The 108,203-nt window shown below is 39.1% G+C and overlaps 5 protein-coding genes across 6 annotated transcripts; 2 read left to right on the top strand and 3 right to left on the bottom strand.

Annotated features, from left to right (window-relative positions):
• Positions 1-11,718: 11,718 nt before the first annotated feature.
• On the bottom strand, positions 11,719-65,586 carry NPLOC4 (NPL4 homolog, ubiquitin recognition factor). Its single transcript, XM_032210241.1, has 17 exons — positions 65,483-65,586; positions 61,851-61,931; positions 59,312-59,424; positions 53,310-53,489; positions 48,675-48,723; positions 47,815-47,909; positions 46,592-46,715; positions 45,040-45,219; positions 40,875-40,961; positions 38,817-38,888; positions 37,345-37,471; positions 31,144-31,304; positions 20,925-20,996; positions 19,817-19,912; positions 18,158-18,274; positions 14,236-14,338; positions 11,719-13,695 (listed from the first exon to the last, which is right to left on the bottom strand). Exons 1-17 carry the CDS (start codon positions 65,495-65,497, stop codon positions 13,538-13,540), a joined length of 1,830 nt encoding a protein of 609 aa, XP_032066132.1. The 5' UTR covers positions 65,498-65,586; the 3' UTR covers positions 11,719-13,537.
• A 4,079-nt stretch (positions 65,587-69,665) lies between these two features.
• On the top strand, positions 69,666-78,562 carry TSPAN10 (tetraspanin 10). The gene is made up of 3 exons (XM_032238997.1): positions 69,666-69,674; positions 74,211-74,806; positions 77,847-78,562. Exons 1-3 carry the CDS (start codon positions 69,666-69,668, stop codon positions 78,175-78,177), a joined length of 936 nt encoding a protein of 311 aa, XP_032094888.1. The 3' UTR covers positions 78,178-78,562.
• Positions 78,563-80,745: 2,183 nt separating this feature from the next.
• PDE6G (phosphodiesterase 6G) lies at positions 80,746-83,903 on the bottom strand. The gene is made up of 3 exons (XM_032211885.1): positions 83,722-83,903; positions 82,888-82,928; positions 80,746-80,822 (listed from the first exon to the last, which is right to left on the bottom strand). The coding sequence occupies exons 1-3, from the start codon at positions 83,865-83,867 to the stop codon at positions 80,746-80,748; spliced, it is 264 nt and encodes an 87-aa protein (XP_032067776.1). The 5' UTR covers positions 83,868-83,903.
• A 9,550-nt stretch (positions 83,904-93,453) lies between these two features.
• OXLD1 (oxidoreductase like domain containing 1) lies at positions 93,454-96,151 on the bottom strand. Of its 2 annotated transcripts, none has more exons than XM_032210705.1 (2): positions 95,999-96,151; positions 93,454-94,012 (listed from the first exon to the last, which is right to left on the bottom strand). In XM_032210705.1, exons 1-2 carry the CDS (start codon positions 96,068-96,070, stop codon positions 93,569-93,571), a joined length of 516 nt encoding a protein of 171 aa, XP_032066596.1. In that variant the 5' UTR covers positions 96,071-96,151; the 3' UTR covers positions 93,454-93,568. The 2 variants fall into 2 exon arrangements, 1 of the variants encoding a protein (XP_032066596.1); XR_004254755.1 differs by having other exon boundaries at positions 93,926-94,012; positions 95,970-96,090.
• A 97-nt stretch (positions 96,152-96,248) lies between these two features.
• Positions 96,249-105,358, top strand: CCDC137 (coiled-coil domain containing 137). Its single transcript, XM_032212225.1, has 6 exons — positions 96,249-96,391; positions 98,455-98,588; positions 99,691-99,886; positions 101,113-101,195; positions 104,166-104,245; positions 105,111-105,358. The coding sequence occupies exons 1-6, from the start codon at positions 96,321-96,323 to the stop codon at positions 105,333-105,335; spliced, it is 789 nt and encodes a 262-aa protein (XP_032068116.1). The 5' UTR covers positions 96,249-96,320; the 3' UTR covers positions 105,336-105,358.
• Positions 105,359-108,203: the final 2,845 nt, after the last annotated feature.

The following is a 108,203-nucleotide window of genomic DNA, read 5'->3' as shown; positions in this document are numbered from 1 at the left end:
TTGTTATTGATTTATCTGCAGATAGTAAATCAGAGGTTCAGCAGGTTCGACCAATTCTGGAGAACCGGTAGTGGAAATTTTGAGTTGTTTGGAGAACTGGTAAATATCACCTCTGACTGGCCCCACCTTCATCTATTCTCTGCCTCCGGAGTCCCAGCTGACTCGGGAGGAAATTGGGATTTTGCAGTAACTTTCCCCTGGAGTGGGGAAGGAATGGAGATTTTACAGTATTTTTCCCCTGCCACACCCCCAAGCTACGCCACAGAACCAGTAGTAAAAAAATTTGGAATCCCACCACTGTACTAAGTGTATGTTTCGGGTCAAATATTGGATTTTAATCATGAGTTCACAAGTTGACTTTGAATGGTTTCTTAAGCTTATCTTACAAGACTGCTGTGGCTTTAAATAAATAAAATAAGTATAATCAGAAAAAAACAGCCCTCTCACCAAGTCAGTTACATTTTGCTCCCACACTAAAAATTGGAATATCAGTACAAAAAATGATCATTGGTTCGGTGCCTAACCAACAAAAGGTTCATGTAGGCTGGGCATTGTGGTGAGTACTATATTTGACAATGTGTTGCTTGCTGTTGATTCCACAGCCTTTTGTTCTATTAAGTTTGTAATAATGGTTCAGATGCAACCCTACATTTAAAGCTAGAAGGCGAAAGTGGCAATCATCTGGCATATGCATGCAACAGTAGCTGTAGGTGCCAGTGTAAAAAATAAAATAAAATCACAGTGCAGCTGAGACAGTAGATGGCAGTGTTGTTTGCAGTGATAACTATCCTTTCAAAATACCATAATGAGACTAGTAAAGGAATTATCAATTAAATGATTTGTTTCATCCTTCAGCCCAAATTCCAGCAACTGAAGTAACATGATTTATTTCCTCTTATCTATTAACCCCCACTTGCCTTATTATGCCTTAATGTTTTTCACAAGTGAAAGCAAATATACATGTCTCAAGAAATGTTGCTTGGTCCAGTCTAGGTCGGTCACAGAGATTTTTAGTATTTTTAAAAAATTCCATCAAGCTGATTGCTGATTCACCAACTAAAATGGATTTAATATATTCTCTAGAAAACTGCAAAGTGTGATTATATGTGTAATAATTCTTGATTTTGGGGGGGTTGTAGATTTTGAATAGGACTTATGCAACTGTGAAAATCAAGATATAATAACAAAGTTCAAAGAAGAGCCTACAAGTGGTTCTATTTAAATGTATGCATATCTAGAGTAAAAATGCACACAATGACATAGAATAGTTTATAGAAGCTAGAAATTTTCAGAAAGATGCAAGAATGGTATTTTATAGACACAAATTTGAAGGATAGTTTGTTCCTTTGCAGTGTATTAAATTTAGGAGTAGCCATAATATTGGGACATAAAACTCCCAGAAAAATGTTAAATGAATTAAGCTTTGGAAATATTTTCAGAGAAGCCTCAATTGTTTGTTTTAATACATTTTGTTGATGTAACCTGAGGAAACTCTCACTCCAATGGGAGTGGCCTGCTCCATTGCAGATGGCAGAAGGAGCAACGAGCAAACCCCATTGGCCAAGGAATGCCAATGAATGAGGTGCATGAGAAGAGCCTTCTCTGCTGTGGCTCCTACCATCTGGAGCATCATATCTCTCAAGGTGGGATATGCTCCTATCTTCTTGGCAGTCCAAAAGGGCCTTGAATCGGTCTCTTTCCTATTTCCTGGGGTCAGATATGGTGTGTGCCCTTCTGGAGGTGGGATCACAAATTAAATGAAACATCCCACCTTCATCCCATTTTATAACTCCCCATCTTAGTTAATTCTCTTATTAATGTTACACTTACGGTTTTAATGTTTTATAATATTGTTTTATCATGTCAATAGCCACCCAGGGTTGTGGTAAGATGGGTGGTCTATAAATTTAACAATAATAAATTTTAGCAATATAATACATTTGTATAAAGTTGGAGCAAGGACTTCATTTTGGTTACTAAGTCCATACCAAAAACTGCTAGATTAATTTACAGATTTATTTATACACTCAAATATTATGCTTTGAAAAAATTGCAGATTTTTAAAACCCTTAAAAATGCAGATTCAAGAATGTCAGTCTCAAATGCTTAGCTTCTTTACATCAAAATATTTCTGGCATAGTCATTAAATGCTTTGTGTCTCTGGGTGTATATGAATGAGTCAACACAATTTGGCCTTCCAAAAGCTATCGCTTACAATATGTAAACTTTAGTGGGTTTTGTTAAAAATGCTATATGTTCTTTTTAATACACTGAATATAATGTATAAATCCTGCTGAAAATTAAACTAGATGTATATGATTTGTTTGCTTGTTTATAAAATTTATTGGCCATCCATTTTACCTCAGAGTAACTCAATAAGTTGCAAGAATAGGGAAGAATGAATTACTTTGCTGAGTTTTATTCACAAGCATAGCTCAAAACAAATAAGTAAAGACTCATGCAGCTTTTCCCACACATTTATCATATCCAAATAACATGAAAAGTTACAGCAAAACTTGGCTCGAACAATTTTTCCAGTAGTCTATTGTAAAGAGGTATCCTGATTTGTTTTTTAGGCCTTATGGCACCCATACTTAACTTATCTTTAATCGTGGATTAGGAAACCGTGAATCTTACAATCCTAAACACATCTTCATTGAACATGAGTGGATGTTGATGGAAGTGCTAAATCTGTGTACCTACTACTTGAAAAGAGAAGTCTAGAAATAGTCAAACCATTAAGCCAATTAAAAAATCAACATAGTTCTCATTGTTTTTCCATTGCTAAAACATGAGAGCCTGCGCAAAGGCCTGGTAGCCAAGATACAGCCCTCAAGGCATATGTTTACCAGCCATACATAACATCAAGCCAGAATAGTCTGTCAGCTCCTAGGAGAACCAGAAAGATTACATAATATGCAGTTGCTTCTAATCTGTTTATATTTAGGTATGTGGAAATTAGGCTGGACTTTTCTCATTGGCTAAAACCAGCTTTGGCATAAAGATGGAGAAGAATTGGATACTTTGTGCTTAAAATGCACTCAGATTCCTCTTTTGTAGCATCTGATCTGACTACACTATAATAGTGGGTTTTTTAAAGGAACAGTCAAGAAATAAGGAAGGTCATTAATAAATTATAGCCAAAGGAGCCAATGTGCAGCGATTTAACTTCAGGAAATGAAGCTTCTTATGAAGATGCTTACATGTGTAGGAAGTTAGCACCCACCTCTTTCCTAGAAAAATGCAATATTTTAGGAAATATTAAAAAGGCAGAATATTTCCCCTAAAAAGAGAAGTAGAAACTCAGAGAGACAGAAACTCAGCCACCACCACCCCATCTTTGTCAATGGGCCATTACGGCCTGAGCCAGCCTATTCTACATAACAAAGATCTACCCCATTTCATTGCCCTTCATTGCACCACCCACCAAGTTTCAACCAAACTTAGCACACAGACAACCTACAAAGCTAGCTATGACAACCTACAAAGCCAGCAATCAATCAGGATACTCTTCCTGTGCCCTCAGAAGTTCAAGCCCAACAGAGAGTATAAAATCCAGAGACTCTCAGCATCTTTTCCCTTTTTCTGCTCAGGAACTCAATCCATGTGATCCTGTCCATCATTAAACCATCTTTCCAAACAGCCTCCATGTTTCCAGTGTCTTTTTCCCCACTTGGAACTGAACCCAGATGGACATTTCTTACAACACATGGACCAAGAGTTTTAGATTATGTGGCTGCCAGTGGAACACAGGGTGCCCATTTTATCAAGCAGTTTTGGATACAGGAGTTTGTAATGCAATTATGGTCAATTTCTCATCTTGCAGTCCTGGACCGATGAGCAATTTAGTGTCTCCTAGTTACATATGTCCACCTAGCAGTTTGAAAGCATGAAAGTGCAAGTACATTAATAGGTACCACTTTGGTGGGGATGTAATAGCATTCTGTGTGCCTTTGGTGTATATAGTCATGCTGGCTACATGACCATGGAAATTGTCTTCAGACAAGGCTGGCTCTCTTGGCCAAGAAACGGAGAGGAGCACCGTGCCCTAGTGTTGGGCACAATTGACAGGGAAAACTTTACCTTTTTAGATAAATATGCAGATAAACAGTGGGCATTCTCTGATTGTTAGAAGAGATAGGAAGAGACTGTTCTCATAATGGATCCATGCACTCATGCACACAGTCATCCATACAGATAAATTGGAAGCTATGTAGAGAGTTGGTACTTTTCTTAATGCTGTATCCATAAGCAAATCTTTATTGACTGCCGGGTGCCAGCCACCTTTAACAAACAGGAAATAGCTCTGCTTCATAAAGTATTTCTGGAGTCATACATGGAATGCTTCAGTGAGCATAACAAATAGCAGTGCAAATAGAAGGATGATGATATGTTTGCAAGGGGTGTGACATTCTGCATCTTAAAAATCAATTCATTTCTACTGCCAAAAAATAGGTGATGTAGATTGTAATGTAGTCTACAGTCATGGAAAGTATAATTCCCAACATTTTGGTGGACTATCATACGTAGTTATCATATAACTATTACATGGTGTGCAATAAGCATGTGAGAACTATGTAAAGCAGCCAGAATCATTCTTAACATATGTAAGAACTGGAGAATGTGATGCAAACTGGGTGCTGTATCCACTTTTACAACCAGTCAGGTGTGATTTCATCTGTCATTATGATAAGCTGTGCATAATTTAAAACAATGACAGGGTCTTATAGTCTACTCTTAAGGAGACAGTATTTGATAAAACCATTCCTTGGCATTTATTCCAATAATACCTTGGGAATTGTGTCTCCAGGTTATCAGCCAAGAAAGGATTCCTATCTTTATCCTGAGTCTTTCACACTTAAGCCCTCATAGTAAGTTTTTTGAAGGGGAAAAGACAGGCAGACAAAAGGATGCGTTTGGTTTCCAAAATTGCAGTGAAGGTCCAACACCAGCTGGAGCACTTATTGCCTTCCCTCAGTCAAGGGCTCTATGATCCGCCTCCCATTCCGGATCAGGATTCTGCGGTGTTTGGCTGGCAGGAGGGCAATCGTTTTCTCTCCTAGTTGGGCAGCCCTGATGAAAGGCTTAGCAGGAGACAGGTTCTGCCTTTTGTTTATCTCATCTACAAAGATTCCACCCCCTCGAAGCGTTTAGTCAGTTCTCCAAGATGTTCCTTGAGGGCATTAAATTCCTTGTATAGGTCATCCAGGGCATCAGAAAGAGGTTTGATTCTAAAAAGACAACAGGCAAGAAGGGTTATGGGTTAAATAACAAACACCCTATGCTAATTTAACGGAATTAGGCTTTCATTTTATTCTGGCAAGGTTCAACAATAGAGCTGGATCTATGCTGCCAAACTCGATTATGGCACGTAGGCGGCAATTTATTTACGCAGATGCAAGTCATCTGTGCAAAACTTTGCTCAAGCAAATGTCTATTTCTTGGGTAGGATACTTCCATAATACAGATGCAGTGACATTGACCCAGAAATATTTATTTTATTTAGCTGTATGGTCCACAACAATACATAGAATCATAGGGATGGAAGAGACCTTGAAGGTCTTCTAGTCCAACCCTCTGCCCAAGGCAGGAGACCAGTTTCATCAACTCAGTCTTACCAATCTGCAAATGGTAAATTATTTGTTTGTTGCTTAATTAGGGCTTGTTAACAGGCCAACATGCGTTATTGTTGCTTTTTGTGCACTACCCAGGATCTTTCAAGATTGAGCCAGGTTTTTTTAAAATTAAAATATATCTCACACTATATATGGACATGCACACATTGGACAAAGCCAAAAAACGGGTTAAAAATGACTGAAGATGTTGTGAAAATCCCATTGGTTTCGAAGGTAGTGCAAACATCCTAGGGCAGAGCATGTTCTATTTAATCTTAATCCTAATCCTATGAACAACTAGATTCCACTACCCTTGTTCTTCTAGATCAACTGCTGACACAAATTTATCAATTCTCCACTAGACTGGCATATTTTGAGGTGCTATGCTAAGTCAATTAGAAACCTATCCAGATCTCTGCCTGGACCCCAGCCCTCACCTTCCATAGTCAGGCAACACTCTTTGGTGATCATGGAGGAGAAGATTCCTGATTTGAGTCATAATGGCAAATTTCCAGTTGTCAAGAACCACAGTAAGATTAGAACATCCCCTTGTATTGACTTTATCAGCTGGAAGAGGAAAGAGAAAAGAAGACCAAACTGGAATGTGATATAACAAAGAAGTAGTTGTGTAAAATCATCATCATTGTCTTAAAAAAATAAGGAAAAATATAAACCTTCAAATACAGATTGGGTGAATGCATAAAAAGAAAGTACTAGTGATTGGGTACATACCAAAAGATTTAGAAAAGCATTTGGACACCATATGAATCTCAACACATCAGTTACAAAATGTCACATTATTTGGTACAGTGCCTATATTACAGTAGTATCACTAGCTAGATCCTTGAAAATAATCTGTCAGTCAAAATACTATGCCACATCCAGTTGGAACTATCTAGTAGATTATGTGGTAACAACAACAATTTAACTCCTCCTTTTCTTTCCCCTCTTCCTCCAGTACTGCACTTTTGTTCCTAAATGCTGTATGTCCCTGAGGAGGCATTTCCACACCATTAACATGAAATGAGAATCTAGCAGGACTATTGAGGACAATAGCCAGACCTTCACCATACATTCATACCTTCTTCATGGGTAAAAGAAAGTGCTCAAAAACAATGTGGCAACTCACCCTTCTTACATTATTTCGGGTGGAGAGCAAATTTAGGAGGAATAAAGTTGCTTCAGCGTGACATCAAACACAAAGACAGAATAAAGGGATCCTAATTTTTGAATGCATCTTTAGGGGTGGAAAAAAGACCTGCCTTCCTTTAAGAGTTCATTTTAGGACCTACAGTATTGTTTCCAAACAACTCCCTGAAAACATGTCCTGGGAGCTGCACAAGGAGAAATATGATTTATAGCTAAAGTTCAGGTGCTCACAGATACTTAAAACTATGAATAATCATGCACACAGAAAAGTTCAGAACTGTATAAGAAATGTGGAAATTGGAAATTGGAAGAGGATTGGAATCTCAGGTTAGCAGCCTTTATGAAAAACAAATGGGCTTTGGGGCATCCACTATCCAAAGTAAGTGTGCCACCAAAATCATTCCCCCTTACACAACGGGGGTTCCAAGGCCCTTAGCAAAGAGGGGCCAGCCTATCCAAGTGCCCCTCTGGCCCAATTCACAATAAAGAAAACTTTCTGTTGCTTCAAGCAACAGCCCACTTTCTGAGGAAGGCCATGTTATTTAGGACCTGTTACCTTCTGATCGGTAGTCCCATTCGAGGGTGGCTTCCCGCCACTTCGGTATGGCTGCATAGCTGACGGCGACCAACAGCAGCAGCCAGAGAATCTGCTTCATGCTGCCTTGACAGCGGCAAGAGAAGGAAGACCGAATCAAAAGATCCTCTTTACATTCTCCGCAGAGACCTCACAGCCTCATTCCTGTTCTGTGTCCAACCCCACCCCTTTTTTTCCTTGATGGCTCCCATATGGTCGCTCGTCTAGCTGGGCTGGTCACCAGTTTGTCATATCAGTGAGCAGAGAAAAAAGGGGCGTCTCTACTTCTGTAGCCGTAGAAACACAACACTCATTGCATCCATTCACCAGTCCAAGTCCAGCTGGATGGAAATATTGTCCAGGGGTTTGATGATGTCATGTTGGAATTCGGATATCATCTGACTTATGACTGTCCTCTCTGTAGAAGGTCCCCATTTCCTCCATGTGCCTCAATAGCTTTGAAACATTGGGATCTTGCAAGTTAGAAAGAAGTGGAAGTGGGTGGACAGGAGAGAATAGAAGCTGTGGATCTGAGCAGGCAAATTGCTCAATCTTGCTAGTTCCTTATTGTTAGGATGGGGGTAGCTTAGGCTATGTCTTCATTGGATTGGACTTGTGTCAACCATGTAATCATGTTAATTCAGCAGTAGATAAGCACAATAAATAATATGGTTGCTATTAAGGGTGCTATCATATTGTAACACACCAAACATGAAGGGGAGAGGAAGAAAGAGATACAGCTGAAATCTCCCAAGACTGTAAACATTCATTTTTTCATTTCATTCTCACTTCCATTCTTTCCCATGATTTCAGGCTAACAGACTGGGCTAGCTATAGCCAGAGTCAGAGAGTGGCTGCTGCAACTACTTGAAGCTCCTTGTCACTTGGGGCCTGGGTGTTCTGCTTCTATTCCTCACGCAACCTCAGCTCTCGCCTCCTTTGTTCAGAATTGGTTCTTTTAGACCCTTCTCCTTTTGCATATAAATAGAGGCCGATTTGGGCCAATGGCTGGAACTAATGTCAGACTGCAGAAAAATAGAAAGGGACCAATTAAATCAAGGGTGAGCCAGGCAAGTAACGTGACCTAGACTGACATACGGTAGTCACGACTTTGCCATCTGAACCTAGATAACTATGGATCCTATTGTATATCCTATATGTGTTTATCTGTTCAAGACACTTTAATAGGAAGGAATTGAAAATGCGTTGAGAAGTTAATGCTGGCATGCAGGTTGTCACTTTCCAGAGGAATTAGATTCCAACTTTAACTTGCCAGCCAGCCTGTGATCAAGACTTTCAAAAAATATTTAATTTAAAAAAAACACACACACAACTGAATAAAAACTTTATTTACCTGCTGAAATCCTCAGATGGCAAGATATGGTGGTCATTCTTTCAAATCTAGCTTGTTTTTTTCCCTTCAAACCAAGTTCTGCCTCTCTTCAATTTATAACATTGTCCTGAAATTTTGCCATTCTTCAAATTACAAACAGATCCTTTTGGACTGCTATAGGAAACACTCCGATCTGCAATTTACATCTCTGAAGGGATGGAGGAGGGAAGTAAGAGATTTGTGGGACAAATACTCCAAAGTACATTTTAGGTCATTAGCGCTTAAGAGTAAAGAGGAAAATTCTGTTTATTCATACTTTCTTTGATGAATAGACAAGAAAAAGGAGCAGCTCAGGGAAAAAGCTGTCCACTCCAACTCCGCTGTGCACAATTTACACAGAAACTGTTTACAAAGGCACAAAGCTGCAATTCCCCAGCATGTGTTTTCTTGGGAAATATGGACAACTGGGAATTACAAAAGGTAAATGACTTATTTCTTTTGAAAGTTAGAGAGAAATATCCCGTCTTGTTGGCATTAACTTTGCTGCTCTCCTCCCTCCCCTTGCTCTTAATGATATCCAGACAATGGATTTTTTTTAAGTGAGAAGAGCACATTCAGCGTGGTTCATATCAGATAGCCAGATGGGGACATACGTCAGTCCCTTGTCGGTGTTTATGAGTCCAGATGGCACAATAGAGATAAGCCAAAGGAAAATGAATGGGAACAAAAAATCTATCTCCTGACCTACAGAGCACTGGTAGAGTTGGAAAAGACCACTTCATCCATTGAGCCACAGCTCAACTCAAGAGTTAAGAATCCAAATGAAAATATTCTTAACCAGATGGCTGTCTTACAATCTGTGAAAGGAAGCCCATCATTTTTCTGGTTAATGAGCTCCATAGCCTAACAGCACTAAATTCAATCAAACTTTGTTTTTACTGCAACTATTCTTTGGTAGTTAGAATAATAGATCTTGACCTTCTTTGAAGGGATGAAATTAAAAATGTTTTGTCCCTGTGAAAGAAAACTTCCATTATACCTTGGAAGTTTGTCTGGGCTATTTCAGGGAGGGATGGCCAAAACCAAAACCAAAACCAGATGCAAATTAGGAAAATCTTAAGGACACATCCATTGGATTCCTCTCCCTCTATATAGAAACCCACATTTTTTCTCCTACAATCTGCATCCATCTGTCATACCAGTCCTAGTTCTCTAAAGCCATGTTGCTTTGGACCTTTTTTCTCCTACCCTAGTTCACATCTGAGAGGACCTTTGTGGTACAGGTCCATGCACAAGACATGCACACTTTGGGTCAGCTCACAGATACTACTGTAATTGATGCAAAGGATGCATGGAAGTCTTCACAAACTTACTTTTCGGCATATCATCTTTTGACATTTCTTCAGCATACCCCCATCCAAGACAAACATTTACAGCTCCTTCAAATTCTCTTCATTGGACTTAATGTTTCTAGTTCTTGCTCTTCTTGTGAAATACTTGTCTGAATTCTTTCAAAAACTCGTTTTTAGACCTTGATGCAATATTCAAGGTGTGATCTGACTAACACAGAATGAAGCGGAGCCAATTATTTCCCAGAATTTGGAAAATATTTGATTGATGCAGGCTAAAATTGTATTTGTTTTCTTGGAGCCACACCGTAAGCTGGACAGAGGCCTTCACTATTAAGACAAATATTTCAATGTTTTTCTTGAAAGGTCTATTATATATGTGGCTTCATCTATCCTATGTCTGTGTATTTTTTCCTTGTTTCCCCCTAAGTTGAGAATTTTGCATTTGCCTCTTAAATTGGTATATTTAGCTGTTTCTATAACCCATCAAAACCATTTTGAATGTTATTTCTCTCTTGTAAGGTATTAATATCTCAGCAGTGTTATATCCTCCATCAGTTAATCCAAGTCATTGCCTTAGAATCATAGAATTGTGGAGTTTGAAGGGACCACAAGGGTTAACTAGTCCAATCATCTGCAATGTATAGGAAAACCAATTAGCTTCTTCCTCAAGTGGTGGCAGTCCAGCCCCTTCCTAACAATATCCAAAGATGGAGAACCCATAACCTTTCTTGTGCCCATTATTTCTGGTCCTAGTTTATGTGGCAGCGGAAAGTAGTTCCTTTCATACTTCTAAATCATGATCAAGAAGGAGGTCAGAAGTATGTTAATCTTCCTACCAGCCATCATACATAAATGGCTCAGGTTTAGCCATTTGTTATCAATGGCTGCAGCCATTAACATGTACAACTCATTTCATATTCAAATAAAACCTATATTCTTGACTTGCCAGATTGCTAAAAACATGGATCCCAAATTTTGTGTTTTAAGATGAGATTTGAAATAATAGCTGACTGAACACATATACAGCAAGCACTTTAGAAATTAGATGTTGTTGGGACTTGAAGTGAATCACCATGACATATATACCGTATTTTTCAGAGTATAAGACACACCGGAGTATAAGACGCAACAAGGTTTTGAAGAAAACCCTCTTTTTGGGGAAAAAAGTTTTTACACTCTGCAAACCTCCCCAAAACGGCTCGTTCCCCCCCTGCCCCCAAAAGGCATGAATAGTCTTTAGGGAGCTTGCAGAGTGCTCCCGGGGGGAGGACAAATAAAAAACAGCCTGTTTTTTTGTAAAAAAAAAAGGCCTGGATAGCCTTTAGGAAGTTTATAGAGTGCTTCTGGGGGCTGGGGTAAAATTGAGCAAAAAATGGGCCATTTTTCACTCATTTCTGCCCTCCCCAGCCTCCAGGAGCTCTTCAAAATGTTCCTAGAGGCTATACACAGCCATTTTGATGAAGGGGGCGGGTTTTTGGGAGGCAAAAAATGCTGTATTCAGTATATAAGATGCACACAGATTTTCAGCCTCTTTTTTGAGGGAAAAAGGTACACCTTATACTTTGAAAAATACAGTATCTACGTTAGAACAATGCATGAATGGTGGTCAGGAGAAATGTTTGGGGCTCAAGGGATGCATAATTTCAAAACGAGTAGAGAGCAAAGTGGAGAAAGCAACAAAAGGACCCAAAGTCATCATTTTGGATGCTTTTAATAGGTTTTTATTTGCAGGGCTGTTATTCAGTTAAGTCCAGTCCAAACCAAACATACACCTCTGCAACCCAAAGAACCAAGAAGAACAGCAAGAGCGGCTACAGCCCATTGAGCTTGAGAAATCTAGTCAAAATGCAAACCCAGGAAACAAAAGTCACACGTCCTGCCAGCAATAACTAGGACCAGAGAGGGTGTTTATGAGCCCCAGCTACAACTGCCTTGAAAGGCAAAGACCGCATCCTTCACAGCTAGTGTTTGGAAGCCAGTCCTATGTGCCCAGAATGAAAATGGAGCTGGGACGGAGGCACATTTTTTTGGTGGTGACGAAGACCAAGGAATATAAACTATGGAAGGGCAGAAATAAAGGCTGTATGTCCACATAACCAGAGAGTTGACGTGAAGGGCATCTTTCTCTCTAATATTGCAAGGTTCGTCAGAGTGATTATATAGGCTTGCTATGCAGACTACTTCTGCAAGGGGAATCAATTGTGACTTAACATAAAACAGTCCTAGCAGAGATACTGGGAATTTTGGATAATGAAAAAAAAAGGAAAAAAAAAGAAATCTCAGGACACTTTTGAATGGAGGAGCCCAGGTATCAGAAGAAATAAGGAATAGGAGGCACAGCTAATATATGATTATGAGAACAGTAGGCAGGGTTGTGTTCTAGAGGCAAGGCCATTTCTATTGCAGTCACTATGTTCTAGAGGCAAAGTAATTTTTACACAGGCTTTTTAGTGAGGTAAGACAAACTCCCATTCCAATATATGCTCTATTTAATTTTGTTGTGCTGATCCCTGTGTACTCATTAATAGACATGAATAAAATGCCTAGATATTTTGCCCGATCATACCTTTAGATCCCAGGAAATTGCTTTAAATATAAAGGGAAAATAGTGCATGGAGACTTGGTACAAAAACTGCTTGTGAACTGTTGCTTTCCCAGTCCTGACACAGCTGGAATGAAGCTGCTGTAGGGTTCCAAACCTGGAAGCGACAGGATATGCTTCCCGTTGCCAAACCAGGATGAAAATAATCTTCTCTCTTAGCTAACCATAGATGAGGAATTCTGGGAATTTTAATATGCTGCCATTAGGGATGTAGGGCAAGAAATGGAGGAAGTGGCAACCAGAAACATCCCTGCCTGGTTGAAAAAGATGTTCTTCCCCCACTCTCCAGTGCCGTGGTTTAACCTGGGGCTTTAAAGCCACAGTATGCCCTGCGATCACACGTCACTCAAGTTGAAACTACAATGAGAGAGTGGACCAATGTGGCTCAGGCACCAGTGAGCCAGAAACTCTGGGGCTAAATGCAAAGCATGTCAAGAGAACAACATTACACAAGCTAGCCCTGGGGGACCAAGTCATCCCTTCAACACTACTGCCTAGCCTCACTGACAAGCTTAAGGCGGGGAAAGCTTGTGGCATGCAAGCTAACAGGGCGACAACGGCCACACCGCCATGAGCCCACAGAGCTGATCAGCCACCTGTGCGACTTCAGCTCAAGGGAAGCAGGACCTCTGGCTTTCTACAATACTGAGAGCAAAGAAAAGACAAGGCAGCACAGTGGGGCCATCTTATTTTTTTCCCACTGGGACATCCTGTTCCAACTGCAAGCTGCCACCTTGTAAATGGCAATTGAATACCTGTGATATGGGTCCTTTCCCCCCTTTCTTGTCTTGCCCCGCCCCACACAGTACATTGTCCCAGGAGGAAGAACAATCCTGCCGGGCTAAAGGTTTGCCTCTGTATTTCTGCCAGTTGGTCTGTAATGGCTGCCCCGATCGCCAAGCCAAAAAGGGCCTAGCTCCGTGGGAGGCTACACATCTCGCAATGATCTGTGCCTGGTTGGTTCATGAAGGTGCAGTGCTGACAGGCCCACATTGAAGAAGTTGTTGCATGTGTTGAAGTGCCCATGGCGCCATATTCTTGGAGTCCTGGCAACTGAACACCCACTGTGCCTGAAAAAATGAAATGGAATAATTAGGAGACGGAAAAAGCTCCAACAAGCAGAAAACATTTTTTGCCTAGAAACTTTACAAATTGCTAGATCATTTCTAGAGTAAATGCAATCTTCCCTTAGGAAAATTCCCATTTCTTGGCACAACACTGTCTAATTCTTTCCACAGATTTCTACAACTGTATCCTCTAAAAACTCTTCCTTTCTTTCCTGCATGAATTAAATCACCCCCCTCCTTCTCTCTCTCTCATCTATCTATCTATCTATCTATCTATCTATCTATCTATCTATCTATCTATCTATCTATCTATCTATCTATCTATCTATCTATCTATCTATCTATCTATCTCTATCCACACACACAAACACACACACGTAACTACTTGGCTACAAAGTGTAAAGTTTTGTTTACTTGTGTTGTATTCCCAAAGGTGGTTTCAAATCTAAATTCCAACGCTAGGCAATTTGACAAAGGTAAACAAAAGCTGTCCAGCATCTTTGGAGTGATGTGATTCAAAAAGAGAAAAGACATTAAACATACTGCAAAGCTGCTCAATGGTAGCCCACTGTTCAGATTTTTTCCAGGTCTGAGCGAGATCCTCATTCCGGGTTCTTACTGCCTCCAGCAACAAGCTGATACTATCCTAAAAGAGGAAATAAACCACATCACACCACCTACATTTTAAATAAAGGATTAATGCACCACATTCCACTAGCTGTAACTGTCAGTAATATTTAATATCTAAATATTCCATTACACAAAAACATTTTTGTCAAATGATTTACAATCTCCAAAATAGGTTGCACTCTGTCTCTTCTCCCACTTTCAGGACATCTAAAGGCATGGAGCAACAGTATAAAAATACATTTTGTTTCCTGAGACCCAAGAATGCCATTTCAGGTATCCCATTTCCATTCCCATTTCAGAGCCAAGGTGGCGCAGTGGTTAAATGCAGCACTGCAGGCTACTTCAGCTGACTGTAGTTCTACAGTTCGGCTGTTCAAATCTCACCGGCTCAGGGTTGACTCAGCCTTCCATCCTTCCGAGGTGGGTAAAGTGAGGACCCGGATTGTTGTTGGGGGCAATATGCTGACTCTGTAAACCGCTTAGAGAAGGCTGAAAGCCCTATGAAGCGGTATATAAGTCTAACTGCTATTGCTATTGCTATTCCAGTTTTAAAGGCCAATTATTCTTGAAAGTAGTAAGAAATGAAACTTCTACTGCTTTGTTTAGCAGAATCTAGACAGAGTCACTATGTTGCATGTGCGCTGTTAGCTCCACTTATTTTGTGCGCCATGATTGAGTGGCACAAAAAGAACAAGTCAACGTAGCTCAGACTCCTTTAAGAAAGGAAATGCCAGCATAAAAACAAGACCCCATTTAGAATACTCGTATGAGCAAGAATGCATGAATGAAACATCATGCTCCACATTTAAGTTAGCAGCAACTGTTCTCTGACATTCACAAGTGACATTATGCAGGATTACATTAAAATGGATTTGCTGAAAGAAAAAACATTTATTGAGATTTGAACAGCAGGTGGCATTGCAGACAAGTTCTGAAATGAACTAGATAACAATCAGTGACGTGCAGTCAGGTGAGGTAAGTGAGGCACAGCCTCACCGCTCTCATCATGAAAAGAAAAAAAATGTAAAAGGGAAAAGGCGAGTGCTGAGGTGAGGCTAGCTAGCTGCTGCCTCACCATGAATGACTGCCTGTTTAAAAAAGCCTCTAAAAGCACCCTCTGCTATGAGGCAGGAGAACTGCGTGCCTCATCTAGTCTGACTTTTTAGGAGTTTTATGATTGGTCAAGCAGAGTTAAGCGAGGCTTAAGAGCCTAAAAAGTCCTGAGGTAGGTGAGGCACGCAGTTCTCCTGCCTCATAGTAGAGGGCGCTCGTTCTTCCTGTGACCCAACGGCATCGCAGCTACCCCTCTTCCCCTTTTCTTCCCTTCTTGCTTGCAATACAGTGACAATAAAGGGGGAGCGCAGAGATCTACCTTCATCTCTTCATTGATTCCCCTTTTTACGGGATTAGCCAGCTTCCTGCTTCTTTTATTTTCTGGAAGTCTCACTTCTTTCTCCATTTCTGCCATTTTTTATTTTATTTTATTGTTTGGTGTGCATGGCGCGCACGCGTGTGTGTATGTATCTACTTTGGTGGAGATGAAATGGCTGCTGGTATTATTGAGGAAAAAGCTTTTGTGGGAAGGTTGTGGAGAGGAAGGGAGGGAGGACGGGGGTGGCTTTTAGCACTGATTTGTTTCCCTCTCTTTTCTCTCTCTCTCATTCTCTCCCTTCAGCTCTCTTTCATTTCTCTCTCCCTCTCCCCCTTCTCGCTCTAATTTGTTTCCCTCTCTTTTCCCTCTCTCCCATTCTCTCCTTACAGCTCTCTTTCATTTCTCTCTATCTCTCTCTCTTTCTCCCCTTTTCTCTTTCATCTCTTTCTTGCACGTGCAAGCAAAATACCCCAGGATCACAGTGGTGTGGACAGCAACTCCTTCCGCTGCAGTGCGGAGAAGAGCCACGCTGTGCAGGAGTCTCCTTAGCGCTAGACTCAGGTCAGCACTTCATGTTGGCTCAGGAAGGAGGGGAATGGGACCACGGCTCGCGCTGACCTGAGTCTAGCGCTCAGGAGTCTCCTGCACAACGTGGCTCTTCTCTGCAGTGCAGCAAAAGGAGTTGCTGTCCCCGCCACCATGATCCTGGGGTATTTTGCTTGCAAGTGCAAGAAAGAGATGAAAGAGAAAAGGGGAGAAAGAGAGAGAGAGAGAGAAATGAAAGAGAGCTGGAAGAAGAGAGAGAGAGAAAAGAGAGGGAAACAAATCAGGGGGAAGAAAGGAAGAGAAAAGAAAGAAAGAAAGAAAGAAAGAAAGAAAGAAAGAAAGAAAGAAAGAAAGAAAAAAGAAAGAAAGAAAGAAAGAAACTTTCTCAGACCTATGGGGAAAGCAATGGCAAGCTAGATCTCTTGCCAAGAAAACTGTAGTTTGCCAGAAGGCACAAATTGGAAGCAAGTCTGATTTTTTAAAAAGAAAATAACAGAGATGGCAAAAAAATGCATCTGAAATAAGATTATTTATAATTTTGGATAACGTATTATATTGTCAAACTCAAAAGGTTTTTGATACTTAATTGTCATCATCATCATCTCTCTCTCTCTCTCTCCTCCCCCCCTTGGAGGGACTGTTGTGCCTTGTGAAAAACACAAGGAACTCCTCAGCTCCTTGCTCCCCCCCATCTCTTTTTTTGTTGTTGTTGGCCACTGGTGGTCACTGCATATGGTCCTCGGCGATACGCTCTTGCCCACCACCCCTTCGAAAAGCGCAAGGACAGGACAAAACAGCACGGATCCTTTTATTAAATCCCCCCCCCGTATTACAAAGGCATTTTAATAAGAAGATTGTGATGACGTCAGTGCCTCACCAGCCATAAACTTCAACGCACATCACTGATAACAATATGCATTGTCATTTCATCCTTGTTTTTGAGTGAAGTGGGTTCAGGAAATAAAGCCTATTGGATTTGTTACATATCAGATCCTGATGTATATGAATAATCAGGAAACGAAACTGTTTGAAGGCTAGGATGGATACTCACCAGAGAAGCAATTACTACACCTGTAAGTGCTATTACACTGACCTAACAGCAAAGTTACAGGAACTGTTCTTTAAAAAGGATTAATGAAGCTCACTTCAAAAATGTTCTGATTTCTATCAAATTTAGAAAGGTACATCTTCAAGAAGTTCTGGCTTGGTTGCAAATTTAACCATTCTGCTGAAAAATAGAACTTCTTGTGCTTTCTATACTATAAACTACAGAGCTCAGTTTCTCTAAATCAAAGGCAGATGGGAAAGGCTACATCCAGGATCATGAAAACCTGATGGGAAGTTTCTAAAATGTAAAGAGGATAGACTTTGTGCATCCCATATTTCATCCTTAACACAACAATTGTATCATTACAATTACACCATTATCATTATAACATTCAGTAAACCTCCTTAATTGCCCACTGGCAACTCAACTATTCCACACATCATTATAGTTCTTCAGGCTCTCTGGAAAATACAGGACATTATTACTTTTCCTGCCTTTTTTAAAAAAATTGTTGATTGTAAAGGCAGAGCATCATGTTTATCAGTGATCTAGCAAAAGTTAGAAAATTGAGTTAGCCATAAGCACAGATTAAAAATAAACAAATGAGATGGCAGAATTGATATTTTACAACAAGAATTTCTGATACAGAAAATTTAACAACATGCCTAAGTGTCAAACTTGCTCCACCCAGGCTGAGCTACAATTGCTAACAACTCATTTCTCTAAACAGCTTAGAATTGACTGCCAAACTACCAATCTAAAAACCACTTCTAATGAGTCAAGGTATCCTGTTTTAAAGTCAGTTATGCTTAACAGCCTTCTTCATGTAAGCTTTATGCTTTTCTCCAAAAAATAAAGTCATTACATACCCTTAAAGGCATCACTTCATTGGTGACCAAGAAGAGAAGAAGATGGAAATCAGAGATGATGTCAAGGAATACAGAAGAGGTATTCTGGGACAAATATGTAGCTAGAATGTGGAAGTCCTGCAAAGATTGACAAAAGCATTCTTTAGCCAACTGGAACATTCCATGCAATTTACCAGCATATGTAATATCCTGTCACAGGGCTGCAAAACAAACCTGTTATCTCAATAACTGTACTTCAAAAGTGGACAGGACCCAAGCAGTCAGATGATTTTTTTTAATATGACCTTAATACTAATTTTATTATTTAAGTTTATACTTGTTTAAGCATTTAATTCTTTCTCTTTATTTGCAGCAACATTCTCAAACTAAAATACCTGCAGTTTTTTTTTTCTTTTTAGCAAAAGTCTTACAATACTAAGAGTCTTTTCTCAGGATCATAGCACCCTCTGCTGATGAAACTCTTCCAGCAAGAATGAATAGACAGAAATAGCAGCCAGAAAGCAAATACATCAAATTTAAGAGATTATGCAAGAAGACAAAGAAGCTGGGAAATATAGAGGCAAACAAAGCAGAAGGGAGGCAGAGAGACAGTAGGAAAAACTGGGGGGCTGGGAGATGTGGAGGCAGCAAAGAAACAGTAGCTGGGCAGGAAATGTAGTACTGTAGAAGCAACAGTTAAGTAAAGGTTGGGAAGGGAAAACAGCATTGTGGGCTCTCTTAGATACCCCACCATGCCATACTTGGCCTGCAGGTTTTGCATTTGAGCTCTCCTGTTCTTCCTAGTTCAAAGAGCAATTTCACGTATTTTGTCCTATCTATGAAGACTGCCAATATTTGTGATGTAAAGAGAGCAAATGAGTGTCACTTTTTTTTTTTGCCAAAGACCAATGAGATATTCCTTCCACATCAAGGAGAATTTAGATAAAGCTTCCTCTTCAGGAAAATTTACTATATTTCTTTTCAAGTGATGATGGTAACAATAGTTCAGCAGAACCTATGAAGACAGTTGCAGTTCTACCACTTATAATTTTCATCCAATATCTGACCAATGGAGTAATGCCATTCTCAGCAATGGGGCAGATTATGTGAGCTTTCCCAGCTGTTAAAAGTTGATGACATGCCGAAATAAGCTAAATTGTTTTTAGATCCAATAGTTCTTCTCTATCTCTATGAACATAGGCTCAAAAGGAGACAGCAGGAATAGAAAAGGCAGCAGATTATTATATTTTCTTCCTCTCAAAGGACAAAATCTGCTTAGTGTTTCCTTTTTTCCAATTAAATATTGCAAAGATATTTTGTTTGGTAGCAAAAGTCAAGGGTACAGCTGAAGCATATAGCGTATACAAACAGGTGTGCTCAATAGAAGTCTTATTGAGACATAATTTGTAACCATGGTAGACATTTTGCTCATGGTAACATACATGCAAGCTTTTTCTGATCTCCAGATATAGCAAAAACTTCATTTTACATGACTAGGTGAAATCTGTTCACATAGAATTTGTCAAATTTTGGACAAACCTAAAAAGGGGTGAATTAAAACTGTTTACCATTTGCAACTAAGTCAATTTTATGCATGATGTCTGCTTTTAAATATAAAAAAACCAAATAAATGCAATTGTATAGATACTTCCCTTCGTCCAAACTGCTATTTACACTTACCTGAGTTTCTCCCAGTACATCACGATTCTCAATAGGGAATTGACTTTGAGAAATAGAAAATGTGTAAACTGGATCTTTTGGAAACGTGGTAGTAATCTTCAAAACAGTAAAAATAACAACAGTTGAAATTCAAATGACATATGATGTCAACAGGCACTGCAAGAGACAGGGCAAAAACCCTATCTATGACAGAGACAGGCCTCAGATAATGCCTTTAAAATAAAGACTCAGGTAGAAAAACTGAAAGGAGAGATGAAATGAAGTTTCTTATGGGTCTTCCAGTCCCTTTAAAAAAAATCTCTCGTATGTCTTTGGCTTTTTCAGTGTTTTGCATGAGGTAATTAAGAATCAGTTCACCTCTGACAAAAGGACCATATTGCCCAAGACTTCTGAAACCATCAAAGATTCAAATTCCTACTGCTTTCTAGACTAGAGGGAGTAAGACAGCTTATTTTTTTAAAAAAAAATATAGGTAAGACAAAAAGTTCTTGTCTTTGCTATCAAAAGCAATGGCTTTTGCAGCCCTATTCCTCTAACAGAAAGGATTCTACACTTATTTTGTTGCCCCAGGTATGCTAATATTACAGATTATTGAGTTTTAAAAATGAAAAGGTGTCATATATCACCTGATATTGCATAGGATAGATGTTAACCAACAAATCAAAAGACACATTATGAATACACCTTGAATTGTAAAAATAAACGTAGGATAGAGATCTAAATAAATAGTTATATCACACATACATTGCTTAATCATTTCTCTGAAAGATACAGCACACACTTGTTCTCTTATAGATGTAATCACTAACATCTCTATGAAGATGGCACTTCCCACTTATTTAACATGCAAACATAATTTTGTAGGAGCAGTGAGATCCTTTGAGCAGTATGTTAATATAGAAACTAAACACTCTTCTGAGATTTTACACAACCAAAAGAAAATTGCAATCAGAAAGCTATAAGCTACTTGTTAGCGCTTGCCTTTTCAGTAAGGAACTAATATGACAAGAGTCCCCCAATTTAACTTATGGAGAGAATTCTGCATATATCTATTCAATGTTTCTATTTACTTTAGACAAAGTAAAAAGTAAGCAAAACTGATACTTACATCTATGATTAGGTACTCAACAGGGAGAGGACGAGCTAGCTGAGTGATCTCATTGCCAAACTTGTCTATATCCTAAAACAAAAGCCATCCCAAATTGTTAGGCGACAACTAACCAAGAATTACAAAAAGAACAATAGTTTATTGAAGGGAAGAAAGAAATTAAACACAGAAAACCAGGGGCCCATTGGTCAATTCCTACCATGTTACCCCGAAAATAACATAGGGTCTTATGACCCCTGAAATAAGCACTTGGCCTAATTTTCGGGGAGGTCTTGTTATTTTTGAGGTGCAGGAGGCAGCAAGCGTGGTCACCTCATGGCTGCTGCTGTGTTATAATATTTTCAGGGAGGGCTTATTTTCAGGGGAGGCCTTATTTTAGAGCATGCACTCAAAAGCCCAATTGGCCTTATTATCTGGGGAGATCTTATTTTCAGGGAAACAGGGTAGCATGTCATCTAAGCACCAGCAAACTGATAAGATTCTAACATTCAAGTATCTTTCATACTGTTTCATCTCACTGTACCTCATTAAGTAAAATATGAATTCACATGTTTAAATTTATAAAATAAATCCAAAATATTTAGGTGTTCTTGTTATAAAAACAGATCATGTAAAAGAAGCAGTCTTCTAGTATTTTAAAATATTTATCCCATTTTTTCCTCTGAAAAGCAGTTATAAAACTGATTATACCATTAACTGCATGGTTTATTTAAAATGAGTAGATACATACATACATACATACATACATACATACATGCATACATACATATTTCTTGATACATTCCTGATGTACAGGTAAATGAAGTTAGAATAGCACTGCAGCAACCTAGTACTGTAGTCTATGACTTGAATTTATTTTCTTGACGTGTTGAATTCAGAAATGCTATGGGTACACCAAAAGTTCTAGAACTATTCCCAGCTTTTGCTCCATCATTACAGGTACTTATGACTTATGTACCTTGACTTATGATTGGTTGCATAACAACCATTTGAAATTATGATGGATTTGAAAAAAAGATCACCCATCCTTGAAGTAACATGATCACATTTTGGGTGCTTGGTACCTGGCTTGCATTCACAACTACTGCAGAGTACAATAGTCACATGATCATGTTTTGTGACTCTTTTGCTGTTTTGTGCCCATTTGACAAAATGGGGTTGCACTTATGACCATGCAATTCATTTAATGACCAAGTGATTTGCTTAACGATCATCATAAAAACAGTAAAAAAATTACAAGGATCACTGTCTTCTTAAGATTACTTCCCCTTACTTTTTGCTGTTCCTATGTTGCTCACTAGAAAAGTAATTTTTGACTTGTCTCAAGTTTGACACAATGTTGTTTGTTATTATGTTAAATGCCTTGGTTTTTCTAACATTCTTTACAAGCTTCATCTACCATTGAGGGAACATATGCACAGAAGCAATGCATCTTATGAACCTGAATGACTATCCCACACAGCTTTGAATCTGTTCTCTTTCTTCCCTTGAAAATTTTGCTGCTAACTACAAATTTCCTTTATTTTCTTAAATTATTGTCATGGCCAGTGGTGAAATTCAAAATTTTAAACTACCAGTTCTATGGGCGTGGCTTGGTGGGTGTGACATGGCTTGGTGGGCGAGACAGGGGAAGGATACTGCAAAATCCCCATTCCCTCCCCATCAGCTGGGACTCAGGAGGCAGAGATGGCCAGTCAGAGGTGGTATTTACCGGTTCTCCAAACTACTCAAAATTTCTGCTACCAGTTCTTCAGAACTGGTCAGAACCTGCTGAATACCACCTCTGGTCGTGGCCCAAAAAAGGCAACATTTGAGCTTATTTTACAAGTTCAGTAAAGGAAAGGAGATGGCTGGCATTTATTTACTAATGACAAAGTGGCAAAAGACCTTACTTGCATCAAACACACGTTACTTCAGAAATAAATATGCTAAAAACAGGTATTTTTCATTAAATTTTCTAAACCAGAATTTAAATGGTATTAATAACCTACTCAAATACAAATCAATTACACATTTATAATCCCCAACTGTAATTTTTTTTCTTTTCTTATGCTTTGAAAATGTAGCCAGGAAGCAGGTTCCAAGGGTACTTGGACAAGGTTATCCATGTAATTTACTTGATGTACTACCAAGAAACCCTGGGAGGAAGAAGATAAACTTCACATAGGTGCACAAGTGTGCACACGCACCCCTATAACCAAAGAAAAATGGAGAGCTGGAGAGAAATGTGAAATCCTAAGATGGGCACTGCTGATGAACAATGCACAAGCTAAACAGAACATAAGGTAGTAGCTAAGATGTAGTCAGTCAAACTTGTAATTCTCACAACAGCAGATTCAAATTTTATTTATGTCTTGGTCCCTGCCTTTCCACCTCATGGAAAAGGTTTCAGTTTCACAAAAGCAATTCAACTCTTTTCTAATTATTACTTGCCAAACAACTATAAATATGCCAACATGTCAACTTTAATCATTTTAGCTGGTTAACAAGACTGTTTGTCACCCTTAGTCTTTACACAAAAAAGCAGCTGTTAACCCATAGCTGGAAACACAGAGTATCAGTGACCTCTTCTTTTTACTTCACTGCATGATCAGTTAGGCATCTAGTGAAAAATGTAACTCAGTGGGCTTTCCAAGCATAATGTAAAAAAAAAAAAATTCACAGATGTTTTATTGCTCAAACAAGGTTAGTATAATGCTTCATATAATGACATTTCCAATAATTACTGCAAGGGCTAGTGCTTTTAGATATTTTAAACTTCAGCAGGAAAATTTGGAGGGGAAAAAGTTTACACAGCAGACATACATATACACAGCTTCTTTTCATGGGCCTATCTCAAAAGCATTTATTGTGAAATCTGGTGTACTTCCATAGCGCAATTAATCTCTATAGTGTTGCACAAGGTTTTGTCCCATACACACCAATGATATAAAGCATAATATTTTAGACAAAAGTTGTCTTTCTTTTAAGAATGCTCCCTGAATTACTGAGAATATCAAGCCAGCAGCTATGAGCAATTATCCAACAGGAATGCTTTTTCCACATAAAGGCAAAAAACAAATTCAGTGAAACCAATCTATAGATTTGCTTATGCAAGGGAGAATTTGCCATGCCACCCATATAATTTGCCACTATGGAAAAGATCTTTAAATCCAATCAAGTTCTAAAATGCAGAAACATTTTTCCAGCATCTGTTTACCTTCATATTTTACTTTAGGGGAATTTCACATAATTTTTTTTTAAGAGCAAGTTTCTGAAATCAAAGTGAAAAAAATGGTTGAATAGCTTTCAAACAAAATCTTTGTTCTCTCTGGTATAAAACAGTAATATAAAACCTAGTAAATAAACCCAGAACCCTAAGATGAAGAAAGAACATATAATCCCTTGCTAATTATTTTAAGTATATTTTTGAAAGCCTTTTAGTACAATAAATGTCAAGTACAGCAACCACAAGGAAAATACTATTTTCTTTGCTAATTTGGCAGTAATTATGATGCTTCCCATTTATGAGCAGTATGTAATACCACATAAAGGACGGCGTGAAGTTGCATCTCCATGTTAGTTAAATATATATTTACAATAAATAGGAGGAAGGAAAGATCTTGTTTCCAATTAGGTCTTTTTTAAAATACTTATTTGTCTTGAAAATAGAATCTTTCTCAGCTCCAAATAAGCAATGAACTGATTCATCAAAGTAGAAAAGCACTGTAGGAAAACTACTATTGCAATTATAGCACTTGGAGCAAACTGAATATGAGCCACTAAGTGTAGTATGACTGCAATAAAAGGCAAATGCAATTTATGCTGCATCAAAAAAATGTATGCATTCCAAATTATCATTATTCTACTTTAGTCTGACTCCACATCTAGTATTGCATTAAGTTCTGGATACATTTTAAGAAGGATTCAGAGAAACTGAAACAGATCCAGGGAAGGACAGTGAGGAAAACTAGGACAGGATAAGATACAATGCCTATAAAGAGAGCCCAAGGAGTTGGAAATGTTTCAAATTAAACAGTTTTCAAGTATCTTAAAGGATGTCACACAAAGTTCAAGACTGTGGGTTCTAATCCACCAACCTTACCCACTCACCCACCCCTGCACTGCTTTATAGTAGCTATATGGCTATAACTACCTATAGGGATAGGAAGGAGAAAAGAAGGAGATGGACATGCACTACAGAATTTGCTGAACCAGAAGAATCTTGAGCATCTTTAGTAATTCTTGCAACCAAGCTATGTATTTGACATATACCTATTCAGATGTAATGATCCATTCTACATACAAAGCATTCATCATTCAGTAAGACCAAGAGTATTATTTAAAATGAGAATGAAGAAAGCTATTTAACCAAAAATATCCCACCACCACTGAAATAACATGATGGAACAAAACTTTATGTACATGACTTCATGTGGAAACTAAAATCTAGTAACTGGCATTTCTTCAGGCCAGCGTACAATGGCCTGAAGAAATACAGGCTGAACCAATAGTAGAATTGCAAAAACCTTACCCAGTTTGTTTCTGAAAAGAGATAGGCCAGGCAAAGGTCTCCTTGCAAAAACAATGTCATCATCTGTCTTTCTTTATTAATCCTAAGTACTTAAACATCAGAGCATCAATATAACCTTTGCTCACTGCAAAGATGAGCGATATCTTTTCACTAATGCCAAGATCACAGCTATTCTTTTGAAGTTGATAAGGAAACCGAGTCCTGCAAAAGCAGTAAACTTTAGCTACTTTGAGGGATTCAAAGGATCCATAAAATCCAGGTGCCCTTTGGATTTGGGGGGCATGATATATTTGATGGAATGTTGAGCCATCTCTGAAATAAGTCTGGGACTGGAACCCCAAGGTGCAGGAACCAACTTCAAGAGTACAACACAGCTGAACTCTCACAAGGGAGCCCAATAAAATGTCAATTAGACAGTGGAAAGTTAAACTTCATAAATTAACTAAACTCCACTTCAGGAAGAAGGTATTCAAATACGTAGAAACACATAAATCAAAGATGTGTGAAACACATAAATCAAAAATTTCAAACTGAAATATATACAGAGTTTTAAATGAATTCCCCATTCAGGGCTTCCAATAACTTCATTCCTCTATGTTGTAACCAATGACAATGTATGTTAAAAGAAACACCAAACTCGTAAACTGTATGTTTGTTGTGCTATATATAGAGGATTTTGCCTATTATATAGGATTCCTCTCCCACAACTCAAGGAAATCTCCAGTGATAACTTCAGGTTGGTAGAAGGAAACTTCTTTTTCATATTACTGAAAGTAGACTGTTTATTTAAACTGTTAATCTTGTATGAATCCTGATTTTAGACAAATTGATGAAAACTCTGTACATCACACAACTGAAAAAGTAAAGAAGGCTCAGCAGTCATGTAATTAACTAACTCAGGTGCTGCCGTTAAGTCTATGCTTACCGTATGCCTTGTAGTGTGACAGTTTAAAATTACAATGGTGGTAAAAATAATTTTGCAATCATTCCTCACAATTTACATCCGTTACAGGGTCCTACATTCATCTGATTGTCATTTGCATAATTCACAACTGCCGTTGCATCTATGACTGTCCACAGCATCCCTATCATGTGATTGCCGTTTGTCAATTTCACAGCTGGTTTGGCACAAGCAGATTTAATATGGAAGATGGAAATAAAATCTTAAAAGTCGTGGTCACTTGATTTTCCTGTTTAATGACTGTGTGTCCAGTCTCGATTGTGGTTGCTAAGTGAGGACTACCTGTTGTACTATATAAATGTGGTTATAGTAGCTCAGCCTATAGTATTTCAGGGGCTATTTCCTTGATCAACCGGTACAGAGAAAATAGCTATTTAGAATATTTATTCCCCTTTCATAATTCCCAATTTTCTATGTAGAATAAACTTTTATCTCTCTATGCTAACTGAGTCTGAATCAAAATTTAGTCAACCTTTCAGTCAAGATTTCAGTCAAAATTAAGCCAAGAATTGCTGCCAATTCTTCTTGGTCTTTAAAAAAGCCAAGATAAATGTGTGGCTAGGTGTTGCTAGGGAAAATGCCTCATTTTATAGCATCAGAACAAGCCTGGGGCTCCCACTTTTCCTATGTTTATCATATTTAAGACACAGATTATTCATATATTCTCAGAAGAACTGGCAAGATCAGTAAAAGGCTGACTAGGGAGCAACAATCCCCAGCCTAGTTCCACAACACGCAAATGTGACTTAAAAAAGGTTTACTATTTTCACTTTAAAACTTCTCTTCACTCACTGAGGCGCTCCAGCTTATAATATTTTCAGCAATTTTTCTCAGCTATGTAACTTGAGCCCCAATATATGCTTTTTCGTAAGCAACAATACTAACTCAGCAACTCCATTTCAAACGTAAAGAAATAACAGACTCGGACCACATACCTCATGCAAGGCACAGGGTTTCTACAGGCACTGCTTCAAATCTATCTAGTTTTACATATATCACCTTTTTTTTCTGACCACAGGAGCTTTCAAACCATCTGTTCTTCTATCCAGTTAGACAACATAGGGGTTCAATAGCTTCTGCTGTATTTAAACTGCTGTTAACATTGAGAGATAAATGTATTCCACATTACACAAACATTGGCTTCTTGGGGCATATCCAATAAATTTCTAAAAGCTCTTTTATGGGAATGCTACCCATATATACTGCTCTCAGGCACAAATCTTTCATTATTTTATAGAAGAGCACTTGTGGTGTGCCTCGGAGAAATCTCCCAAGAGACAAAAATCTGAATCTCCCAGAAGACCTTCATCCCAATGAATAATCTAATCTAAGTACTTCAATTAGCTTCGTCCCATCTCTTATCTAAATCTTCAACCTGCAATCAAAATATGTCCTTAATCTCCAACAATAAATGGTTCAGCCTCATGTGCCCGATGAGAAGGTCAGAAATATCTCCTGATTATTATTATTATTTATTTGCTGTTTAGGTTTATATTGAAGCAAAAGGCTTGTGATTAAGTTAGTGGCTTAAAACAAGCATTAGTTCCCCTTCAAAATTTTCATTTTTGTGTTTTCTCTAAACTGGAGAAGCAGTTCTCGCATGTCTAAGTCCTAGGTTCAGCAGTGTACAAATTCTGCCCAATATGTATCCTTAGTGATATAAAGCTATAAAAAATATTCCCCTGAAGAATAGGAATTAAAAGTGTAAATTATCACTAGTCAGATCAATTAAGCAAGATAACATTTACTGAAAGAAAAAAACCCTTATTTTAAGATTTATATTTTATATCTATCAGAAATGCTTTAAAAACAAGAGCATTTTGGTGATCCCAAGAGAAGTCTGCATTCTCACAGCCTGGTCTGCACATAATATTAAAGATTCATTTTATAAACTAAAAGAATCAGTAATCCAAAGAATCCATGTTACAGACTAACATTACATCTTTATTTGATTAGTTTTTCCACTTCTTGACAAAAGTATAAATGAAATTAAGGACATTAATTCTCTTTCTGGAGTGATACTAGTTCTACTGCACTATTAAAAATATTTGTACATTAAAACCAGATGGATATTAATTATAGGCCATCAAGCATTTGACTTTGGCTATACTTTGAAAAATATTAAGAAAGCATTGCTCTAATAAAAATATTTAGATTATCAAGCTTTTTTGTTTTTAAAGAATGGGTTAAATATTTATTCCTTTAGAAAATACAGCACTGCAAAAAATTCTAAATAGGTATCATATGAACCATAAGAATTAAGACAGTTTTAAGAATTGTATTGCTGTGGTAAGAAAAAAAAAGATGCAGCATGTCTGCATTAACAGACTAGGAATATTGCCTTTATCTCCATTAGGGTCCTGTCTTATGGATATATAAAAGCCTTTTCTTGGCATAACTTCCCTCTTCACAATGACCACCCACACCTCATTCTTAGCCTTGGAGGCTCTTTAAATCCTTGTTTTGCATTTTAGTATTTTGCACTTTGTTGCAATTCATGCTTCTCACCAGGTACCTTATAAGCATATTCCACACATACCACAAAACTATTCTGGCTGGCTGTGAGAAACCTGCAGCTTTTATTGCTGCATCATTTTGCTTCAGTGAACATCTCATCTAAGCATAATTGGGCCAGGGGAAAAACAATAACAACCAAACAAACATTAGTTGGGGATTTAAAGTCAGCCGAGGGACGGCAGCAACTACCAAACACAAGTGGCATTGTTAATTCTGAGAGCTTGCTAGGAGGCATGATGGAGAGCACCACATACTTCACGCTGAAGTTGAGCTGGCTCTGGAAAGTGATGGGACACTATTACAAAAGGAAAAATTGATCTTATACAAGAAAATATTGCAAACATGTATTTCCGTAGATATGGATGTATTATTTGTAAGCAGTGGGTGCAAGTATGCAGGCTCCAATTTTTCTTCAATCACGTAGCTAACTAGTCTGTCCTTCACTTCACCTCTCAACTTCCAGTTTCAGTGTTTTTGCTCTGGATCTGACATAGAATATTAACAGCACAAAACTGCCAACCACCTCTCGACAGAGCTATCGCCCTCAAGACTGATGGCTCTCCAAGATTAAGAAGCCCAACTCTGATGTACTAATAATAACAGAGATAGTTTATGCTACTGTAGGGAGGAGACAAATCAGTAATGTCATCTTCGAAAGCTTGGAGGTGATTAGGTGGGATTCCAAAACCAGAAAAGAAGGAAGCCAGAAGAGCTGCTGAATTGTAGAAAAAAACAAAACGAAATGGCATCCTGTGGCTTTATTAGTTCTGGTTAGCACTGATAGGGTTAGTGGTTGTATATCAACATAGATTCTTTTTAAATTCTGAAAGGCTGGTATTATGTTTACTTCAACGTCATTCATGTAAGAGAAAGATCATGGGGGTAAAATACACCAGCTGAGGTATTTGACATAATATCTGAAATGCAAATTTAATGAATTAAAAACGTGAAATATTTTAATCCAACTAAAAAAGAAATAAAAACCAAAGATTTAATAGGCACTCATCTATTAATGGCTCTTGGAAATGCCAAGAAACAAAAGTACTCAAAATTATATCACTAATCAGCAGAGATCTGCTTTGGAGCGGAAAAATATACAAAAACAATTTATATCCTCAAATTTTAAAAAAGTAAACCATTGAGGGCAAAAGGCAGAAGAGCCAGAGAGTGAAAGAGAGATTTCTGGAAAGAAGGAGGATAGCTGGCAACAACAAAAACAAAAAAATGGATTCTACGCAGCACTAACTATGAAGGTTTCTTGGTTCTGGGAAAGCCGGAATCAGTAATGGTGGTAGTCCCAAAACCACTGAAAAGAAGAACAAAAAGAGACATGCCTTTCTGACAGAAATGGCTTCCCCAAAAGACTAAAGAGAAAGTGCATCACCCAAAACAGAATATCAGCTAGTGTAATTAACTCCTTACTTAATTCTAAGTAAGAAAGAAATACAGAAACAGCACTGCAGACATTTCGCCAACATTACAGACCACAAACATGTACTTATTTAGAAGAAAAGAACCTTTAGCATGCACAGCTGGGTGCACATAAAACAGGCTGATGTTTTATGACTAACAGAATAATGGAGTGGGAAGGGATCTTGGAGGTCTTGCAGTCCAACCCTTACTCAAGCAGGAAACCCTATATCATTTCAGACAAATGGTTGCCTAGTCTCTTAAAAACCTTGTTACGCAGCCACAACTTTTTGAGGTAAGGTGTTCCATTGATTAATTGTTTTCATTGTCAATTAATTTCTCCCTAGTTCTAGGTTGCTTCTCTCCTTGATTAGTTTCTTCCCATTCTTATCCTGCCCTCTGGTGCTTTGGAGACTAGATTGGCACACACCCCTTCTTGGTGGCAGCCCCTTAGATATTGGAACACTGTTACTACCATAAGGACTTTACCCTCCTTATAAGAAAGGATATGAAGTAGGAAGTAGGGGAAAGCAAACTTGCTTTAATGAAGAACTGCTTGAAGTACTTTACATGAATGAAAGCAAAACTAAGAACTTGCCTTGCTTTGCTAACAAAAAAAAAAAGCACAAGGTTGTAAGCTTTGAGTTGTACCAAAGCCCATTTACTCATGAAACTCCTGATCCAAGCTACTCCTTCCCTCCAGATCATAAGTAAATGAAGCCATCTATGGCTTGTAAGACACAAGATAAACTATGTATCTTTAATGGTCTTCACAGAAGTCATATGTTAACAGAGATGTGTAAGTTATGAATAGTTACCTTATAGAAGACATCAGGCACATATTGTTCACTGCTGGATTCCTTTGCATAGCCGAGTTCTGGAGCATCACGGCATGGCAACAAACATTCATCACGTACTAGAGCCATGCATTGATTGGATACTTGGTAGCCCTCAAAGTGGACTTGGTTGTCAGGACCCCCTGAAACAGAGATATTTTAAGAAGAGAAGTTTGACAGAGTTAGGTTAGAACACACTTCAAGCTGCTAGATGTGTTATCACTGATTTTATGAAGAACATGTTATTTCATTAAGAAATTCAGCCTCAATTCAGAGTTTATGGCCCAGACAGAACAGACTTTTTCTAGAATCTTGGCTTAAAAGTTTTCAAATGAGGAATGATATCGCACTATCCAAAGGATTTACCATATACAGGGGATTGTTTTAAAGATACATTGTTCATTAGACAATAATGCACAGAACATCATATATCATATTTACATCATTCCTGAAAGATTAAATAAACTGATTACACACACACACTGTGAAATAGATTTTTATAAAGGTAGCATTGAGCATTGTGTCCTCCCCAATTCTTATCCTACAACCTGTTCACAATACCTTATCTAAGATCAAACGGGCATTTATAAACATGTAGTCCTTGCTTAATGACAGTAATAGCAACTGGAATTTCACTAAGTAATGTGCCATAAAATGCAATGCCACTTGACTACATCACTTAGTGGATGCAACCCTGGCAGTCCCCATTGCTGTCATTTCTACTTTTATTCTTTATTCTTTATACTATTCTTTATTATTTATTTGTCACCCAACTCCCAAAATTTAATTGTAACTAAAATCCAACATATTCAAATACAAAGGTCCAAAAGAGCAAAGCACAACAAACAAACCAAAACTAAACCCAAACTAAAAAGAGACTCTACAAGCATCTATATTCAAAGCCCGGGAGAACAATCATATTGCCAGTAATTTCCTGATAGGCATAAGGGCAGGAGCCACACAAATGTCTGGGGGCAGATCATGGCGCAGGGCAGAAATTGCAACCAAGAATGCTGGCTTTCTGTAACAATGTATTTTTTAATTGATGAGACTCAGAGCACATCTCACTGCTGGACCAAACCAGATGGGCAGAAGCAACTGGAGATATTTGAGATAGCAGGCTCTATGCCAGGAAGGGTTTTAAGGTGATAACTAGCCTCTTGAATTGTCCCCAGAAGCAAACTGGCAACCAGTACAGCCTGCAAAGCAGCAGCATCATATTCCCAAAATGTGTTGCCCCTATCATTGCTTGCACCACCCTATTCTCAAGAGTGACTGCCTGACAGCACTAAACATAAAAATATTTAGTCTACATAAAAGTTTTAAATAATAAATAAAACCATGTAGTGATTTACCACCCCACCACCTTAATGATTCATGATTGTCTACAAGTTCTTCCTAATTGCTCAAAACTTTGGATAACAAATTAAATCATTCCACTAAAAGGCAGAATTGTTTAGACTGACATAATTTCTCTATATTTACTTGTGTTTTAATTTTGGTGAGCTTTTGCTGAGTTAAGAAATCAAAAGCAGTTTACAAAACTGCTTTTTGAAATATAATTCATTTCATATTACAAGTTTCCTCTACTATATCAATTTTGAGCCGGTGACTTTACATTCATGAAGCTTATATGTAAATGGGCATAATTGAGTGTCAAGTGGTAATCTACTTATAACACGGGAATTGCTCCTGCTCCTCCTCTCTCTCCACTCCTAAGATCAAGTCCTATACTCAGATTTAAAGATGTCCAGAGGAAAGAACTCATCTTTTAATCCTGCTGACAGGAGCACTTCTGTCATGAACTCAATACGTGAATATCATAATGTTTTTGTTGTCTCCAAAAATGGCATCCTCTTTCTATTTGCAAGAGCTCGGTTTTCTTTAGAATCCTGTCTCTAAAATGTAAGCTGCTGCCACTTATCCTACTCAAATAAACAGTGCTGATTATGTCATCTGTACAAACACCAGCTGTAGACAGTTGCTCATTCTCCTCAACCTTATCCCCATCTGTCTATTGCTGAAAAAGTGAATGAATGGTCACATGCAGCCCAAATGAAGAGCAGCTTAGTAAAAAAAAGCATAGTAGTAATGAACTTTAATGTTTAATGCAATAAAGTAAGCACAGAGTCAAAAATTCTGGTGTTATCCAATTTGTCTACTACCATTTTATACAAAGAGATCATTTGTAATATTCTTAAAAGATAATTTTGCATTGGACATATAAGACAAATATAACCTTTGGAGTAAATTACTCTATAGTGATGTGACTCTACAAAGTAACCTGCAAAACAGCACCAAGAGGTATTGAGAAATCTACAGAAGTCCGAAAATAACTTTTAAAAAAAATCAAGAGAAGCAAAATCTAAAATAACATAAAGTATTTCTAACTCTGGGAAATATCACTTAATTGCAAATAATGGTGAAAGTGCAGTCGTGGCCCTGAGCTTTCTACTCAGCTGCTGACAAGCAAATAATCTAGTGACATGGATTACTATGTTTCATGAAGCACATTATACAACAAACACATCACTGTTTAAAAAGCATCTTGTGAATTAGCCTTAGAGAAAACCAAGAATCACCAGGGGCAAAAAATCCACAAAAGTACCATATTATCATCCTCTTCTATCAAAACCTCATATTGTGGGGGAAGGATAGGAAGACTTGAGTTAGAGCAAGCAAGTCACAAAGAAGGTCAAATGTGACTTTCGTTACATCTTTCTATTATTTCTGTCCTGTTTTCTGACTATCTTTGAATGATCACATAGCATAGTGTTACTCATGTGGAAGCCATTATAATTCACCTCAATTTAGCAGCTGAAATATGCTAGTCATTCAAGATGTCTATGGAGATTGTCAGTCATCTAGGTCATGGTTGTCCCAAGAGTGCTTTTTCAAAAGGCAACTGGACTTTGTTTTTCCTTGAAGAAATGAAGAAGTTTCTTCAGTTCTGACCAGTTCTGACAGTGACTACTGAAGAAGCTTCTTGGATAAGAAGTGAAATGTCCTCAAAGAAAAACAAAGTGCAGTTGCCTTTTGAAAAAGTCCCCTCGGTATACTCATTTAAGATTTAAATAAAAATATTCCGCTGTTGAATTCTCTTATTTAAAGAGAGCAACCAAAACAGAAGAACAAAGGTAATTAATGTAATCAATTAACAAATTGAAGCCCACTCAATGAATGTTTTACTGCATAAATTGTCAATGTGTATTACTATTGTTTCAATGGTATCACTACAAAATTAAATGAAATATTGAGTACCTGCAAACCATGACATTTTAAGAAGCTATGAAATTACTAATTAGACATGTATACTATTTTCGGAGTATAAGATGCACCGGAGTATAAGACGCACCAAGATTTTGAAGAGGCAATTTTTTAAAAAAAGTAGGTAGGTAGATAGAGGGTCAGAGAGGGAGAGAAAGAAAGAGAAATACAATAAGTAGGTAGGTAGGTAGAGTAGGTAGGTAGGTAAAGGGATAGAGAGAAATAGAGATAGATAAATACAGTAAGTAGGTAGGGAGAGAGAGTGTGTAGGTAGGTAGGTAGAGGGCTAGAGAGATAGAAATAGAAAGAGAGGAATACAGTAGATAGGGAGGGAGAGAGAGAGAGTAGGTAGGTAGGTAGAGGGATAGAGAGAGAGAGAAATACAGTAGGTAGGTAGGTAAAGTGTGTGTGTGTGTAGGTAGGTAGGTAGATAAAGGGATAGAGAGAGAGAAATAGAAATAGAAAGAGAGAGAGAGAAATACAGTAGACAGGTAGAGGGAGGGAGAGAGTACGTAGGTAGGTAGGTAGGTAGAGGGATAGAGAGAGAGAAATACAGTAGGTAGGTAGGGAGAGAGCGAGCAGGTAGGTAGATGTTTCCAGGTATATTTATCCATGTGTTGGAGAAGGAAATCGCTGACAAACCTTAAGACTTTGTTTCTGCTGGCACAGCACTTGATCAATGTAATTATCATCAGTTAAAGAGCTTTCCATAAGGGAAAAAAAGTTTTTGCACTCTGCAAACCTCCAAAAACCGGTCCATTTTTCGTGAAAACAGGCCCGTTTTTTTCAAATAAAAGGCATGAATAGCCTTGGGGGGGGAGCTTGCAGAGTGCTCCTGGGGGTGTGCCCCCCCAAATGAGCAAAAAACAGCCTGTTTTTCACAAAAACGGGGCCGTTTTTTGTCAAAAAAATTGCATGCATAGCCTTATGGAGGCTTATAGAGTGCTGCTGGGGGAGGGGGAATGCCCTGTTTTTGCTCATTTCTGCCTCCCCAGCTCCCAGGAGCTCTCTGAAAGCCTCCATAAGGATATGCACAGCCATTTTGGTGAAGGGGCGGGGCTTCGGGAAGCAAAAAATGCTGTATTCAGTGTATAAGACGCACCCAGATTTTCAGCCTCTTTTTTGAGGAAAAAAGGTGTGTCTTATACTCCAAAAATACAGTATGTGTCAGTGGTGGGTTTCAAAAAAATTTCAAACCTACTCTGTGGGTGTGGCCTCCTTTGTGGGAGTGGCTTGCCAGCCATGTGACCTGGTGGGAGTGGCTTGTTGGCCATGTGTTTTCTCTCTCTTTCCTTCCTTTTGTCTCTCTGTCCCTTTTTCCTTTTTTTCTTTCATCTCTCACTTTTTCTTTCTTTTTTCTTTCTTCTTTTGTCTGTCTGTCTGTCTGTCTGTCTGTCTGTCTGTCTGTCTGTGTGTGTGTGTGTGTGTGTGTGTGTGTGTGTGTGTGTGTGTCTGTCTGTCACTGGTGGGTTTCAAAAAATTTTGGAACCTCTTCTGTAGGTGTGGCCTGCTTTCCGGGTCCACTGGTGGAACCTCTTCTAACTGGTTCGGTAGATTTGACGAACCGGTTCTACCGAACTGGTGCAAACTGGTAGGAACCCACCTCTGTGTGGAATTTTTTGTGAAGAAAAAAAGCTTTAGCCAAATAATAGGATTCGTCTATCCTTTTTTGCTCTGCAGTGCTAATTTTGAAAACATATTCTCGTGGATTCTTTGCTTTTTGAGGGAAGGGGGCAGAGGAAAACTGCATGTGATTGATCAAAATAAAAAGGGTAGGGATTACAGTTGGGTGAAGTTAACCTTTTCTTCTACAGAGGCAGGAGCACATTAGGATCCATGGTTGTAAGCTAGTCCTTGACTTACAACAGTTCATTTATGAAAATGTCATTGAATAAAGTGACTTGACCATTTTCCACAATTACAACCCTATGGTCATATGATTAAAATTCAGATGCTTGGCAACTAGTTCATATTTATTGCTGTGTCTCAGGGTCATGTGATCACCTTTTGTGACCTGACAAGTGAAGTCAGTGGGGAAGCCAGATTCAGTTAACAACTGGTTTACTAACTTCACAATTTCAGTGATTCACTAAACAACGGTAGCAAGAAATGTAAAATGGGACAAAACTCACTTAACAAATGTCTCACTTAACAACAGAAATGTTGGGCTCAATTGTGGCCACAAGTCGAGGACTGTCTGTATTTGAAAACTGCAAGAGACTAGATTGTGGAATTTAAAGCTAAAGATACTTGAATGAAAAATATTTAGCGAATAATAAATTTCAATATAATTACAGTACAGCTTGCCAGTTCAAACAAGATGAGTTATGGCAACATAAACTAGTAGAAGAGAAAAGAATCTGTGTTATAAGAAGGCAAAAAAAAAAAAAAAGTTGAAAGTGACATCTGAAATCAATCACCAATTCATGTACCCTGGCAACTTTCCTATATTTACATATTTCTAAATAGTGTTAAGTTGCCAATATCCAAAATAGCCATGCTAAAATATAATAAAATGGTTGATTGAAATAGTAGTTAAACGCAGCGGGAATAAAACTACTAAAATAGGCCATATGCAGCAGTAATATAAACAGATTAAAAAGGCCTACAGGAATAAAAATTTATTTGCCTCACACTAAAAATAACAGAATAGACAGCAGGTGGACCTCTTTATAAAACTAATTCCATAGCTAAGGAACTTTTACTGTAAAACCCTGCTTCTGTTTTGCCATCCAACATGCCTAAGCATATACCCTGATATTTTTGTAAGCAGAAAAGTCAGAATGTAGAGCAAAATGCATTGTGTTTGATTTTGAACATTTCTGGTATCTGGAAAACCTTGCTTTTTACCTCAGGGACGAAGACAGACAAGAACTCTTCAGGGTAAGGAGAAAGACTACAGCATTTTATTGTTACCTGTAGCCACAACAGTCACAAACTTAGATCCAAAATGTCCATCTGGAGACAAGCGGCATATGTTTGGCTGCTGGTTCTGAAAATGCCCAGCTGTAATACATTCTTCTGCACTAAGGAAAAAGGCATCCTATAGAGGAAGAAAAGACAACACAACATAGGTTTTAAGGAAACCTAACAGGATTTATTTTTTTAAAGTATAAATTAATATCCAGCATAGAGTATCATCCTGGAAAAAGATTAGCCACTTATCAGGTGATCCTCATACCTGTGAATTTTCATTACTTTACCATGTTTTCTGACAAAATAGAAGAAGAATTGAGATTAGGGTATTTGGTTTTTCTTGATATAAGAAATTACAAGCAGAATCTGGGCTTTGTATAATAGATAATTTAAACAAGACATTAGGGAAATGAATTGGGAAATTAGATTTGAAAATAAAAGATAAATCATGTTATCTATTTGATTTCTAGTTGAAAACATTTAAGACCAATTTTAAACATTTATCTTTTATCAGTTGACATTTCAACATGACTTTACCAGCATGCATATTTAAATGACCTAACAATTTTTTACAAAACAATGAAAAATATGGGCTATTCTTAAGGTTTTCATACTGCCTGACTTTCCAAGGGACCGATATACCTCTATACAAAAAACAACAACAACCCTGCATTAAGTTTTGATCTCACCGGTATTTGGTAGTATCTCAGTGGTACGATGCTATCAGCTTTAGACTTAGTCTATATATTTCAATTTCATCAAGGTAGAAAAAGAGCAATAGAAATAGTTAAACTTTCCTGTTTCAGTTTTGTTTGCAAAATAATGTCCAGCTAAGATATTTATTAAAATATTATAGAAGATTCAACAGGGTTGGAATTAGGAGGAAAAAATTGAAAACTGATTAGCATAAAAGAACTGGAATAAATGTGGGGAACATTCAGTTATTAGATATTCAGCTCATTTTTAGGCGATATAGTCTCACAGCAAAAAATCTTTAAAAAAAAACCACTACAGGCAAGATGACTGCTAGGGAAGTTTTGTTTTAAAAAAGTCTCAGCAGGTGACAGGATTCAGCTCACCTTGTCCGTGTTCAGAAGCTAAGTGGCTTCAGGCCTTAGTTAGTGCTTTGATGGGAGAGATCTAGGGCCATAGACCAAGAAGTAAAAAAAAAGCCACCTTGTAAAAAGGTAAACCATTTCCATATTTTTTTTTGCCAGGAAAACTACATGGAGCTGTGCAGATTGCCAAGAACAAAGCCCAATTCAAATGAGACTTTAGCTTTTTATTGAAGGGAAAGGAAAATATCTTGTGAGATATAGTATTAAAATGTGCTACATATTTCTTCTGTATAAAAATCCTGCATATCCATCACAGGATTTCTTTTGAACTCCTGTTCCTCATGAATTGTGCATCTAGATGATACAATATTTGCTGTAAAACCAGAAGCAAATTAAAGAGGAAAACATTCTTACTTTGTTTCGGCTGTAGCGAACAGTCCCCTTCCGTGTGTCCTCTGAAACCAGATCTGTGAATATCCAGCCAACCTTAAAACACAATACATATACATTATTTATTTATTTATTTATTTATTTATTTATTGTTTTATTTATTGTTTTATTTATTTATTGTTTTATTGTTTTATTTAAAAATGTTGCCCATCCTAGTTAGTACAATATGGCCTCCGTTATATAAATTCCTTGGGGAAAATATTCTTCACAGCTGTCTGGGGAAAAAAAATATTTATCTAGCATTGCAGAATTAATTTGAATACATTTTATAGTGCCAGCTGGTAAGACCTACAGTTTTAGGCTCCCTTATGAATAGATCTGATGACTTCTACAGGGTTCCTACTTTTCAGACTCCTTGCAAAAAAAAGGTATTTAGTCTTGTATGATTTAGACAGCAAAACCAAGAGTTGTTCACAGAACTTTTCTCAATATTCAATTTTTATATTAGTTAATCTAAAAAGCAAGATTAAATCTTTTCATTCAGGTCTAGGAGCTTAGGAGCTGTACATCTTTCATGACTGCCTGCTTATGGAATCTGACCAACAGGTAAGATCTGTGAGGGAAGGCACGTTATAGGTCCCACATTTGAGAAAATATTGTCAAGGGCGCCCTGTGTTATGGCCTCCTCTTCTACAGCACATTATCCCTAGAGCAGTAGCCCCCAATCTTTTGGGTACCAGGGACTGGTTCCATGGAGAGAAATCGTTCCACGGACCGGAGGGGGCGTGGTTTCACATGCTGCCTGCATCCCACGGATGGGGCTTTGCTCATTTGTGTGGACCGGTTTCTGGCATGCCATGGCCTGATGCCAGTCCACGGAACGGGGTTTGGGGAACCCGCCCTACAGGTAAGGACAGTCCATCCCTATTAGTGCTTGAGGGTATGGTAAAAAATAGGGTTCTTCTGCACAGTTTCTGTGAGTGGAATAGAAGTGTGGCTGATCCAAAGTGAAAGTTTGATGAGTGCTGAGCTCATGGGTGTTTATTGGAATTATATTTTACTTCATTATTACCTTATATACCACTATTTTAATTCTAATTACTGAAAGAAGAAATTGTAAACTGCTAAAAGTCTGATCAACTGGAATGTCATTCAATCCAAATATATAAATAATGCTATGTGATAAAAAAAAAATCTTTTCGATTTTAGCTCATTCCCACTTGTCTCACCTTTGGGTTCTTGTCTAATTGTTACTTTCTTATAATCACACTGATTTGTTTTCTGTAAAAATATTGTTTTTTGACATAGCCCCTCATGGCATTTTATGAAAAAATTGTCAGCACTCTCAAAATTCCAAACATATTTACCAGCCCAAAAGGTTAGCAAATATGAGAAAACAAACTTACAGCCAAAAAGGAAAATTCCATGTATAAAGAAGTTTGCATAAATCCAACTTAATATTTTGTCATGTCATTTGTTGTCCCTGGATTAAAAATTCTCAAACTCCAGGAAATAAAATCTATTTTATTTCTCTGGAACAGGGACTAACAATATAAATTACCTCCACCTATGTAAGAAAAAAAATTATTGATCTGAAAGCAGATGTGCCACAATTAAAAAGAATGACTTGCAGTCTTTAGATAAAGATAATCAAAATGCAAGTCAAAATTAAACATATTAATATATTGTTTAAAATTGAAATACAATGATGATTATATAATTTTAACAGTACGTAACTTTTAAAAACGTTTTTCTTTTATATTTTAGTATAATGGGGTAGTTTTATTTATTTATTTAATAAATTATTTATTTATTTAATGCAGACTTGTTATTCCTTTTTTGGATTTCTCCCTTTTTTCCTCCATTAGGCAGATAGGGATTTTTTTGTTTGTCAGATATCTTATTATAAAATATTTCTTTTCTTTAAAATACTATATACTTTTACACAATTGCAATACAATTACATTGCAATATGGTTTGTATAAATTGCATATTGACAAAATGATTTGGTACTTAGTAAGGTTTTCTTCCCTTGTATAAAGAAATTTCCTTCAGCATTTTGACTCCAATGTATTTCTATACCTTTCTTAGGCCAAGTTTTGCAGCAATCTCATCCACAACCTCTGCTTTTGGGTCTTCCAGGAGCTCTAGACTATTTTGTGTACCAATCTAAAAGAAAAAAAATCAAATGGCATTAGAGAACTAATTTTTAACAGGTAGCCATTTAGCATCTGAAAGGGAAAATAACATCATCCACAACGAGGAAGTATCAGAAGAATGAAAACAGACACGCTACTTTGTCCCATTTACAGAAGTTTTACTTATGAATTTAGCAGATCTGTACTTACATAATGTTTAGAACATGTATGCTTTCCTGATAAAATCAGACTTTACTTTTAAGAATCAGAATAAGAGTAACAGAGTTGGAAGGAATCTTGGAGGTCTTCTAGTCCAAAACCTCGCTCAAGCAGAAGACCCTATAGTATTTCAGACAAATGCTTAAAAACCTCTGGTGATGGAACGTCCAGAACTTCTGAAGTTCCACTGAGTAATTGTTCTGACGGGAATAGGTTGATTCTCTCTTTGATTAGTCTCTATCCATTGCTTCTTATCCTACCTTAATCTTAAGAATTGACGTAAGCATTAAGACACTGTCTGTAAGAATGCATTGGAATCACTCCATAGAAAGGTGGATAACAATGACTTATGAGACAGCAGATGAAGCATCAACAGAGAATTCCTCCACTGTGCTTCTTTCCAAGTGGGCTAACCAGAGTGATACAAAAAATATGCTGAATGCAAATCAACTTAAAGATTCCAGAGTTCCGTGTTCCTCTCTATTTCCCTGTCCATGTCCCTTTTTAATTTCTCTTCTCCCTTTAAAATATTTACCATATTTTTCAGAGTATAACACAAACCTTTTTTCCTCAAAAAAGAGGCTGAAAATCTGGGTGCGTCTTATACACCGAATACAGCAGTCTTGCTTCCCGAAACAGCCTGGTTTTTTTGCTCAATTTTACCCCCCCCCCCCCCCCACAGCCTCCAGGAGCACTCTATAAGCTTCCTAAAGGCTATCCATGCCCTTTTTAAAACTAAAAACAGGCCCGTTTTCTGCTCGTTTTTGCCCCCCCCACCCCACCAGGAGCACTCTGCAAGCCCCCTAAAGGCTATTCATGCCTTTTTGGGGGGAAAAATAGGTCTGTTTTTGTGAAAAACGGGCCATTTTTGGGAGGTCTGCAGAGTGCAAAAACTTTTTTTTTAATTTGCCTCTTCAAAAGCTTAGTGTGTCTTAAAATCTGGTGCGTCTTATACTCCAAAAATGTGGTAGTTCCTTCCTAACTATAAGCATCTTTTATAACACTTCTAGAATTCTGTACATAGGAAGAAATTGAATTGAATTGAATTAGCTTTATTTATATGCCGCCCTTTTCCCTCAGGGCTCACAATCCAAGGGGGAGGGGAATACAGAAAACAAAATGCACACATAAAACAATACACCGTTAAAAGACACAACAGTCATACTATTCTGGAGGGGTTAAAATCTTAACCCCAGGCCTGTCGGGACAGCCAGGATTTAAGTGCTATGTGGAAGGTCTGAAGGGTGGTGAGGGTACGAATCTCCACGGGGAGTTCGTTCCATAGGGTCGGAGCCGCCACCGAGAAGGCTCTCCTCCGAGTGATTGCCAGTCTGCACTGGCTGGCTGATGGAATTTGGAGGCGGCCTAATCGGTGAGATCTTATCGGTCTAGTGGAGGTAATTGGCAGTAGGCGGTCTCTCAAGTACTCAAGAAACTCAAAGAGAATATATGCATAAGATATATCCAAAAGTCAACAAAAAGTTAAGTTACATTTCTCTTTTCTTATGTAATCTTATAAGCATTACTTAGCTTCTTCTCAAAGAAAAGCCCACTTTATTAGACCTCAACAGCGCATGTGCGAGATCGGAAATGGCTCCCAGGCGTTTTGCTCCGGTCTGATGAGGTGAGCAAATGCTGAAAAAACCTCGAAAAGACAAACAACTCGTACCTCGAAGAAGGGCCTGGGGATGTCCGGAATCCAGGGGACCTGTGGAGCCCAGACCTTTGCGGGGGTCGCCGCTTCTGGGCGACCCCGGATTGCACAACTTCGGAGGTCTGTGTGCTGTGAGCTGCCTGCGTTGCTCGGCGGTGGGGGGGGCAGCGCCACGTCGGCTGCAGCGGTGGCGTTTTTCGGCGGCTTTGACGATTTCATTCTGCTTACTGAGCTGCTTTGTTGGGGCTGTGCTGGGCTACTATCGCCCCGGAGGGAGAGAGAACGATCTGAAGCAGTGTTGGGACTGGGCAGATCGGATGGTTGGCTCTCCCTGATGCTGCGTCGGCCCCTCCGGATGGCTCCCTTCCCTATTCGGCCTCACTTCCTTTCCAGCATTGCCTCCTTCCTCCTCTGTCCCTGCCTGGTCAGGTGGCTCTTTGGATGTGTTCTACTCTCTGCCCGTCCTCGTTGCGGTGGGGTCTCCCCTTGTGTTTTCCACCCGCCATTTAGCGCTCCCCTACTGTGGCATTTTAATATCTTGCCTCCTCTAGCCGTGGCCGCTGGATTTTTAGACCCGCTGGCACAGCCCCACCTGGCTTTGAACATTATCACCATCATCACCCGCCATTACCCTTGGGGCTCTATCTGGGACAGCGCCTGTGGAAGAAGGCCCCCTGCCTCCCTCAATTGCTCCGGACTCTTTGGACCCTTTCAGATCTGTAGAAGAGGGGGACACAAGTTACTCCCCTGTATACCTTCTCTGGACCATAACTGGACGCTAATTATTCTAACCATCTTGAACACTGAGAGCCATTTGGCTTTGCCTGAACTCGCATCCTAACAGCTGCGCAACCTATCTTTTTTCTTTCTTTTCTCTCCCTCTTTTCTCTTGCTTTGTATGGGATATGTTTGTGATATGTATGTAATTGAGTGAATGATCCCACTTTTTTATTGCCATTATTGTTGTATTCTGTGTTTTTAACTACTACGTGGGGACTGCCTGGGTGAGTGAATGAGTATGTTTGATTCGGAGGACCTGCCGAGGAATGCGGGGGTCTCTTTTTAATTTGACTTTTGCATATATCTTATGCCTATCAGCAAATTCCCTTTGAGTCTCTGCCTACATTCCAGAATTCAAAAAGAATTGTAACTGATGGGAATGGTGAGTAATTGGTTTGGTTCCAGATCATGATTCGAATGTGGAAACCTAGTTTGGGCAGAAGTCTACATTAACTTTTCCTGTTTAACACGAAAGTTAACCATTATAATAAACTCTACAGTTATAACTACAGATATTGCTCCATCTGAATCACCTTTCAGCACTCAGTGAACAGTGCCATCTGGTGACTTAATATGATCATGCAGTTATGGAAAAAAAATCCAAGGCACCCTAAGTTTAACAATTGATTAGGCTGTATGAACCATTGAGAGGTGGCCTTTACAAAACAGCCAAATACCCTGATCCTTCTACTCAAAATGCCAACATACTGTCCCCTTACCAACGCTGTTTTAAGGGCTTCTGCATGTATGTGCATACTCGGACAACACTTGGGTTAGGACAACACTCAAAGTACTTTATCAACAATAGCAATAGAAACATTGTTGATGAATATATCAAAGTAGCAACATCAGACTCTGCCATTGTTGTATAACTTGCTCAACAACTGATACTGGCCGACTTGCCAATGTGGGGGGCCAATTCTAATTTATAAAAAGACATGGATACCTGTTGCTGACTCAGTTTGATGTACCTAAAGCTCTTTAACCTATCGTTCAGGTTTTCAGCTCAGCATGGTGTTAGATTAAAAATATCCATGCTTGCAATATAAATCATTATCTGTTACAGATCAATGCATACTTGGCAACCTGTCTTCCTCAACCATATAAAATTGTGCAGCAGAAATATTTTCAGCAGAAACAGAAGGAAGCATGCAGAGACTTTTTGTTTCCAGATTATAGGAAAGCAATTATTTACAAAGTGTACGTTAACAGAGAGCCTACAAACCTTTGTTTAATATAAACACACCTAAAGAGATTTAATTTTGCATAAGCATACGAACGTTCAGGCTGAAATCAAGTTTGTTTCTTTTGAAAGCAAGACTGCTCGTAGCAAAATCCTTCTCCCCAAAATACGTCAATGAATTTTTCTACTTCAATTATCAGAAAATACAAGAGAAATGTTGTTTCCCATGCATTCTTCCAAATGGAACAAGTCAGGGGTTTTGGGATTTGATACCTGTGGAGGTTCATAGATGGCAGAAACTTCAGCTCGAATACCCAGAGGAATGTCTTTATGTTCTGTGTACCTCCCATATAGATATCCAAAATGTTGGTTTCCTGTTTTTCTCCAGAAGTCCAAGAAACGATCTGCAATTGTATGGTTCTCAAACATGATATTATCCACATGTCTATATTTCTGCCATTTGAAAAAAGAAACATAAAGCCATAATCAAACATTTCCCCTTATCAGAATCAGTAGAGTTTAATAGAGCCACAAAACTGTAGATATTAGCCTTTTAACTCAGGTTGCTTCATTTGGAGTTACAGAAAACCAACATTCTTTTTAGGAAAAGCATCCTGTTCGATCATGCCCACTTGGCTGCTTCCGCTAATAGAAGTAGCTGAACAATGACAGCTCTATCCATGAAGAAAAAAGCTTCAGCTTCTTTCTCTTCTTTTATGCTATGTTAGCTAGGGAGGTTCACGAATTGCAGAAACCTCAGTTTGGATTCTCAGAAGATATCTTTATATTCTGCATGCTTCACATATAAATATCCAGATTTTCTCTTTTTACTTCTTTTTAGCAGTCTGGCTTCAACTATACGATTCTCAAAGATATTACTTACAAATTTGTGAGCCATAGTTCAACAATATTAAAGAATTTAGTTTACTGTGATATCTGAATGTGGCCAATTATTTTTTACACATTCATAGATCTTCACTTTTTCCAATATTTTTGGATCCATAGACACATTTTGTATTTTGAGTTATTGCTTTATACAACATGGCATAATGACTGACATACACCTTGAATGGCCTGCAAAATTCACTGTTGTAATAAAACATTTATTTAATACAAAGAGACATCATTGAGACCCAACAAGAACAAGATGTGGTTGTAACAATCCTTTATACTGCAGCAATCCTTATTCAACTGGAGCGAGAGCACAACTTTTGAATACTAGAGTTTCAAAAGGATTCCTTGCATAGTGAATTGTCATAATGCAACTTTAATTTATACAAGTAGCTGGAGTAAATTTCCAGACATCCAATTCTAACTTTCTCTATGGAACCCCAATTATGGTCTATGGGCACTTTGATATAACAATTAAAAAACAACATGTGTCACTGTTCTCCTTTCAGTCACAACCCTAGGCAGTTCCTAGTACTTTATTCTTGTAGAATGATCCCAGCTTACAGGTTTTCTTTTTTGTTCATCTTGGTGGCTTAGTAGAATTTTGTGGTATCTTTTTATACTACCCCTTTTATAGACATAGCTGCTCAGAATCAAAATGTAATTGAAATATATGGTGGGGGTCACTCATTTAACAGAATAACAGAGTTGGAATTTAAAATTGCTGTGATTTCTCATATATATTGCAGATTTCCCTCCATTTATAAGGAATCTATCACATAAATATATTGCTTTATCTTCCTATATGAGTTGGTCAGCAAGCAGCTGTCAAAACACTCTTCAAACTCTTCTGGCTATTCCTTCCTGAAACAAGCATCATAGGCAAGAGCTTTCTCTACTGCCTTGAAAAGCTAGCTTCCAATACTCATCTTACCTGCCTGTTGAGTGTGATAGCACTTGGCTGGCACTTGGTACAGATTCCTTCTGGCCATGGAGGATGCCCCTCACATCCAGATTTAATCTTGCAGCTAATGTTTTCAAGAGCAACAAACTTCCCCCTAAACAAAAGAAGAAACATGCTTAATATCTAAACAACAACAATAACAACCAATAAACATATAGCAGACATCCTGCCAGAAGTTACCACCAGACTCTAAAACTATATGCAGTCTACGTATAACTCCCTAATCCTGTAAATTGGGGGGGGGGGGGACAGTTCAATGTAGATACCAACCTGCCTCTTCTCTCATTTACAAAACTCATAACTGCTAACACAGTGTGATCAACATAGAAACTGTAAACATGAGAAACATCAGTTGCAGATTCACAGCATAATAAAAATAAAGATATTTTAACATTTGCTACTTCTATGCATGGAATATGTTTTATGAGAAATCACCATAAGAAGAAATGTACATGAAAGATTAATGGAAATATTGTGCTTCTAGGACAGTTTTTTTTAATTCTGACCTCTGCTTCAAGAATGTCTTTGCTGCACCAATTTATAGGTCAGTTTAAGCTCAACAACCAAGGGGAAAAAATAAAATTCATCTCCCCCCAGTATAATAAACTTATTTAAAAATGATTGTTACTACCGTGTTTCCCCCAAAATAAGACAGGATCTTTTCTTTTGACCCCTGAAGTAAGCGCTTGGCCTTATTTTCAGGGACATCTTATTATTTTCGAGGTGCAGGAGCCCGCTTAACCTTGGCCTGTGGATCAGCTGATCCAGAAGTTCTGTCTCGGTTTCTGGCATACTCTTGCCAGCCCTAGTGTCGCTGAGCCTGCTGTTCTTTTTGCGGCCGCCAGTAAGAGAAGGGGCATGGTAGCTAGGGTTTGTGGGAGTGGTCCCCGCGTGGCCATTCTGTGTGGATGGCAAGTGTATGTGGGGTGCGTGGGGCATGTCCCCCCCCCAGGAAATGGCGGGGACCGGCTATGCATGCTTTTAAATATTTTAGGGGAGGGCGTATTTGGGGGGAGGACATATTTTAGCGCATGCACTCAAAAGCCTGATTGGGCTTATTACCGGGGAGGTCTTATTTGGGGGGAAGCAGGGTATTGAAGCCAATTTGTTTTTGCCCTATTGTTTTCTACTTTTTCAGATTTTGCCATTTTGTAATCTTTCTACTCCCCTGCAGTAAGTACAAAGTTTCTTACTTGTCTGCACCTCCAGTCAGTTTCCTGATATAGGCATGGAATGACATATGCTTCACAGGAGGTTCCAGATGGTTTAAATAATCCTCATCAAAAGGCTGCCAAGACCACATACACAAAGGAAAACCAGGTCAGACACCTGCTTGATAATACATTGATCACCGTACAAATGGATCTTTTAGTCTGAATATTCTGCTGGCATTCAATGTGGAAATAATTAGGCAATATTATGCTCTTTTTCCACAGCAGTTACTATTCTGACAGTAATAGAGGAGCCCTTTCCTCTCCCTCCCCTGCACGTTAAAATATTTTACTCTTGTACAAAATAGCTTTAGAAACACAACCTATCTCATGGAAGTAATATTCTTGTTTTTATAAGCTTACAGAGCTAAAAACAAAGCTAGAGAATTCTAGCAGAGGTTACCTAGCTAACTGAAGAATGTGTGCACAACTAAAAATGATTAAAATGTTATTATATAAGTCATTAGTAAAAACAGTACATGATATAAGCATATCCCTCTCCCCTCCAGTTGTAGCTTTTAAAAAGGAAAGAATCCACTTCCCATATAAGTGGAAAATACCAACTGCATATGCTTTCTTGAAACTTGTAACATGAAATAGTATATCCTGTTAAAACCACTACTGCAAAAAGCCAGAAGTCAAAAAACAGATAAATCCAAGTTCTGATTTGACAGGTATATCCAAGGGTCCAATTTTACTTCTTTAACCATTATCAGCACAGCTAGGATACATTAAAGTTTCAACAACATCCTCTCTATTGATGGCATTAAAGCAACTTTATACATCAAGAAAACTTTTACCTTGTAAAGTATTACTATAATAGCTTTCACTTATCTGCTTACCTCTAAAGGTACACAATGTACACATTTGCCCAATGGACCATGTCGACATCTGTGTAAAGAGAACATCAGCAGCTAAATTTACTGGCAAAAACAGAAAAGCACTCTATTTTGTAAAGCTTTACAGATTAATACTTAATACAGATTCATAAATTAATATGAGCCCAACGGCCTGAAATTTCCATTGCTAAGCAAAGCAGTCATTAAGCACAACATGATATGACTACACCGATTAACAATAGCAGTTCCATGTTGCAGTTGTTAGGGCAGGACCCAGTGGTCCTTAGATGAAGACCTCATGTTTCTCTTGCCCTGCCTATTTACCCACCATGTCTGCCCTTATGGTCACCCCTGCTATCCCAGCTGATCTTCACCATCTGCTTCTGCTTCTGCTTGCTCCTGATAAGGTCTTCAGAGGGTCTCATACAGCCCTCTGTGTGAGGATGACTTGCAGAGGGCCAGGCCAGGCATACCTCGTCAACAGAAGGCAGCAAAGATCAGCTGGAGGTGGTAGAGAGGGGCAGCTGAATGCAGGGCAATATGAATGGAGAGGGAAGCAGAATGCATGATGGCCAAAAGGACAGAGATGGAGAGGAGACAGGTGAGTAAGTGAAGTTGAAGCACACCTTATGGTCCTCAATGTGAACAGTCTGTCAAGTATCTGAATTTTGATCATGTGACCATCGGAGCATTTCAATGGTTGTAATGTCAAGAACCTATTGTAAATACCATTCATCCAGCACTGTCATAACTTCAAACAGTTGCTGAATGAATAGTCATTAAGCAAGCACTGCCCATACTCATCACAGATTAACAAAGGGTTAAGCACACTTTAGCTAAGAATTACTGTGCTGATTGCCAACTACACTGAAAATATTCCCTAATTTCACAAATGTAATTATGGAGAGTACTGATAAGATACAATGCTATTTTTGTTAAAAATGGAATAGACAGATAGATACTGTTGCAGAAAAGATCCAGAGCACCATCTTCCATTTCCATCTATTTAAGGAGGCAATAGATTATTATTCAATATTTTAAAAATCTTCCATTTATTCAATATTTATTTTAACAGCAGGTCTTTCAGAACAACTTTCTCTGCCGTTGGCATTTTCTTCATAAAAGTTAAGTATGTTCTTAGTAACTTTCACTTTATATATATATAAAGGCATACATTCAACAAAAGAGATTTTTTTTGCCTATGATGCTTTCATGACCACTTTTTTTAAAACCACACAACTGCCAACAATACTTCACTATTCAAAGGTTTTTGGTTTTTGATCTTCACTGAAGCAATCATTCCAATATATGGAAAGCTACATAAAGGGCCAGTGTAGACCTATCTAACCTTAGAAGAAATAACACATTATAGAAGTTTAAATCAGATACTTATAATAGTTACTATTAATAGAGGTCTACTCTAAAATGTATAGCTATACACCACAAGTAGCCTTCTGGTGGTCACAATGCCATTTTCTCAGACAGACACCAACTACTGCAATGTTCTCAGTGTACCCTGTGAGAATAATATATTTTGTGTCTCTTTAAAGATTCCAGCTAGGAACAAAATGATTATTGAAAGCAATTTTCAATATATGTGAGAAATACTAAAGCATGCACCATTTCTGAAGTTCTGAAGTTTTACAGGTGTAAAAGATTTAGAAGATAAAAACCAAGCAAATTGTCTACAATCATGTCCATACCTTCTTAATATGACTTCTTCTACTGGCTTAACAAAGTATCTATTCTGTCTTATCTATGTAATTCTGGGTTATTATTTTTCCCTTTCTTACTTGTAGAAGCTCAAGTATTTCAAAACTATAATAATTAGAAGGATCTGAACACTATTATACAGTCACTACATTTGATTATATATATATATATATATATATATATATATATATATATATATATATACACACACACACATACACACACACACACACACATACATACATACATATACATACACACACGCGCGCACACACACACACAGAGTCTGTAATATCATAACTTGAATAAGAGATTTAGCACTGATAAATTATCAATGTTGCTCTTGCATGGGCATAAACCACCCTATATTTGTTAGCGGCAATTTAAAATCTTCTATGTTGATGTTTGGGATGCACAATTCTAAGCATGCTTTAAATGTTCAGTTAAATTGGAAATTTTCTTCAAACTAATCAGCCATCCAGTATCATCTTCAGCAAGACCCAGCAGGTTTGCAGTAGATGATCCAGTGAGGGCTACTTCCTATGTTTACGGCCTAAAATATTGCAGTTGCCACTTCAGAAGCTTCTGCCCCAAAATTCATAATGTTAAATGAAGGGCTTCTGTACTTTAGTTGACTAAATATTTCTCATCCTTTGCTGCTGTTACTAGAAATCCAGTAAATCCAAGACAGACAGGACTTTTATTGAGAATACTGGAATTCTGAATAAGCAATTGTATTTAATAAAAGCAAATCAAGCTTATACTACGCGCTTACAGCTCTCTTGCACAATTTAAGTTTGGCTAAAGAAAGAAGCTACTCCATATTTTACCCAGACTTGCCTGAAATTATTCATGTCTACTATTATTACATCTACAGTACAGATGTAAGGACATAGGGCAAATTGTGGCACTCCAAGATTTTAGATGGAAACAAATGGATTACTCAAGTACTAAGCTACAATATTATTTCACTATGTGCTTTTAACAAATGATTACTAAGATGCACTTCATTCTACAAAGCTCTAAATGATTTGAAGGTCAGGTAAGTCTAACAATTAATATAGATCAGACCTTTTCAATGGCTGTCAGTGTTTTTTGTGAACAACAGTAATGTATTTTATTTTTAAAGAATAGGATTACAAATCTGTCTGAAGCTACTTTCTATGAGAATTTCAGAGTGGATCTTTACTGAACACATAGCCATGTATTGATTACCATACAAAGACAAAACTTCTATCAAAATAGTATGAGGCTGACTTTCCTACAAAAGCCAGTACCATTTCCCCCCCATGGCCTGTTCTGAAGATCAATGCATCAATTTTCCAAGATTTCTAAAGAAAGAATCCATTTTTGAGTTTTTCCACATAAGCAGTGCTGAAACACGTAGCATTTTTGGCTATTATCAACCCATCTTATAGAACTAAATTACTACCAAATTGTGGGAAAGTGCTTCAACATCAATTGATATGGGATTACTTTACAGGGCGGGGCATAACCTTTTCCTAGGGGGTCACAGCAAGATCGACAGCAGTTTACAACTTCCGCGACACCTCATTTTAAAGCCCATAAAAAACTGAATTGAATGAGCTATTAAATGTTAAATTTGCTTTAAGAATGGCTGGAAAATTCGATTCGGAAGAACAAAGGATCATTGACAGAATAAAATGCATTGCCTTTCGAGAGGCTCGCGATGCTGGAGCGACGTTTATCAATCGAAAATGGATTGCAAACAAATTGAAACGTCATCCGGATTGGGTTACTGATAATTGGAACAAAACAGCCCAAGAATGTTTCACAAAATTTGGAGAAGGGCGTCCTCTGCAACTGTCCCAAGAAAGCAAAGCCATCATTGCAACTGGCAGTCGCAAACAACGAAAAGGAAACCGAAAAGTGGCCCAAGAAATCCTTCAAATTCGTGGAAAACGAGTTGATCAAAGGACAATCGGCCGATATCGAGAACGAGAAGGTTTGAAGCCATTCCACGTCATTTGCAAACCATTGAAAACTCAAACACACGTTCAAGATCGGCTTTGGTTGTGCGATTGGTTGTCTGAATGGACCGAGGAAGATTTTCTTCATTTGGCGCCATCTGACGAATTCTTCGTTTATGCCATTCGAAAACCGAATTTCCAGAACGATCGAATTTGGGCTAAAGACGTCGACGACATCGCCAAACATGAACGATATCGACAAATCGTTCGCAATCCGACTTGCATCGGGATTTTCGTCATTTTCACAGCCAAGAAACTGCATTGGGTTTTGAAGGATAAAGGGGAATCCTGGGATGGCAGTTATTTCCGTGAGAAAATTTTATTGGAGAATGTCATTCCATTTCTCAGTGATCCAGACAATGTCTTGGTGGTTGGTGAGGCTGTCTTTCTTCATGACAAAGCTCCTTGCATGCGTGCAAATGCGACTCAGCAATTGTTAAAGGAAAACAATGTCGAATTTTGGGGCAATGACGTCTGGCCAGGAAATTCGCCAGATCTCAATCCGGCAGAGAACATTGGGGCCATAATTAAGGATGAAGTGGAAGCTCTGATGATTCAGGAGCAAGGTCAAAATCGATATTCGGTTGAAACTTTGAGAATGAATTTGGAAACTGTGTTGAAAAATCTGGAAAATCGAACGGAACTGTTTGAAGATTTGTTGTGTTCTTATCCACCTCGTTTGAATGCTGTTCGAAGGGCTAATGGTGGTCATACTGACTATTAAATCGTGTCAATAAACTCAGTTTTTGATGGGCTTTCGAATGGTGTATGAATTATTTGTGTTGTTATTACAAGTGTTGCTGTGACCCCCTAGGAAAAGGTTATGCCCCGCCCTGTAGTTACCTTTGAGAATGGGGAACAGAGAAGGAAAACAGGAAATAAACAGCAAACTGTGAGGAATTTTGTGGAAATAAGAAAACACAATGATATTTACAATTGCTGGTCTCTGCTTCTATAAATTTTCCCGTCCTGTTTTATTAGGTATTGATCAATTTCATCTTCTACCACCTGGGGAACACCTAGTGGACGTGTTCCTTGAGAAATTGAGGTATCCATGTTCTCAGAGGAAGAGCCAGGTGTGCTTGATGGAAAAAGAAATAGCATATCTCCATGTCTGAAAAAAAAACCAAAAAAAAAAAAAAATGGTAGAACTGTTACAGACTTATCAATTTCAGAATGATATTCAACTGAATCAAACTATTTTAATTTGGAAATACTTAGGGGGATTTTAGGTGGACACTCTACAGGATTGGCAATTGTACAGATTATAGATTTCATTACACCATCTTTTCCCATTTACAGAAAGGAGTGAGATTAAGCCGAAGCTTTCTCCAAAAAAATTGAGACAATCTTCTCTGAACTCTCCTTTCTTCTTCCAAGCTATCTGCACCATCTTCCGAACTATTCTGGATGGTGCCTCAACTTTATGAAACACTTTTCGGGAAGCTACAGACATAATCAAGTAAACAATCTTTGCAACTAACTTTCCTGTGATCAGAATGTAGATCAAAGGAAAACTGGATCTAAACCCAAAGTGTACTGAGCCTACACTACAACGAACTTATGATTATTTACTTGCAAGTAAGTTTCCCTGAATCAATTGAAGTTATTGTGAGATAAATGCACAGAGGATTGCAATTTAAGAACTTTCCAGTTTTTACATCATTTCTTTTTATCTCATGACAAATAATGATAGCTCTTTTGAAGCTGCATTTTTCTGAGATGTCATTTCCCAAAGAGCCATTTTTTTATAATGGTAGCAAAAGGACTACCACCTCCCCATCCTATTCAAGATAAGAATAGACCAAGGAAAGAACAAGTTCTAAACAGGTTCAGATTTCTGCCTTTTTCTGCCTACAATTATTGGCAAGCTGCCAAAAACTAGTAGACTATGGATGATTCACACGGGAAATGATGAGTAACCTATTCTACCAAGGTTAGCTTTTCTTCTCGGAACAGTAACATCAAGGGTTGACGGAGAAACCAATTAATTGCCTGCTCTAAATAAAAAGTACCTTCAAGGGAATAGAGCAGTCTCCTCCTTTTACGTTTCATAGAAAAAAGTGAGGAGGTTTTGTCTCGTTTCAATTGGCATTTAGGAATTAAACATGCTATGCCATATTTTAATAGCTACTATTTTAATTGTATAATGTACCATCAAAACTGAGTGAGGAATATATAAATGGTTTAAATACGCACAGCATGTACAGGTAGCCCTTGAGTTACATCTGCAATTGGAAGTGGAATTGCCATTGCTAAATGATGCGGTTGTAAAATGTGACATTGCCTGATTTCGTCACTTAGCAACCAGAAATCCTTGCAGTCTGGCTGTTGTCATAACCCAGAGGTGTGGGCCGTTAAGCAGGAAGCAAAGGGAGTCCCAGGTAAAAAGTGCAGAAGTGTTGCAGGGAGTGGGTGCGTCCCTGAGAGGCTCAGCACAGGTCGTAAGTGTGAGTGACAGAGGCCAGGGAAAGAGAACATAAGGCTCATGTGTATGTGCAACTGCAGGGAAAATGAGGAAAGGTGCTGAGAGGTACATGTAATTACAGGGAAGACACTGAAAGACAACATGGTATATATGCATGCATGTGTCTCCCAGTACTCACATGGGTGCATCCATGTGAGTACTGGGAGACAGAGGCAGGGGGTGTTGGGTGCATGTAAACAAAGGGGGAAAGAAAGACATGGTGCGTGCGAGCTAAAAACACTGGGGGGGGGAGGGGGGAACTTACTTGACTTTCCTTGTGAAAGGCCTGCAGGGAAGTTGTCAAATGGCAAACATGTGACTACGGGATGCTGAAGCCAGTCATAGGTGCAAGCTGGTTGCCAAATGCTCAAATTTTGTTGCTATGACCATAGCCAGAATTCTGAGGACCAGCTGTAAACAACTCCGTTCAGTGCATTGCCACTTTAAATAGTGGTTGAACAAAGGGCTGTAACTCAAAGACTAGCTGCATTTACCTCAGATAGATTCTATAGGTCTTTATAATAAAATACATGCCGCATACGTATTTATGATAAAGACCCACCAAAGCCTTTTGAAGTTTCTGACTATAGAAATGATGTGACTGCGGCTAGTCTTTTCCCTCCCCTATCATAGTGGAGAAAATGAGGATGCTAAATGGGATCCATGCTCTTGCTGAAATGAGGAATAGACCCTACAAAGACTATGCAGATACATTTTACGATCATAGTATACCAGTTTGTGAAAAGCAACATTATTCCAAAAGAAAGCATAATTAAATAGACTGCTCCCTAGTTATAAAAATGACAACAGAATATGATATTTAAAGTGAAAAGCAAGAACAATTATGATTGTCCTTTCTTTACCCTGAAACTGGGGTGGATTCCGGTCGGCACTACTGCTGGTTCGCTCTTGTGCATGCTTTGTGCACGCACGTCATGCGCATGCATGCACAGTGCAATTAAAATTGTTATGCACATGCGCAGAATTGAAAAACAAGATGGTGGCGCTGGCAGTGCCAACCAAGGAATCAATTCGGGGGCGTGGCAGGCCTGAGGCACTGCCGGTTCCAGTGACCCAGGCCGCCAAACCACTTGACTGAACCGGTCTGAACCAGTAGGAACCCACCACTACCCTGAAGCGTATAATGAATCAGCCAAGCGGTAAAGCAAATAGTCATCCTTTGAGAGATGGGTGGCTATATAAATTTGTTTTTTTTTAAAAAAAATTTAAAAAAAGATTTTATTGGTAAAAAGAAAATACAACATCCATAACTTGTAAAAAACAATCCAACTACATTTCAAGATATTCCCATACTATCAAATCATTATAAACATCAAAGGTTAGGTATCTTATTCCTTCCCTCCCTCTTCTCTTCCCTCATTTCTTCTTTTCCATACCCTTTTCTTCCCTCCCCCCCTTACTTCCTTCTCCCCTGCCTTCCCTCCTTTCTTTTCTCCTTTCCTCCTTTCCTTCCCCCTCCTTTCCCTCCCTCGATCCCCCCTCCTTCACACATACCTTCCCTCCTTCCCTTCCTCTTTCCCTCCTCCTTTCTTTTCTCTTAACCTCCCTCCTTTCCTCCCTCCTTCCTTCAACACTCCTTCTCTCTTTCTTTCCCTCCCTCTTTCCCTCTTTACTACCCTCTCTTCTTCCCTCCCTCCTTCCTCCCCCAGTTTCTTCTCTTTCTTCTCTCCTTCTTTCTTCCCACCTTCTTTCCCTTCTCTTCTTTCTCTTCCTCCTCTTTATCCTTCCCCGCTTCTTCTGCCTTTCCTATTCCTCTCCTTTCTCCTCTCCATCCTGACTTCCCTACTGTCCTCCTTCCCTTCCTTCTAACCTTTGTTACATTTGCATATTTTCCTCTGCTGAGGACAACCTGGTTCTCTTTTCCTTTCCTTGCTTGAAGAGGCAGGGATTATAAGTCCTCTCGCCTCATCTAAAATGAAGTTTAATCGCTAATTTCATGCAGGTAATTATAGCGGATTTCCTATCAGCTTTTTTAAGTTTTCCCAACATTGTAGTGTAACAAACTTGCTCGACGGTGGGTTCTCGCCCCTGATACATTTCTCCTTTCGCTTATCTCTCAGTTGTTGTATATTGTTCATTTGAGTTATTGGTTTAATCGTATTAGGTTAGTCAGCTATCTCTTTTTGTGTCTAAGTCTTCACTGACTCATCAAGCCATTTGTACAGCTTCTCCCAGACTGTATAAAAGTCTGTATCTTCTTTGTCATTAATTCGCATCGTCAATCTGTTCATTTCTGCTAGTTCTAAAATTTTATTCATCACCATAGTGTTGGTGGGGGCATTTTCACTCTTCCAGCACTGTGCGTAAACAATCCTTGACGCTGTCAGAATATGGACTAGGAGGTATTGGTCAGATTTGCAAATTTTTTGATCTATTATCCCTAATAAGAAAGTTTCCGGCTTAAGACATAGTTTAATTGACAAGATTCCATTCAGCCATCCTAGTTTTTTATAGCTATATAAATTTGATAGACGGACAGACAGATGCCCTGTGAATGCCTGCGTAACCTATTTGAGTTTAAAATTCTTTTCTACCAATATAGTGCTTGAAACATTCAAACACTTCAAACTATTAAAGAACAATTTACTTTCTGAGAAACAATTCATCCATCTAACCAAGCTGACTTATTTGTGTTATGTGAAATACATATGCAAGTATCCTGAAAAGATGATAATTTTGTTTTGGAGTCCAACCTGTTGTATATGGGGTTACTCTCTCTAGTTGTAAAACAAACAAATCTCAAGTAATCCACCACATGTCTGGGTACTTCATACTTTAGCAAGATGGCAAACCAATTGAATATGTCACAGTTGCACCAATGGAAATAAATAGGACTTTTGAGAAGGAGCCCTCTCCCTCCTGGTTCCTTCAGGCAGAGCGGGTAAGGCATGCGCAACAAGGTGTTTCTTTAAAGGAAAGTGAAGATACTACTAAAGTGGTATGTGTCCTCCTAAAGAAGCTATATCTTGATCCAGCATGGTGGAAAACCACTGCTCAGTCTCCAAATGCTCCTTTCTGGAGAATATTATTAAAGATCATCCCTTCAGAATTGAGTCGTCAGTCAAGTTTCAGACTTAGACGTGGGAGAGTAGTAGTGCTAATTGCTCTGGTGAAGACTTTCATTGGGACCTAGAAAGTTGGAGTGTGCCTCTCTTGATCTTTTTGGACCTCTCAATGGCTTCTGAAATCATCAACCATAGCAGTTTGCTAGGCCCTCGACAGGAGGCAGAAATTGGGGGGCTTACTTTGCAGCAGCTCTCCTCTTATTTACTGGCCAGGTCCAATTAGCAGTGGAAGAGAAGAAGCAGTCAAGCCTATTGGTTGCTCCAGTATAGGTGTTCCAAAGCTTGGTTCTTTTTGCATTGTTTTTTAACGTCTGCAGTAAGTTTCTATGTCCATTTGCTAAGGCTGGGTCTGCCTACATATATTATTGGATCACATTTTGGGAGAGGTCACTGATCAGTTTGGGAAGAAATAACACCAATTCATTGATAGTAACTCAATTGTGTATCACTTTCTAACTTAAAGCCAAGAGGTTGTGAGGGTCTGGGTGGCTAAAAATAACCCTAAATCCTAGTGATATGTACTTACTAGTTATTGAGAAATACCAAGATGGCCTCATTATTGTCTTTGCACAGGGTTGTCTGCAGCTTCTGGGTATTTGTGGACTTCCTGCTTTTGCTGGAGCAACAGATGGACACTACAACTGGGAGATATTGCCCAGCAGGGGCTGATGAGCCAGTTACAACCCTACTCAGACCTGGAAACCCTGGTGAGAGTAATTCATACTCTTTGGGTTTACATGTGCTCTAAGGGGGCTGCCTTTGATGATAATTCAGAAGTTGATAGTGCAGCAGCCAAAATGACAGTGTAATTATATTCTCTGCAATATAGATTGCTAATAGGTTTCTGAAATCAATTAAAATGCTGCTTTTAATCTACAAAACTCTATATGGGTTTGTTCCAGGATACTTTAGAAACCATTTCCTCCAGGCAGAATTTGCTAGTTCCTGAATTCACGGGATGATGTTCAAGGTTCCACCCTTATGAGAATACAAAGAGTCATAGGGTAAAAAGAAAGGCTTTTTGTGGCCTCCAAATCCCAGAACACTTTGCCCTTGGAAGTATACCTGGTACTCTCCCTAACAGACTTTTGCAAAACAATGGGCATTTAGGGATTGATGGTGTTTACTTGTTTGATGATTGGGCAGCTCTGTGATGATGAGTTTTTATTTTCCTGTTTGTTAGTATTTTGACTGGATACATATAATGCAATATCAAAACTGTTTCAGCTGGATTGCATAACAATACATAAAAGAAATAGAACCTGGAAAATATTTAACAGATACACATATAAAGATATCACAATACAGTCTCTTGACTTGTCAAAACATAACGGCAATCAACTCTAATCCAAGTGTAGCCCCAATATTTTACTGAATACTTACTTGATCTTCAGTAAGTTGAGGGATTTATTGGGAGAGGATGTGATCTCACCAGTCCTGTTTCTATTGATGTACACAGAAAATCCATTATTTCTGAAGCCAAATTCTTTTGCAACCTATACAAACAAATTAATTTATTGGTAGAAATCAAGATAAAAAGAGTATTATTCTGACTGTAAATCTTACAAAAGTGTGAACATAATTTATCATATTTACATTATAACAGCTATTCAAAGAATCTCCAGTACATCTGAATTATTTGTTCACATTTAAATTAAGGCTCTATAAGGAAGGATTTTAGAAACAAAGCCTGATTGCTAATGTTAATGATTAACTATATTTAATCCATTTGTGGAGGAAAACATATTGCTTCAACCAGATTAATCAAATCACCAGCTGAAACTGGTAGAAAAAGGGGGCAAACAAATCTCACATCTTTCAACATTTTCTCTCTCTCTAGTTTAATACAGAAGTAAATTAGTAAGAACATTCACTGCTTCACAATATATCCAAATACACACAGTATAAAATCTCATTAGAGCTAGCCGGGTATTTGTAAGTTGGACATCCAAATAAGTGGCATTAAATTGAAATATGGCTATCAATATACTTTTGAAATTTGTTCTCTGCAGAAACTCAGCTGGCTCTTTTGCCTAAATGTATTCCTTCTATTTTAGGATTCAACAACTCCTAGACAGCATGGTCAGCCTGAGCAAAATTTATGCTTGCCACAATCCTATCCACACACAACATGGATGAACTCTTTGAACAGAACATGGAGCTCAGGAACATCATGGATTAGGGGAAGTGCCTTTTCTACATCAGAAAAATATGGGCTCTTCCTCACTGCATACATTTTCAGATTCTCAGGAGTCAGCAAAAAGCTTCATGGTTTTCCTATTGCTTCTGATGTTTAGTGTAGAATCAGGAGGAACCTTACTAGTACAGCTGTACAGGTAGCCTTCACCTTACAGCATTTAATGACTGTTCGAAATTACAACATGGACCATTATTATTATGACCATTTTTCACATTAAAAACCGTTGCAGCATCGCCATGGTAAGATAATCAAATTTCAAATGTTTGGCAACTGGTTCATATTTATGACAGTTACAGTGTCCTGGGTCATGTGATCACCTTTTGCGAACTTCTGATAAGCAAAAGGGAGAGTCAGATTCAGTTAACAATCATGTTGCTAATTTACAATATAAATTGATTCACTTAAAATCTGTGGCAAGAAAGGTCGTAAAATGGAAAAAAAATCATTTAACAAATGTCTTGCTTAGCAACAAAAATGTTGGGCTAAATTATGGGTCCGACCATACAAGGACTACTCGTATTTCAATTTTAAGTTATAACTACACCATGATTTTAAACTATTTATTTTATTAAAATGAACATGGGCATTACTTTGAAAGTAGTGCTTAAAAGTTATGTATGTTTAAAAATACAATTACTTTTTCAATCAAAAATTATGATATATGCTGTATTGGTTACTTACATTCTTAAATAAGCTGTCAATGTTTTTCTTTTTAGTATTTATTCATTTTGGTTGCAAAATCTGCTTATTTCTACCCTGCTTGCTGATTTAATATGGTGAAACCATCAGTGTATGATGTGACAAGGGGTATGTCCTTCAGTCATTTTCAGGGAGCCTATTTTCAGCTCTGACTGTGTAACTGGCCTACAGATACCCAACTAGCTTCTGTGCCTAAGGGAGGATTAGAACCAAAGTCTCACTGCATCTAATCCAGTACCTTAACCAGTTATATGACACTCACTCTCACTACACAAGTAGTCATAATTACAATAATTACAATATATAGGCCTATCTGTACATTTCTCAGAATTAGGAATTAAATTCTGCAGAATGTAATATAATCCTATTCCTACTACATATGCTTATAAGTGCAGATGGGCGTTCTACATAACACTTATAGAATGTTAAAGGAATAAACTAATATGGCAATTCTGAATGCAATAATTGTTTCTCATTCTATTCACCTTACCTGCATTAATCCTAATGGTCTCTCAACATGGAGACCAACTTTTTTGCTCTGCAACATCTGACTGGCAGATGCTGTAATTCATCACACCAGATCTTTTCTCATCAAACAGTTTAAAACAATCCTTCAACAGAAATTCATTGCAACATGTCAGGGCACGTTCAAAATAAAGCCAACACTATATTCTCTAGACATTCATACTACAATTTAACACTGCATTCAGATGTAGACACCATAATGTGACCCTTCCCCAACTTATTGTTTTGAAATTTTATCTGATGAAGTTATTCAGAGAGATATTTGGCCAGCCTGATTTGGCCTTATAAAGGCAGTGTCAATAGAGATTCTGGAATGTCTTTGCTCTCTTTGAATCCAGATAAAGCTTCAGTGAAAATTCAAAGTGAAAATGCATCACCAAAAGTTTCTGGGCAAAAACTAAACAGTATAGATGCTTTGACTGGCTTATTCAACCAATGTGAGATGAACTTCTATTACTATCTTAGGGTAGCCCAAAGAATATGCCAAAACCAGAATACCTTTTTCAGAAATGTTGCAGCAGTTTCTCGTTTTGTTGCAGTAATACGTTTCACTCCTTCTGGTGACTGGACACGGATTATCTATAAGGAATTTTACAGATTTAGGAAAAAGCTAAACAAAAATAATCAAATTTTCATGATTAAGGCAAAAGAAAAGAGAGCATATATAGAAATCTGACTCTAGAATATGTAAGAGATGTAACATTTCATGAATGTTATTTTTAACATATAAAAATTTGTTTGTCAAAAATATATACTTAGCCAAAGTAACGAAATTAATAGCTGTACAATAGGATTGCACTTAACTATTAATTTCATTACTTCAGCTAGTGATAAATAATATTAGAAAAACATTGAATGAATTTTAAGTTTTTAAGTTACAAATTGCAGAGCTTTAATTCAGATCTATAAAGAAATTTCATGAGCTTTTCAGACTGGTAAAATAATATTACACCACATTGCATCATTAATTGCATGCATGCTTCATTTTAAAGGAAAATTGCCATCCATCTTCATTAAAATGAAAAGTCACACCAATTCTGTGGGATATACAGGAAGAATAATGTCTATTTACTGAGGAAGTCAAGCTTACCTTTGATAAGAGACCAACTTGTTTTTGGCAACATTTAGCACTAAATACTATATTCAGTGGTGGGTTCCGGATTCCGTTCCAACCAGTACGGTTGGAATGGCCCTGGAGTTACCCACATGCACGCGTGTACAGACATGTGTGTGAAGCGCACATGCATTGTAGCATCAAATGATGCTTCCACAAACTTCCACAACGCTCCAGCTGCTCAGTGGAGCATTGCACAGACGCTATACGCACTATGCGTGTGCACGGAAGTGCCAAAAGCTTAAAATATAGGTAAGGAGAACAGGCGGGTGGGTGGGCACTCCGGAGCACCATACCGGAACTGTATCCGGTGCTCCAGGCAGGATCCGGTACGCCCGTACTGGGGCGTACTGCCTGCAACCAACCACTGACTATATTATATCTTCTTACAGAATTTAAAAACATACACAAGCTGCATTAATGTGCACAACCCTATATCCTACATTAGGCCACTGCTCAGAGTTCAAATCTATACTTGAAAGATGATGCAGTTTAAGGGCAGATTTTACAGATTAATTGGGGCTCACTTCACTTCAATGAAAGAATTAAACATGGTGGAAATTCACACATGCTAATGTCCTATAAAATGTTTGAAATACTTTTTAATATGATAGCTTTCCAACATGTGGTTCTAGAAAAATGTATTAATTCAAAGAAGCAATTCTATATGGCTTTCTTGATAATTCTATTACAATAAGCATAGGTAATTTCAGTTTGAATATGAATTGGATCTGACTACACTGCAGCACAGCACCATGGTGAAGCAATTCTGTCTTTAAAAGGTAAAGATGCTCTTGTATTGAGCTCAACTCCTTTGCCTCAAAGTGCTGATTCCATACTTCCAGCTAGGATTCCACCTGGAGACACAGCTAAAAGACTAATCCTAGGACCATGCCAAACCATTCATTATCTCATTGAACAATGTCCAAATCTTAAAATCTTTTTAAAACTAGGTAATGTATGTGCATACACATGTACACACTCACTTTCTATTGGGTACAAATTTCAAGAGGAAACTGTATTTTTAAAATAGGAACATTTAAAAGATTGGTGTATAATTAAAAAAATACTTTAAAGAAAAGCTGATAGACTGCAATTTCCAGATGTGGATAAGCAGATATTTACCAACTGGTAATATTTTGATATTTTGGAACTATAGTAAGCAGTTAAATTACGGTTTTTCTTAAAATTTGGAGAAAAATAGCAAATAGCATTTATTTCAAAATTATATAATCTCCCATAGTTATACTTTGAAATGTACAATAATCCATTACATGTTCATGTAATTATACATATCATGGTTATTGGCAGTTTAAAATAAATTCTATTATTAAAATTAATAATGACAATTGAAAATTTAGTATAAACTTTGGTAAAAAAGAAATCAGATATAATTTGAATGGATGTATAAGTGACTTAAAGGATACCACATTGGCACCCTATTTTAAAAGTAAACTAAAGATTCTGTAAAGCCCTGTATCAAAATACTGATTAAATTCAACTAAAAGCAGAATTTAAATCAAACTGATTCATAGTATAGTCTAGCTGCTGAGATGGAAGGCTACAGATTACCGCCTAAGTTGCTCAAATTGCCTGCAATTTGCAATATATAACTAATTGTATCAATGTGACCCAAATACAATGTAGCCAGTACTAAGACCAAAGAGATCAACTATCTATTAATATAAAACAAGGCAAATTGACCTAACTTTATTAAAACTTGTGCTGTCGAATTTTATGAAATATTATACAAACTTAGCTGCCAAAAGATAATTTTAAAATTTGGATTGGTCTTGCTATACATAACATATTTTTCTATCTATTTCTTTATTATAATAAAATCTGATAGAAAGGAAAGATGGCAGTGCAATATACTTTTAACCGTGGTAGGACCTGCTTTCTCTTCAGTACGCCTTAACTAAACCTTTTCACTGATCATAAAGGACAGGGACTGGTTTTTCATCTTTGCCAATTCAGATAAGGAAAACATTGAAGATACTTCTTAAATGCTGTTAATATAAAGCAAGTATTGAAGTAGTTCTAGCATAGCCAAAGCTTCACTTACTGAGGAGTTTCTTACTGTCAAAAACCCCAAACAAGTGATCCACTGGGATACACATGATTCATGCTGTCTAGCATGGAAAGCAATACAATAATTAAGGGAATGTGGGCAGGAAGTCATATATCCTATGGATGTAGCTATCTTAATTTATTGCAAGTAATGTTAATATTGAACCTAGATCCAAAATAATTAGTTTTAAAGGGGGGAAAAAGTTACAGAAACTTTTGTCAGCTTTTCCAAGTTTCTGTTGCCTTCTAAATGTATTAGACTACAACTCCTATGAACACATCATCTTGGGATTATAGGAAAAGTAGTCCGGTATTTCAAGAGAAAAAAATATTTAGAGATAGATTCTTATTCTATGTATCAGGGAGCTCAACCAATCTCATTGTACATATGTTATGCACTGACAATAAAGAATTATATTATTATGATGCGTTTGTAACGAAATCTCAGCTTTTAATTTTCGAACTCTGCATATATCCTGCCCTAAGGAGAAAGAGCCCAAAATGTTAAGTCAGTCATATATATATATATATAAACGAAACTGGCTTGAAAGCCTGATGTGCTGAGTTCTCCCCCCTCTGGAAAGAAGCCCATATTTCAACACTCAATGAAGGTGGGGAGGGGGACCCCCATCTTCAGTTTTAGCAGACCCGCGCTCCCCTCGTTCAGGGAGGCCCCCCTTGCTCTTCCACAACCCTGGCAAGGGAGAAGACGGGACAGGAAAATAAACCCCACCGCGGGCTGGTGCCTCCCATCTTCCCAAGGCAGAACTGTCAGCCCCCAGCCGGGCAGACGCTGGGGAAGCCAAGTGGGGAGACACCCAACGCCCGCTTTACAATGACAAAAGACCGGAGGGGGGGGGAAACCCCTCCGGGGGGATGAGAGAAGAGGGAGACCCCCCTCTTTCCCCCTCCCCGGCTTCATCCCCCTCGGACGAGCCGAACTTACAATGGTCTCCGCCATATCCTTGCCGCCGTTCCGACCCTCGTCCTGCCCCGGCTCCGGCAGCTCCGCCCCTTACTCGCCCTCCCCGCTGCTCGTGCGCCGCCAATACTGCCGCGTCACCGTTTCCCGCCCGGCAGCGCAGGAGAAGCAACAAGGTTCCGGGTAGAAAAGGTCCGCCCCGAAGAAGACGCAGCCTTCCCCTCTCTTTCCTTTTTCTTTCCCATTCCCATTCGCTGGCTCCGCCTAGTGCAGTGTTTCCCAACCTTGGCCACTTGAAGATGTTTCAGACTTCAACTCTCAGAGACATCTTCAAGTGGCCAAGGTTGGGAAACACTGGCCTAGTGGCTTCTGGTTTTATCAGAGAGTTCCAAAGAAGCTTTTTTCAGGAGGCGACTGGACTTCCTTCTTTGTTTGTTTTTTCCTTTTCAACCATGGCTTGGATGACTGAGAATCTCTACAGACTTTTGGTCTGAGATTTCCCCCCCCCCCCCCGTGGGATTCGGGTCAGAGGCGCGTATCTATCTATCTATCTATCTATCTATCTATCTATCTATCTATCTATCTATCTCTAATCAAGCATGAATTAGATAACATATGTATAAACATGATTTTGCATACATGAAACGGATACAAATACAAGGGATTATTAGGACAGGGACGGTAGGCACTCTGGTGCACTTATGCATGCCCCTTAAAGACCTGTTAGGAAGGGGATGAGGTCGATAGTAGACAGTCTAAGGCAGAGTTCTTTAAACTTGGCAACTTTAAGACTTGTGGACTTCAACTCCCGGAAGTCCACAAGTCTTAAAGCTGCCCAGTTTTGGGGGTTTGGGGAAGGAACAACATTATCTGGTAGTGGATTCCAGGCATTGACAATTCTGTTACTGAAGTCATATTTTCTGCAGTCAAGTTTGGAGCGGTTTACCATAAGTTTGCACCGGGTGGGTTTCTGCTGGCATTACTACCAGTTCAGCACCCAAATTTTTTTGCTGAATATCAAACTAAAAGGGTTTTTTTTTTTTTTTTTTTTGGTTTGACCTGGTTTGGGGAATAAGCCACAACCAAGACAGACCATGTTTTGTCTGGGGATGGATGGAGATCAATCCTTCCTCATAAGATTGTCAGAATTATGTATGAGTTATCTTACTAAGCCACATTATATTTTCATTCTGTTGTGATGAATGAATTTAACCTTTGTAGCTTGCGACTGGTTTATGACTCATGTTTATGATTCATGTTGTAGTGTGTCAACAAACTATGATTAAGACAAAAGGTTAATGTGATGCATGAGTATGGCTACTTTAATTTCAGATCTAGATACTTTCAGCAGCCCTTGAAAATGAAGTTATGTTATACCTAGATAAATTGTTTTACATTTAGATTGTTTTCTGTGCATGCATAAAAGTGAAACTGCTATATTAATAAGGGAAATATAGTTATGTAGTCATCATTATTTTTTATTTGTGTATGGCTTGATATACATATTTAGGTAAGCCATAGTACATTTAATCAGAAGCATTTTATAAAACACAATCATAAGCCATTGTTTGCAAATCATTTTGGCTGAATTCACATTGCATATTAAGCCCAAAATAACCCACATGTGATAGGTGAATGTTAACTATTATTGGAAGGAGAAACACTGATCAAAGTGTGCATTTGCAATATATTGTCATTCTGAAAAAAAATGAATGTGGAACCAAACCATTTTTCAAACTATTCTTTGGAACATTACACTTATAGCAATAGCACTTAGACTTATATACAGCTTCATAGTGCTTTTACAGCCCTCTCTAAGCAGTTTACAGAGTCAGCCTATTGCCCTCAACAATCTGGGTCTTTATTTTACCCACCTCGGAAGAATGGAAGGCTGAGTCAACCTTGAGCCTGGTGAGATTCAATCTGCTAAACTGCTGGCAGCTGGTGATTAGCAGAAATAGCCTGCAGTACTGCACTTTAGCCACTGCGCCCCTACACTTATGATGTACAGTGATATTGGTATGTTGTAACTGATTCATAAAATCTGATACAATTTCTCTAAACAATTTTACAGCCATCAGTATATAATATAGACTACTCATATATATCAATTATAGTTGCAAACTAATTAAACTGATCTAGTTCCGGGTAAATGTGTTTAAATTACTCATTTGTATTGTTCCTCTTAGTAAAGGTTTAGCACAGTGGTCCCCAACCCCCGGTCCGTGGACCGGTGCCGGGCCGTGGAGTACCTGGCACCGGGCCGCGCAGCGGCCGGGGGCCATGATCGCTGCAGCGGCCGGGGGCCATATTTGCAACTTTTTAGTCCTCATGAACGCGCCCTTTCTCTGCCCCCCCCCGCCGCCCCAGATGTGCGGGGCTGGGGGGGCGAGGGGAGGCCCGATCTCCCCCCCCCCCGCCCTCTTGCTCTGCTCGCCCCGTGAGGGAAGGGGCGGCGGCGGCGGCCTCGGCCTCGGCCCGAACTTGGGATGCTGCTGGCGGAGGCTGCCTGGGAGACGAAACTTTGTCCGCGGACTCACCCGGCCCGCCTGCCCCGTGGAATGACGAGGGGGGGGCAGGAGGGGGCGGCGGCGCTGCATTTTCCTCCCAAGGAGAAACTAAGGTTGCGGGGGGGAGGGGCGCAGCGCGGCCGTTTCGGGGGAACTTGGGGAGCTTTGCCGTTCCGAGAGGCGCTTCGCACGCAGCCCCACCCAGGTGGGAGATGTTTTCCTCCGCCGAGGCGGGGAGGGGGGGCTTTACGTAAGACTCGCGGCGCAGCTCTGCCCCCCCTCCTGGAGTGTCACCTGCCTCCCGCCCCTCCCCTCCGCCGCAGCGCTTTTTGTGTCAGGCTGGCGGGGCTCTCGGGGGCCCTTCGGCCGCAGCCCGCCTTCTCCCCCTCTTCCCTTCATGGAGCGCGGCGCGGAGGCCCACCCCCTCGGAAGCAGCCGGCCTCCGCCGCGCCAGCCGCCCGCCCGCCCGAAGTAGGACACAGGGCCATCTTTTTCCCCCGCCGAACTGCAGCGAGGAAAAAGGGCTGCCCGAGCGAGCGGATCGCGGGGTCGGTTCCCCCTCCCTTCCCCCGACGGCCAAGGAGGAGGCGGGGCGGCCTCGTGGGCTGTCGGCCTTGGCGTGAAGGAAGCCCCCCCCCGCCCTGCGGAACGCGCGCCCAGGATGGCCGCCTTCCCACCCGCCGGTCCGGAAGGCCGAGGGAGGCTCATCTGACTGGTCCGCGGCGATAAAAAGGTTGGGGACCACTGGTTTAGCAGATTCAGGTTTTGTTTCTTTACACACCTGTTTGCAAATACTATGTAAGCCCTCTTGTAAATATCCCAAAAGTTATCATTTTTTTAAATGTACATGACAATGGTAGCCACTCACAATATATTGTTTGCACTGCACATCACAATCTCTTGGATTGTGTAGGTATGGAGAAAGCTACCTTGATTCTTGGCGATACTGTATAGCCTTGTACATATTCAGTTCACTATTCAGTTTGAAATTACTGTAATTGTAAGGTTTTTCAAAACCATGTTTCATATAATATACCTCTTGATAATAGGGTGAAACATCATCACTATTACTTTAGAGATAGGAAACCAAGGGTGAGGGAGAATGGTTTCAGCCATTCAGAAAATTTGCAACTGAATTTGGAAATTCACATCTAAAGCCATATTTTATTCAGTGGATTCAGGCCAAATATTTACAATTTGTGCACATTCCCTTTTTGATATTAAATGTGCCTCTTGCTCATAATATACTTGCCCTGGAACACCGTAACATTATGTATTAAGGTAAATGCCTATATAATGTAAATGAGCTTTTTATGTTGATATCTATTACTGAAGGCCTTGATGCAACCGCAATACCACATTTTTGTACATCTCTCTGTATATAATTATAAAGGTCAAGCAAAGCATTGAAATGTATGTGAAATAATTGGAAGCAGTTTTTCAAATAACTTAGGCCTGGGAGCTTTGCAAAAGATACAGCTGCTTTAAAGATTGAAAGAAAGGTGTTTTATTTGTACTCCTATGCGTTGTAAACCTTAACTATCCCGTCTGAATGTTTCACATAAATAGTTATACAGTACTACGCACTCAGCTGACAGGCATAATGATATACTACTATTTAATGAATATACTTACATCAAGTGAGACAAAGCAAATCTTTTTAAGCTGAGAAATGTGATTTCTCACATGATGCAAGTATGACTGTGGTAGGTCTATGCCAAAATTCTCCTCATACATGAATGTTGGACTGTTATCTGGCTACTCCAAAGAGCTGCGGAATCATTTCAAATCCATTTCATGCTGTACATCAAATATGAAGAAATTGATTACAATTGTGAATTCTTTCTTGAAGTATCTTCACTTTCCGAGCACCAAGATTGGAGAAGATGAAATAAAAGTTTTGCTATCAGAGGTAATAACAAGGAGTTGTGTTACATATTGGGCTTGTTTCAGCTTTTATCCAAGGAGATCCTGAATCTTTGTTCTTGGCATATGATGCTACTTTTCAGTTGTGTTTGTTTTTTAACTGGGAGATTATTTATTCTTTGTTGCCTAAGAAGCAGGCGTAAGAAAGTGTGACAGCAATGCTTCAGAGGTGTCAACTCTCTAATCCATCCTGCAGCAGTCTCCAATAAGAAATAGTATTAATAAATTGTAAGCAAATATATTTATTAAAAGTAAAATCTCAGTGAATTTTATTGCACTTTTAACGGATAAATATGCTGAATCATCTTAGCTTTCTTACAAGTGTTCCTTAAAAAAGGATCAAGGGAAATTTGTTTCTACTTTGATTATTTTAGTAACTTTTTAAATTAAAAATGGTTATTTGCTGACAAAGAGTTATTTGCAGTCCCATTTTATGTTTATTGCTCTTGGCAATGTTACTTTTGCTATATTTCACATTTATCTATACGTGTCAACCTTACCACCAAATTTTCATAATGCATCTCTTCACTTGTTTAAAATGGTTCCTTTTTCAGTTCAAATTGTACTTTATTGTGTCAGTATCTTTTTCTCTTATCCATGACTTTTTGGGGGAGGACGGGGACACATTTGCTGAATGAAATTATGCAGCCAGAGTAAATATTAATCAAAGCTAAAATCAAATATATACTTAACTTTTTCTGTTAAACAATTCCAGGTGATTTTAAGATTTTTAACATCAAATATTTATCCTAAAGCAGCAATTCTGAATAATTCAGATTTATACAACATGCTAAACCATGGCAATGTTTACTAATACACCAAAATCATCATAGTTAAGGAAAAGCACATTTACCTGAATTAGTTTCCTTGACTGCAGAGGTGGGTTCCTACCAGTTCGCACCTATTCAGTAGAACCGGTTTGTCAAATCTACCGAACCGGTTAGAAGAGGTTCCACCAGTGGACCCGGAAAGCAGGCCACACTTACAGAAGAGGTTCCAAAAATTTTTGAAACCCACCACTGGTCCTTGGATATGATTATTCTATACTGTCATGCTCATATTTATAAAACTCAGTGCTTCTGTGAAAGGTAAGGATGACTACTGCGTTTGTGGTGCAATCAGAATATTGCGTGTGTTGAAGTTGTTTTAATGCAAACCAAAGATGCCTTTTAAAAAACAAGTTTACATCATATTCTTATGCATGCCAGTGCTGTGTGTGAGGTAATTTAAGGTGGTTCTGACAGGTGTCGTCGGCATCTTCATATCCGGTCACATAGGCGGCAAGCCACTCCCATCTAGTCACATGGGCGGCAAGCCACTCCCACAAAGGAGGCCACACCCACAGAGTAGGTTCAAACAATTTTTGAAACCCACCATTGCTTGACTGGGATTTATTTATTGATTGGTTGTTCAAAATTACATTGGAGTTGGGGATTATTGTCTTTTGACTTCCAAAAATAGAGCCAGGAGAATAAAATAACCCAAATAACCAAACAGTTATAACCACTCCATTCTTCTGTCTTTTCAACATTTATGGGTATATGGGTACATGGGAACACCTTACAACTATTTGCTATATATTTATCTTATTTATATTCTGTGGTAATTTGGTGACTTGCAGCTAATTTGGTTTGAAAACATGGTAATAAATGGAAAAATGCATCATAAAATTAAATAACACAAGACAATATAAATAAAATAGTTTAAACACAGTGAATTCTACTTAACTAAGAATGTACTTCAAAAACATTTGGTCTTTAATATCCTTCTGAAAGCCATTAACGAGAAGGGCCAATTTTATCTATGCCAGAAGGTTTTCTTAGAATACAATACCCACCCTGCAACTGAGAAGCAACACCCTGATTCCATGCCTCTCACCCCCACTTCTCAGAAGTGGGAAGTGACATCTTAAAAGAATTTTATGTACAATAGTATGCCATCATTAAGTCATTTTTCTCATTTGAAATCTTTGTATTTTGTTTATAAATGACAGCATGCCCACCCCTTTCCGTGATTTTTTTTATTACTGTTTCTTGATAAAACTCACCTTCTAAATTCTTGCATCTTATAATGGTCATTATTTATTTTATTAATCGCATTCTAGAACTGCCCACCTCCCTTACAGAGGAACTCTGGGCAGTGTGGAATAAAATATTAACGCATAGCAACAATTGATAAAAGTTAAAAAGAGGCAAGGATGATTAAAAACAATGTTAAAAATTAATTAAAAGGTGAAGGGAGGGCTTTCTTGGTGCTAATCACCCCTATAGCTATGTATTCCTCTGTATACTCCAAGCAAAGCCACAGAGCCAGAGACGAAATCCTCCTGGTTTGGCCTGGTTTGGTCGAACCGGTAGGAACCATTTTCCTTGGTTCTGTGAACTGGTAGCAAAAAAAAAAGCTTGCGCAAATTGCGCAGCTCAGCTGTGAGCTGCACAATCATCAGAAGCTTTTTTTCCACTTTAAAAAGCTTTTAAAATAGTTTCTGACGATTGTGTGGTTCACAGCTGAGTCACACGATCATCGTAAGCTATTTTTTAAGCTTTTAAAAGCATTTTTTACTGCCAGGTTGCCTGAACCGGCAGGGGAAAAATACTTTAAAAAGCTAAAAAAATAATAATAGCTGAAAGTGAAAAAAAAAGTTGGCCATGCCCACCCAGTCACATGACCCACCACCACCAACCACACCCAAAAAGGTGGGGGGGATTAGATTTCACCACTGCACAGTGCCTTGCTTCCACAGCATTCTGGAAGGCCAGGAGGGTGGCAGCCCACCTCAATTCTGAGGGGAGAATATTTCCTAGGACAGGGGCAATGGCAGAAAAGGCTCTCTTTGGATACCACCATTCCGACTTCTTTAACTAATGAGGTCTGCAACATACATTCCCTGCCTAATCAGGTGGAATGGACTAATGTAATGAGACAAGGATGGTTTTCTCATTTTAAAGAGATACAGTTCTCTTTTCCATGGATTACCTGGACACAATGCATTCCTATCACGTGGTGTAGTTAATCTCACCAGGGCAAGAATCTTTCACACTCTACCAAGTGGTCAATCTTGATTAACAAATTAGCATTGCCAGTACTTCCAACCACTGATGTATTTAGGCTCCTCTCTCAGAATAATAGTCTGTCTGTCGGATAATAGGTTGATATCAGAGGTGGGTTGCTAATTTTTTTACTACCGATTTGGGCGAGCTCCTGCATGCATGCAGAAGTATCTGGGCGGGTGGGCGGAGCCTCCCAACGCCACTGCTACTGGTTTGGCTGATCCAGGCCAAAACGGCAGCAACCCACATCTGGTTGACATCCATAAAGGTATATGTCCATTTTTTTAAAATATGCAAAATGCTAGAAATTCCATTTTTTATGTAAACTATTTCAGAAAAAAAATATTGTATTCTTTCTCAGATTTTTTCTTAAGGTTGTACCATAGTCCATCTAGAATCACTAGAGCAGGCAGCGTACAAAAATACATACCATAAGTAAATAACATTGGAAATCAGAAATCAATATAAATAGAAGGTCTATTCCTCTTCTATGGAACAACAGGGCATGAGAAGAAAAAATATTTCCTTCAGTGTACAGGTAGTCCTCAACCTACATCCACAATTGAGCCCAAAATTTCTGTTGGGCTCAGAAATTAGTTAGGTGAGTTTTGTCTCATTTTGTGACCTTCCTTGCCACACTTATTAAGTGAATCACTGTGATTATCAATTTAGTAACATGGCTGAATATGACTTCCCCATTGACTTTGCTTGTCAGAAGGTTGCAAAAGGTGATCACATGACCCCGAGACACTTAACCTATCATAAATATGAGACCGTGGCCAAGCACCTGAATTTTGATCATGTGACCACAGGGATGCTGCAATGGTCATAACACTCTACTGTTGTAACTTTGAACAGTCACTAAACAAACTATTGTAAGTTGAGGACTATATGTTGAATCGTAATACCAATTACACTCAGTTTTGTCCATAGCAATTAGGATTAAATCCATACTCAAGTCAGGAAACATCTGGATGGCCATAGTTTCCACATCATGCCATAGATTCCAGATGTTTTGAATGATATGCTTAATCTCCATGAGGTCCCAAGCATCTTGGATGCTGATATAGTGGAATAGAGGAATGAATCTTGTTGTTTTTAATAGTCCGGTCATATTGTAAAAATGTTAAATTTTGAAAATTGACACAAACATATTTCAGAATTTTCCAGTTATGTATTGCCTTTCAAATACTGTAGGAAAAAAATGCATGTTTCCTATTTTTGATATATAATTTCCATTCTCTGATTCTCTTCTGTGCTGATTAGAATGATCACAAGTATTATACATATAATGCACAAGGCACACCTCTGAGCCCTGATGGACAAGAAAGTGGTCCTTCTTGGAACCAAGCAAGACAATGGCACCTTCTTCATCAGTCTTCCCATCTTCCTCTGGATTCATTTAGCCACTGCGCTAAATGCTTGACCTTTACTTGGAACACAATTTTCTCCATTATAGGATTATTCATTTTGGCCATAGGAATTTGGGGGCTCTCCGAGAAGGAATCTCTGGAAAGTGAACGAATAACAAATTTGGGCAGTGACCCTATGCTTTTTTTTGCATTAGTGGGACTAGTAGTTACATCTATATCCCTTTTGGGCTGTACAGGAGCCCTCTTTGAAAGCATCTTTCTTCTGAAGCTTTTTACTGGAGGAATAATAATTTTTGTGGTTTTGGAAGTTTTGGGAGGAATCGTCATCTTTTCTCTGAGACAACACATCAAGGCTTCCTTGCAAAATTTTCTTACGGTGGCCATGTTACAGTACCAGGATGACCTAGATCTCCAGTTCATTATGGATGAAATTCAATCAGGTCTCCAATGCTGTGGAGTAAAGTCTTATCTGGATTGGAAAGCAAATATGTGAGTAATTTTTTTGGCCTATATTGTCAGTTTCCAAAGATAGGTGTGTGAAAGCAGTAAAGTATAACTTTAATCCTTGGAGAACGTGGCAGTCTAGAAATAAGATTGGATGGAGTGATGATGGATGGATGTACGGATGAATCAATGGATGGATGGACAGACAAACACAGACACACACGGGTGGGGGAGCAAATTGTAGCACTGAAATCTGGAAAATGTAAATTTTATTTTCATTTTAAATTGTTCAATTAATGTTATCACTGGAATTTTGCTGCCAAGGGATTGTCTCACACCAAAGCCAGCTTTGTATAATTAATATGAGTGAATGGATGGTTCTGTTTGCTGTTTGATTTCAGGAATGCTTCTATATATTTCCATCTAGAAACTATGCAAGGTATTGTATTGTTTCTGGATAGAAATATAAGAGAGCATTCCTGTAGAATTAAAATAAACAGAACTGCACATTATGATGAAAAGTATCTCCCAGGACAGGTTAGTCTTAGTCTCCAACAGAAGGCATGGTAGTTCCCCACATATGTTGAAATGTGATGTCCATCCTCTCTGATCATGCCCATAACAACTGGAATCCTATACACTATTAATAGTATTGGAAGAAATGTCCTTCTGGGTTCAGTTCCAAGTGGAGAAAAAGACATTGGATTCATGGAAGTTGCTTCAAAAGAAGGTTTATTGATGATAGACATGACCACATGGTTTGAGATCCTGGGGGAAAGAGGGATTACATGCCTTGAAGATCTCGAAGAAAATAAGGGCAGAGATGCTGAGAGTCCCATGGTTTTATGCCCTCTCTGGGCTATTGAATTTGAGCTTGTATTCTGATTGGTTGTCAATGTAGAACAGACTGCCTCAGGCTTAAGGACCCATTGACAAAAGGGAAGGTGAGTTTCTGCCTCCCTTTTAGGGTAAATATTCTGCCCTTTTAATATCCCCTAAAATATCTCATTTTCCTAGGAGAGGGATGAGTACTAACTTCCTACAATAGGTTTTCAGGTTACTCATCTCATCCTTAGTTTTCTTAGATTGAGACAGGAATCTCTTTCTTGCCCCTTCAAGTGAAACAACATTTTATATAATAGCACTAGTCATTATTGTCTTCCTGTTAAATGTGCTATGAACAGTCTTTGTTTTCATTATGCATAAAGGTATGCCCATTATCTCTTCTGTTGCCTTTCTTGAACAGTGTGATACAGAACAGTGTGATAATTAAGGACTGGCTCTTTTTTGCTTCAACAGTATTTCCTCCACTTTTGCTTGGAACAGAATGGTTAATCAAACCTGTAGCTTTTTTGGTTTAGGTATTTTCCCATTTTCTATGTTTTGGATCAGTCTTTTGTTCAGCCATATATGCTGTTTAAATATTAGTATCTTTGTTTATTGGGAAGTCACTGTGATATGTTTTCATCTTTACTTGTTAGATACTCTAGATAATTCCTAATCTGTTTGACTAATGCATTATCTCTGGTTACAGTAATAGTAGAAATAAACAGTGTTCATTGCAAAAGAGTTTTACATAAGGCCTGTGAACACATTCTTGGCCCAGTCATCTTTAACAACCTCAGCTGCATGTTCACCCTGCACAGGAGGGTGGAGATTAAATTCAGTTTACTTCACTATCTCAAGAACTCAGGGCCTGTTATCAGAACTGGGTCTTGTCAGTTTGGAAACCAAACATAAGTAGATATCACAAGGAAGCTTATTCTTTTGTCACTTAGGTGATAGGTAAAATTGGTTTCAGCCCATTTTTGTTCAAAGACTTCCTTGGTTAATGCAAGTCTTTGTAGTTAGGACTTTTGACCCAAGCCAATTGCTTAGGAGATTTTTTTTAATTGAAAATTTTAAAGAGTTTTACAAATATCTATCTTCCCTCCCCCCCTACCCCAAATCCCTTCCCCCCTCCCCCCCCCAACAACTTCCCAGAGCAAATACAGGGTATAAACATTTAACAACCATATCCATATGCTAAAATAAACTAACTAACTTTAGCATCATCCCTCACTTGTACTTTAACTCTCCTTTTGTAAAGCTAACTTTAGACAAGTTGAAACATTCCTTGTTCAACCACTCATAAGCTAACTGAAATTTCTTAGTCCCATATTTATTTTGAATGTACTCAATCCATCTTCTCCACTCCAGCTTGTATTTCTCATCTGAGTGATCCTTAAGATATGCTGATATTTTAGCCATCTCTGCTAAATTTGTTACTTTTAACGTCCATTCTTGAATAGTAGGCAATTCTTCCTTCTTCCAGTACTGCGCCACCAACCGTCTTGCTGCTGTCGTTAAATTCAGGATCAAAGTAGTCTCTATAACTGTACAGTCTGTAATTATACCTAACAAGAATAACTGAGGAGTAAACTTTATCCTTTTTTTAAAAATATTTTGCATAATCTACCATATTTTTATCCAAAATGCTTTGACCTTTTTACAAGTCCACCATATATGATAATACGTAGCATCAGCACAATCATCTCTCCAGCATTTAGGTTGTAAGTTCGGATACATACAAGCTAATTTTTTAGGATCTAAATGCCATCTATAAAACATCTTGTAGAAATTCTCTCTCAGATTTTGGGCTTGCGTAAATTTTACATTTCTTACCCATATCTTTTCCCATGTTTCCATCATTATTGGTTCTTCAAAGTTTAGGAGATATTATAGTTGTAGTTACCACTCCTTGAGTCACTGCAGCAGGCTTCAGTCCTAGCAAACAGTCTAACAGCTGATTTGATAAACTATCCATTAGATGAAGAGGGAAAATGGTAAACTGAGATACAGATAGAATCCTGCATGAATTGTGCTAGGTTACCTCAAGATTTTCTGGAACCCAGTAGCAATGGGGTAGGGGGTACTTTCTTGTTGCATATATAGATCTTGATCCAATGAATTCACAGATAGATTGGCCATGGGATCATCTGGCTTACATTGGGAGGACGAAGTAGATACTGAAAAAACCTGGGAGATGCGCCTTGGGATGAACTTAAGAATGAAACATTTCTTCCTTTTTTTTTTAACTTAACAGGTATTTTAACTGCACTTCTCCAGGTGTGCAAGCCTGTGGCGTTCCTGCATCGTGTTGTCTGAATCCACTGGAAAATGGTACCATCCTGAATTCCCAGTGTGGCTTTGGCACCCTGGGCATGGAGGAGTTTGCAGTTCAAAGCACCATCTATCTTGGAGGCTGTGTTCCCCAGTTAAACAAGTGGCTCAATAGTCACGCAGGAACAATAGGCTTCTTTGCTGTAGTTTTGGTTGTGATCGAAGTAGGTAGCCTGCTTCTGGCCATTAAGGTCCTGGCAGGCATTGCTTCTGCTCGGACTCAGCATTATAGTGGGAAGGAGGGCACGCATTAGTTCTCCTATTGGGAGAGATGGATGTATTCATAATCTTTTGAGGAATACAATATAAAGTATTATATAATATCATTTGTACTAGTTAATTTACTCAGGATAAAATGGACGGGGGGGGGGGACAAAAGTAGATTTTCACATGTATTTATCTTGCCCATTCTCCTAGTTCCCTTTGTTTTCTGATAACTCCTACCACCTCTTCACTCTGTGGTCAGAAAAAGAGGAATAATGTAGCAGATGACCTTTACACCCAGGCTACTTCCCTATAAATCTAGCAACTCATTATTCATAGTAATATCTCAAAATCATTCATTCCTGATTTTGATATGGAACTACTTTCAATCCAGGTAAAAGGTAAAGGCTCCCCTGCACTTGCATGCTGGTTATTTCCAGCTCTAGGGGGCAGTGCTCATCTCCGTTTCAAAGTCGAAGAGCCAGAGCTGTCCAAAGACATCTCCGTGGTCGTGCAGCTGGCATGACTAAATACCGAAGGCACCCGGAGCGCTGTTACTTTCCCACCAAAGGTAGTTGCTATTTTTCTATTTGCATTTTTACATGCTTTCGAACTGCTAGGTTGGCAGAGACTGGGACAAGTAATGGGAGCTCACTCAGTTACGTGGTGCTAGGGATTCTAACCGCCGAACTGCCAAATTTCTGATCAACAAGCTCATCGTCTTAGTCACTGAGCCACCACGTCCCTCCAATCCAGGTACATGTTTCCAAAACAAGAAGAAGCAAAAATAGGAACACGTTGTCCCTTCTCATTCTTTCTCACACCTTTCTGAAGTGAAAGTACAATAATTCAGAGTTGCATATTGTAGCAGATCTCCACTCAGGAGAGACTGAGGGGCCGAAATGCAAAAGGCACAAATGCCACTACTTTGCCATATCTCACAGAATACAGAACAATAGAGTAAGAGGAGACCTTGGAGGTTTTCCTATCCAATCCCCTGCTCAAGCAGGCGATCCTATACCATTCTGGACAAATAGCTGTCTAATCTCTTCTTAAGACATCCAGTGTTGGAGCACCTCCAAGTTATGGAGGCAAGACTTTAATTGTTTTCACTATCAGGAAATTTCATCTTATTTCTAGGTTGGTTGTCCCATCCATAACTTCTTGTTCTGCCTTCAGGTGCTTTGGAGAATAGGTTGATTCCCTCTTTTTTGTGACAGCCCATCAAATTTTGGAAGACCGCTATCATGTCACCCCTGATCCTTCTGTTCATTAGATTAGATGTATGTAGCTCCTGCAAACATTCATCAAACTATCTAGCCTCCATCTCCCTAATCATTTTTGTTACTCATTCTGCATGACCTCATTCTTTTGTATTGTGATGACCAAAACTGGGTGCAGTATTCCAAGTGTGATCTTACCAAAGATGAGCTTTCCAAAGATACTTATATTGCCCTAATATAATATTTTCCTTATATGCTTCATTCAGTCCTGGTTGTAAATAAGTTTTTTCTTCATTAATTATATATATAATGCTTACTTTCTTAAATCTATTCAGTGTCATATTTTAATGTCTACAATCAACAACTTTTGGCTCATAGAACTAATTGCATCAATTGTTACATAGCAACAATACAGCCATCCCTTCTCAAAGTTAATGGCTTTATGTGTGGTGGAGAAATTGAGGTTGGAATTCTGTATTCATTTATCTAGAAGCAAACACTGTTGAATTCCTTGAAAGTATGTCTCCTCCACTAAAAAGGAAGTAGAGTTTCATTTAAATAAATATTTATCTTGTCCAAACATTTTATTCTGTTTATTCTTAGTTGAAAGTTTCAAGATTATACAGGCGAAGCATATTAACATTTTCAATATTTGTATTTTGTGCAAATGTAAATCTGTAATTATTCAGATTTCTTTTAAAGGTGCATCACTGCAGTCCATCTCCTGGACCTTCAATTGCTGGCATCTTACATAAGCAATGAATATTGCAATAGTTTTCAGTTACATCAGCTACTGCATAAAGTTTTTATGATCCAAGGGACAGATCAGAAGGAAAGAGGGCCAGTTTTGGTTAGTGGTTAAGACACCAGGCTATAAATTAGGAAACAGAGAGTTCTATTCCCATTTTAGACATGAAAGCCGGCTGGGTGATTTTGGGTCATTCATTCTCTCTCAACCCATGATGTCAGGTTTGGGCAACAGTCAGTTTCTGTTACAACCAATGGGCACTCAGAAGATCCAGAAAAAAAGGAGGGACCCTGCATATGTGGGGGGAAAACACTAGAATTTAAAAAAAAGATTAGAAGGAAATGTTGTAAAATGTAGGACTTACTGTGTATAAAATGAAGTCATTTCTCAGGTTCATTGTGACTTTCTTTTATGCAAATGTTTAATTGGAGGGAAGGAAATCCTTGCAGGAACCATAGTATGAAACCAAGCCAAAGATTTATTCACTTGGATTTTATTTTAATGAGCAATTGCTATAGGCCCCAAAAGGCTACTACTGGGATAGTGAATTTGCAGGGCTAGGAATACGGATAATGGGAATGCTCATGAACTGTTCTTGCTTGCTGAACGAAAGGCATATATCAGGCCCATTTCTGGCTTGTACATCTTCAAATGATACCATACTGTGCCAGTTCATGGAGCTCCAGGTGGCTGAAAGCTTCCCAGGGACAGATCACAGTGATATCTGAAAGAGAGGAGAACCCATATCAACTCAACCCTTCTTGCTTCTTGCCAGCATTAAGTTTCTGATGACATGAACATGACTTCAAAGCGTGTAAGGTGTTTGAAAAATCAGACAATGGAATGGGATCATGATCAGTTTTTTAGTCCTTTGAAGTGGTACTGAGGGCTACGTTTACCTTACTGCCATTGATCAAAGTGTTAGTGCTGATGTTACATACAAATGACAATTCAATACTTCCATATAGCCATTCACAAAAGGACAGAGGATCAAATGGACTGCAACAGTTATCCAAACAGCCAAATGAATAAGGACATTTTAAAAAACAGACGGATTGATCCGGACTGCTTGAGGATGCAGACTTTGTTCATGTGCATTGAAGCTTAATGTGTAATCGTGGCTCATGGATTGTGTGAATCCATCGAATTTTTGGTTTATTCACTAACAGTGCTTAAGGGAAGTATAGCTTACTGTGTAGCATAAAACCCAACTGCAAACAAAGTGCTTTTATAGGCATTTGTGAGAAGAAAAGAATAACAGAGGTATTTGTGCCCCAATAGCATTTTTGGAATAGGATGATAGCCAGGAGATGCTTATAATATTCCTGGGTCTATGCAATGCTTTCAATTCAGCCTCCAGAAGATACTTAAGCATGCAAAAGCACAAACAAACTTGTCAGGCTGCAACAAGGTGTTCAGAGAGGTGCTACTTTCGCACTCTCACACATGCCAAAGCAGCTTTTGAAGCACTGTTTGTCTCTATATGTTATTGAAAAATACAAATCATACTTCAGCATGATGTCTGGCCCCTTTACACTGGTACAAATAAAAAGTTTGATTAAAAAAAAAGATGTGCCACATGCAGCTTAGTGCTGCTAGACTTCCTCCGGGTGGACCTTCTGCGCTAGGTACACACATCCTTTCTGCCAAAACTCATGACTGTCTGGTAATCAAGAGTAAAAGCATCTCAGGTACTTTTTGAAACTGTTTACCGTATTTTTCGGATTATAAGACGCACCGGTGTATAAGACTCACCAAGATTTCGAAGAAGCAAGTAAGAAAAAAAAGTTTTTGCCTTCCCTCAGCCCCAGCAACACTCTGCGGGCTTCAGCAGGGTGCTGCTGGCAGCTGAGAGAAGGCAAAAAAAAAAAAAAAAAGCCTCCGTTTTTGTGAAAAACTGCCCATTTTTCGCAAAAACGGGGGCATTTTTGCCTTGCCCCAGCCCTGCTAAAGCCTGCAGAGGGCTGCTGGGGGCTGAGGGAAGGCAAAAAAGCCTGCATTTTTCACAAAAATGGGATGTGGGGGCGGGGCCTCAGGAGGCCAAAAATGGCTGTATTTGGTGTATAAGACGCACCAACATTTCCATGCTCTTTTAGGGGGGAAAAGGTGCATCTTATACTCTGAAACTTACTGTACTGCCCTGTCCCCCACTCTAATGTTCCCCAGAAGCCAATTTCTGTGGAAGAACCACTTGGATAAATATAATTCTCCTTTTGCAATCCTGGATGGGGGGAAAAACCTCCAGATAAGAAAATATGAGGATACCCATGAATACAATTTGGCTGAAAATGGCCATTTTGCACCTGCTGGTCTGGAGCTGCTACCAACAATCATACAAATCAGTTAAGAGGAGTCAGGGGATTTGTGTTGGCTCTGCCCAGATCTGCCTACTAGATAGTAATTCCCTGTTTTTTTGGAGCAGGTTCTAGGATTGATCCTCCCTAAAACAAATTGGTAAATATCTGTTGTGGATTATATTTTATAAGACTCCTTATAAAAAAAGAACAAAAATATAACTGCCAAAATATAATAGGGGAGTAAAATTACAGGAACAAGGAATTCAAGAGTTTACTGAGGGAATTCAGTAAATTTAGACAAAGGAAGCAAGCCATGGACAGTAGAAAGTTTTCAATGGGAGTTGTGACATTGCCCAAAATATCCCATCCGTGCCTGAAAACATCTGGACCTGCCCATAGCAATGTGGAGAAGGATAAACTGCAAGGAACCTGCAGAAACCTGACTGCCTCACTTCAGCACTTCAGTTAAGGTAATAAATCAATCCTTCATACCTGTTCCCAAGCCTTCCATACCGGGAATGTCGTCACCAAACCTGCAAAAGAAAAAGAAACCATTTTCCTACAAAGTTGGCTTCCAATCACCATCACTTTGTGGAAATATTACCTCTCTATTCAGTTGCACAGAGGTTGGGTGATTTAAAAAAGCTATTCTTTTTGACAGAAGAGAATTATAGAAATAAAATAATGTAAGGGGGTTCAGGAATTGGTCTGCAGCTACACTGCAGGGAAACACCCGTACAGATATCTAAGCAACGTGTACAGGTAATCCTCGATTTATGACCACAATTGAACCCAAAATTTCCATTGCTAAGCAAGGCTGTTGTTAAGTGAGCTTTGCTCCATTTTATGACCTTTTTTGCCAGAGTTACTAAACAAAATCACTGAAGTCGTTAAGTGAATCATGCGATCATTAAGCGAATGTGGCTTCCCTATTGACTTTGCTTGTCACACGCTGGCTGGGAAGGTGACAAACAGCGGCAGTGCAACTGTCATAAATACATGCCATTTGCCATGAGCCCAAATTTTGATCATGTGACTGTGGTGATGCTGCAACAGTTGTAAGTGTGAAAACTGGTCCTAAGTCACTTTTTTCAGTACTGTTGTAACTTCGAACACTTATTGGAGGAACGGTTGATAGTCCAGGACTACCTATATGTGTTGCTATCATACTTTACACATTACAACTGAGTAACAGTTGTGGGTATGGCCCTGGAAGTCACATTGTGGCTTTGAAGGGCCAGTTGGGGCTGGAACTCAGGTTGGGCGTCTTTGATTTAAAAGAAAGTGAATTCCCTTCTTCCTGCAAAATAACACTTTGTATCTCACCCTTGAACCCCTTTCTTTGGTGGCTTGCTCTTGAACTGCCGAGTTTGTCTCTGTTTGAATTTAGGAGGCCCTTTCCTGGGAGTGACAGGCCCCCCAGTCACCCTGGTGGCAGATTTGAATTCTGGTTTTGGAACTTCGAGGTTCATGGCTGGGATGAAAGAGTGTCACTTGTGAACAACAGCCCTCCTGATTCTGGTGGGTTAATCTGTTAGATAGAAAATAAAAATAAAATAATAATTGTGAAGTCTATCATTAAATCCAGTGGAATTATGTCACCTTTAAACTCTGTTGGTATCTCTTCAAGGAATACATTGTTAGAAGGCAAATCCACTTAAAACATTAGAAAATGTTTCTGAACAAATCAACTGAGAGGTTATGGATGTCATTCATTCATCCACTGGATCACAGGTGGTATTCAGCAGGCTCTGACCAGTTGTGGAGAACTGGTAGCAGAAATTTTGAGTAGTTTGGAGAACTGGTAAATACCACCTCTGATTGGCCCCGCCCCATCTATTCTCTGCCAAGTCCTAGCTGATTGGGAAGAAATGGGGATTTTACAGTATCCTTCCCCTGCCATGCCCACCAAGCCATTACATGCCTACCAAGCCACGGCCACAGAACTGGTAGTAAAAAAATGTGAATCCCCCACCCCTGCACTGGATGTGTTTAGGGAGAAGCTAAGCAACTATCCATCTGCAATGTTTTAAACTGGACTCCTGCACTAATCAGAGGGTTGGAGTCAACTATTTCAATGGACCCTTGCAGCTCTATGATTTTAAGACCTAGAAAAAAGAAAGCAACAGAGTTGTTCATTTAACATACCATATATGTGAACTCAGCCATGTACTAAGATTATGTAATGAAATAACAGTTGATTGCAGAATCCTCCCCACTTCATAGGATCTGTCCCTGTGCGAGGTGCTTGCAGGTGCCGTACTGACTGTTCTCTGCTTTAATTATGTGACTAGGAAGGTTTGATGTATATATTTGGCTGGGGTCTATTTATGTAGCTCGGATGGTGAAGTACCGGTTCTTCTGAAAACATTAAATTTTCAGAGCCAATCAGAAAAATCAGGCTGCGATCCAGAAAATATCTGGTTTCTTTCCTTGGCACTGCTAAAATCTGATTTGCTTGAGCATTTTCCTGTTGCATTGAGATCACCTAATGCTTTCTGTTTCCATCACTAGAAATGAGTCTGACACATTAAGATACTAAAGTAGAAGAATATTTCACCAGAGTCTTTGGCTAAACTTGTTGCTGATAATCATTGTGCAGATAGTCCACTTGCCAGGCATAATAGTGGCAGCAGACAGGTGTGTGTGTGTGTATGTGTGTGTGTGTGTGTGAGAGAGAGAGAGAGAGAGAGGGAGGGAGGGAGGGAGGGAGAGAGAGAGAGAGAGAGAGAGAGAGCTATTGGGCATCATTCTAGAAGAAGACTAGGTTTAATGAATCCTTGCATTTGCTTTGGTGCAGAGACACATCCTCAGCAGATCCAGGGGTTTTTACTTGGGGCAATTTAGCATCTGTTATTGGCTGCCGTCCAGATAGAACAATGGGATAAAATAACATTAGTCTCATCCAGGGTGACACTTCTCAGGCTCACATTCAAATCCCCGAAAAAGATGTTAATCTGATTAGAGTGCTCCACCCCCTTAAGTAGTTTTAGGCTTATTTCCCAGAATGGAAAAGGGTTTTCTTAGTTTGTTTCATCAGCTCTTATTAATTTTCTCAAAGCTGTTCTATCACCCATCTTGATAAATTCAGCCCTGCAAGAGCCATGTTACCTTTTCAGGGTAAAGTGCTAGAAATCATGGATTCCACTATTCATCTAGCAACTAAATTTGGAAGAATTTGCCGTTCATCCCCCACCCCTGGGACATTTTTCATGGGCTAAGTAGACACATTCACACACACACACACCCCTACCTATCATCCATCCATCCATCCATCCATCCATCCATCCATCTATCATCTCTCTACTATCTATCTAATCTTCCATCCATCCATCCATCCATCCATCCATCCATCCATCCATCCATCCATCTATCTATCTATCTATCTATCTATCTATCTATCTATCATTCCAATATACCTGCAATGCACTACCTTCACAAAAGCTTACATTTGCACCTTTTTTTCCTAGAAACTTTTAAACATTTTGCAAACCTAGCTGCTTCTCTCACATCCATGAGTATAAACAGCGCCCACTATTTTAATTACCCTTTGTGGCTATCAAGATGCTCTTCTCAGGCTACCAAAATCTGTAGAAGCTTTGATACTCCAATTCTTCCATGGAACTTCAGTCTCATTTGCATTTAGATTTGCATTTAGCCTCATTTAAATTGCACAACACATTCATTATCCTAGGAGAAAAGTTAGTCAGAAAATGGTGAATTACTCCAACGGGCTTTGTCTAAAAACCACCCACCTGGGTCTCTTCCTTGCAGATGAATATCACCTTCCTGGAACACAGCCACAACTAGCTCCAGAAGAATGTAACAGCTGGAAAGTGGGTGGAATAAATTGTCTGGTGACTAAAAACAAACTTTCAGTTACTTACCAGAAGTTAAAGATGCACCCACTCAAATCCCTATCGCAAATGTTAATGATAGCAGGTCTGTATGAGTCAGCCTTTATAATATGTATCTGTAGTTGGTCAAAGCTTGTTCTGGAGGTTTCAGAGGTGTTACAATGTATTATATTCCTCATAATAGGTTTATGACTCTTGTTTTTAATCCAGCATCATCTCTCGTTTATAGATACATTGTTTACAGTTTGTGTGCTTAGGTCAGGGAGAGGAAGTAGTCATACAATAGTCACTGACTTACAAACACAAATGGAACTGGAAATTCTGTCACTAAGTGATGCAGTTATTAAGTGAGTTGCACCCAATTTTATGACTGTTTTGCCAGGGGTTGTTAAGTGAATGCCGTTTCCCCTATTCACCTTGCTTGTTGGAAGCCTCCTGGAAATCATAATCATGTGACCCTCTAGAAGATGCTGTAAATATTGTAAATACATACTAGTCGCCAAGCACCCAAATTCTGATCATTGATCACAGGGATGCTGCGACCGTCTTAAGTGTGAGGAATAGTTATAAATCACTTTTAGTATTGTCGTTAAACATATAGTTGTACGTCGAGGATGGCTTGTATATTTTCTGTTGTGGCCCAGCAGGAGCTGTTGGAGCTGCAAACAGACTCAGATAGCGAGGGACCCTATGAGTTGGCTCTGGAAGATGTGGAGGACCCTGGACAGGGTTCAGACTCTGAGCAGGGACCAGAGAGGCTGTTTGGCCACCAGGAGGCATCTGAGGCATGGAGCAGCAGTGAAAGCCAAAGGGAGTGCTTCCATGATGTCATGAGGTTCAGAGGGAATTGGTCCTGGACGCCCGGCAGAGACGGGGGGATAAGCGCCGGCAGCAATTAAGGAGACAAAGGAGATAATTGGACCCAGGGTTGTGATTAGGCTCCTCCCAAGGGAGTATATAAGAAGAGACTTTGGGAGGAGGCTGTTTGCAGGATTCAACTAATATACTAATGCTGGAGAAACTCTTGTGTGTATTTCTTATCTGTGGAAGACTGGGTTGCTGCCAAAGTCTTGTCGGTGTGTTAATTTACTGTGAATAAATTGTCTAGCAGTAATCTTGTGTCGGCGTGCCTCACCGTATGGAGGGGGTTCTGAACAATTTTCTATACCCCATTTTAAAATTTGAACTATTTTTAATGTTTAAATATTACAACAAAAATATTTTTAAGCAATGTTACTGGGATACATTTTAAATATTTGCCTCTGTTGACTTTAGAGACAAAAAACTCCCAGACCCACTTCTAGCACCCTGTAAATGAATCCATGGTAATGCTTTCTATACCTTCAGACATGGAAACCATCTTTTACTTTGGGCCTTCAGGCCTGCCACATTTTCTACTGTGGGAAAATGGGAGGGGGACTTATATGAAGTATGGGTGAGATATAGTCTAAATAACATTCTTTTCTCAGAGAGTCAAGGACATCTTGCCCTGCAGCTGTGATGGGGTGATGTGACTGGGAGGCATCTCCAGTTTTGGATGGTGTATTAATTGGGCCATGTGATGGACATGTGGGTGCTGGGCAGGGACTTGAACTTTCGCTTGGGTGGGGAAAACCTGGAAGCTTTCAGATTCGGGTTTTCCCAGATGTGCCAATATGACATCTCTAATAAAATGGAACTTTGAGGAAACTCAGGCCTCGTTATCCTCTTTCATTGGTGGTGTTATTTGGAACCCTGACATCCAGAAGATTTCAAGAAAGGAGATATCAGAGTTACTGTTATTCTGGCAAACAGAGAAGTACCGCTTGTTCCCCTAGACATGAAACAATCTAATTAAGAATGCCTAAATTCCACCCATTCAACTTCCGGTATATTCTGAAATGGGGCTCATACTGTAGGTTTTGAAAAAGAGAACCGTTAATATGATCACAGAGAATTGTTCCAGTGAAAAGGAACCATTGTCATGCTAGGTTGCCAACTTATCAAATTGATTCTTTGTACAAATTGAAACAGGTGCAGTTAAGTTTCCTGCCAATTTTTCTTTTCATCGGAATCTTACTCTTTAAAGCGTTCAAGGTAGAAATCTGGCTAAGGAGTGGGGGAATATTATTTTTTAGTCAGGGGCAACTGACAACCATGATAAGCAAGGACTCACCTCCCTCATTTGCTTTACAATCAAGGACACAAACTTTGGGTTTTGTTCTTTTATTGCCTATAAAAAGTCAACAGATACCCCTGTCTGTAACTCATTCATACATAACAGTAAGCTATGCTTGGCTTATTTATTTATTTGATTTGTCAATCGTTTACAAGATAATAGGTATAAGATAAATATGAGTATGAATGAAATGGGTATGAATAAATGGAAACAGTAGAACAGGGATAGTAGGCACGATGGTGTGCTTATGCACGCCCCTTACAGACCTCTTAGGAATGGGGTGAGGTCAATAGTAGGCAGTTTAAGGTTACAGTTTTGGGGATTTGAAAATGTAACAACAGAGTCAGGTAGTGCATTCCAGGCATTGACCACTCTGTTGCTGATGCTTAACCAGTATGTACTGAATCAACCACCAATCCTTGGATTCCTACAATGCATTTGGATATAGGTCATTATCTAACAATTGCAATGGATATGTTCAAACATCTTGTTACAACCTTAAATGGTTTGTTGCACGAATCCAACCCATAACAAGATCTTCTTGTAGTCCTTCTGAAAAGCAAGAAACCGTTGACTGCAAAGTTATAGCAATGGCAGTTGTCAGCTAAGATCTTCCAAAGTTATTTTCAACTGATGACACTTTATGGAAAAAAATAGAGGACAATGTAAGCCATTCAATTCTTTCACCCTTGTCTAATACTGACAATAGAGTGGGTGTAAGGACTTCATAAATAAAGGTCAGGGCTGCCTGACTGCACAGTGGCTAATCAGGCAGTAACCATGGATAAAGTATGTCCTTGCTATGGTATCTGGTACTGGATGACACAGCAATGCAAGACCAAACACAACTCACTGTTAAGCAGCGATTAAAGCAAGAGAGGTGACATCTCGCCTCCTCTTTGTTACTGTTCAGTTAAAAATAAAAACGTCAGTGTTATAGAACAGAGATACTGTGAAAGGGGCAGGAGAAGGATTTATTTCCTTCCGTTCCCTTTGGGTCCTGTTTTACTTACCCTCCCATATGCCATTTCCATGTGATGTTCTGCCTCTTGAGTTTTGTCCAGAGGTTAACCACAAACCCCACATCCATAGCTGGTCAACAAGTAAATCCTGGGGTGATAAGTGAAAGTAACTTTGGGTGAAGCTAATTGTAAAACACTCTGTCCGGAACACAGTTTGACCCATAGATCAAATTCAGAGAACACATTACATTTACTGATAGCCTGATCGTTTAACAAGCTATGCAACATAGCCAATGACTAGGAAGAGATTTATCACCACTGTTTCCTATGGCATTCTCTATGCAGACATTCACTGCTAAGGTCATCTAAGCAGAACGTTTCTCAGTTTCCCTCTGTATAAAACATGAAATATTTGAGGTCTCTTTGTAAATTATAAACGGAAAGGGCTTCACACCAGGGGTGTGTTCCGGCAGGCACTACTGCTGGATTGCTCGTGGGTGTGCTGTGCGTGCGCTTTGCACACATGCACAGTGCAATAAAAAATTTTCTATGTGTGCGCAGAAATGAAAAACAAATAGAACCGGTTCAGGGGCATAACAGGCCTGGGTCACTGCTGGTTCCAGTGACACTGGCCACCAAACCACTACCAGTTCACCTGAACCAGTCTGAACTGGTAGGAACCCACCACTGCTTCACACTGATGCGGACTTAATGGTTGAATTGACACAATGCAGTAAAATATACTAAGAGTTTGCTGAACTGCAGCTACAAGATCAGACTGCAAACTTCCAGATGGCAGCAGTCAGGATTTTCTATATCTCTTCCTTGCTATCTACTGGTTGCCTGGATTTTAAAAAGTCAAATATGGTAGTCTTACTTTACTGTAACCATCCTATACAGAATAAGAGCACAGGTGATGACATGCTATGCTAAAAGCAAGCTATCCACATAATGAGTTCCAGTAATCCAGTAATTTTCCATCTTATTATAAATACTACAGGGGAAAGAAAACAAAAACACAAGATAAATACAAATTTAGAATGTAGTGTACAGTAATGTATAGTTCTGTAGTCACTTCAGTTAATAACAGACTTGGAAGGGGCCTTGGAGGTCTTAAACAGTAACAGTAACAGAGTTGGAAGGGTCCTTGGAGGTCATCTAGTCCAACCCCCTGCTCATGCAGGAGACCTGTACTAGGGATTTGAACCACAAAACTGCCAACCTTTCTGATTGACAAGCTCAGTGTCTTAGCCACTGAGCCACCTAGTCAGTCCGTGCTCAGTTCCATGCTCAGCTGTGAAGCTTATCAAATGAGCTCAATTCAATTAGTCTCAGACTAATCTTCCCAACATAACTACATTTGTGATTCACCCAGTGTAGTTATGATTCACTGGTTAAATGGATGAGTTTGCAAATATGCTAAACCCTTAAAAGACTATATCTATCTATTCTACTCTATCAATCATAGCTTCCCATCTCACCAAAAGTGGCATACAACGAAGTGTGCTGGATCCACAAACTGTTCTTAGCAAAAACCAAATACCACATTATCACAGTGTGGGTATGCAAACTTTGTCTACATACTGTGCATACTCTTATTAACTTGGAGAAAAGGCAGTACGTATGGGAAATAAATATTGCTGTATAAAGTGCCATTGCATTAATGCCACTACATCAAAATAAAAATCCAGATTTCTTAAGGAGAGTAGTGCAGATGATGGAATTGTGCAGTGTATCCCTAAGTAAAAGTAAAATACAGAAGATAGCTGCATTCAGACATGACAGCAGGCCAACATAACAAACATCTGTGAAGTAATCTATAATGTACTTTGTGATTGCCTTCAGTTTTCTTGGGAAGGATTTTCGAAAGTGGTTTGCCAAAGCCTCCTTCCAAAGGCTAAGAGAAATACTGGCTGGCCCATGGTCATCCAGCTAGCTTTGACTCCAAGGTAGGATTAGAACTCACAACCACCTGGTTAATAGCCTGGTGCTTTAACTCCTTCTATCCAGTGGTGGGATTCAAAAAGTTTTACTACCGGTTCTGTGGGCGTGGCTTGGTGTGCGTGGCAGGGGAAGGATACTATAAAATCTCAATTCCCTCCCAATCAGCTGAGACTTGAGAGGCAGAGAATAGATGGGGGCAGGGCCAGTCAGAGGTGGTACTTACTGGTTTTCCGAACTACTCAAAATTTCCGCTACCGGTTCTCCAGAACTGGTCAGAACCTGTTGAATACCACCTCTGCTTATACCAAATTGATTCATAGATATAGTGTATCGCCTGCTGACACATACCTCCCAGCGGCCAGTAAGATCCCATAGATTGGGCCTCCTTCAGATGCCGCCGGCCAAACAATGTTGGCTGGCGGGCCCTCGGAGGAGAGCCTTCTCGGTGGCTGCTCCGACTCTTTGGAACCAGCTCCCCCCAGAAATCCGGACCATACCCACTCTGATGGCCTTCAGAAAAGCTGTAAAAACCTGGCTGTTCCGGCAGGCCTGGGGCTGTTGACCTCACTGTTGAGGTCCGGTCCCGACTAGAATGAATGTATGAGGGGTGTCTATTGTTTTAAATTGTTTTGTCGTTATGTGCTTTTTATATTTCTTTTAAGCCGCCCGGAGTGCTTTGGGATTGGGTGGCATATAAAAACTCCAAATAAATAAATAAATAAATAAATAAATAAAACAATCATTATTATTCACCTAAAATATTCGTAACATTCTAAGTGCTGTGAAGATATGAAAAACAAGCATATTCCTGTTTTCAGCCCCTAATAGAAATGAAAGGGGAAAGAGAATGGAATAACAGATTCTTCCCTAGATGATAGATGAGGCCAGATTGGCTCCTCACTGGCCAGCCAGTCGACCAGCTGGTTTGTTGTAGTCTTCCTGAGAGCTAGGAGGGTAGAACTCTGCAATGGTATTTAGTGTCGTGATAAATTGCAAAGTTCAGAATATACTTTCCTTCAATTCTGCAGTTTCATACCTGCTGGCAGATGGAGCAGATATTTCTTTTTTACCACAGAGGAGCAATGTAAGCATTTTATAGCTATTCAGAGTGACTTAAGAGTTAGCCCAAGAGCTTTTGCATTTCAGCAAGTTGATGGGGAAAGGAGATTAATGGATCCTAAAGGAGTTACATGGCTGTGATCTGAAGGCAAAGATACACTAACAAATGTAAAGCTATGTTTGGTCAATATATAAATAAATCTCCTGGGAATATCTTGTACGTCTGGTTTAGACATGATGCAAGACGACAACGGGGCCTATTTATTTTTAGCTGAGCATAATGTATGAACCCAACCTTTAAGGCTTAGGGTTATCTATATACACATTACAGCTTGTTCAGCAACCACACTGAAAAAGATACTGGTTCACTGTGGTGAGTGATCCTCTTTTCTACTAAAAGATGTGAGGACTGAAATTTGGTACATACCATATTTTTCGGATTATAAGACGGACCAGAATATAAGACACACATAGATTCTTAAGTGGAAAACAAGAAAAAAAAGTTTTTGGCTTCCGTGTGTCCACTTTTTGTCCCCCCACAGACCCCAGGAGCACTTTGCAGTCCTCCCAAACCCTTTATGCATCCTGTTTTTGCCAAAAATGGGACGTGGGAGGGAGGGATGTTGGAAGGCCCACAACAGGGCCATATTTGGTCTATAAGATGCACAGACATTTCCACCCACTTTTTGTTGGGAGGGAAAGTGCCTCTTATAGTCTGAAAAATACGGTATTTATTTGACAAAGAAGGGATCCATTTGTTCCTAGCTACCTACTTAAATCAGAGCTCCTTTACTACAATGCCATCTATGACAAGGGTGTCAAACTCGCAGCCGGAGGGCCGGATGCATCATGTGCTGGCCACGCCCACTTCTGTTTTAGCGAACGGGGGAAAGTCGCAATACGTCACGTGATGACGTGATGCCACAGGTTTGACACCTCTGATCTACTGTATGAGATCAATGTGACATTCCAAAAACATTTGAAGCACAAACCCAGTTCATGAAAATAGCAGGTCATGCCAAATATCATACCTCTGTTTTAAGTAGATTACATTTTAAAAGAAGACAGTGCTACAATAATAGACACACAGTCATCAGAACTCTTTATATAAAATAAAATATATCATCTCTTTTCCTCTTCAAAGTCTCCTATAGTCCGAAACTATGGGATAAATGTGCATCAGGTCAAAAGTGTCAGTCTTTCTTCATACGGAACTTAATTTCCATCTTCAGGAACATTTTAATATTTTCATCCTCTATATGTTTCTCCACAGCAGCCAAAGCTTGCTCGCCACCATCCTTGTAGTATTTCAGAACCTCTTCTGCATAAGCAATCCAGACGCAGTTGTGGCATCCACTCATACAACACGTTGTGGGAGGGAGAATCGTTGGTGGGGTGGCAAAATAGGTCCCCGAAGAAGCTGTTTCCTTCTCGGAGCACGACTTATCCTTCAGGGAAGCAGCCTTTTGGGTCCCATTGCCATTCTCGGCATCTGCACAGAAGCGACGCTGTCCACTGCTTAGTAGTGCTGCAGGGAGGCAGCTTATATTTACCAGCCTCCCATGGCAAGATCTTTTCAGTAGGGCCAGAGTTGTTGTATCACTAGCCTCAGGGCCCCAAAACAGGTATATATACTTCTGGTAAGAAGAAAAACAAAATTAAACCCCAATATCCCTCTTATTTCCAGGACATCCAATCCATCTTTGAAATCAAACCAAGCAAAGATACAACCTACAGAATTTCACTTATTTATCCAGAAACATATCATGCCTACAAGATCTGGGTTACGTTCCACTTGTGACTTTTGGTTCAGTACGTAAGCAACAGCATTTCACTATCTTGACGATGCTCTGAAAACAAAAACCAACCAAGTTCCTGGTGAGATCCCGACTCTTCTTTCTGATGTGTGACGTTTTACATGGTTGAAAACTATGCATTTAAGTAGATTCAGATTTAAAAACATTTTGACCTGGTATGAGAAAGTTGACTTTGGAATGCATTTTTAAATGGATAATATAAGCAATATATAGCATATAGAAAACTAGTATTTATTCCAGAATATATTTTAAGTAGTATTTTCTTCAATATGGATTTTAATGCATGTTACAGTTTAGTTCAAGAAAAACTCTGGATGGCCGCATTTTATGTGACTCTGGGCCAGTCACTCTCTCTCAACCCAACCCACTTCACAGGGTTGTTGTTGTTGTAGGAAAAATAGGAAGAGTCAGATTTATTGATATGTTTGCCACCTTGAGTTATTTATAAAATATAATAAAGATGAGATGTAAACTGAAAAAATTGGGCTGTTACATGCAGCTGAGAGGACTGTATTGATTCCTTAGTTCAGCATTTCCCCCCCACAAAGGCCAAATTATCTGGAAGGCAAAACTGTTGTTCTTTTCCTGTCCTCTGGTGAATGGTACTTAGCAACATCCCATTCTGATCCTATAGAAAGTCTACAGCCATTCTGAATAGTACCACCCACTGATATATCTTCCACAAATTTGCCCAACCTTCTTCAGATGTCAATTAAATTAGCAGTTCAACATAGACTGTGTCAGAAAGTTTCATATAAGTATATATAACAAACAATTAAATTAAGGGCATATCTAAAGAGAAAGCTAGGGAATGGAACCAATTCATATAATTGTTATCACTACTAGAGTTTAGACACTGAAAAATCAAAACAAAAGACCCAAAAGAAAATGTGGCAAGGATGCCACAATAATTTCGAGATGTTTTGGTTCATGGTAATATTCTGTTCTCTGTGTGTGGATTTGGGATTTTTTTCTTATGCACCAATACAAGTGTTATTTAAATTAATACATACTCTAAAATTAATCTTAACTTATATCAACGTCCCATTTCTCCTTATTTCTGTTCTCTAAGAAGGAACCTATAGAATAATTGCCAGTTTTATACTTTCATAAAACAGCCTATGGAATACTGAACATTTCTTTCTCAATCCTGAAACCATGCTAGCATGTAGCTTCCAACCTGTTGTGTCCAGATAGGTCAGGGGATTGGAGTACAAATCCCTTGCCACTGCCTGTGTTGACTGGGACTGACAAGAATTAACACTTAACACATCAGGAAGGCAACTGGTTGCCTAGTCCTATTCTAGAAGGCAGCCAGAAAGCAGTTTTTGGCACTCTTTGTGGTTATGATACCAAGATAATTCCTCTTTGCTGAACAACCAGTACTGATAAAGAATCTGGAGATCTTGGAAATATGATCCTTATTTTAGGACTCTGCTGAATCCTAATGAAGATGCTAACTTCAAAGGACCTTAGAATCAGAAATGATTTTTAAAAAAATCATTTTTTAATGATTAAAAAAAGATTTTAAAGGAGAGTTTAGGGCAGGATAATCCTTCAACAGTAAGGGTTATTTCACAGCACTCGGATTGATTCTCGGACTGAAGACAGCATTCCAAATAAACATTGCCAAGATCAGACATTTAAATCACGTGGTTGAAACAGAATAAAAATAAATGGGCTTGTTTAATTGAAAATGTACCACTTTGGTTTATTTGGTAAACAAGCAACCCGCCTTTAGCGTTTTGTGTGAACGCAGCTACACTGTGATTTTTACCTTCTAATCCTCCCGGCTAAAGTTCTCACCTGACCCGCTTCTGATGTACCAAAAGTCCCCGCCAACCCGCGGCGCCAGCATAAAACCCCCAAATGCAGCATCTCTCCGGGCGCCTTAGGCAACCCTGTCTCCTTCGCTCCCTGCCGGGAGTGACGTCTCCTTCGCCCAATAGCGATCTCGATTCTGTCCTAACTTCCGATAGAAGTGAGAGTTCCGCCAATTGGAGGGCGCTAATGGACGGGGAAATTGTACACACACCCCGGAAGAAGGCGGGGGAATAGAGTGCGTAAGCAAGGGAAGACTAAACTGGGAAGCGATTGCAGCACGTGGGTGCGTTTGTCATAAGCAGCGATGGGCAAAAAAGAGAAGAAAGTTGCTGTGGCTTCCGCTGCTCCACGAAAGGGGCTTCTCCCTCGTGGTAGGTCTGTATCAATCCGGTTATCTCTTTCTCTTTGTGTGTGCAATTTAAAGCGCTTTGCTTATTCTGTGTCAGTGACAGGAAAAAAAATAGCCCTGTAGGGTTGACCAATTTTATCTTAACTCACTTATCATAACATTCATATTTGAGGTTGCCCAGTGAATGTAGAACTAATTGGGATTTTGACTGCTACTGCTTGATTCTGCACGTGTTTATTCTTTGCTCTCACTCCACTCTTGGTCCAAGCCACCTTGCCCGGTTGTTGTAGGGAAAATAAGTGGCAGGAATATTAGGTGAGGATGCTATCTTGAGATATATATGAAAATGGAATAATGATATCTGCAAAAAATACTCTTTGCCTGCAAGAATTGGGGAGGACCCAACACAGGCAGAGTAAAAGAAAATGAAGCAGCTAAAAGTGCTCTGGAAGTTTAAAATGTACATAGATAAACACCTGCTACATAGCACCCCAGACTCAACAATTGTCAATAAAAAAGACAAAAAATAGTCTGGGTAGTACCTAGGTGTTGACAGTATCTAGAGGCAGGAGAAGAAGCAACTGGAGAAAAATCAAAAAACAAGACTTGCAAATAGAAGTGGGATGACTGGCAAAAGAAAGCAAAGATAGTACAAATAGTAATAGGTGCCTTGGATGCAATCTCAAAGCATATGGGCCATCCCTGAAACACCATTGGCATTGACAAAATTGCCACCAGTTGATTTCAAAAGGCAGCTTTATTTGGAACAATTTACATCCTGAGATGATACTTTGACACTATCAAGCAATAACATCTGCCTATTCCACGTCCTTGGAAAGAACTCAATAGTTGGATAAAACTGCCAAATCCCATCTAAACATCTGGCAGACTATGCAACCAACCATAATAATAAAACCTCTTCCTTATTAGCATTTTCCATCTTTCCATTATGATCAATAAAACCTGAGAATTCTGAGAACTGAAGTCATAATAATAATAATAATAATAATAATAATTATTATTATTATTATTATTTATGGAAGGTTGCTATAATTTATCCTACTTATTAGCCAGTGATATTAAGTTTTTTATATGTTATATCTCCTTTCCCAGCACCCTGGAAATGCTTACAGATGTCTCCAGTTCTATGCTGGAGGGGGGATTCAATTTGGAATGTGACTCATTATGTAATTGTTATGATACCAGAGATCAAAGAGATGTGCCACCACATGTCTTTCAACTTCCTACAATAGACCCATTGTGAAAATGGGGAGTACTGAATTAGATTGTAAGCAATAGCAATAAGATATCATATTCATGACATATTCTTTCTTCTTTCCTTTGTGGAGAAAAAATATGTTATTAACAATTTTTTTAAGTTATGGTCGATTAACATGCTTTTCTACTACTAAGGATGTAGAGGGCACCTGAAAGGTGATGTAGGAAGAACACCCCTGATGAACACTGAAAGATCACTTTAAATATAGGCTGGCTATGGTACTAATTCAAACTAATATATGTGCTTCCAGCATCATCTCATTCATTCTGCTGATTGAGGTTGTTGAAATTCCTTTACAGAGCAAGATATGAAAATGTGAGACACATGCTTGCATCTGTCCTAAAGAGGTTCTTTCAACTCACCTAGGTTAGGTTATGTAAGTTTATAAATGATTATGATGATGATGATGTCTCGAGACAGCAGAATAGAAGAGAAAGAACTGGAGAAGATAACAAAATACAAGACCTACAAATAGAAATAGAATGACTATGGCAAAGGCAAGCAAGGGTAATACCAATAGTAATAGGTGCCTTGGATGCAGTCTCAAAACAACTGGAGCAGCACTTGAACACCATAGGCATTGACAAATTTCCCATCAGTCAATTGCAGAAGGAGGTTTTACTTGGAACTGCTTCCATCCTGCGACAATATCTGCAACACCATCAAACATCCAGATTTGTCTATTCTAGGTCTTTGGTAAGAACTTGATAGATAGACAAAAATGCCAAACTCAGTCTGAACATCTGGCTGACTATATGAATAATAATAACAATAATAATGCTAGCCGTACCAACATTTCTCTCGTTTTAGTTTTAGCCATGTGAAGAAAAAGGCAAATTCAAAACCAGATTGCCTGGATCAGCAAGAAATTCCATATCGGTTGCGAGAAATCATGAGGAGCCGAAATGAATTAAAAAAACCCACCCGCAAGAAGAAGAAACCTGGTAAAAAGCAGCTTTATGATTTGATATTCAGTATATGTTCCAGCAACTAGCCAGAAATTCTTGGGAAGTGTCATCTTGACAACTCTCCTGGATGGTACTAGTTTGAGGGAGTCTGCCTTATAAGGATTTTTTTAATCAGAAGGGTGGAAGACTCTGGGATTGCAGAGCTGCATGGAATCCTCACTCTCCTTTTTGGTCCTTCCCCCTAATCTCTCCTTTATGGCATTGAAAATTAGTGGAACAATTTTTCAATGCTTTGGAAAAGAAAATATAGAAAAACTCTAGGCTATGCCCCAACATAACTTAAAGCAGTTTTAAAAACAGAGAAAATCCCCATTTTGGATTGGTTGGAAGAGGGGCGGTTATATAAATGTTTTAAATAAATGAACACTTTTCCTGCAGAGAAAGGACACAATAATTTAAGCAAAAATATTGACTCAAACCACATATTTTGTTCAGCCTATCCAATTTGCCTCAGAGCTTGCCATCAGCCCTCTAAATAAATAATAAAGAGGCTGCTTATCATCAAAACCTAAGCCTAATAAATTAGATAAATAAATCCACCCCTATTTTATAGTAGTATTACATGCGTACAAACATGCTATATTTGCTATATTTGTATACTGCCGAGTTTTAAGGTTACATGGAGGGCATACAAGTTACAGAGTAAATGAAGACAATAAGTTTGTAAATCCGTGTTCTTTTGTGACCAACATTTCAGATATGCCCTTATGGCTGGGGATCTCCAAGTGCTTGCTGTAAGTGGTTCTCTAGTAACCAAGGGTACAATGTAAGTAGGTACCATATCTAATTAATAAGTTCAATATTATATTTTGTTGCTCTCTAATACTACTCATGGGTCATAAAATAATGGTGCGGTACAGCTAGAGAAATCCAAGATGGCTTGTTAATAGCAGAATACCTTTTTCCTACAGATCCTAGAAAATTGCTTTTAAGTATCGTTAATTCATTGTCAGATAACTCTTATTTGCTCAGCTACGGATTGGTGTTTTGCAGAGTGACTAGGTTAGAGCTCTACCTGTTTCCTACAATGTCCATGAAGGTTGTTGGGCAGATTATAACATCTGTGTTTTTGTTGCAGCAAATAAGCAGAAGCCTCAGTCAGAGGGTGACATACCAGTACCAAAGTTCAAGAGGCGGCGAGGGGAGACAGATAACTCATACAATAGACGTATGGACCGGGAAATTGAGCATGTGCGCTTTCTCACTGAAAACCAGACACAGCGTGAGCCTGAAAAAGAGATACAAGTCCAAGAAAAGTCACAGAGGAAAAAAGAGTTAAGTTTGAATTTGCAGTCCTTGAATTAGGGCAGTGCTGTAGTCTGAAAGCCTTGAGATGAATTTGTCATTGATAATCCAGTTTTCCTTATTTCATCCTCATAACAATTCCATAAAGTTAACTTTTTCCCAAACCACTGTCAATCTCTCTAGCCATTATGCTTCACAGGTTATTATTGATCTCTGCTCACCAAATGTACATTTAACCCCAGAAGTAATGTGTAAGAATTCCATCCTTCAGGAACTCCTGAAGGTTGTTCCATTTAGGAGAGGAAGAAATGAATTAGTTATCTATCTATCTATCTATCTATCTATCTATCTATCTATCTATCTATCTATAAAGCGGATTACCACTCACGCATCATCACAAAATCTCCAGAACTGTTAAAGCCTACAAACTTGAAATTCGGCACATATGTTTCTCTTGGCTTCTAAGTGCTCACTAAGAAAGGATTTTTCGAAATGACCATCAGATCATTAATATTTCTTTTATTATTATTAACACACTGATACTATGGAATTAGACTGAGGGAGAGGATAAGATAGGAGAGGCTGCTGGGGCAAGCCTGAGGGAGAGAAGGGGATATGAGAGGATTAATGGGGCCAGCCTGAGGGAAAGAAAGGGAGAGGAGAAGCCGGTCATAACTACTCATTAATTTTCAAGCTGTGTTGATTTATCAAGCCTGATCACATAGTTTCATAGCGGAGCACGGGTATTCAGCTAGTTAATAATAATAATATCTTTTCTTCCTCTTCTGTCCCTTAACTCAGTCCTGTTCTTTTGGTTAGTACTAGCAATTCCTTTCAGGCTGGAATCTTTATTTTTTATCGTGATTCTGTGTCAGTTAAGACCGTACTACTCCTTACAAATTGCAATGGAACTTAAAAGTGGTTCCAAGTTTACATGCTTAGTGTAACATCCTTGATTGGTTAGAGCAGGTGTGTCAAAGTCACAGCCTGGGGCCGGATATGTCATGTGCTGGCCCCACCCCTGCCCGGTTTAGCAAAGGGAGAAAAAGTCCCAATATGTCACATGCCGCTACCGTGATGATGCAAAAGTGATACCCCTGGGTTAGAGGATACATTGGTTCTTATCCCTGTATAGAGAGCTGTGTGGCTCTCTATTTCCAAGTCTGACTGAATTTGTGAATGGTTCTTTCTTGACATGCCCATAGACAGCTATGACATTTCTGTAACTTTTGTTTAACGGAGCCTGTTTCTCCAGATTTCAGAAGAAGAGGCTGGAAAAAATCCGTAAGCAAAAAACAGAGAAAAAAATAACAATGCTGGAGAAAGATCTTCTCAAAGGTAGAGTAATAATTTCCCCAGAAAATACTGCCACCACCTTATAATATTTTTGCATCATTGTGGATACTATTGCATGGATTAAAAAAAAAAACTACTACTACTTTGATATTTATTTGTTTGTTTGCTAATTTAGTACAAAGCACAAAGCCCAGCACTTTCGGGCACTCCATGAAGTAAAAAAAGTACAGTTAAACCCTATAATAATAACAACAAAGTAACAAAACAACCCAGCCAACAATGAAAACATACATACACAACTCAAAGGGGCTTCAGCTACTCTACCAAAAGTTTGAATGAGGAGCCAGGTACACACACACACACACACACACACACACACACACACCAAGGCAAAAATAAAACAAAAAAGACCAATGATTTAGACATCCATACTAAGCCTCTGCAACAAATTTCCCATCTGCCTATCAACTTTTTCTGTACATTTTGGGTAGCACTTCATAAAGAATTAGATAAAACCCTGAACTTGTTTAGCAGTAACCCAGTGACTTAGCTAATCTAGCTTCCATATAGAAGGAAAGGCTGATAGTATAGGATGGGGTTATATTTATTTTATCAATATGATGTAGTAAGTTAATTTATGAAATATTTAATTACTATTCCACATCTATAAGCAACCCTAGTGTGGCAGCCACAAAGAAAGATTTAAAGAAAGATTAATAACAAAGTAAAGAAGCTTCATAATGATTCAACCAACCAAGAAAAAGAAGTATGGAGCGTTTGATGTGGAATCAAGAAGAAGATAAAATTGATATCAAATGAGACCTGTTCCAGGGGGCTTTCCAAAGCAAGAACACGTGCAAAAAAAGCTCTCTTTTTGTGATGAATCTGTCCTGTTAGCATTTAGAGAAAGATTTTCTCTGAAGATTTAATGCATGATCATGATGATATGGACAGCTACTTCAGAAACTTGGATCACAAAGCATTTAAAGCCCTCAATGTGGTTGTGATAAGCAGATGCGGAGCTTTTCTAGGGAAATGCTGTATGTAAATGCCTGCATATGGGAAAGACTGTGAAAATTCTGAAATATTCTGGAGTCAGTTTGGACTAATGGTTAAGGCACCAGGCTAGAAAGCAGGAGATCATGGTCCCCTCCTTAGGCATGAAGGCTGACTGGGTGACTTTGGGCCAGTCACTGTCTCTCAACCCAATTCACCCCACAGATGCTGTAGGGAAAGGAGGAGGAGGAAGGAATATTGTGTGTGCTTCCTCCCTTGAGTTCTTTATAAAAATAATAAAGGCAGGGTATAAATAAATAAATACAATACTGGGTTTGCAAATTGCAGTAAGCTTTGGTTGGTTTAAATGACTCATTGAATAAACAGCCATCGATTGAGTCTGCCCAGCATGCTAAACTGAAAGCCATGGTTTATAAATGACGGTGTCTAGTGTTACATTGTAAAGCAAGCCAGAAAAAAAGCCATGTCTGGTGAGCTTAGTACCAGTCCATAGTTTTAGACGATAAGATTGATTTGATTATTTGGTAAGAGTCTTTTGTCCCCCCCCCCTCAAAAAAATGGACGGCTGAATCAAAATCTGTTCCAATCACGTTTCTGCAGATCTAGGCAGCTGCACATCATAAGCATTGCACATGGCTGGAAGAGCAGAAGCAGCTTATGTAGCAAACCACTTTTTGTAATTTGTCAGAAAGGAGAATAAACTTTTTAGTGAACCACTAGTGTGCTTCAGGTGGTTATCAGCCTAATCTTGCCAGAATACCACTCTTATGAAATATGCTCGCTTTTGCATCACTTTCAAAGTAAGTGTGCTGTACATTTTGACACTTTGTTAAGAAAAAACTACGTCTCAAAGAGTCCAAGCTCCAGACTGGGTTTATTCAGCCGGACTGTGACACACAGTGAATTCATACAACAGCAAAACAGTCAGTAAGCAGGTCTGTTAGCAGTTCTGTTAGATGCAAAGTCAGCCCTTAAGTAGGCAAGCCATGCCTCTTCCCAGTGTTGGCCTCGCTCTGGTGGCTGTCATGTGACAAAGCTCCGGGCCAGCTGATTGTTGGGCCAGAAACAGCTGTATCTCATGCTTCCATACCTCGCAGCTGATTCTGTTATTGTCTCTGCTGCTGCTGAGGCTGCTGAGCTGATTGTGGCTAGGAACGGCCGTCCTCCCCACGCCTCCCTGCCGCACAGCTGAGCCACCTCCCTCGCTGCTGCAGCTGTCCTGACAGCCCTGTCACCACTGCTCCTTCCCACCCTGCTGTGGCAAGCCCGGGATGCGGCTTGACACCAAGTCCCTTCTAGGAGAGAGATTTATGTTTTGCTGATGTCTGAGATAAGAAACAGTTGCCTTGGTATCAGAGCTTGGTAAACATGCTTAGTGCAGAATAGAGTGGTGATATGGAAGGCATGGGACTACTCAATTCTTTCTCATTTCTCTTTGTTTCAATCCAGCTTAACTTTTATTCCAAAGCACTATAGGAAAGAAAGCTCTTATGGTGGATAATGGAATCACAGGTTGGTCATTGGGAATCCTGGGTAGAATCTCTGAGACCAAAGCACATAATAAAACATAGACCCAAGTGCAAAGGTCAGGTATTATATTATCACAATACAAGTTTCATGAAGACTGATTTTTGGATGCGAGGATGCGGTATAATATGGATTTTATTTAACTAGATTTTTAATGTTGTACACTTCCAGGAATCACCATTTGTGAGTTGGGTGACTATATAAATTGTTCAATCCAGCAGTAATGTGTCAGTATTGCTTTAGATTTTTTAAAATTGTTATTAGCTGCCTGTGGTTAATGTAGAGCATGGGCGGCCATAAAAGAGTGTTAAATAAGTACAATCCTTTGACAGGTGGCCATGGCTAGAGTGGATTTCTGGCTTAAATTTGCTTGATTGTGAGGAATAATGAAAGAAGCATGTTGAATTATTTTGAAATGGTCTTTACAATTATCAGATTTGGAGCTGCCTTCTTTCCATTCCCTTACAGACTCAGTAAATTTTGGAGAAGTTGCTCTACAGCCTCCCACACTTACAGCGAAACCCAGGAAGAGTGTTATCAAAGACAAGGTACCTCATTTTATTGAGCAAGGTTCCACTTCTCTTTTCTAGTTGTGCCAGTGGCCATACAAGCTTCTGTTTTTTGCTGTGGGAGGAATTTACCTGATCAGCAGCAAGGCTCAGAATAGGTTACTGATTGGCATTTAACGGTATTATGTTAAGCTAACTGTCCCTAGGGTTTTATATTTTTTAGACATCCTCTTCTTAAAGCAGATTCTCTTCAGGATTGTTCTCAGATTGAATCCATATTCTTTTACCTCTTCATGATTCTGTTGTGGCCCGCCAGCAGAGCTGGCAGGAGATTTAGACAGTGAGGAGGTTGAGGGGGAACATGGGCCAGTCCTGGAGTCTGGGGAAGGCTCTGATGAGGACTCTGTGTCGGAGGCAGAGAGGGGGGCCAGAGCCATATGCCAGTTATCAGGCGCCAGAGTCAGAGTCAGATATCAGTGAGGCAGACAAACTGCTGGAGCCTGTTCCCAGTGTGCGCATGCACAGAGCTGCCAGACGAAGGGAACAGCTAAGGAACAAGGGTCGACTTGGGAGTAAAGCCACAGGTGGATGGTGAATGGCCCTTCCCATAGGGAATAAAAGAGGAGTGAAAGTGGAGAGGTGTTCTCAGGAGACCATTAGTTCATTCCTGCATTCTGGCCAAGTGTTGCGGCATCTGAAAGATATTGGCCTGGCCACTCTCCAAGCCTGATTAAGGTCGGTAATTGGGAACTATCTTGAAAGACTATGGGAGAGGAAAGACTTTGCTGGAGAGGAATTCACTGTAAATTAAATAAAGGGTTTATTGGGACGAGGATTTGGCTTCATGCTGCTGGGGAAGCCTAGGTCAGAACAGATTCTTCAGCCAATTTTTCTTTCCTTCCAGGGTGATCAGAGGCAGCAACTTCTGCTAACGTCTCTTCTGGGCTCTGGCAGAAAAGCCAGTGTTAACAAATCATTCCCTGCCTCTCTCGCTCGCCAAAGGATTGTTCAAGAGGAGAGAGAACGGGTCGTCCAAGCCTATCGGGATATAAAGAAAAGGAAACAGCAGCAGCAGCAGCAGTTGAAGGAAAGCTTTCTTGCCATTGACAAACTAAAGAAACCAGCCTGAGTTCGCACAACTGGTTCTATCATTACGAGAAACATAGCAATAGCAGTTAGACTTATATACCGCTTCACAGGGCTTTCAGCCCTCTCTAAGCGGTTTACAGAGTCAGCATATTGCTCCCAACAACAATCCGGGTTCTCATTTTACCCACCTCGGAAGGATGGAAGGCTGAGTCAACCCTGAGCCGGTGAGATTTGAACAGCCGAACTGCAGAACTGCAGTCAGCTGAAGTAGCCTGCAGTGCTGCATTTAACCACTGCGCCACCTTGGCTCATATGATGCCTTTACAATTGTAGAATGCCAACCAAGTCTACTGCATTTCTCCTTTCCACTTTGAATGGGAGTAACCAGCAACACTGATAAGCAGAATAACAGCTGAGCAATATAAGTTTACACGCTTTGCTTTTATGAGCAGACCAAATTCTTTAAAAAGTGTTTCTGGTATCTCAGTTTGTTGAATTTGTAACATGAAAACACCCCCCACCACACACACATATTTCTACCCCCTATTTCCAAAAGGATTAGTAATTTGGATTGGCTGCAAGAATCAGAGCTAATTTTCAGGAACAAATCTATTTTGATGTTTCTCATAAGCCTCCTTCTGATGGGGAAGAAAACTCTTCTCCAATTGGACATTGCACTCCTTTTGGAATTTTTTTAGTCTCTGTGTGTTTTCGCCATACCTGGATTGTCAAAAAGGTTTGTGAAAAACCAAAACAATCCAGTCTGGGTCCCTCTTTGGAGTTTAGTTACTAGTTTTTGAATCAAAGTCAGATGTGTTGAGGGGCTTGAACCATCTCCAAAATGTTATCAGAGGCAGATGAATCAGATTAAAATATGTTTCTACACAAATGTACCTTCTTGCTAGTTTTCTGGTTCTCTTGTCGAAAATGATTTCCTTGCAGAAGAGATGTGGGACTGCTACTCCAGGTACAGCTTCTATATGGACATCCATCATTGAATACCAGCAAAAACTTGGATTGGATGGAAGTCCTTAAGCGAGGATAAAGCAGAATGTACACTTCCTTGGCAGAGGTTTCAGATGAAGGGAAGGAAGCAACATGTTATTTTGCAGAGCATTTTTTCCAACTTTACAAATGCAATCTTTGTCTTTTCCTTCCAAATCCCGGGGCTGTTGTACAATAACAAGAACATGTATTGGCAAAAACCAATGAAAGAACCTAAATAGGGAAATAAAGTGGTGTTGCTGAACCCAGCAGCAGTCACTCTGTATTCTTGACTCTGCAAGCCAAAGTCATTTTAAAAGTGGTGTGAAAAAATGACTCCCCCCCCCAAAAAAAAAATTAAGTATGTATTTGTAGGATGAGGTTTTCAAAGCAAAGGCGACTGGCAAAGTGAGGTAGCAAAATTTTGAACAGTCCATAAAAAGCAATAGTTGGTTAATTGGCGCAGGGGGAAAACCAAAAATTAGTTGAGAAATACAGTAAGATCAATATTGTATTGGACAGAATCTTGAAGGGTGATTGGTCCTAAGGAAACTAGTGCTGGCGTGTGGGTTTTGGCTGGTGCAGCACAGATTTGTCAGTAGGTGGCAGGATCTGTATGTAATGAGGGATTCCTTTCCTTAAGCAAGCTCTTTCTCTAAAGCAACCTTTTTTCTTTATAATGGAAGAATGTGGTACAGAGAACATCCTGTGTATATTTCCTATAATTTCTCCTGCAATTATCTGTAATTTTAACACAATTTCTGATGTTCCAGGATGAAGTTCCACTAAAACCTTTTTTAAAAATGAAACATAGGCTGTAGTTTTCTGGTATCTCTGGGTGTATTGTGTAGATCAGTGAAGGCAAACCTTTCAGCCTTGGCATGTAAAAATTCAGAAAATGTCTAATCTGACTGCTGGCATGTCATATACACATCCCAATAAAAGAGAAACCATTCTCTATTTTCCCCACCTTCAATCTAAGCAACCCTGAACAACAGAATTCAGTAATGAAACTAGGCCTGAAATAAAGACTTGGACTTCAACCTTGGCACCTCTGCTGCCACTCAAACAGGCTGCCCTGCATTGTGCCCCAAAGCACAATTGCACCCATGGCCCAGCGCTTCCTAGGATCTGCCATGTGTTGCTTATCTTCAAGTGGGGTTCTCTTTCTGTTGACAAGCCCCTGTGGCTGCTCTGGGTTGCACGAGGCCTTTATTCTTGAAGCAGTTTTGGAAAATTATCTTCTGCAGCCTCTGAAAACCACACAAAAACACACCCCAATTCTCCCACGATTTTTGGAGGCTCCGTATGCTGTGTGAGAACACACCTCTCTTGTGTGTGGTTCTGAAGACAGCACATCCATTCCCAGGTGGTCTCTAGCCTCTGAAAAAATTGCTCAAAAACAGGGCGTACTTTTGAGAATATTTGTTGTCGGGTGTTAATAAACACAGGTGTGTCACTCAAAACGCCATGTCATCTTTGATACACATGTCAGGTTTGCCATCACTGGTATAGGTACTAGAAAGGATATACTCTGGTTTCTCTGCTTCTTTCAGCTCTTTGCTGGGGACTGATCTTTATTAGATTTCTCAGCTTATCCTTGAGATTTCTAAAACAGCTTCTACCTTCTGAATATTTGGAAACCTGTTTACATAGATGTGCACCATGATTCCTTGAGATACGATTGCACCTACCGCGTTGCCACTCAAGACATAGTTCCCATTATCTTCACTGTCACGTAGTAAAATGTGAGCATTCTTAAGAATGCAGCCTGGTGGCCCTATGTTCTAAAACATTTAATTGTGTTTGGTTAGACTACCCCCGTCAGTGAATGTCTTAACTGCCAGTTGGTATTTTTAAAAATAAAAAGGATGCTCTGTTTGTTCCCTCAAACAAGATTGCAAAAAGTGAGTGTTTTGTATCA

This window comes from Thamnophis elegans, chromosome 2, assembly GCF_009769535.1.
Source record: "Thamnophis elegans isolate rThaEle1 chromosome 2, rThaEle1.pri, whole genome shotgun sequence".
NCBI classification, from domain to species: Eukaryota; Metazoa; Chordata; class Lepidosauria; order Squamata; family Colubridae; genus Thamnophis; species Thamnophis elegans.
This window is presented reverse-complemented; position numbering and strand designations above follow the sequence as displayed.

Excerpts from the sequence above, each read along its gene's own strand:
- NPLOC4 (XM_032210241.1), bottom strand. Across the intron at positions 47,910-48,674 it reads TACATTGTGTACCTTTAGAG|CCTTTTGATGAGGATTATTT; the intron begins GTAAGCAGATAA and ends TGGTCTTGGCAG. Across the intron at positions 13,696-14,235 it reads TACCATTGAGCAGCTTTGCA|GCACAGTGGGTGTTCAGTTG; the intron begins GTATGTTTAATG and ends TCATTTTTTCAG.
- TSPAN10 (XM_032238997.1), top strand. Across the intron at positions 74,807-77,846 it reads CTGGATTGGAAAGCAAATAT|GTATTTTAACTGCACTTCTC; the intron begins GTGAGTAATTTT and ends TTAACTTAACAG.
- PDE6G (XM_032211885.1), bottom strand. The coding sequence starts at position 83,867 with ATGAACCTCGAAGTTCCAAAACCAGAATTCAAATCTGCCACCAGGGTG. Across the intron at positions 82,929-83,721 it reads CCAAAGAAAGGGGTTCAAGG|GTTTGGTGACGACATTCCCG; the intron begins GTGAGATACAAA and ends TTTCTTTTGCAG. Across the intron at positions 80,823-82,887 it reads TATGGAAGGCTTGGGAACAG|ATATCACTGTGATCTGTCCC; the intron begins GTATGAAGGATT and ends CCTCTCTTTCAG.
- OXLD1 (XM_032210705.1), bottom strand. The coding sequence starts at position 96,070 with ATGCTGCATTTGGGGGTTTTATGCTGGCGCCGCGGGTTGGCGGGGACT. Across the intron at positions 94,013-95,998 it reads GTACATCAGAAGCGGGTCAG|AAGTATATATACCTGTTTTG; the intron begins GTGAGAACTTTA and ends TCTTCTTACCAG.
- CCDC137 (XM_032212225.1), top strand. The coding sequence starts at position 96,321 with ATGGGCAAAAAAGAGAAGAAAGTTGCTGTGGCTTCCGCTGCTCCACGA. Across the intron at positions 96,392-98,454 it reads GGGCTTCTCCCTCGTGGTAG|TTTTAGCCATGTGAAGAAAA; the intron begins GTCTGTATCAAT and ends CTCTCGTTTTAG. Across the intron at positions 99,887-101,112 it reads AAGTCACAGAGGAAAAAAGA|ATTTCAGAAGAAGAGGCTGG; the intron begins GTTAAGTTTGAA and ends CTGTTTCTCCAG.